Source organism: Mustela erminea, chromosome 9 (assembly GCF_009829155.1).
Source record: "Mustela erminea isolate mMusErm1 chromosome 9, mMusErm1.Pri, whole genome shotgun sequence".
Taxonomy (NCBI): domain Eukaryota; kingdom Metazoa; phylum Chordata; class Mammalia; order Carnivora; family Mustelidae; genus Mustela; species Mustela erminea.
Window position 1 is genome coordinate 25,817,017 of NC_045622.1, and position 144,179 is coordinate 25,961,195.

Consider the following 144,179-nt stretch of genomic DNA (forward strand, 5'->3'; position numbering starts at 1 on the left):
TGTGCTGAGACAGAGGCACAGGGAAAAATGCTGTCTACATACAAAATTCTCCCCAAATATATGATGTTATCCCAAGAGATATGAATGGAGTGATATAACATCAAAAGCAAACCAAAAGGAAAAAACAAAACAAAACAAAACATAAAATCCTCTTGGCTATGTAGACATAGCTGATGCTTGCTCTACATTAAAAAAAATGCTTCTGTGGTCAGTAACATCTGAACGCTGTTGGATGAGGTAACTCCAGGGTTGCCATGGAGATGTGTTTTCCAGTAGTGCCTGCATCATTGCTTCTTCTCTGCAGCTGAACCTCTGGATATTGAGGGAAGAGAGTCATGTACAAGGTAAGTCAGTCCCTAAAAGAGAACAAAGCTGTGGTAAAAGGGAGACTCTTCAAGCTCTTTCTGTCTTTGGCTCCAAAGTCCCATTTGTGCAGAAGCAGACCAATTTGGGGTCAGAGGTTGTTTCTGAGCATGCAGTGAAGGTAAGACAGAGCACGAGTAGTTGAATATGCATGAAAACTAGGCATGTCAGACCACTCCTACTGTTACTCTAGTCCAAAGGGGCATCTGCTTTGAACACACTTCCTTTGAAGTGGAAACTGGCCCCTGTTGCCAACATTCTGGGTTCCCAAAAGAGGAGACATTTCTGTTGCCACAAATAGACTAGAAATGCTTTTGAAAGTAATATTTGGCTGGATTTGTGGACGATGAATCCTACTGGAATAAGATTCATAGGCAGCCATAACCCTGGTACATAACCAATAAATATCTCACAAATTCTAAGAGGGCTCAGCGTGTGTGTTTTCCACAAGGTGTGATGGCTGGGGTGACTCAGGACAGGTGTCTACACATTTTTCGATGAAACTCTGGCTCTCATTCCCAATGGTGTCTTCTCTGAGGATGGACCCATCTCCAGGAAGACTGGATCAGTCTCTGACAAGTGATGTCTCATGGTTGATGAATCTGTTTCCAATAAGCCAAGTTTTACAGTCTGTCAGTGGGCTGACTACAAAGTTATAAAAGTTGATTTCATAAAAGAGAAACATAAGTGGTTGACAGACCACATTGTATCTATGTCTTTTTGTGCTCTGACAGCTGGACTGGCCCTCATTTACAGAAAAAGGAGGTGACATAAAAGCAGAATAATCGGATTTTAATTATAATGGGGATTTCTCCACCCCATGGGGCTTTTGAGGGTGAGGACTATTGTGTGACTTTTGGTTTCCAGGGAAATATATTTTCCTGTGCCACTGATGAGATGTACTTGGTGAATGTTCCCAACAGGAAAAATGCAGAACGGAATGGTGCCTGGCTTCTTTAACAACTGGAGTGAGAACTGATAAAATATTTGAAAGAAGAAATAAAGAAAGAAAGAAAGAAATAGACTTCAAACTAATACTCTCTAAGCCTTCAAGACTTCACCTAATCACAGGATTTGCCTGAAAATGTGATGGCTTCAGTTTTCATTTTATGGTATGACTAGTTGTTAGGAGAGATAGAAAAAGAATAGCTCATTTTAAAAACAACTCGATTCCTGCATACCCATCCCATTTGGGGTTCAATTTCACTTTGCAACCTGACCAAGACATATTTCCATCCTTGGTTTCCTTGCTTCTTTTCAAAATTTTATTCTATTCACTGTTCTAGCCAGGGATAGAAGGGAGAGAACCACCCATCACTTGATGCAGAGACAGACTATCCATCATCTAATGCAGGGACAGGACCATTGAAAACCTGAAGAGAAACAATTACCTGTAAACAAACACCTATGCATGGGTGAGAAAGAGTTTCTCTCTTTGTATATTCTTCATCTCCTCTCTCAACCAGCTGGCTCCCTCATTCTCAGCTCCCACGTGAACATGTTGAACATGACTTTTGATGACTGGCTTTGACTTAATTGCAGTGCACTCCTCATTTCACCCCTGCTAAGATATGCCACCCTCTGTGTAACACAGTGCCAGCTCACCTTTTCTGGATGGATCACCATAGAACTTTGGCAGCCTCTAGACTGGCTACCATAGGTGCTTTGCCTGCCACTCAGGCCAGGGAGTGGGAGCACTGCAAGGACATAAAAAATGTGTTTCCATGGCAGCCAAATGTGTAGATGTAGCAGGTTCTTGGAGGAGAAGTGGTCTGTAAGCAAAGATCAGTCTCTTCCTCAGTCACTGGAAAACTCCATCCCTTCTAGGACTCAATTCCAGCTTACCCTTCCACCTTCCTTTAGCACAAATGAAGCCCTTACTGGTCCATGAGGACCTCTCAGCTCTTTTGCTTCTATGGTTTTATACACACATACGAGAAGTCTTCCACATTCCTCAGCCCCTTCCAAGGCCCATCCTTCCTGTAATGATTTTTCTGGTCCTGACTAAGTGGGGGTAAAAGAAAGAAGACCATCTATCCCTCCAATCCCTCCAAGCATGTCATCTTGTACTGTAATGTTGCAGCTCTTCCTATCAAAAAGTGGAATCTATTTCTCCAAACTTTGAACCTTGAACTAGGACATGTGGCTAGTTTTGTTTTTTTTTTAAAGATTTTATTTATTTTTTTGACAGACAGAGATCACAGGTAGGCAGAGAGGCGGGCAGAGAGAGAGGAAGCAGGCTCCCCACTGAGCAGAGAGCCCAATGCGGGGCTCGATCCCAGAACCCTGGGATCATGACCTGAGCCTAAGGCAGAGGCTTTAACACACCGAGCGACCCAGATGCCCCCATGTGGCTAATTTTATTAGCAAATGTGTCATAGTGTGGGACTTGAAAAGTCTTTGTGCATCAGGGCTTTCCTTCTTGATATTAGGAAGGGTTTTCCACCAGAAGAGAGGCTACACTATGCATCTGCAGAGCAAGAGGTCATAAGTAGGGAGGTCCTAGCCTCCACAAGTAAATGAGGACAGCCTAGGTCATCCAGCACCATGGAGCCGACCCAACAGAAGGACTGCCTGGCCTACCACAGAATAGTGAGAAATAATAAATAAATAGGTGACTTCTGAGCCACTAAATTTTGGAGGGATTCATTAAAACAAAACAAACTGCTGGACACTTGGGACACCTGTGTGGCTCAGATGGTTAAGCATCTGCCTTCAGCTCAGGTCATGATCCCAGGGTCCTGGGATTGAATCCCACATCGGGCTCTTTGCCTACTTCTTCCCTGGCCCCTCCCCTACCTGTGTTTGCTCTCTTTCTCTCCCTCTTTATGACAAATAAATAAATAAAATCTTCTTTAAAAATGAAACAAAACTGTTGTACCATCCTGTCACATTCTCCTAAGTTGGAATCTCTCTCGTTTTTTGAATCTCCATGGTATTTTATAGGATCTTTCACCGGACAGCTTGTCACTTTCTACATTTACTCATGATCATTTATGGAAATACTTAACATCTATTGGAGAATAAATTACTTGGGAGCTGAATTCTTGCTTGGTTCGTTTTTATATTTTTCTAGTCCTTACTCCCACAGTATCTAACTAAACTGATATGGAGCAAACACCCACCAGTGTTTCTCTGTAGACTGAATCAGTGAAGGAGGAGCAATGTGGAACACTGAGTAAGAAACCAGATTTGGGATTCCTGGGTGAAAATCACAGTTCCACTACTTATTAAATATGATTCCCTGGGCAAGTTGTTAAGGTATTTTATTTTGCCTCAGTTTCCTCATCTACAAAAAGAGGATAATAACAGTACATATATCATGGAGTTGTTATAAGGATTAAACGAACTGACATAAATGGTTTGTTAAATAAATAACTGAGAGGCATTCAGGGCTGCCAAGTCCACTTACTGTCATCTCCATTCTCCACTCCCACCAAATGTCATCTTCTTAAAAATAATTAATTAAATTTTGATGACATAATTGACCTATAACATTGTGTATATTTAAGGTGTGCAACATATTGATTTGATACACTGATTTATTGCAATATTATTATCACCATAACATGCCAAATGTCATCTTGAGCCTCAGCTACTAAGTAACAGAATCTAACCAACAATTAATTAATCTGATAATCCAGCATAAGCAAAAATGGCTGGACTCTCCAAGGGTTTTCTGCCCACTTTGGAGTAGAAGGAAATTTTAAAGGAGATAGTTGTTGAAAGCATGGCCTTTGGAGCCATTTGGACCAAGGTATGTCCTTATCTATCACTTACCCTGAGAAGATACCATACCACTCTGAGTCTCCATTTCTTCATCTACAAAATAGGGGTAAATGATATTTCCTCCACAGGGCAAGTGTGGGCATAAATGTGCATGGCTCAGTTAAAAACATCTTCTTCCCCTTCCCCTTATTATACTGCTACTTCTTTCTCCACTACCATGGTCCTGGCTATGTGATATTGCCTATCTCATGGATATCTCCCAAAGGCCCCATTTTAAATTAAATTAAATTAGGGACTGCCTGGAAATACCATCTTCATCACCTGTAACTAGTTTTGCAAGGTTTTGAGTTTTACCTCCGTATATGGTGGCCAATTGCAGAGCTATAAAATAGGGTTGTGGCTTATCACCAGACTTCTTCCATCTTGGACTTACCACAAACTGTGAGCCTGGACTAACTATAATGATTATAAAATAATGTAAAAGGGAATATAAAAGAGAGTGGTACCAAAGAACATAGCTGCATCAGGTTTTTTTTTTTACTATCTTTTTTTAAAAATTTATTTTCAGCGTAACAGAATTCATTGTTTATGCACCATACCCAGTTCTCCATGCAACACGTGCCCTCCTTAATACCCACCACCTGGCTCCCCCAACCTCCCACCCCGCCCCTTCAAAACGATCAGATTGTTTTTCAGAGTCCATAGTCTCTCATGGTTCATCTCCCCTTCCAATTTCCCTCAACTCTCTTCTCCTATCCATCTCCCCATGTCCTCCATGCTATTTGTTATGCTCCACAAATAAATGAAACCGTATGATAATTGACTCTCTCTGCTTGACTTATTTCACTCAGCATAATCTCTTCCAGTCCCATCCATGTTGATACAAAAGTGGGTATTCATCCTTTCTGATGGAGGCATAATACTCCATAGTGTATATGGACCACATCTTCCTTATCCATTCGTCCATTGAAGGGCATCTTGGTTCTTTCCACAGTTTGGTGACCGTGGCCATTGATGCTATAAACATTGGGGTACAGATGGCCCTTCTTTTCACTACATCTGTACCTTTGGGGTAAATACCCAGTAGTGCAATGGCAGGGTCATAGGGAAGCTCTACTTTAATTTCTCGAGGAATCTCCACACTCTTCTCCAAAGTGGCTGCACCAACTTGCATTCCCATCAACAGTGTAAGAGGGTTCCCCTTTCTCCACATCCTCTCCAACACACGTTGTTTCCTGTCTTGCTAATTTTGGCCATTCTAATTGGTGTAAGGTGGTATCTCAATGTAGTTTTAATTGGAATCTCCCTGATGGCTAGTGATGATGAACATTTTTTCATGTGTCTGATAGCCTTTGTATGTCTTCATTGGAGAAGTGTTTGTTCATGTCTTCTGCCCATTTTTTGACATGATTATCTGTTTTATGTGTGTTGAGTTTGAGAAGTTCTTTATAGATCCTGGATATCAACCTTTTGTCTGTACTGTCATTTGCAAATATCTTCTCCCATTCTGTGGGTTGCCTCTTTGTTTTCTTGACTGTTTCCTTTGCTGTGCAGAAGCTTTTGATCTTGATGAAGTCCCAAAAGTTCATTTTCACTTTTGTTTCCTTTGCCTTTGGAGACATATCTTGAAAGAACCTGCTGTGGCTGATATCGAAGAGGTTACTGCCTTTGTTCTCCTCTAGGATTCTGATGGATTCCTGTCTCACGTTGAGGTCTTTTATCCATTTTGAGCTTATCTTTGTGTATGGTATAAGAGAATGGTTGAGTTTCATTCTTCTACATATAGCTGTCCAATTTTCTCAGCACCATTTATTGAAGAGACTGTCTTTTTTCCACTGTATATTTTTTCCTGTTTTGTCAAGGATTATTTGACCAGATAGTTGAGGGTCCATATCTGGGCTCTCTACTCTGTCTCACTGGTCTATGTGTCTGTTTTTATGCCAGTAGCATGCTGTCTTGGTGATCACAGCTTTGTAGTAAAGCTTGAAATTATTTAACTTTCCAAACATCTTTCAAATCTATCCATTCCTATGTCTACCACTATAGTCCAAGCTCCTATCAATTCTCACCTGAACAACTGATATTACTTTGTGGTACACTCAGAAAGCAGAGCCTGTCTACAAAGGCTTCTTTGCTGGTTGTCTATTTAGGAGATAATCTCAGGGATCAGAAGTGAGAAATGGGCAGGATGGGAGAAGGGAATATAAAATAAAAGTATATAACAGAAGTCACTGCTGAGGGCACCAGGACCCATCCATGAGCTTCTGAGGAATGTGTTCTGTGGATTGCCCAGGAGGAGCATTTATCTGTCAGCTTTCTTTCTCCACTGGCTGAGGGTTGTTCCTGGAAGCGTGAATTCCCCTGCACTCCCAGATCATTCCTGCACATGCACTAGTAGTCTCCCCTGGCATCAGTATCATTGGAAAAGCCCTGGGGAAGGATGTACTTAAGGTTGTGGCTGCCAGTATGAGGAGAGGTGGAGCCCATGTGGGAATATCCTCCAGGGCCATGGCTGAACTCAAAGGAGATGATGAAATGTGGGGCAGGGAACCCAAGTTTTCCTGTATAACCTCCTAACTGCTCTATCTTCATGAATGTTGATTCCTTTCTCTTCCCTAAACAGGAGCTATAGTGATTGCGCTTTCAAAATGTAAAAGGATCTGTCACAAATACCCTCTCAATATTTAGGGCTTAGATCAGGTTTCAGATCTCAGTCTTAATATGGCTGTATGCAGAAGGAACGGGAGTCAGCATCTGCCCACATAGGGGGAGAGGGACTATACAGTTGGAGGACAAGGCTGGGAGAATGACTTACTTCTCACTACAGATGTTTTGGGAAATATATGCCATGTTCTTGTGTTACCAACTAAATATATTAAGTAATTAAGAGCAAGTCAAAGTAATCAGACAACTACAACAATCCTGATAGGTTGACTGACCTTTCTAGTTACTGCATGTCTGCAAGACTGCTCCATTGAGATCCCTGCCTTTCCCATGTCTTCCTCTTCTCTGGAGTCCTTTTAATGTTGAACTGTATCTTATTTTCATAGGTCATGGGTTATTCTTTTCCCAAGACAAGATGGGTTGGAAGAACTTATCTTCCTGGTCTCCCAGTGTATGTTTTGTGTTTCATTCAGGATTTGTTCTCCACCCATTTTTTAACAGGCTGAGAGTCTGAAATGTGATGTAGGTGAGACATCTGGGGGCAAACTTTATACAACTCTCTCAAATAAGCAGATATAGATGTTTCAGTCTCCTGATTTGAACAGCTCACAAAACTTAGGCAATAAATTTGACTTTAAAATTCTGGAAACTAAGACCAAAGGGAAAAAAAAAAAAGAGGAACATTCTCTGACTTGGAAAAATTACATTCAGGAATGTTTCTGAGTTTCACAGGTTTAGAAAGGGCTTCCAATTTTTAACCTTTCTCTCCCCCCAAAACTCAGACTTCTCTAATTACAGTCCCTTTCTTCTTCTTTTTAAAAACAGCATTATTGAGGTAGAATTAACATACAATAAACTGTACATATTTAATGTACACAGTTTGATACATTTGAACATATGCATATACTTGTGTGACCATCACCACAATATCAAGGATAATAGATATATCCATCATCTCTTTTACTTGTTTGACGTTTTTTGTGTATAGTAAGAACACCTGGCATGGGCAATACAATATTGTTGACCAGAGGCCTTTTGCCGTACAGCAGATCTCTAGAATTAATTCATCTTGCATAACTGAAACTTTATACCAATGGAACAACTCCCCATCCTGCCCCCACTGCCCAGGTGCTTCTCTCTCTGCTTCTATGACTATTTTAGGTACCACATATCATCCTGTGATGGGCTTATTTCACTTAAAACAATGTTCATTGTGTTCATCCATGTTTTTGCAAATGGCACCCAGTGCCCATCAACAGCTCAACGGACCCACCCCCAAAATGTGGCGCATATATATATATATATATGCGCCAGATTTTTTATATATGTATATGGCAAAATATAATTCAGCCTTAAATAAAAGGAAATCAGTCTCTTTCTCCTTCACTTATTTCTATTTATAAGCTGTCTGACAGTATCTCATGACACTGCATTCTTTTTTTTTTTTTAAAGATTTATTTATTTATTTGGCAGAGAGAGATTACAAGTAGGCAGAGAGGCAGGCAGAGAGAGAGAGGAGGAAGCAGGCTCCCTGCTGAGCAGAGAACCCGATGCGGGACTCGATCCCAGGACCCTGAGATCATGACCTGAGCCGAAGGCAGCGGCTTAACCCACTGAGCCACCCAGGCGCCCATGACACTGCATTCTTAACGCCTCCCCTCACTGTGTTTTGCCTTGGTGCTCCTTCCTTCTCCCTCACTCCCTCTTCCCTTGTACTCTCCCTCTTGTTTCTCAGCCTTGTCCTTGCTCTATTCTCTTTTCTCCCCTCACCTTAACTCTCAGTTTCCCCACCCTCTCCACATGCCTTACTCCAGCTTCCTACCTCTCAGGATGCACCATCCCACGAGCTTCTGGGAATTTGAAAGACTTGAACAGGAACAAAAGAGAAGTTAGCTGTCATTGAAAGTCCCTTCTGTTCCCTGGCCCCATTCTGCAGAGATATCACAATATCTCAGGCTCTAATTTAGCCTTCTCCCTCTCTGTAGGCATGCCTCTGCCACCCACTTGGGCTGCTTGGGAATGAGGAGGCATGGGTCCCAGTGCTTCCTGCACCCCACTGTGCTGTTAGGCACCTCCCAGCTGGGCACACTCGAGGCTTAAAACTAACTCCATGTTCCCTACTGTTCCCTACAGCATCCTCCTCCTGTCCCCCAGCTTCAGACAGCTGCTCACTGCCTAGAGCATGTGATTGATAGAGCCTCTCCCAGAGAAATTTGCCTTGGCCTGTGCAGTAAGCAGAGAAGTCACTAATGATTGCAGTTTAAATATCTTTGGCAGTAACAGAGCACAAAGGTCTTTTAAAGAAAGTCATCCCTTATCTGTCAGAAGAGCAGAGCCAGTTGTTAATACTTTATTAAAGTTTATCTCCAGAGGTGGGGGTGGAAAAGGGAGGCCTGGGGAGTTATTTTCCATGTGTAGATGGACTCAGTCCTGACGCTTGCAGAGATTATATGTCACCAGTGGCCAGAGTTCCTTTTTCTTTTTACTCCAGAGAGGAAAAATAAAAAATAAAACCGCACACTTACAGATCAATTGCATCTTGTGCTGTTCAACAACATATGGCCCTAGAATGCCTTTGAGCCAGGCCTCATTACTAGAGATCTGTGTGCAGACAGACACAGCCCAGACAGCCTCCCATGGCAGGGACTTCTGTCCATGTAGCCAGGGCAATGAGCACTGGCTTGGGATCTTTCACAAATTAGCCCAGGGCCAAAGGGTGTCAGTGGTGCCCCGAAACAATGCAAACTCTTCTGTATGTTTGGTTTCTCTTGCTGGGTTCTCTCTGGATTTTCTGTTCCAGAGGAACACCACAGGACTTTTACAAATGAAGGTTGTGGACTGTGACCTTGGGGAGAGATGGGGAGAGAAGGAGGAGGAAATGGGAGGAGGTTGATGAGGCTGTGAGGAGGAGGAGATGATGGAAGTTTAAGTGATAAAGGATCAAAGTGAGGTGGTTATGCACAGCCATGGGCAGAACTTAGGCTAGTGTCTTGGATTAGGAGGGGCTCCAGGATGAGAGCAGGGGATTCAAGACATTTCAGGCAAACATTTTCAGATTATGGGAGTATTTCTCTATCTCTACCTCTGAACCCAGCTTACTTTCCATAATTCCTTTATGCATTCACACCTCAGAAAATATGAGTCCCATGTACCAGCTCCTAGGGACACAACAGTATATAAGACATGCATATTTCTTCTCCTCACACAGTTTTCAGTTCTCTGCCCTTTTGAAGAAAGGCACTGTAAGGTAAGTCATTCTACTTCTGGAATCTAACTCCACCCCCACGGTCTAACGGAGGCTGAGCTAAGTTGCCAGTTGAAAAGGGTGCTTGTCCATATGCACAACAACCATGGGGCACGGTAGAAGGCAAGGGATGGATGCTGGCAGAGAAGGAACAGCAACAGTAACTGTGGCCCTGCCAAAAACTGCCCTTCACTGGAGAAGATCTAGGCAGCTAATGGCTTATAAAACCGGGTTGTTTTGACAAACCAATGACTCTAGTCTGGAGAAGGCATGGGCGGGTGTGGTACAGTGTAGCTATCTTCAGAGATCTGAAGGCTGTCATGGGGGAAAGGGTGGAGGTATTTATAGCGACTCTAGAGAACGCAGTTTGCAACGCTGGCTAGAAGGTATAGGAAAATTAATTTTGGCTTCATATAAGGAAAAACTATCTAAAACATAGCACTATCCAGAAATGTTTGAGCTGCCCCTTGAGGGAATGAGTTTCCGCCTCTGGAGGCAGACATCTGCACCATCCTGCTGGTTATGCCACAGAACTGACAGGCCACACCAGACAGAAGGTGTGCCTACGTGATTTCCAATGTCCTTTCAAATTTGAATGCTTTGAGATTGTGTAAAACATTGAGCAACTCTTTCGGGCTCCCTGCTCAGCGGGGAGTCTGCTTCTCCCTCTCGCTCTGCCTCTCTCCCCACGCTCCTGCTCTCTCTCTCTCTCTTTTCCAAATCAATAAAATCTTAAAACAAAACAAAACAAAAGACATCGAGCAACTATGTTTTAAAAATCACAACCGCTTACTGGGGACTCCTTTCCCATACGATGTTTTCGTAGGGTGGGGAAAACAACAGCAACAACGAATTTCCAAGGTCCTTCCCTTCTTTGCTGCTTCAGAAAGAACCATCACAGGACCACCTTTTTTCCCTTAATTTAATTTTATTTTTAAAGTGTTCCAAGATTCATTGTTTATGCACCACATCCAGGGCTCACCTAACCCTTCACCCCCCTCTCTTGCAATACCCTCCGTTTGTTTCTCGGAGACAAGACCACTTTTTACTTGAGAATTTCATCCTAGTGACTCTGGGGAAATGGGGCCCAATGCTTTATAAACATAGCGAAATTGCACAAGCTGCTAAAATCCTGGAAAGCACATATTGTTCTTGTCCTGGTTTATCATTCATTTTTAGAAGGTACTCTGAGGTCCTAACTAATTCTTCTTTCGCTTTCTGATTTTGAAGAGGCAGGAGTTAAATGATTGCAGGTGAGTTGCAGTAAGAATTATATAACCTACCTTCTGGGGAAGATGCAAGGATCAGAGGTGAAGCTGTAACTACTCAGATGATTTGGAGCTGCCCTTTGGGTGGCTAGGGGGTAAGGCCAGCTACACCTGGAATGGCAATGCTAAGAGCAGTAGGCTGAATCTTTGAGCCCCTGCATCCTGCCTGCTTTTCTGGAAATCAGCTGAGCTTATTTATGGCTACTCCAGAATGCAACCTCTAAACCCTCAGAAGGCACACTTTATGCACCACGGGCATGCTATCTCTCTGAGTCTGTCTGTGGCTTGTGAGTCTGGTCTTCCACTCTCCTGGGCATTCTTTTGGTAAGGTGCTTCCCTCTAAGCTTGTACACTGGGGATGGGCCATATCCAGCACATGGCTGATACCTCCTGGAACTTGTCTGAATCCAGGTGTCTCCCCAGATTCTAGATTTTTACTTGTGTGGGCAGCGATGGGGACTGCAAGGAAGGGCAGGGGTGGATGGGTATTAGTGCTCTTTACTATGCAGTAGCAATGGAGGTTGTTTCAGCTCTTGGTGGCCTAGGGGCTCAGCCAGTATGCCTTGCCTTGGTACCAACAGGCTTTCCTCCTGGAAGAGACTTGCACCTCCTGGAAGTTTACAGAACCAAGCCAGATTGCAGGAAAAGAGGGGGATTGTGTCCTTACTGTCACCTTTTATTTATCATGCCCCTCTTTCTCATTCACATTATGCCCTGAAAACCCTGCATTTTTTTCAAAGCATCATTTCCTCAGTCCAGAGCCAGGGTGCTGTTACAAGATTCTCATAGAGGCCCCCCTCCTCACTCTCATGCCCTGGTATCTCTGTGATGTAGGTGCCCCCCTATGGAAAAGGAGAGGCACTGCCCTTTAAAAAGACCCTCAGGGACTCTAGAGCCAGAAGTGAATAGTGAGACTGACAGAACATCTCCAACTCCCTGTCTCCAAAACGTAACTGTTTTTTAATGGTCCCTCCAGGAAGGAGATCTAGCTCTCGGTCAAACATTCTACTTTGGCCTCCAGTAGCCCTAATTAGTAGGCTCAGTGCTCCAGAAGAAATCCTGTGCTTTTTGGGCCTTCTTTGTGTGTCTGGGTCAACCTGGCATCAGGTTCCTTCTACCTGTTGGGCTCAACCTTGATTGGAGCCTTAATGCTCAAGCTCCTAATGAAATCCTCTCTTTGACTTTTGCTAACTCACTATACACCTCTTGTCACCCTGAGGGTCCCAGATGGACTGGGGTCCAAATGCCAAGCTGCATCCCCCAAACCTGCAGGCAAGTGCAGTCAGGAAGTATCTAAAATGCCAAATGACCTATTTGCATATGGGCGGCCGGGGGTGACCTTCCTGGTTGAGCTGGGCCGGGCAGGCTCAGGCAGTGCAGTGTGTTCTGTTACTTTGCTGTTTGACCTGGTTCATATTTGGCTGCGGCGGCAGCCCAGGCAGCAGGCCCGACTCAGCTGTGTCCTCTGGCCTTCACACAATATCTTTGTCATGAAGGTTGGCAAGGGACTGCTTAATTCCTTCTGTTGTTTCAAGAGTCGTGGTTGGGGAAGGAAGGAGCTCTGGCTGACTTGTCTGGAAGAATAGTTTGAGGTGTGTAGGGTGGGATTTCAGTGGCTGTGGGATTTGATGTTCAGGGATAGGAGAGGGGGCTGATGATGGTCTAGCTATAGCACTGAAATTCAAAGACTCAAAGATATACAACAAAGATTGAAGAATTCCACTCAGGCAGGAGATTTGTGCAGGCCAGTCTGGAAAGACTGGTTAAGTCTTGGCGATGCTAAACTCCCCAAGGGCAATGACCACATCATGTATTTATTTGAATTCCCTCACGTAACCCAGCATGGTGCTTTGCCCAGAGCAGACAGACTAGCTTTATGGTCAAGAAGCCCGGATCTAGGCTGCCTGGGTTTGAATCCCTGTTCTACCATTTAGCCTTATGACTTGGGCAAGTTAATTCCCCTTCCTGTACCTCAGTGCACTCATCTGCTAAATGGAGATTGTGAGAATACCTGTTTCACAAGATAGTTGCAAGGATTAAATGAGATGACCAGCAATTAGAACGGTGTCTGGCGCCATTCGCTATTACTGTTAGACATACAGGAGGGATTGGTTGAATGAGCAGCCGTAATTCAGATGGGATTATACTGTGCAATGGCTAAATTCATAGTTCCCAGCCCCTGTTCTCTAGTGCTTAAATTTAACCTGGTGTTTGTCAATTATTTTATACATTGGGGAGTTTTAAAATTATTTAAGTCATATAACCAAGGCAGCTCCAAAGAAACTAGCACATGTGCTGAAAATTCTTCCACCTTGAGGCACTTAGCTAGGACCAGCCATGTCCTTTCTCTAGCTCCATGCTGGGGAGTGGAAATGCGCAGTTCTCTGTCACTGATGGACTGCAGATGGCTGGGCAGTGCTGGGTTACATTGCTTGGCTCTTCTTGTGACCAGAGGCCAGCATTGATCAGATGGTTTTTCTGGGCTGGAACAGGCACCTGGATCCTCAGGCAGAATTCAGCTCACTTATCTCCTTGGAAATTTGTACTTAGCCCTTGGACTTGTTGGCCAAATGTTCTGGCCACCTGAGAAAGCTGGCCAAAGATGACAGGAAATCAGAGTCTATGTCACAGGTCAGCTGGCCAGGGAGCCTGAGGGTGACCATCCTGGGTGTCGTGTGGAGGGAAGGACAGCCTGGCAGAGGGGCCTATGCTAAACTTGGGCTGTCCCCAACCCTTCCTCCTCCTCAAAGAGACCACCAACAACCATAACTAAGCAGTGGGTTCCCAGCTTCCTTCTCCCCTTCCCCCTACACTGAGCTTACTAGTGCTGGTGCAGGCCCTGGCCTTGTAGCTCCTCTGCCAAGTGCCTTGGCTCTCCTCAACCCTGAGCCATGCCGGGAACATGAGCAGGCTGATCACCGGCCCAGCTGTTGGGAATAATTTTGAGGATGAAAATAATTAAGCCGGGCAAGAAGCCCACTACCAAATCCTGTACCCTGCTTTGCACCCTCAGCCCATCTTTTTTATCCTTTTCTGAGTCACCTTTTCTTTCCATCCGTAGACCAGATGAGAACACTGACCAATAATGTACTAGTTCCAAAGGCACCCACTCAGTCCTGTGGATCTGGAGATTCTAGAGTTCTGGGGAAGGGGTAACTGGGTTATGAAGCATCTCTCTCTTGAGAAGCTGGGACAGCTTCCGCCAAAAGTCCTGGCCATCTGTGTAAGGAATAACATTGCCAAACAATATGATTTTCTGGAGTTGTCCTCCCTGCTCTGGGTACAGACTCTTGGCACTGTGGCAACAGATGTGGAAACTGAGGCACAGCAAAGGTAGGCTGTGAGCAGCTTGGTCATCTACCCCAGGCAGTACCTCAAGCTCTGGAGTCCAGAGAGATCAGCACTGCATCTAAAGGAATTTGTTGGACAGCTTGAGCCCTCCCTGCAAGGCAGGACCTACTGAAGAAGAATCTGGAGCTAGAGAGGCCCTGGGGCTCTGCACTCCAGCTGGGGAGGGAATGATAGGAACATCTTTGGTCTTTTCTGCTTTCTGTGCTCCCCACAGTGCCTGAATTCCTCTAAAAAGTGTCTCTCAAGCCCAGCCTTGTATTTCCTACTGGTGTGCCCCAGGTTCTAGAGCCATGTCTGGCATACAGCGGCCTCTCAGCAAATATTTCCTGACTGAGGACGGATGTGCTCATCTATGCTGGCATCGTGGGGTTTCCTAGGGCTCCAGAGCCCCTTCTGTTTCAGTTTCAGAGAGGCCCAGGGGTGGGCGTGGGGGACCTGGGAAGTGAATACAGTGTATCTCTAATGTTCTCAGTCCCTATCCTACCACCCCTGCCCGCCTCTGCTTCACAGCGCCAGCCCACCACCTTGCCGCCTCATTACCATGGCTTCCCGCTCCTTCGCAGTCCTTTCTACATGTTAACATGTGTATCTTCTACCTCACCTTGGTTATTTGCCTTAAATATCAAAGTCTTAAGCTAAAGAAATAATCTCTAAGATGACTGATTTCAGGCATTGGAAAGGGAGAAGAAGGCTTGTCTTGAGGAGAGGGTAATAATGGGGGGCTTCCAGGGACACAGAAAGTGCTGTGAGATCTAGTTCCCCTGCTCCCCAACCAGCCCCACCCAGAACTTCCTATGCTATCTGTATGGCACTTGAGGGAAGTGACGCACAGGTTTCCATGTGAGGCTCATGCTGAGTGTGAAAGCTGATGACAGGGGTGCAGGGGGGAGCTTAACAAAAGCAGCCCAGAAGCGAATTTCTTCTCAGCATATCACCTTACTGCAGCCATTCCGCCGCGTCAGTCAGGGAGGGACGCCCCGCCCACCTTCGCAGCTGCCTGGGTGTGGCTTGGGGAGTGGGGCAGGCTGGACTGTGAGGCAGATGATTTCAATTTAAGGCAGCATTTGGGGAGAATAGTGTTCCACTTGCTCATTTTTCTTGGTTCCCCGCACCTCCTAAACTTGATTCGATCAGTGGTGGATGAGAAATGCCTGTTTCCATAGCACCGCCGCTGTGAACAAGGGAAAAATCAGCAACAGAGAGCAAGCTGTTTTCATTCAGAACAGGGCTCTCGAGTGGGTAAAGAAATGAAGGCTGAATTAACATTGAGCAGGCTCCGAACCCCCAATTCCCTGGTGGTTGACCATATGGGACCCCAGAAAAGGCATGGTACATGGGGGAGCACCAAAGATGATTACACCCAGGGAAACACACCTGCTCATTGCCTGGTTTCCATTAAACCAGCCTGATGTCTTTGGGCTCTAGGCCTGCTGGCCTGTGTTTACTTTCATGGGTGATGTTACCCGACCAGACTGATGAGTGGATGTTTCTCCTTTTCTTATGTTGTTTCCTGTTTAGTTGACTGTGCTCAATATTTCTGTGCATATTCATTTCCCATCTGATGCTGTCAAAAAAGGACTGTGGTCGCTTTTTCATATTCCAAACCCAGGGCTTAGACATTGTTCATATCAAAGGGTGCAATCCAAGGTGCAATCAAAGAGAGGGAATCTTTGGGAGAAGTGAAGGGTTTCAGCTTAACCTCTACATCTGTTTAGAAGAGGCAGAGTTTCTAAGGAGAAATTGTTGGTGAGACTTGGTGTCCCAGGCCCAGGTCAGAATGAGATGTTCAGCAAAGGTGTTTTTAGAAGGCTTGTTGCTTTGTACATTTTCAAGTCTGGGTTTGAGGATTTGGGATAAACTGACCTTCACACCTTTCTGAGGTTCTCATCCTGCTGGTTTCCTTGGAGATCCATATACCAGCCTAACTCTGGGCCTGGCCAGAACTAATGGCCCTGGGTTTGGAAATATCCCCAAATATAATCTCCTCCAAGCTTTTGCCCTTCACTGAGAACTCCACTGGGCCTTTTAAAGTATATTAAATCCATATGTTTCTGATTCATTTACACTTAACTCATCAGAATGTTCCCTTTTTTTATGAGTGATTTGTTGTCTTAAGATGCCTTTCCAGTCTTGTTTGTAAGCGTTTCTTTTCCCCTTAGAAACAAGACACCATGTGTTCTGAAAGCAAGAGTATAGGGGACCCTGGTGGTGGAAATGTAACTTTAGGTCTGAGTTTGGTTTGGTTCACAGAAGAAATACAGTGTTTCAGCAGAGCTGTTTGTCTTAAGTGTCAAAACACTTCTCTTTTTGCTCTCAGCATGAGATTCAGGGCAGATATCCATACTCCTCCTGCTAGGCTGGAAACTCAAGTGAGTGTTGTCTCTGAGTAGAAATGTAATCTTGGGCAAATCACTTAATCTCTTTTCTCCTCAAATCCTTCATCTGTAAAATGGGGATGCTATTGCTCCCTACCTCACAGGCTGTTGTAGTAAAAATGTATTTGAAACTGTCATAAAAACATGAGTCATACAGAATTAGCTGAAATTCCTTTGAACAGTGCCAAGCTCATGCATTGCTCTATCCTTTCCTTCATATGCCATCTCTGACTCACTTAATTCCAATTAATCCTTCAAGACTCAGTTCAGACATCATCTATTCTAAGATCTTCCCTACCCGCCAGCCTTGACCACCCAAGAACAGACCATCTTCTCTGTGTCCCTAAAACATCTTATACCTGCCCCTATGGTCAGGCTCATTGCTTATATAAACTGACTTCCCCCTCTATGAAACTGACATCTCATTGAGGGCAGTAAAGTGATATTCATCTTGGTATTTCCAAAGCCCAGGACAGAGTCTTCCCCACTGGAGTTGCTCAACAATAGTTCAAAATAAGGAGACAAAGACAGAAAAAGGAACATGATGCTGCCCATTCATTCTGTATTCATGATGAGTCCAGTTAACTCTATCTAGTTTTATGAAAAAAAGACAGATGGAAGTGATGCAGTGGATGTATGATCCCCATTTTGATGTGGGGTAGAAAATGGTGAGGGACAGAAGGATACCACAGAGAACTTGGGATCTGAACTATAAGAGGCAAAACAAGTTTTGCAGAGAAGATGAAGAGATCATTTTGGGACATGGGGAACATAGCACCCAGGTGCAAATATCTGCAAAATGTTGCAAGCTTGGGCTGAAGAAAGTCTGGCATTACAGTTGTTGAAACACAGAGGGAAGACAGCGTGGGTCATATCATCAGAGGAAATATGGTCTCCTTGAGGTCTTGCAGTATAAACTGTCAGCCATTATCATTTTTTCTTTTTCTGGATACTAAAAGCATAAAATTAGGTTGTTAATTTGAGACCTTCCCTCTTTTTAAATGTAAGCATTTATAGCTATAAATTTCCCTTTTAGTACTTCTTTTGCTGCATTAATCCATCAGTTTTAGTACGTTGTGTTTTCATTTTCAATGTTCTCAAGGTATTTTCCAATTTCTCTTGTGATTTTTTTTCTTTGACCCATTGGTTGTTTAGGAATGTGTTGTACAATTTCAATGTGTTTGTGGATTTTCCAGTTTTCCTTCTGCTATTGACTTCTAGTTTCATTCCATTGTGTTTGGAAAAGATACTTTGTATAATTTCTATCCTTTAGAAGTCATCAAGACTTTGGGCACATGAGTAGCTAAGTTGGTTAAGCAACCAACTCTTGATCTCAGCTAAGGTCATGATCTCAGGGTCATGAGATCAAGCCCTGTGTCATGCTCTGCACTCAGTACAGAGTCTGCTTGAGATTGTCTTCCCCACCTTTTCCTTGCCACTCCCCCCGATTACACTCAATAAATAAATAAATAAATAAATAAATAAATTCTTTAATAAATAAGTAAAATTCATCAAGACTTGTTTCATGGCATAGTATATGGTCTATTCTGAACAATGTTCCATGTGCCCTTTAGAAAAATGTGTTCTGTGCTGCTATTGGGTAGAGAATTTTGTATGTATTTATTAGGTCCAATTGGTTTGTAGGTTTGTTCATGTCCTCTGTTTATTTATGTATCTTCAATATGGTTGTCTTATCAATTATTGAAGGTAGGATATTAAAGTCTTCTATTATTATTGTAAAGGTGTTTATTTTTCACCTCAATCCTGTCAATGTTTGCTTCTTTATTTTGGAAGTCAGACTCTGGGTACATATAAGTTTATACTTGCCATGTGTTTTGGTGAACTGACCCAGTTATCAACATATAATGTCCTCCTTTATCTCTTTTGATAGTCTTTGACTTAGAGTGTATTTTGTCTAGCATTAGTATAGTTACCTCTGCTTTCTTTTGGTTGCTATTTGCATGTTAAATATTTTTTCGTCCCTAACTTTCAATCCACTTGTGTCCTTAGATCTACAGTGAGCTTCTTCTTTTTTTTTTTTTTTTTAAGATTTTATTTATTTATTTGACAGACAGAGATCACAAGTAGGCAGAGAGGCAGGCAGAGAGAGAGGGAAGCAGGCTTCCTGCTGAGCAGAGAGACCAATGCAGGGATCGATCCTAGGACCCTGGGATCATGACCTGAGCCGAAGGCAGAGGCTTTTACCCACTGAGCCACACAGGTGCCCCTACCTACGGTGAGCTTCTTGTAAGAAACATAATGTTGAACACTGAATTTTTTTTAAATTCATTTTGCTGATGTATGCCTTTTATATTTTTTAAGGTGATTGGTAGTAGGGAAGGCCTTCCTGTATTTCACATTTTTTAAAGTGATTAATAGTAGGGAATGACTTACTTATGCCATTTTGTTTTTTATGTCTTACAGTTTTTTTTGTCCCTCAATTCCTATATTACTATTTTTCTTTGCCCTTAGTTGATTTTTTTTGTAATGACATGTTTTGATTCCCTTCTTATTTCATTTTGTGTATATTTTATAGGTATTTTCCTTGTGGTTATAATAAGGATTCCATTTAACCATCCCAAAATTATAACAATCTATTTTGAATTTATACAAATTTATCTTAAATTACATACAAAAACTGTACTCCTATATAACTTCATCCCCCCAACTTAATGTTACTGAAGTCCCAAATTATATGTTTACATATGTGTACCCATTAGCATAGATTTATAATTACTTTTATGCATTTGTCTTTAAATCTTATCAAAAATAAAAAGTGGAGTTCTACAACAAAATTATAATAATGCTGGCTTTTCTATTTGTCCATGAATTTACCTTTGGCAGACATCTATATAATATAGGCCTTTGAGTTACTTTTTATAGTCGTTACATTTCAACTTGAAGGACCCTCTTTAGCATTTCTTGTAGGGCACAAACAAGTGGTAATGAATTCACTCAGTTTTTGTCCATCTGGGAATGTCCTAGTTTCTCCCTATGTTGAATTCTCACTTGACAATATTTTTTGCTTTTAGGACTTTAAATGTGTCATCCCATTACCCTCTGTTTTCCAAGGTGTCTGAAGGAAAATTGGCTGATAGTCTGACTAAGATTCCCTTGTACATAATGAGTCACTTTTCTCTTGCTCTTGTCAAGAGTCTTGATTGTCCTTTACCTCTTTGGTTAGGTTTATTCCCAGGTATCTTATGGTTCTTGGTGCTATAGTAAATTGAACTGATTCTCTAATTTCCCTTTCTGTATTTTCATTGTTAGTGTATAAGAAAGCCACTGATTTCTGTACATTGACTTTGTACCCTGCCATGTTACTGAATTGCTGTATGAGTTCTAGTAGTTTGGGGGTGGAGTCTTTTGGGTTTTCCATATAAAGGATCTGTACTCAAGGACTATAGAACACTCATGAAAGAAATTGAAGAAGACACAAAAAGATGGAAGACCATTCTATGCTCTTGGATTGGAAGAATAAAAATTGTTAAAATGTCCATACTGCCTAGAGCAATCTATACTTTTAATACCATTCCGATCAAAATTCCACTGGTATTCTTCAAAGAGCTGGAGCAAATAATCCAGAAATTTGTATGGAATCAGAAGAGCCCCTGAATTGCTAAGGAAATGTTGAAAAACAAAAATAAAACTGGTGGCATCACGTTACCTGATTTCAAGCTTTACTACAAAGCTGTGATCACCAAGACAGCATGCTACTGGCATAAAAACAGACACATAGACCAGTGGAACAGAGTAGAGAGCCCAGATATGGACCCTCAATTCTATGGTCAAGTAATCCTTGACAAAACAGAAAAAAATACACAGTGGAAAAAAGACAGTCTCTTCAATAAATGGTGCTGAGAAAATTGGACAGCTATATGTAGAAGAATGAAACTCGACCATTCTCTTACACCATACATAAACTCAAAATGGATACACCAAAGATAAACTCAAAATGGATAAAAGACCTCAACATGAGACAGGAATCCATCAGAATCCTAGAGGAGAACATAGGCAGAAACCTCTTCGATATCAGCCACAGCAACTTTTTTCAAGATATGTCTCCAAAGGCAAAGGAAACAAAAGCGAAAATGAACTTTTGGGACTTCATCAAGATCAAAAGCTTCTGCACAGCAAAGGAAACAGTCAAGAAAACAAAGAGGCAACCCACAGAATGGGAGAAGATATTTGCAAATGACAGTACAGACAAAAGGTTGATATCCAGGATCTATAAAGAACTTCTCAAACTCAACACACATAAAACAGATAATCATGTCAAAAAAATGGGCAGAAGACATGAACAAACACTTCTCCAATGAAGACATACAAAAGCTATCAGACACATGAAAAAATGTTCATCATCACTAGCCATCAGGGAGATTCCAATTAAAACCACATTGAGATACCACCTTACACCAATTAGAATGGCCAAAATTAGCAAGACAGGAAACAACGTGTGTTGGAGAGGATGTGGAGAAAGGGGAACCCTCTTACACTGTTGGTGGGAATGCAAGTTGGTGCAGCCACTTTGGAGAAGAGTGTGGAGATTCCTCGAGAAATTAAAAATAGAGCTTCCCTATGACCCTGCCATTGCACTACTGGGTATTTACCCCAAAGGTACAGATGTAGTGAAAAGAAGGGCCATCTGTACCCCAATGTTTATAGCATCAATGGCCACAGTCACCAAACTGTGGAAAGAACCAAGATGCCCTTCAATGGACGAATGGATAAGGAAGATGTGGTCCATATACACTATGGAGTATTATGCCTCCATCAGAAAGGATGAATACCCAACTTTTGTATCAACATGGATGGGACTGGGTGAAATAAGTCAAGCAGAGAGAGTCAATTATCATACGGTTTCATTTATTTGTGGAGCATAACAAATAACATGTAGGACATGGAAGATGGAGAGGAGAAGGGAGTTGAGGGAAATTGGAAGGGGAGATGAACCAGGAGAGACTATGGACTCTGAAAAACAACCTGAGGGTTTTGAAGGGGCGGGGGTGGGAGGTTGGGGGAGCCAGGTGGTGGGTATTAAGGAGGGCATGTATTGCATGGAGCACTGGGTGTGGTGCAAAAACAATGAATACTGTTACGCTGAAAAGAAATTTTAAAAAATGGAAAAAAAAGAATCTTTGTTTTCTTTCAATAGTTTGATTACAATATGTCTCATGTGGGTCTTTTGGACTTTATCCCGTTTGGAATTTGTTGAATTTCTTGAATTTGTAGACTCATGTCTTTCCTAAATTTGAGATGTTATTTCTTGAAACAAGCTCTCCAACCTTTTCCCTCTTCTACTTCTGGGACTTCCATTATGTATAAGTAGTTTGCTAGGTGGTGCTCCATAAGTGCATTAGTATCTGTTCCCTTTTCCTTATTCTTTTTTTTCTTTCTGCTCCTCAGACTCAATAATTACAGATGTCCTGTCTTCAGGGTCATTGATTTTTTCTTCTTCCTGGTCTATTCCATTGTTGAACCCCCATCCCCACCCCCCGCCAAGTTAATTTTTTAATTCAGTTATTGTATTTTTCAGATCCAGAATTTGTTTGATTCTTTTATATAATTTCTATCTCTGTGTTAATATTTCCATTTTGTTCATATACTATTTTTATTATTTCTCTTAGTTCTTTGTCCTTGTTTTACTTTAACTTTTTGAGAATTTTAAGACTATTATTTTCTCATGGATATAAAAAACAAATTGGTGGTTGTCAGAGATAAGGCCTGGGGACAGGTGAAATGGGTGAAGGGGGGGTCAAAAGTACAAACTTCTAACTATAAAATAAATAAGTCCTGGATACATAATGTGCAACATGGTGACCAGAGTTACTAATAGTATATTATGTGTTTGGAAGTTACCAAAAGAGTAGATCTTATCATTTCTCATCACAAGAAAAAAATTATATGTGGTGGTAGATGTTAACTAGACTTATTGTGGCGACCATTTTGCAATATATACAAATGTTGAATCATTATGTTTTATACTTGGAACTAATATGTTATATGTCAATTACATCTCAATATAAAAAATAAAATAAAATAAAATAAACTCTGGGGCACACATATCGGATTACCTTACTAAAATTTGAGAAATTCTGTATTTCAAAACACAAGTGGTACCAAGAATCAAATAATGGATGTGGACCTATATTAAAAGTAGTTGTCTTTAGGGGCACCTGGGTGGCTCAGTTGTTAAGCATCTGCCTTTGGCTTGGGTCATGATCCCAGGGTTCTGGGACTGAGCTTCATATTGAGCTCCCTGCTCAGCAGGAGGCCTGCTTCTCCCTCTCCACTCCCCCTGCTTGTGTTTCCTCCCTCTCTCTCTGTCAAATAATAAATAAAATCTTTAAAAAAATAGTTGTCTTTAAATCTTCTAAAAAAATAAGTGGTGTTATGTACTTTGAATCATGTGCTTTATTTCTTTATATTCTCTACATTTTCAATACTTTCTATACAGTACATATATTATTTTTATAATTATAAAAATATATTAATAAAATACATATTCATCATAGATATTGCAGGACATCAATCTATCCATATACTTTTAATGTTAATTTATTACAGACAGTTGAAAGAAATAAAATACATTTCCCTAAAAATTATACTACAGGGGAACCTGGGTGGCTCAGTCATTCAAGCATGATCTCAGGGTCCTCGGATCAAACCCTGCATTGGGCTTTCCACTCAGCAGTGAGTCTGCTTCTCCCTCTCCCTCTGTGATCATTCTCCCTTTTGCTCTCTCTCAAATAAATCTTAAAAAAAATAAAAACAATACTCTAAGTTAGGTTTTTCACCAATAGAAACTTTCCTCCCTCTTAATTATTCCAAACAAAACAAAACAACAGATAAGAATGAGTTACTGCATCTGAATTTCTTTCCCCCAGCCATTTATTTCCTTTAAGAAATAACTTGAAGCCACCTTGTTTGTTTTAGAGAGAATTCATGTGTCAAGTGACAATGCTTTTAAATCTTTTTTGCCAAGACAGAAGAGAATGAACAGGTATTTCCAGGGGCCTTAGGGCATAAACTCTGCCTGCTTGGTTCTCCAGGCCCATCTCAGGACCTGGCAGGAGTGAGTAAGTAAGTGCAAAAGTGGCTAAGTTCATAACTAATGTGTTTTATGGAGCATTGTCCAAAAGCAATCCTGCTTGCAATACTTTAAGGAGGAAATAAACTCACAGACACAGGGACCTTATTTGCATGTTTCTCTGAGAATTAATCAGTATCTCCTAGAACTTGTAAATTTCTGGACAGTCAACCTAGGGGGGAAATAACAAAGCACACAGCGGGTTTTGAAGTCTTTGTCTTATATTTAATGCTTATATTTCTTTGGGGATAGCTTCTGCCATTTTGTTTTCTTCCTTTGAAGAAGGAAGATGTACGCTTCTTTATATGCTTGTAATTTTATTTTGTTGAAAGAAAAACCACGGCTTCTGGTTTTGCAGACTGGCTCTGTGCTGAGGAAGACCTTAAGTAATTAGCCAGGCACACTGAGCCCATGGATCAGCCCAAAGAGACAGCTAAGGCCTTCTCAGGTCTTTTTAAAGCATGCATCTTGCCTAGACCTGTGTGTGGCTTTTCTGTTGCCTCACATACTCAGCTACTTAGAAATGTCTTAATTGCAGAGTAGGCAGACCTAAAAGGACTTACTTCCCTGAAAGGAGAGCATGAGACAGGGGCATTTAGGCAGTTGGTTTATTTGGGAGGTAATTCCAAGTTGCAGAAATGAAGGATGGGAGAGAGTGATAAATAGAAGGTGAAAATGTCAATATAAGAATATTGGGTCAATGCTGGTTCTCTGAACTTTGGGGGCTAAACTTTCTTAGACTTCCTGAGAAGCATACAGGATCATCCTACTCCAAGAATTGCCCACAGAAAAGCTAGGAAGCCAGAGTATTTATTGACTGTAAATGTTTCTCCTGAGGGCACTAACTTCTCCCCCAACTCCTCCTCTGAGCTGTGTATCCCAGGTCCAGTGGGCTCCTGTTTATCTCTGAGGTATTACCTGGCAGGTAAGGCAGCAATGGATTCTGCCATTGGTCTACGGTAGGTGTGAGCTGGCTGACATGGTGCTCTGTGACAACCGGAGATGGTGATGTGGTTTGGGCAGGGCCAAAGGTGTTCATAGAATGGCAGTCATGCTACAGCCCCATTAGTTGATGTGCCTGTTCTACCAAAAAACACCCTCAACAATGTAATTGTAGAATCTTATCTCTTCCCCATTTCTTTCACTTCCCTCTTTATCCTTGTCAAATTCCATAATTATTATTTTTTTAATCTAGTGATACTGAAGTGAATCCCATGCTTTTCTAAGCCACTGCTGTCATGTAAATTGTGCCTTGTTCACCTAGTGTCCTTGTGGCTGGTGATCAGAGATGGATATCTTAACCCCAAAGTAAAGTCCATAGCATATTCTTTGGGCTCTCCAAGGTGACTTTTCATGGGTTAAAGAACAGCTATGGGTCTAGCTGGTAACTCTGTACTGGCTTGAATTAGCTTCTATATGGGAAATGCAATACAGAGAAGGTGCCCAGCAACCCTGTAAGCGTGACGTGAGGCCATTCATTCTGACTCTTTCCCTTAGGATTTCTTTTGGCTGAACAGCAAGCTCTCCGGACCTTGCAACTAGAGAACATCACTAACATAAACGCTGGGCAGCTGCTGGGAGCTGGAGATAGTTCATGATGAGCAGCTGTGTGAGGTTTGACCTTTGGGGAAAAGCAACACCAAATCCCACCACCATACACTTTTGGACTTAGTGCAAATGAGGCATAATGACAGTTAAACAAATGTGTTTGGAGGGGAACAAAATTAAAAAGGCATTTCATTTGAAGTAAGGAGAAGGCGTAAAGGAGAGAAGAACTTTTATGGATGACAGTAGAGAGAAGCTTTCCTAAAACTGAAAGATATATAAACTATGATGAGTCATTAGCTTTATGAGAGTGGGAACTTTCACTTTTCCTTATGTGATTGTGTACTGTTGAAGTAACCCAATCTTCTAGAACACCAAAAAATCCTGGTGCAGTGCAAGTGTGGCTATGTGGAAAAGAGGTGTTGAGAGGAGAGTCTCTGTTCTTAATACAGCTGGAGACACTGAGTCAGAAAGTTCGAGAGGCTTGCTGGAGTTGGATAGTTAGAGGCAAACAGTCAGGCTAAGATCATCAGGGAAAGGTTGTCAGGACTTGGGGTTTTAAATCTTAGAAGACTTTTGTTTTTGTAAGATCATTTGAAATTCCCTAAAAGCTGATCATATCACCATAATAAAAGGAACAAAAAATAATCCACATGAAAACATCAATCATAAAATGTTAGAAAGGCAAACGCATTTGTGTGTCTGTGGATAATAATTTGCAAATAATTTTTGGTTGCCTTCTTTAAGCAATACCAGCTGTGGGCCTACTTTCTCCAACCAAGATGGGCTTGAAGAGAAGTAAGGAAAGTTCCCCGCAAAGACTCTAAGTGTGTCGCAAGTAAAGCTACCATATTCTATTATTTTCCACCTCAATTCACTATAGTAATTTGGAGCCTAGAGCAGTGGCATAATAAATGTTTGTTCGACTAAATGTTTCAATAGCCCTAAATCTACTTAGGTTATGCAAATTAAAATCATGTTTAATCTTTCCACTGAAGTTGAAATCACAAGTTCATTGTGTTTAGAAATAGTTTCTTAGAGGGGCACTTGGGTAGCTCAGTTGGTTGAACATCTGACTCTTGGTTTTGGCTCCGGTCATGATCTCAGGGTTGTGAGATTGAGCCCTACATCAGGTTCTATGATTAACATGGAATTGGCTTGAGATTCTCTCCCGCTCCCTCCCAACTCTCTCTCTAAAAAAAATAAAACAAATAAAACCTTGAAAAAGAAAAATAGTTTCTAAGTTGACCAAAAAGCTTTAAACAGAGAACATACATGCTATTTAGTTTAATGATAGAAAGCTCTGGTGAACTCTGGTGAACTCTAGTGTCAGATCTAAATTTGTGGCTCCACCATTTACTAATTGTTTGACTGTGGGGAAATTGTTTAGCCACTTTAAAGCTTCGTTTCCTCAACTATAAAATGGGTATAATAACTATATGTAACCTAAATCATTATGGAGATTAAATGAAATAATACTAATAGAATACTTAGCATAATATTTTGTAAAGAGAAAGCAATGCTCATTGTACAGTAATAATCAGTAATCAATATCCTCCTCTTCCTGTTCCTCATCATCATCTAGAACAGAGGCAGCTACACCATGGGCTACTGCCCATTTTTATAAATAAAGTTTTATTGGAACACAGCTACGTCTTGTTGTTTACATATTTCCTGTGGCAGTTTTCACATTATGGGGCAGAGCTGAGTCATTGTGACAGAGATTGTAGGGCTGTCAAAGTCTAAAATATTTAGTATTTGTCACTTTGCAGAAAAAGTTTGCTGACCCCTGCTCTAGAAGCAAGAAAATCCAGGGAGATGTTTATACTTTTCTTGAGCTTCAGTTACCAGGAAATCATAGCTTTGATGGAAAGAAACTAGATTAATGATCCCATAAAGCAAGAGAATATTTTGTTTCCTCATAGATTTCCAATATATATATTAAGGAACAGAGATGAACAAATGCTAAGAGAAAAAAGTGAGATCTTGAATACTTTACTTGAATACTTTACCCAAAGAGAATGAATAGAGGTAGTATCTTTTGGCTTAAAAGTAAAGGCCCAGAAGCAAGACAAGAAAGCCTAATGAGTTAGGGGATGAATGTTTCCATAGGCAAAAAATGTGTCTTAATTTATTTTATTAAAATAGAAATTCCTGTTCCTGGGTCCAGAGATGTAATATGGAGAAGGTCACAGAGCATGCATAGCATGGAAGTATCTGCTCTCAGTAATAGATGTAGTATTTATTACTAAAAATCTTCTCTTCTTTAAATCTGTAAGTGAACACAGTCAGAATACCATAGGGTTCCTGGTTTTCAAAACTGTCTTTTCAGACTCATAGCAGAGGAAAAAATCTTAAAATTCACATGGAATTTTAGAAAGTAGTACTAAAATTGGAAACTTAGCAACAGATTGGAAAGAGAATTTTAAAAGACCAAAAACATCAACTCAAAAATTAGATTAAAAACTGCTCTAGGAATATCAGCAGAGAAAAAAGAGAAAGAGAAGGACCTTGCCTAAGGGTAGGGTTCTTTCAAAATGAGAGTCCAGGCTATGAGGAACCACAAGGATAGGGATTAGGGTTAGCATCAAGAAACTGCCTAGCCTCTGCCTGCCAGCAGCATCCTTTACTGGCAGTGGGGGGCTACACAAGACTGGAGCCAGGCTCCTACTGTCCTTTGATGAAAGGGCCTAAGAAGCTATCTTAGAGGAACTTCTTGTTTCCCATCGATCATCCAGAAGGAACATTGGGTGACCCCGAAATTTTGCTCAGTAATATTCAAACTACCTCACTTATACCCACTTTTAATGCTAAGTGTGGGCATACTCAGAGAGTGGGGTCCTGGGCCACTTCAAGATCAGAAATGGTGTAGGAAGAAAAGTTGCCGGTGTCTGTATAGGGCTGAGAGGTAGGGGGGGGTACACATCAGCTCTAGATCTTCCCCAACACTAAAAATGCCATGGGCCACACCATGTGGGCACATGGAAGCTTTTAAGAAGTCAGTAAGAAATTGATATACAGAAGTTCCTGAGTATTTATCTTTTGTCTCTTAGATTGTTCTTCCATTCTACCATGCATAATAGTGATCACGTAAAGATTTGAGGACAATGCCTGCAGAACACGTGCTCAGTGCATGGTAGCTATTGTTTTCCTTACTGAGAGCAAACTAGGAACTTTGGTTTTTACTGTTTAATAAAGAAAGTCTCTTTGTTTCTTTACAAAAAAGAAGCAAAAGCACTTAGTCTGAAAAGTCAGGGTAGCATTCAGATTCTCATCCCTGGAAAATCCTTATCCACATCAACCCCTTTCCCTCATTCTGTGATGAGCAATTATGTGAGCCACTGCCCAGGGCCATTGATAAACTAAATGTGCACTACTCCTATCTGGTTTTTTTTGTTGTTGTTGTTCCTAATTCTTGAATCAATGTCCTAAACTTCCCCCATGTGAATATTTCCTCCACCAGCTCTTTCTTTTCCAGAAATACTATGCTTGCTTTTTGTGCATTTGCAGGATAAAAGAAACGTAGACATTTAAATAATAATGTATTTTTAAAGGCATAATGGGGTTAGTTTAGGTAAAACAAGCCATGTCACATCATCTGCAGAAGAAAGCTAATAAGTTTTGGAGTTCATTGGGGAACAAGAGAATATTCAATTTTATGAGAGTATTAAGTTTTTATTGAATTACGTCTTCATTCAAAGCACTTTGGTTCATCTACCGAAAAGGGAAGTTTAACTCAGTGATCTTTGGGCTGGTAAAACTTAAACCACAATGAGAATATTTTGATGAATCAGTTCTTTTAACAAAGACTCTGTTGGGCCAGATATTAGGTGGTTGCTACAAATAACCAAAGCAAGTGTGTCCAGTGCCCTTACGTGGCCCAAGTGCAGTGGAATGAATGGTGGGAGAAGACTCAGGAACACCAGGTTCTAGTTATGGTTTTACCCCTAATAGTTGAAGGTCCCAAACTTGTCTGGACTTTAGTTTTATCATCTACTAAAATAAGGGTATAAGCCTATTGGTGATTCCAAAATGCTGATCTGATATCAAGTTAGTTACTTAAAACTCTCCAGGGGAGATTGTTTTTAAAAATGCACATTTCTTAGCATAAATCTGGAAACAACTTAACTGTCCATCAGTAGGGGACTGGTTAAATAAGTTATGGTCTATCCAACCGTAAGTGCCTTTTAAAAAGCATAAAGTAAATCTGCATGTGCTAATGCAGGAGGATCCCTACTAAGTAATATCATTAAGTGAAAAAACAAAACAAAACAAAAAAGTCCAGAGCAATGTATATAGGAAAATTCCTCTTCTGTAAGTAAACATGCATAGATGGGACATAGGCTTATTTATGGTTCCTGTTACTAAAGGATATACAAGAAACTGTTCAGTGTTTATCTTTGTAAACTCTAACAGCTCAAGAGCCAAGATGCCCTTCAACAGACAAATGGATAAAGAAGATGTGGTCCATATAAACAATGGAGTATTAAGCCTCCACAGAAAGGATGAATACCAACTTTTGTACCATCATGGACGGGACTGGGAGAAATTATGCTGACTGAAATAAGTCAAGCGGGGAGAGTCAATTATTACATGGTTTCACTTACTGTGGAGCATAAACAATAACATGGAGGACATTGGATGAAAGAGAGGAGAAGTGAATTGGCCAAAAATGGAGGGGGAGACAAACCATGAGAGACTGTGGGCACTGAGAAACAAACTGAGGGTTTTGGAGTGGAGGAGGGGTGGGGGATTGGGAGGCCCTGGTGGTGGGTATTAAGGAGGGCACGTATTGCATGGAGCACTGGGTGTGGTGCATAAACAATGAATCTTGGAACACTGAAAAAAAAAATAAAATTACATATTTAAGGTATTACTAGTAACAATGATAACATTATCAGGGCTGATTCTCCTTGTCTGTTCTGATGTTTTATTTTCTTTGTGACCTTCAATATTGATCTATGACTATCACAAGGAGGTAACATAAATGAGCAGAAAGTGGATCTGCATTTAAATCATATGTTAATTGAGTGATCTTATGCAAGTAACTTCAGGTCTCTGGATCTCTGTGTGCTCACCATTTAGATGAGATAGTATGACCAGCTATAAAATTTGGCGGTTCTATTTTAACTTATACATAGTGTTTATAATTTATCAAGGGAGACACAGACACATAGAAACACACCCAAACAGGAAAATGAGTAAAGATGGCACATTAACTCTCAGCAAATACTTTAAAGCATTTTCTTTGCTAGTACCTTTCTATGGGGAACAGAAAAGAAATGACCTGTTCTTGGGATATTTTGTGATCTGGTATAAAAGATAAAACATATTTGCATGAAACAACTAGAGAATAATATGAGGTCACATATGAACAGCCATCATTCTCCCCTATTATGGTGCTCATGTTAAAATAGTAAGTTAAAATATTACTCACCTGAAACTCAAGAAAACCAGACTCAGCAATAAAAGTAAAACCCAAGTCCCTTGGCCGCATTTACACTGATCTGTTAAATAAATGTTAGACAGATGATTCCTACGTTCCTAGGCAATGATAAAATTCCATGATTCTATAATCTCTGAGAGCAGATCCCAGCTGAAGAATTTATTTCCCCCTGGTACCAGATTCCTCCCTGTTCAGGAGTCTCCATTTCCAATTTAGGACTTTGACAACCCTGTATAACTCCTGTGCACAAAATTCCCCAAAGATAGAGCCAAAGGGAAGAACCTACATTAAGTCAGCCCCATTGTTTCTCTTGACTCCACCCTCTCTGGGCAATGCAGTGGGACAGGGAACTTAGTTGGGGGCAACCAGGTGGCTGTCTGGTCTGCCTGCTCACAAAGGCCCCAGTGAGAATGCAGACCAACACATCACAGGGGCTCTGGGCAGGTCAGACTTGACGCCTAACTTGACCCCATTGGCAGCTGAAGTCTGATAAAGACGTGATTGAACTGGGAATTTCTTCCTGACAGTTTAACTGATGGCTATAATTAGGAGGCCTGCACTGAGGGTATGGAGATACATAGACTCCATTGTAGGGAGGCTAAGTGCTAGAAAGGTCAAGGCCAAACTATGGTATGAAAGAAGCTCAAAGCTTTCTAATATGAGGGGGGAGTGAGTCTGTAAGGAAATGGGTTTACTGACCATGACCAAACATACCCATTTCCTGTCAGTTCCTGGACTCAGCATTGTCATCAATGGTAGGTCTTTGTAGTGGAGCTTTGACCCTCAAGTTGTGCCTTCAGAGACTAGCTCTATAAAGGTGGTGCAAAGAAGACGTACTTTTCAGATTGAGAGGTTATATGAGGCAGATCCCAGAAAGCAACGGGCTTTTTTTTCTTCTCCTAGAACACTCTCCCACATGAATAATAATATTGATGATGATAACAATAACCAAAACACGCCTGTAGATTTTGAACGTTAAATTTAATAAATATGTGTCATGTCTGTTTATGCTTCATTGTCAAAATGATGATTAATGAAAGTGGCTTTAGGCCCAAAACACTTCTGAGATTTTTTTAGGCCTTTTTCTTAGAAGCAAGAAGTCACAGTGTGCCAGCCATACTAAGATCCAACTTACAATGATCAAAAATAAAGTGAGTAATGGCAATAATGTCCTCATAAAGGAAAACAACAGCTCACAATTTGGACAGAAACTGAGGGAGTTGGTGAAACTTCTAAACCATATAGTGGTTAGAGGCTGGACTTGAAAATATTCTTACCTGTTCTCGTTACTAATGAATTCATTTCCTGCTGAAGTTGGTAAAAAAAAAAAAAAAAAAAAAAAAAGACATCTTGAAGGAGATTGATTAATCAAAGAATTAGATAATCCCAGGATTGGCAGGGATTTGGGAGGCTACAGAGTCCAGAACTTACATTGTGTCTCCACAGTTCCTGCCACGTAGCTGACCCTCAGCTGAGGATCCTGGTGACTGGAAGCCCTACCTATTTGTAGCCTATTTCAGTTTGGGCAGCCAAACAAAACTCTTAGGGTTCCATAGAACATGGCCACATCCCTGCTCTGTAGAAACTAGGCCCAGCTGCATGATTTGCAGGGTCCATGCAAAATGAAAATGTGGGACCCCTTGTTAAGAAATATTGATAACAAGGTGAGAATTTCAAGATGGTAGCAGCAGTGCATTAAGGCAAGTCCAGAGCCTTTTTAGATGTAGGCCCCCATGGCTGCTCAGCTAACCACACTTCATGAAACTGTTTGTTTTTGAAAGGCTGCACTTGGTAGAAGGTAAATAGGAAAGAACTTAATTTTTCCTCCACTCCTTTCTTAATTCCTTCTTCCTTCCTGAAGATTCTATAGAATGTTCTGGTCATTTTCAGATATTAAAAAGCTAGTATAGTCTTTTACCAAACGCCAAACTCTCTTTTGACAAACTACCTTTGGCCTGCCAAGACTGCTTCTCTTTGCCTCCCCCACTCTGGCCTATGCATCCTTCTTGTTCTTCATGTTGCCCCTGGCTCTTTTGGGGAAAGAGGTGGTGGGCAAGAGAGGCCTCCCAACTTGACAGGTGCAGATGTGACCTGGCACAAGTATCCTTGGTGTTGAGAACCCAAGTACTTCCTCTTTTTTGCAAAGGGACTTTACCACGTTCCTCTGAGCTCCTCACACTGGGGACTTTCCACAGCACTTTTCAGATGGGATTGTTGCCTCTCTTGGTTGGCTGCTTAGGACATTCTACCTGCCCAGGACAATCTTCTTCTTCTGGGGTCATCCACCCTCACCCCTCCCCACTTCAGTGGCCCCTTGGATAGAGTTCTTCAAGCTAGTTCATGGCTAGGCTTTCCCTTAGGGGCCATATTTGGACCTTGGGAAACACATATTTTTGTCCGGCTTTTGGCACAGTGCACTTTGATAAAGCTTTCTCTTCCTTCTGCCGACAGAGCCTCACCCACCCCCACGCCCCAGCCTCTTTCTTCCAGACTTTCTTCCAAGTGTGAGTTAGATACCAGCTCCACAATCCTCCCTCAATCCAAGGGACACATGTCAAACATGCTAGGAGGTTCTTTGAAGCTCCTCTTAGTTGGCCTGAACACAGCTTTTTCCTAGAGAAACTTCATATTACTGTTCCTCTTAATGGATTCCTAATCTTTCCTGTCATTTGGAGGTGGGTGATGGGCTAATGCATGTAGAAAAAATCTTGGCCAAGAACCTGGCTTTAAATGTGGAGTGTTGACACCTATTGCATGTGGTGTGAGGTTTCGACAGAAACTGAGATGATAAGAGACGTTCCACTTTAACATCCTGTTACACAGCGAAGTGCTGTGAAACACTTGAGGATAACCTAACTATGGCTAAGGATTGAGTGTGTCCCCCCAGATTCATATGCTGAAACCCCAACCCCCAATGAGACCATATTTGGAGATGGGGCTTTTATAGAGGTAATTAAGGTCAAATGATATAATAAGGATGGGAACCTGATCCAATAGGATTAGTGTCCTTATAAGAAGAGAACAGAGAGTTCTTTCTCTCTCTTTGTGAGGACACATCTAGAAGGCAGCCATCTGCAAACCAGGAAGAGAGCCCTCACTGGGACCTAAATGGGCACCATGCTCTTGGACGTCCAGCCTCCAGAACTATGAGAAAATAAATGTCTGTTATAGAAGATACCCAGATGATGGTTTTTTTATGAGGATGGCCCAAGAAGATAATACTCTGCACTGTCTTGAGTGCTATGTTTGTAATTTGGGCATATTTTGTTCCTGAGATCTTTCTCAGGAAAGCCACATCTCACTGCTCACTTCTCTGAATGGGCTCCAGTTTGTTTGCATAGCCGAGTGACATCTTTCACAGCAACTGGGCTCTAGCAGAAGATAAAAATGTGTTTAATCACCTCACCCTTGAAACCTCTTTAAGCACTTTTTAAATATAAATATGTGATATGAGATAAGAAGAGATAATGGTGATATATCTAGGCTTGTTCTCTTAACATTATTTAGATGGTGGTTTTTGACTCATTTATTTATTGTCTTATTTTCTCTCTTGTATCCTTGCTACATTTTTTTAATGCAATTGCAGAACTTACATTTACAACTTTCTTTTCTCCTTCTTCTTCTTCTTCTTCTTCTTCTTCTTCTTCTTCTTCTTTTTTTAGATTTTACTTATTTTGATGGAGAGAGAGAGAGCAAGCACAAGCAGGGGAAGCAGCATGCAGAGGGAGAAGGAGAAGCAGACTTCCCGCTGAGCAGGGAAGCTCATGGGGCTCTATCCCAAGACCCTGAGATCGTGACCTGAGCTGAAGGCAGCCAAGTGACCCACTGAACCACCCAGGTGTCCCTATTTACAACTCTTTTAGTTAAATTTCTTTCAGATTCAGTCCTTTGTTCCAACATTCATTGATTTATTCAAAATTGTTTATTGATCTTAAAGTATCTCCTCACACAATACCTATTAATTGCAAAGGGAAAATAGTAATTTTACAATAGAAAACCTGGCAGACACCACCTTAATTAAATGATCACCATCAGCATTGCAGGGGTAAGTCACATGAACATCAAGTACCACATGCTAGGATGCATGGAGAAGGACAACGCGTCACTCTGTGGTCTTCTTGCCAAAAATACATAACCTCCCTCTAACCTTGAGAAAAAGACCCAAACTGAGAAACATTCTATAAAATAACTGATCAGGATTCTTCAAAAGTATGAAAGTCATGAAAGACAAAATGGGACTGAGGAACATCTCAGGTTGTAGGAGACGAAGGAGACATTACAGCTAAATGCAACATGGGATGAGGTGAGGAAAAGGACCCTGCGGGTTTGATGCTGACACTGATGTCAGTGTGTGTTTTCCACACCACCATGCAATTAACTCAGTTCTGACATTATCTACCTTGAGAGAGCATAAGATCCCACAGGTTAAGGGCCCAGTCTCACAAGGCACCCAGCCCTGCCACCTACCCAACTTCAGATCTTCAGATGTCAATTTAAAGTCCAAGTTGTGACCTGTGTTTCTGACAGTTGGGCAATAGTTTGGAGGTTCCCAGGACCCCTCCTATGGTTCCATTAGTTTGCTAGAGTGGCTCACAGAACTCAGAGAAACATTTGCTTACATTTAGCAGTTTATTATAAAAGACCATAACTTAGAAACAACCAAATGCATAGATGTATAGGGCAAGGTATGGGGGAGCGGTATGGGGGTTCCAGGCCCTCTCCAGGCAGCCACTCTCCCAGCACCTCCAAGTTCACCACTCTTTGGTTTTTATAGAGGCTTCACTGTATAGGCACAATTGATTAAATCATTGGCCATTGGTGACCAAACTCAATTTCTGCCCCTTTTTCCCTCGCTGGAGTTGAGGGGCAGGGACTCAAATTTCCAACCCTCTAACCACAGGGCAACCAGTCTCCATCCTTTGTGACCTCCTCCTTTGCAAAGGCCATCTTATTAACAAAACAAAAGGCATTTCTACTGTTTTCATCAGAGGAAATTCCACGGATTTTAGGAGCTCTGTACCAGGGATGGAGATGAAGACCAAATGTATGTTTCATATTATGAAGCACAACCTCCCAGTGGGAAAATTAGTAAAATTCAAATAAGATCTGTAGGTTACTTAAAAGTCCTGGGTCAATGATATCTTGTTTTCAATAATTTTACTATGATTTTATAAGATATTAACATAAGAGGAAGACGGGTGAAAGATACATGGGAACTTTGTACTGTTTTTGAAACTTTGAGTTTATCATTTCAAACTAAAAGGTTAAGCAATAAATTTACTGTCTATTCTACACCATTCTCTAAGCTGAGGAGACGTAGTGAAGAAGACAAAGACTCTGCCCTCGGAGGCTGAGAGTTTGGTCCACAATGGGATGAGTATGCATGGAGTTTTAGTAGGACATTAAGTTGAGACAGGCTTTTGTGTACAGTGCAATGAAGAGCACATTAGAAGATCAGAGAAAGTCGAAAGTAACATCTAAGCTGAGGCCTGGAGTTTGGGTAAAAGTTACCCAAATAGAAGAAGGGCCTATGGAAGGGAGATGTGGGGAATCATCAAGTCCTGTGTGCACTGCTGGGCAGGAAGGGTTGGAAGTGTGTGCGACCTGGGCAAAGCCAGGGAGGGTGTTCATGACAGTGAACAGTGACGTTGGAGCAGAAAGTGGGGCCAATTCATGAGAGGTTTCCTGATGCCCTGCTGAGGATCTGGGGACAGGAAGCCGTTGAGGAATTTCAAATGGGGCTTTGAAGTGAGAGTTAAGATTTAGGGAAAGCACTCTGGCTGTTGAGTGACTGACTAACCCAAGACCAGAAGAGGCTGGGGCGTTAGCTGGGTTCGGGGACTGTGGCCTGAACGGATGTGGAGATCAGCATACGATTCAGCATCTTTGTGAATTCCATTTCTCCCTCCAGAAGAGGAAAGGAATTGTGTGAGTGCCCACTATGAGCTGGACAATTTATTTATATCCCTCACGTACCATGCCTATCAAAAGTGTACGTGCGTGATCCAGCTGTCCTCATCTTATTCATGGGTAACTGAGGCTCTGTAAACATCGGTGGTTGGCCTCTAGTCAGGGAGGAGTAAACAAATGACAAAGCCAATATCAAGCCCAGGCCTGCACGACCCCAGCTCTTCCTCTCTTTACGGTAACACATTACACAGAACCGGATGAACCATCAATCCCTGTCAGCAGCACGTCTCCATCTCTGGCAAACCTAGAGCAAAGGAATCTCTGCCAGCACCCACTTTCGGTCAGCCACATGATACACACACACAAAGAGCAGGCAGCTGTTACTCCTCTGGGACACCTCCGTTCCCCTGCAGAAGGAGCTGGGCACACACAGGCCACATGGGGTGAGTTCTCCTTCACAACAGGGTCAGAGCACCGGACCCCCACGTCCCACAGCCACTCTGCACTCAGGCTTCCAAATGGGCCAAATGTTTATATATTGCTCCAGTTTGAGATTTATTGAATGATTTTACATTATTTCTTATTTAGATTTGTGCAATTTTTCTTTTTCACACTCGGCTTTGTTTCATGTTCAACTTGAATCTGGGTTCAAAGTATTTCACAAGATGGTCTTGGATAATATACTAAAGAGATCAAGAAAATCAAGGATACTCAAAAAAAATTCAGCCTTAAATAATACAATTTTATGTCATGGTTCAGTCTACAAAAAATTCTCATGTTGCCTCTCTTCTCTGCATGGGGTCATCATTATATCTCCTCGGCTTTTTAAGGTGAGGTTCTGGATGTCTAGCCTCAAGACCTGGTCTTTGAGTCCTGATGCCTTATTTCCCCCTCACTCTCCTTGAAACCTCTCCTCTCATGCTACATCATTTTCTAGTTCTTTCCATTTCTTTTGGTCCGTGGCTGTCTCTCACCACATAGGTGCCCACCATGGCTCCCTTCCACTGACCCTCGGAAAGAAACACACTTCTCATGGAACAATTTCAGTCCAAACTTTGGGAATCCACTCAGGTCCCCGAGCCTGTGGTGGATATAGTGCAGGTAGTTTGGGTTCTATACAGCACAATGATAGTTCTTGTCAATTTAGTTCTCATGAGAAAATGGGCTTCTGCCCCTCCCCAGCCCCAGTTGCAAAGAACAATAACAGAACAAAAATCCTCTGTGGGAGTTCTTTCAGGAAAAAGCCACTTAACAAGAGAACACCTTAAGGAGCATTTTAGTCTTCAAAATGGAGGTGTTTAATATCTAGAAGCACCGTCATTTCTTATGTTGCCAGATTCTTTGGGTTATTTCTGCAAGACCTCAATGCTGAGGTGGTTGTTATGAGTTGTTAGGGCAATCCTATGGGTACATGGCAAAAGAAGATTTTATACAACAGTCTGAGCAGGTCCTAGGCAAGAAGAGAAATCTGCTTTAACTGAAAGGAAAAGATTTCTAACGGCCAAAAGTTTAGGTGTCGTGCTAGCAGGGGTGAAAGATTTTGTGCGGGAGGCCCCTGCCTCCCGAGCATTTCTGTTTTGTTCTTATGTGATACAGACTTCAGAATTTTCTATCCCTTCCACGTAGCTTGTGCCAAATACTATAAAGAGTACACGGGGGGTTGGAGACTTGCCCCGGCATCGCTCTCAGAACAAACAGTTGAGCAACTGTCTTCAGCAGTGGTGACCATTTCCTGTAGGAAAATAGAAGAGGAGTGGGATCAAGTGGGCAGCCTGCAGATCCTTCAGCACGGGCTTGAGTGCTGGGTTTGTCAGGGAGCCCTCAGCACAAAGCTGGTGCCCAGGGCTGACATCCTCACGGATAAGTCCGCAATGGGAAAGAATCAAACAAGGATTCTACCTCTCCAACAAGCAAAAACATGAACATGGAGAATATCACCAGTTTGTACAAGCATTTTCCCCAAGATCCCAGTGCCTTCTTGTCCCCAAAAAGCTGGGGTGCCTTACAAAGCTGCTGTTTTCCAGGAAACAGATGGTATTCTCATTTCTCCATCCTTATTTATTCAATAAAGATCTGGGAGAGAGAGTAAAAGTAGATAAATTTTATAGGCTTTAGCATCAAACACACCTGGTTCCCTTCCTGGCTCTCTCACTTGCTGGCCACGTAACCTTGTGGATATCCTTTAATAATGTCGAGCCTCTTCTTTTCTCATAAAGCAGAGATAGCACAGATTAACTCAAAAGATTGCAGTGTAGACACTGGGGTCATGTGGGTCCTGTGCTCCTCACCGTCACTCAGGGGCCCAGGCTGAATAAGCAGTCACCACCTCGATGGGGCCAGTTGGCTAGCAGAAAGAAAAAGAGAGCTCGGAGGGGTTTCATTAGCCTTTCATTGGCAGGCTAGGTGGGTAACAGGGCCATTGGCTTCTGATTGGCTGGAACCGGTCACACGGTGCCACCCACCACAAAGGGCCTGGGAAGTGCAATTCCCGCAAGTGCCAGGAAGGCAGAGAGCCGGAAATACTTGGCAATTAGTGCAATGTGTGAAGTACCTAGCACTATGACCGGCATGTTCCAAACACTCCAACCATGCTAGCTGTATTTGAGTTTGGATCTGTTACATATAAAATCTTGTTTATGTATTACTTTAGTATATTCGCAAGTGTTAATGGCTGATAATTAATTAATGTTAGTTAATGATAATTAATTATGATAATTAATTAATGTTAATTAATGTAGGATGTTCTTCCTTTCAGAAGTACCTACAGTTTAATAGAAGACATGATATTACAATTCAAGAAATGAATCTTGCTGGGAGCTCATGGTGGAAGGATTCAGATTTCCTGGAAGAGGATGGATCTGGACCAGAGTGAGATGTTTGGGGAGCATCTTAGTCACAAGCAGCTGGGGTTGATTTTCATGGTGCTGCACAGAGCACCTGAGTTCTCTGCTTTGGGCCAGGGAATTATTTACCATTCACACATTTGTTCATTTATTCATTTACTTTCTCATCAAATGTTTATTGAATGCTTATATGTGCTGGGCACCCAGAATATGTCATTGAAGAAAGCATAGACGCTGCCTTCATGAGCTTGTACTCAGTAGGAGACACTGCAGGACAACAGCCACAATGAGCACGTATATAGCAAGTAGATGGGGAGATCTGTTCTCCACAAATGAAGCCAAGTAAGGAGTGTCTGGCATCCAGAGCTGCAGAGGGCAGAATATGTTGCCCTTTTATCTGGGGTCGTCAGAAAAGGACCCGAGGGAGCAGGCTCCATGAAGATGCAGGAGAAGAGCATTCCACGTAAGGATCAGCCTCCATGGCTCTGAGGGGAGAACCTTCTGGGCCCACCTGAGGAGAGAGCGGATGGTGTAACAGACAAGACCAGGGGACTGGGGCACGGGGCTTTAGTCTTGCTTCTGGGGCTGATCTGCAACAGTTCCCTGATTGTGACGATGGGCTGGGAACTAAACTGCCTTGATTTGGATCACTGCTTTGCCCCTTACTAATGAGATGAGCTGGGCAAGGACCTTAACCTTCCTAAGCATCTGTTTCACCATCTGCTGGTAGGGAACAAACCTCAGGCTCCCTGCCCTTTCTGGGACAATGAAGTGGACTGATTCACATGGAGTATTGAAATCAAGGCCTGATGTCCTGTGAGCCCTCTTTGATGGTAGCTGTTTTTACTAGAGCAAGTTGCTTCCCTTCCTGGGGTTCGGTAGCATCATCTGGAGAGATGGTCTCTCTAGGCTCTCAACTCACAGATTCTTTGGAAATCTGATGCTAATTTACATGTTCTTCTTTGGACTATTTGCATGCCATGTGTTCCATTCTCACAGATTTTTTTTTTTTTCCACAATCTGCCCCCATCACTATCCTTTTATTGGACTTAGTTTCTTTCCAGTGATGTTGAGTATGGGGTCCTCCATTTTTTTTTTGCCAGAAGCCCCTTCTCTCTGCCTCCCTGGTGGGCTGTATTCCTTCCGAGAACTTTACATACTTCAGTACACTTAGCTGATTAAAAACATTCTTTCCATAAACATCAATACACTGGCAAGGATTTTGGAGGAAAAACTTTAAAAAAAAAATGAAATTTCAGGCTGTTTTCTGTTTGGAAACTAAGCATCTGGGAAAGATGCCATTTTAACTAAGGGTATGTCAAGTCACAGGTCCACTCCACAACATCGTCCCAGATGCCGACACAACATTGAACGTGTGCTCTAGCCATAATGTCCATACAGTAGTGCCTTTGAAAATCTCTCCTCTCTCTCTAGAACTCATGGTGCACTGTGTGCCCTGTCAGTGCTGGTGACCAGCTGGTGCTCATTCTAGAACAGGGGGTTTTAGGATGAAAACTGAAGCCAGAAACACCCACTCTGAGACATAAACCTCTGTTTGTAGCCTTCAAGGTCACAGAGTGAGTGAATGCACTAGGTACCAGTGATGCTGGACTTGCCTTCCCCGGAGGTGGTCAATTCCAAAAGCAGTCAGAGTGAAAAGGCGAAGACATGCAGTTAGATCAGAAAGCCCAGACAGAGTGCCAGCATCACCATCTATGAGCTGCGTGAGCTGGGTCTTTTATTTCTCATCTATAAAACATGAGTACATAGCTTTGGGGTTTTTTGTTTGCCCAATGCAGGGCTCCATCCCATAACCCTGAGATCACGACCTGAGCCGAAGTCAGATGCTTAACCAACCGAGCCACCCGGGTGCTCCCATACCTTTGTTTTGCTAAATAAATGACAATATATATTTTATAAGTTGGTGACTTATAATCTTGCATTAATAATGTGCATATTATCTTGCTAAATAAATATATGGCTGCTCTTCAGCTTAACAAGTTCATATCCTAATGAGTTTGTTGTACTCCTTGATCAGGAAGGAAAGAGAGAGAACCATGGTGCCTAGCTGTGACTTCAAGTCAAGTTACAACCCAGTAGAAGGTGGACACTAGGGACACTGGATGGCTCAGTCAGTTAAGCTGAGCATCTGCCTTCGGCTCAGGTCATGATCCTGGAGTCTGGATCCAGGACTGAGCCCCATGTCAGGGCTCCTGGCTCAGCAGGAAGTCTGGTTCTTCCTCTGCCCCTCACCCTGCTTGTGTGCACTCTCTCTATTTCTCTCTCTCCCTTTCTCTCTCAAATAAATAAATGCAATCTTAAAAAAATAATAAAATAAAAAGGAAAAAGAAGGTGGATGTTGTTCCAATGTCTCTCCCAACCCTCCCTCGCCTGTGGGGGTTACTCCTTTATCTCCAAATGAGTGCAGATTTATGCACCTATGAATAAACAGATGTATTAGTGACACCACTGGTCTCTGTAATTCTCCCTTTCTCAGAGCAGGTGGCCCACAAAGCCTGTCCAGGGACCTCTGGACAGGGCCTGCAAACCCCAACTGCCTGGCCCCTGTGTCCTCATCCAGCTCCACTTTCTAACATACTCATTTAGACGAGAGCCACACTCACCACCGGGCTCTTTCCTGCCTCTGCCTTTGCCCTGGGTGCCCCTCTGCCCTTCTAAACCTTCTTTACCACCATGGCTCCCATTCAGCTCTGAGACTCTCTAGGATCACCAGGAACCCTTCACCCACCCACCAGGCTGGTGAAGTCCTCTTCCTGTGTGCTTCTGTGGGTGCCTCCCTCCGTACACTTCCTTTCTCTACCCTTGACTTTCTGATGATATGCGCCCCCCCCACCCACCCCCTGCACACAGTGGATTTGTTAAGAACATGGGTTTTGTCTTTCTTATTCCCAAATCCTAAGCCCACCTGACACTCCTAAATCTTAAGTTATGTTGGTTGAATGCATGGAAGGTCGAGGAAGCTGTAGGGGCAAAAGAATAAGTGGTTTCCTTCAAGCCCTCCCAGCAAAACAGCGGGGCAGTCAGAACTAGAACCCAAGAATTCTGATAATCTCCTCCAGAGCTTTCTTACTGAATCAGGCTGGCTGGGAATTGGCTTTAATCTCAGGGTCAGGTAGCGATGTTTGGCTGGGACAGCATAACATCCCATCTAAGGGTCACCTGCGGCTGCCTGTGTGTCCCCCAAACTGGTATGCTCACAGCCTGCCTAAACTGGAGCCTCTCCCTTCTTGAAGGTTAAGGCAACAGCGCCACCTCCTGGCCTCAATGCCTCTTGTCCTAACCTGACTTGGGAGGTCTTGGGCGCACTCTTGTGGCCTGTCGAGGTTGCAGCGCAAAAGCGACTTGGTGATCCTCAGGTCATAGCCAAAAATGATGACCCCAGGGGACATTTCCACCATTGATGCTTGAGTCAGTCTGTGAACCCGTGCACTGCAACCAAGCCTAAAGAGCAAGGCTTTATAACAACTCAGGATGCAGACAACCAGAGGCCTGTAAGTTGCCATACACAGGGGACATGGAATGCTCCCTGGGGGCATAATGTCCAGAGAGCTCCTCTGAGTGGCACATACAGCAGTGAAATGGTGGTAGGTGGCATGGGAAGAATTATGGAAATGGTGGGAAGGAATGGGTAGCCAGAAGAAGTGGAAGGAAAGGAAAGGAGATACTACCCTGACCCGCCACATCCTCCTCTAGGCCTGAAGTCACTAACAAGGCCTTTTAAGAAAATCAAGCTGGGGTATAAAAAGCTTTTCCCCAGAACAAGCTCCGCGGCATTTCCAGTTACCTCTGTTTGAACTGTTCAGATGCATACTCAGCCCCTGAGTCTTCTCTCTGCTCTGTCGTGTTATTGACAATCATTGACGGCCCTGGCTGAGGCTCAGCCTTCGGCTCCTATGTCAGTCATATAAGAATCTCAGTGTCTTCGGAACGTGAGTCCAACTTGAAATACACTTCCTTGAAAGGCTTATTTTGTTTTGGGACAAGTCTCATACCAATCTGTCCTGCCAAGAAATTATTGCTGTTGAACTGTTGGTTTTCATTGCTGTCAAACACAATCTTACAAGAAGAGCAAGGGGGCAACCACCCTCAAGGGCCACCTGGGAGAGAAGACTTTGGATAGGATTTTCTTGGAACCCTCAGGGGAATTAGGGAAAAAAAAAAAAAAAAAAAAAAGGAAATTGAGAATGGCCGTTTGTCTGATTAATACCGGGGCCTACATTCAGCTGAATTGCTCATTAGTGGCGCTGAACGGTTCCAGGCCATTTTCAGTGACCTGCAGTCAGCATTACACAGGTGTCTACAGAGAAGGCCAGATGAAGACCTGGAACCCCAACTGTAGCTTAGCTATGAACTTATACCTAGATTTCCTCTTTATTCCAGGAAATGGTCCTGCAGGGTCCTGCCTGACACACAAAGATTGGGAAGAATAAAGAAACAATGGTTCAGTATTTGTGCCAGTCTGGGCTACTGAAGGGACACTGGACCTAATCCGTGCAGATCATTCCTTTTCAATAATGCCTCTGAAAACACTCAGAAGCATGAAGAGGTGAAATTTTATGTGACTAGCCTTGTTCTCTTGTCTGGTTTTTGACTCTAATAAAATTATTCAAATGCAAAACCAGTAGAAAATTGATAACTCCAAGTTTGTTCAGATGAATTAATTGTCACATCAGGCCAAGTCCTAGGAAGAAGTCAGAGATATTAACTTTTCAAGTGCTTTTCCCATTCATTTTTCCCTCTTTGGAACTCCGTTTCCTACTCTGTACAATTGAGAACTGACCTCCTTTCAAGGACCTTCTATAGTTCTAATGCTCTTTGGTTCTTTATTTTTTTAAGATTTTATTTATTTGACACAGAGAGACCCAGTGAGAGAGGGAACACAGGCAGGGGAGTGGGAGAAGCAGGCTTCCCACTGAGCAGGGAGCCCCATGCAGGGCTCAAGCCCAGGACCCTAGGAACATGACCTGAGCTGAAGGCAGATGCTTAACAACTGAGCCACCCAGGTACCCCTGCTCTTTGGTTCTTTGAAAGGAAGCCTTGCGTTATCGCATGGCAGACTATATGTTACATCATTAGCCAGAAAGGTCCTTACTTTATACAGAAATGTTTGTTTGCTCATTCATTTCCCCACTGATTTCATTAACAAGTATTGAGGACCTCCCATCAAAGTGCTGAAGGAGCCTGAAGCAGGTGTGTGGCACCAATCACATGAAAGGAGCAGACACTCCTGGTTCTGAAGGAGCCACAGGCACTCAGATGCCTGGCGGAGCAGAAGGAACCAATCCAGTGTGGACCCCGATTAAAGGGCAGGCTAAGGAGGGGAAGACTCTTCAGTCCAGGAAGGAATGAGCGCTGGGAGGAGGCAGGAGCAGGCAGGGCCTGTTTGGAAAATGGCTAGGTTGTAACAGAAGCGTCTCAGAGCAGAGCCAGGGAAAGATAACCAGGTGAATAGGCTACCAAGGAGGAAAGGACCCCCTCCCTGCCCCCAGGGCTGGGTAGGAACTCCAAGATAGTTCATGATCAAAGTGGTTAGGACTCTGATGGCCTCTATTACTCTAGGAGAGGGCTGCCGGTTTCCCCTGGGGGCCTCATCCTCTCCAAGAGCTGAAAGGGATGGTTACCTCATAGGCCTCCAGGCCCCACCTGCCCTGTGGGAAGCAATCCTGCCCTCAGGGGCCCAGGGAAGGACGGATGGAAGCCTAGCCCTGCCTTTAGCACCCCATCTTTCTCCACGTGGAAGGCTGTTCTCTGAGTTCCAACCAAGCCCCTCAGATGCATCGGGGATCACCCTCCTACAAATCAACATGACCTGTTGCAAAGAGGAGCCTGTCTGTATCCTGGCTTCTGTTTTCCTGTGCCAACTCCTGGGTAGGAAGCTTTGCGAGACCGCAGTTTACTAGGGCACAGATTGGCATCTGGAGCCTGAGACCCTCTGTCTGCAGGGAACCGCAGGTGAGAAGTACTCACCGGGCCAGATTCTGACTGTGCCCACCAGCAGCACCCTGGTGCCTGCCTGCTGCCACTGTCTATGAGATAATGTCTCTCCATTCTGGGACTGTGACATAGCTACCTCAGACCTCCGTGGCCAGTGCTCACATTCCAGGCCTGAGACCAGTGTGACAGCAGAGAAACCTGAGCCTCGAGGGGACATTCTCAGGCTCAAAAATCACAAACCCGACAGGGAAAGGCATTTGATCAGAAAACGACACCATTCAGGTTATTTTAATGCCCTGGATTTGTGTTGCCCTTTAAGTGGAGCCCCTTCTGTCACAGGACTTTGGTGCCAAGTGACCCTGGCAGATGACTTTCACTTGTTTTTAATTGTAGAGCAAGGTCACGTCTGGTCTGGCTATGCTGTGAGGGGTACGGATTGTGGACAGGAGGGCGGGTCTGGTTCAGGTCTGAGTCTTCCACGCACACAGTGTGCGCTCAGACAGTCGCACGGGCCAGGTTCTGAAGCTTTGAGGCAGCCAGCCCGGATGAGAGCGAGGGGACCTCTCTTCCCTCCCCAGCCCCTGCTCTTCCCCCCACAGACAACTCCTGAAACCTCTACTTTGTTCTGTCACTGTAATGATAAATGCCATCTAGGCAAGTTCTTCGAGCATCTTGAACAATTGTCAATTAATGGGAGAATGCACTATTGGCCCATCAAGCAATTAATCAATTCATGTATCAAGAACTATTTATATACCTGCTATTGACTGAGCATTTTGCCATGTGCAGTGGAGAATACACACCTACACACAACGTAGTCAGTACTCTCAAGGTACATAATAAAAGCACAAAAAGCAAGACTTGTGCTCCGAGAGCCATAAATAGTCAAAATATTGAATCATCTGGCACTAATGATAATTGCAGTTGGAAGGAAAAGAACAGAGGCTATCCCAGTGGACAGACAACATTAAGGAAAGGCCTGGAGACGGCAGTAAGCACGTGCCCATTGCAATGAGCCATCTGAAAACCTTTGCTCTCTTAAGACTGAAGGTAGAAGATCCTTTCCACGGAAGAGTGGGAGAGTCTACCTTCAGCCTGTCGGTAGTATTTCATGAGACTGCTTGGTTTATAAACTTTTAAACACTTAAGAGCAGTATGGTGTAATGGTGGAAGGACTAAATGGAGTCCAGAACACATCAGTTCTAGACTTCTCTAAGAGAGGCTTTGGATGGGCTTTGTGCTTAAACTCTGTAGGCTGTAGGTGCTCATCTGTACAGTAAGGATAATATTAATGTAAGGAAGCAGAAACATCATGGAGCTAGAAGTTGGAAGACCCAGGTATTAGTCTAGGCTTTGCCAATGATAATGACAATTATGATACGATGTGTTAGATTTTTTTTAAGATTTTATCTATTTATTTGACACAGAGAGATCACAAGTAGGCAGAGAGGCAGGCAGAGAGAGAGGAGGAGGCAGGCTCCCTGCTGAGCCGAGAGCCCGATGCAGGGCTCTATCCCAGAACCCTGGGATCATGACCTGAGCCGAAGGCAGAGGCTTTAACCCACTGAGCCACCCAGGCACCCCTGTTAGATGTTTTTTTAAGGATCCTAAACATATTAACTGATTTAGACCATTCCCCTACCCAGTCTCTGTGAGGAAATTGCCATTATTATTCCAATTTAATGGATGAGGAAACTAAGGCACAGAGATTTTTTTTTAAAGATTTTATTTATTTATTTGACAGAGAGAGATCACAAGTAGGCAGAGAGGCAGGCAAAGAGAGAGAGAGAGAGGAGGAAGCAGGCTGCCTGCTGAGCAGAGAGCCCGATGCGGGACTGGATCCCAGGACCCTGAGATCATGACCTGAGCCGAAGGCAGCGGCTTAACCCACTGAGCCACCCAGGCGCCCAAGGCACAGAGATTTTAAACAATTTATCCAAGGACACAGACCTAATCATCAGTGGGAGAGCTAGGGGGCTATTGTCAGAGCCGATTTCTTAATCCTGGTTCTTTTGCCTCTTGAGAAAATGGGCAACTGGTCTTGGGCAAGAGAAGAACTCTCTGTATTTCAGCTTCCTCTTTCAGTAAAATGAGGATGCAAATAACTTTTCAAATTAACTTAAAAAGTGTCAGAATCTAAAAAGGATATTGGATATGATATACTTTGTAATTTTGAAAGTCCTATATATGTGCCAGGTATTACATCCCTCAGAGAAATAATAAAAAGCTAAAATGAGATGGTTCATGGAAAATAATTTGGAAAATGAAAAATAAAGTCTGTACTTTGATTATCAATACTGCCATTGTCCTAAGGGTGATTGGAGATGAACAGGTCTTTGGACTCCATGAAAATTTGGGGATGTAGTTTGTTTCTTAAATCTATATGGCATACTTATATCAATCTGATTTGGCAGGCTTAAAGAGGGAAAATGTAGGATAGGAACTTCATGCACTAGGAGCTCAGAGAGAGGCAAGACATTCCTCTCAGAAAGAATTTCTCAAAGCTTCTTTCTTTCCTTCCTTCCTTCCCTTCCTTTTCCCTCCTCCCTTTCTTCCTTCCTTCCTGCCTGCCTGCTTCCCCTTTCCTTCCTGAAATCAAGACCCAAATGAAGTGGAAGAAAATCTCCAGAGATCAAAGTCAAGATGAATTATAATAATACATTCATTTCCATGACACACATTGAGAGAGCATTATCACTGTTCCAGAAACTAGCCAAGAACTGGACGACACAGCTCTGATGTTACAGAGTTGGACAGGGTCTTACCTATTATCCAGCCCAACCTCTCTGCATGGCGGAAAGGAACCTCAGTCTAGGCAAGTAGAGATTTGCCCAGGATCACTATGACCCATGACTAGAAGCTAGTCCTTCCAGTGCCCAGGCAAACATGCTCCTCCCGTTGGTTGCTTCCCTTCTGCCTCGGTTTGGAGTGAATAGGAATTTGTTCAAAATCTGTATCATGTGATAATTCCAAAGAATGAAGTGGCCACTTTTTTAAAGCTCATATTTGAAATGTTTCCTTCTCTGCCTTTACATTCCTAAAGAGTTAAATAGGCATCATTTATATGGGTCTCATGGATTGGATACTATTAAATCACCTGTGTTCCTGTGGGAAGGAATGCTTCCCTTTAAGATTGAAATCTGCTCCCATTTATGGTGCTGTGTGTTCCTGTGAGTTGAAATGATCAGTTACAATAACACACCTCAGGGGGCTGACTCTCTGCTCCCCTCCTGCCTTCTCTGATTCCACATTGGGGGCAGAGACTTCCTCTCCTGACAGGAAGATAACTCAAATCCTTTTGTGTTATTGCTCCTTCCTACTTCAGCTCAGTATTTTGAACACAGAATGTAATAAGAAAGGGAGAAAACCGTGTCACAGAAGTAGGTTGGGGACTGAAGACTATGTCTCTTGGGGGGGGGGGTAGGAAGCAAACCCTTTTTTAAGACCAGGATTCATCTGATTCCTCCTGTGGTAATATAGAGGCCCCTTTCACCCAAGCAACAGAGAGTCCCAGCTGGCTATGTGCTTATGAGAGGGGTCATAGTTAGAAGCTGCCAGTCCGGGGTCTGCTTTTGGGGGACATTTCCACCTTAGATCAGACAGTCTCAAAGGGCATTAGAGTCAGGTGGTGGTGGTTACCACAGCAACAGGATCATAGGAGGTCCCCAAGTTTCAGATGAAGTCTGCTGCTGCTTTGAAATTTGCACCATATGCCCTCCTCCAGTATCAGACTGAGAAGTTGGTATACTCTCACAGCAAAGGGGAGGGCAGGGACAGACACAAGGTCAAGGTCCACCTTTGCTTACATGGAACTTGGTGTTCTTGTCATCTGGCTAGTCAAGGGGGTTTTGAGAGTTGTGTGCAGGAAGATGGAAAGAAAATTGCCAAATGTCAATGAGGATTCCAAGACTACCAGAAGAAAGAAAACTGTTACTCATTGACACAAAAAGGTTGCCAAGTCCATTTACGGACAGACAAGTCTGTCACAGGCCTATGTGGAGAGGACAGAGGAACTAGACAAGCTGTCTGAGAAATTGTGAGATGACAGCATAGGGAGAAAAGAGTGAGATGTCATGGTGTAATGCTTAATGCTGGAGGGACTGCAGTAAACAAGATAATCTGGCTTCAAGGGGTTTATAGCCCAGTGAGGAAGACAGGCAGACATCATGGAAGGTGCAGGGTAGGATGGACACTTGACTACCTTAGGTGCTTCTCAATGAAGGCAGCTGGTATGTTTCAAGCAAGTTGTGTTAAGTCCAGACCATTTAAGATAAACCCATGGAGCACTGGGTGTTATATGTAAACAATGAATCTTGGAACACTACTACATAAAAGCTGATGAAGGGAAGAGATTTATATGGCTAAACTTTATAGTTGTGTATCTTAGCTCTGGCTTCTGTAGCAAAATACCAGAGTGGTGGTTTAAACAGTAACTATATCTCACAGTTCTGGAGGATGGAAGTCCAAATTCAAGGTGCTGGCAGGTGGTTTTCTTTCTACAGCCTCTGCTTTTGGCTTGTAGGTGGCCATCTTCTCACTACTGCTCACATGGTCTGTTCTTCACATGCATGAGGAAAGAGGAAGCTCTGTTGTCTTTTCTTCTTCATAGAAGGGCACTAATGCCACCATCAGAGCACTGCCCTCCTGACCTCATCTAAATCTCATTACCTCCCAAAGACCCCATCTCCTACATACCATCACACTGGGGGCTAGGGCTCCAACATATGAATTTTGGAGACACAAACATTTGGTCTGTAACATTGTGTGAACAGTTTGGGACATGGAAAGAATTTATCAAAATGTTTAATCTTAGGATTGGTCGTTATTCTGATTTCATAGGAGGAGACAGGGCAATTTTCCTTATAGAATACCAAATGTGAGTCAAGTACAAGAAATATCATGTTTAAAATTTACATGTAAACTTAAGTTGCTGTCCATATTAATTTATCAAAAAGGCAATTAGACTAGTGGGGCAGCCAAGTCAACCCATGAAGATTGGTAAGCCGATATAGGAGAAAAATTTAGGGATGAAGAAAAGCAGTTTTGGTGCTACACACACTAAAAAGAGACCCAGAAATATGCAGTTTTTTGAAAAGTTTTTTTTTTTTTCTTATTTACTTAGTGTTTAAGGAAAGGGTTTCACAGGGGGTGTTTGGGTGGTTCAGTCAGTCAAGTGTCTGCTGTAGGCTCAGGTCATGTTCCCTGGGGTCCAGGGATAGAGCCCTGAGTCAGGTTCCCTGCTCAGTGGGGAGTCTGCTTCTCCCTCTACTTCTGCCCCACCCCTCCACTCATGCTCTCTTTCTCTTAAAAAAAATTTTTTTTAAAAGGAGGAGTTTCAGAAATAATATAGAGAAGGAATTGAGGAATCAGGGGGAAAAAAAAAGAAGGAATTGGCTTAGGCAAATTATTAGTCCAACAGTGCCCACTACGAATGAGACTGGAAGAGGAAAATTTCTATCATGTGGGAAAAAAATCCATAGAAACCCTAATCTTGAAAGAACTGGGGTCATTCCACCCCAACAGTGGGCATTCTTTCATTTCCAAACCTTGCTGAATCACAAACTCTTACCTCAATCCTCTTCAGACTGCTATAAGATACATAGCTCTGCTCTTCCTGCCTTAAGGCTGCAGATGTTGCTTCTGTATCCACACAGGCACACTTTTCTCCCCCCTTATCTGTCCAGGCAAGCTTCTGCCTGGTAAATGCCATTTGCCACCCACAAGCCCACATCTGCAACGTAACACACCTGTACATGGGGGTGACTTCTGCTTCAGCTTTCTCTACCCCACCCAAACAGATCACCAAAAAACTTTTTTTGGATCTTCATCCATATGCAGGATGTACAAAGCTGTCTGGAACAGATCTGGCATTAATTATCCAGTGCACAACACTGGAATAAGTGGTTAATCCCAAGGAGGTTTACACTGGAGACTGACCAACCTGCCTGGGGGTGGATTCAGAACCAATCTTGGCTCCAGAGACTATTCCACATCATGTGTTGTACAAATGTTCACTGGCATCAGAATGGACTTCATTCCACAGCAGATGGGATTCTTCTTATGCAGACCTACTCTAAGATAATATATGACCCAAGCACTATATTGTCTAGAGTTTCCTTCTTTTCATAAAATGCATCATTGGTTTAATTCTCAGACTGAACTTCCTCCTCCTGTGCTCCTTTACCTGCTCTTGCCCACTTTCAAATCATGGTCTGGAGACTCATTCTGGGGCTCCAAAACAGCAGGTGATTTTATTCCCCCAGGGCCAACATGTTGACCTGCAATGAATTCAAATGTCTTTGATTCATTAGCTTTCATTCTTATGGCAGCTGCCTAGTTTTGATCTGTTGTGTTTGGGCAAAGAGTTGCAGTAGGAAATGTGGGAAAGAGAGCAAACACCTGTAAGAGTGATGGGGGAATTTCTGTTATCCTTTCTTTTCTTCAAGATTATTACTTTGTCTTCGAAGAGTTTTCCTTGTGGGATTTTAGACATGGCTTAGATAAGCTGTTAGAGAATATCTGAAATAAAGAATCTTAAATCTGGGACCAAAGGATTTCCAAGATGATTGTAAAGAAGTCGGATAGCAAGCAAGTCTTTCTCTTCATGGTAATCGCTTTCTTATAAATTTGTGTCTGTGATAGGCAAGAGCTGAGATTATTTCCTGAAGACTTCTGTTTTTTCTGATCCAGTAAGTGAAGGTGAGGAGTAGAGAGTAGACAGGGTATGTTGTGTATTTTTGTGACTGGAGGATTTAGAAAAAAAACTTCAAATCAGGACTAATTTTCTTTAAAAAGCTTACAGTTTTAGCACCTTATGGCCCACATACTTAGATTGCAAACAGTATTGTTATAAAATGTGTGGATTTTGGCACAGGAAATACAAAAACCAACTTCTTTCATTTGATATTTGCTGTTGAACAAAGACATAAGGTCAGAAAAATGAAAATGTGCTTCCCTCTTGTCCCTCTCTCACATCTTCTGCCCCTAGTAAATTCAGTGAACTTGTTAACATATTTTACCTTCTAAAAGTTAATAAGCATAATCTCCTTTAACTAAATGAGCTTCAGCATTTATTTTGTACCTGCTATGCATTAGGTGTGTCTATGGGAAGGTTGAGTCATAGGGATATAATGGGAATAAAACAGATTGTATATTCTTTGCTCTTGATGAATTAGAATCTCTTATTGAGGACCCCATAAAATGCACATGTATTTTGATCACACTGACAGGCAGTGTAAAGTCACACAGAGGAAGGAGAGAGAATTTTGGCTGGCACCATTAGATAAAGCTCCATGGAGACCGTGAAACTTGAATTGGTCCTGACAGAGGGTGCCCATGTGTGCACAGCTGGAAGAGCATGGGTCAAAGGACAGAAGTAGGAAAAAGCAGGATGCGGGCCCATACATTTATAGGAAACCATCTTATTGAACCCTGCCCAACCATCTCCATAATCCATACTGCCCACCAAGCCTATGTGATTCTCCCAGAGTTAGATGAAATGTGCCCTAAGTATTCTTGAATCATTTGCGTTTACAAGCAAACTTCCAACACAAGGACATAAAGGTGGGAAGGAACTGGCTTGCCATTGCTTTGAATTTGGATTCCATGTTAGCACAGGTAAAGAACATAAACTCCAAAAGGGTTTAAAAATTTTTTTTTTCTTAAGAAGGTCAATCCTTTCTAGAGGATTGATATGAAATGGCAAGATACAAATGCAGACACTTTGCTCAATCTTTGTTAATCTTTTCATTGCTACTGGGGCAGGATGATTCTTTAAGGAGTGCAGGCAAAAGGGCCAATGACCTGAGCTCGAAGGTCACTAAATCCAATTCAACCCAGAACAGTGAAGTCATAGCTTCTACAGACAGACCAGAAACTTTTCTGCAATCACAGACTTTTGATTTATCTAGATTGGCTTTTTTCCTCATTGATTAGCCCGTGTCTGAAAGTAATTATAGCCAGCTCTCCATTGCTTATGACAGGCTGAACAGTGACAGGGAAAAAGGGTGAAGGGAAAAAAAATAAACATGCCACAATATGGATTTAGATAAAAGACATGGAGCTACCTTCTTAATCATTATAACACTCTAATATTATCTTGCATTTCCTAAACAAGCTCTGGGGACAAAAAAGTCTATTTTGAGTTGAACAGAGCAGATAATGTCATTTCAAGATAGGTTTTCTAAGTTTGGATCTTGGTATCATTAATTTTTCCCTTTCATTTTTTTTTTTTTCTCCCAAACTTGCACATCTCAGAAACTGTGCTAGTGACTTCTACAGAAGCACTTGCAGGTGAATTTTGAAGAGTCAAGATATGGAGAGAAACCAGCTTTTGTCATGTTAAAGAGACATCAGAGACAGGAGTTCTTGGGGATTCTGTCACATGCTTGTATGCACTTCCAAGAAAGCAGAGTTCAAGTGCACTTACAGACCAGAGACAGGTGAGAGGTGTAGGGAGGCGGCAAGAAGGCTCAGCAAACCTGAGAATAGCACAGCGTATCTACCAAGAAGGCTGTGGGTGCCCACATTTTCTTCACTGTTTGGGAGCTGCCTTGGCTTCATACCCTGTTGCTGCTGGGTCACAGCAGGAAATGGGCTCTGATGATTTTCACTCTCTTGACACATTCTTCTGATGATTTTCACTCTCTTGACACATTTGTCTTTATTTTTTTTTCAAATGAGCCAGTGATGTCTTTGTGTAATAAATACTGGGTGAGTCTTAGGATATGCAAGTAATATTTGTTATAGTCTCCCCTCACTAGCTCTTTTCTGAGAAACAATTCTGGGCACAGCTGCCTCTCTCATGCCTTATACCACAAAGGAATAATGGGGGCTTGTGAGCAGAAAGTCACCCTGCAGTGGTTTCATTCTCTTGTCCACAAAGGCAGTGGAAGCATCTACTGCCCTGGGATTTCTGACAGTCTCAGTGGAAAGGAAATGGAGATGCCAAGTTATGGAAGCGCTTGCCCAGTTGGGTCTTGGACTACAAAAACATCATGATTTCCTTTCCCCCCCAATTACTGCTCCTCGTTTGGTTGGTTCCCTTTCCCATCTGTATCCAGTAGGGCTGGCTAACCTTCCTTTCCTCCTCCTGAGAGAACACATATTGCTCCAGGGCAAAGGAAGACCAAGGCAAACAGCAGGTTCTGAGAGGCCTGGGGAACAGAGGATTGCCAGAGGACACCTTAGCTGCATGGTTCCCGAAGCAAGGCATCTCCAAATGAGTAGGAGATGATGCCATTGACATTTTTATAGCACAGCCCTTGTTATTTTATAAACCTTGTTCTTACAATTCACTTCTCAAAATGGTTGTAGTTGTCCCTTTTTCTAAGAGAAAAATTAAAGTCCCAATGAAGTTAAGCAGTTCCTCACAGCTGATTAAGTGGCAGAGCTAGGTTTTCAATCAGGCTGTTATTGCTTCCAGGTCATTATACTCTATAGACCCTAAAGCCATCTCATATCTAAGAAATAATGGGAACAGGGGAGGGATCAGAAAATGACTGAGATAGATGTCAAATCCAAGGGCTGTTTACATGTGCAGTGGAACTCTCATGTTTCCCATGAGAAGGAACTGTTAACTTTGGTGAAAAATCCTCCTCGAGAAGATTCCTCAACAATTCCCCACTGTATAGAGGTAGAGCAGTGCCAGCTTCCTTAGCACACTGCCCCAGATAGGCCCCTTTCCGGGCCCTCGCCTCCCCTTGCCTCTCACCATTCCCTCCCTGCAGCCTGTGCCTTGTAGCTCTCCATAGCTTTTTTTCATTTTACATTTCTTTGTTGTAGTAAAATAAACAAAATCTACAATTTACCATCTTAACCATTTTTAGCATATGGCTCTGTAGTGTCATGCCTACTTACATGGTTGATAAAACCTATCTCTGTAATTTTTCATTCGGCAAAATTCAAACTCCGTACCCATTACATGCTCCCCATTCCCCTGATTCCCAAGAACCACATTTCTACTATTTCTGTGAGACTGACCGTGCTAGGTACTTCAGATATGTGGAATCACACAGTTTTTGTCTTTTTGTTTAGACTTTGTCTTTGCACACATTATTCATTGTTCCTCTGGACACCCCCCCCCTGTTTTTACTGGTTAATTCTCAGGAATCTTTCAGGAGTCAATTCAGATATTATCACCTCAGGCTCTCCATGGCTCTCTACTCTCAGTGAAGTGCCCTTCTTATATATTTAGGAGTGTATCAATCAATTGAGAGTTTTCCATGTTTTAACCCATTGATATGCAACATGGGGTTGAAGATCTGCATTCTCATTGGCATACATCTGGGAGCTTGTTAGAAATTCAGCATAATCTTTACCAAGGTCCCCGTAAATCACACATACATGAAAGTTTGAAAAGCACTGTTCTAACTCGTTGGACAAGAGGCCTGCAGACAACTCATGGGCCAAACCCGGTCAGCTGCCTGTTCCTGTAAATAGTTTTATTGGAACACAACCACTGATACTGCTTCCTGTATTGTCTATGATTGCTTTCATGCTACAGTGGAAGAGCTGAGCAGTTGCAAAAGGGACCACCATATGGCCACAAAGCTTGGAATATTTACTCTCTGCCTCTTTACCAAAAAGGTCTGTGAACTTCTGCACTAGATCGTGAGCTCCTTAAAAATGAGATTCAGGTCTTATTTTGCTTTGTAAGAAGAAACACAGACTAGTGTAATGGTTATTACACATGTAGGCTTGAGGGTAGACTGGCAGGATTCGTTATCTAGGCTCTGCCATTTCTTTCTTTCTTTTTTAAAGATTTTATTTATTTGACAGACAGAGATCACAAGTAGGCAGAGAGGCAGGCAGGGTGGGTGGAAGCGGGCTCCCCGCTGAGCAGAGAGCCGGATGTGGGGCTTGATCACAGGGCCCTGGGATCATGACCTGAGCTGAAGGCAGAGGCTTTAACCCACTGAGCCACCCAGGTGCCCCAGGCTCTGCCATTTCTTTTCAAGTGACTATGGGCAACTCACAATCCCTCTGTGCCTTATGCTCCTCATCTATGAACTGGGAAAAGATAATAGAACCTACCTTACAGGGTTGTGTATGGGTTAAGTGAGTCACTCCAGGTGAAGTGGAAGAGCTTCATGTGGTGGCTTCAGCAAATGTTCTCCCTTATAGCTGGTTCCAGATATTTTTAGAGTACCATGGGGGAATTGTTGAAGTTGTACAGATGATTATGATAATAGACATTATCTACTAACACCCTTTCTCTGCTACTTCCTTGCTAACATCTATTAGGTATCTAACTTTCCTGGAGGGTGGCCTCCTCTCTGGTTGGGGGTGGGGGGGATATTGTTGCAAGTCAACCAGGTAATGCCATTTTCAGTAGCCGTGGATTGGCTTAGGGGTGACAGTTCTGGCCAACGTGAAAAGCACTGTTGAAGGACTTCTGGAAAAAGGTTTCCTCATTCTTTAAAATAAAAAACAAGGAAGAGACTGTAAGGGCCTGGTTGGCTAGAGGGAGTTATTTTATGTTTATGCAGCAAACTTAGATTGACCCAATGCAGTAAACTTAGATTGACCCTGCCCCTCCCAGAGGAACTTACTTGCAAAGCCTAGATACAAGGGCGGGTCAGGCCAGGTGAAGACATCCAATCAGTGGGGAGCACATATATCTACTAGGGTAAATTGAAATTCAATTGGCCACCAGTGTGTTACCTAGCAGTTTTTTTTTTTCTGTGTGTGGCAGACTTAGCATGACTGTGCAGCTTTCTCTGTGTATTGCAGTCTCATTGGCCACCTATAGCCTGGCTAAACTACCTCTATAAAAGTTAGTTTGTGAGGCTGGGAGGGGTCACCTCTTTGCAAGAGATGGCCCTGACCGGTCAGTTTGATTCTTGATGCTTGGCGTGAAATAAAGCTTTGCTTGACCTTCGCTTTGTATCAGTCTCGCTCCTTTGATTATGGACCCTAACAGAGATGACTCTGTTCTTTCATATTGTTATATATGGATGTGATGCTCTGAACTGCAGCAACCATGAAGGTAGGCATTCTGAGAACAGGACAAGCATGTCTACAATGGCAGGGGAACAGATGGGAGGAATCTGGGCCCTTTATGAGGTCAGAGTTGCTGAATCCATCAGCCCCTGGGGCTTACCTACTCAGGTACTTGTTTTATGGAAGAAAATAAAATTTCCTACAAGTTTTCCTTCAGTCCAAAGCACCCTGACTCATATAGCCATATACACATATTTTTACTCCACCCAGGACCTAACAACTGTTGTTGGGTTCCATGAGCAAAGAAAAGAGTAACAACTGGAAATGAATGTGCTGCGTAGAGCCAAAGAAAAATCACGATGTCCTGGGTCAATGCAGACCCAATTCGTCATTGCCTTTTATCACTCTCTCAGCTGGGAGCATCTTTTCTTGATACCTGTGGCTCTCTCCCAAGTGCTGATCTCCCTTGTTGACTGTGCCTGCTACCGAAACTTGACAAATGGGTTTTGATTATTTCCTTGGTGACATCCATGATTTTCCTTCTAGGTAGGAGGGCCTGAGGACAGCTTATGTGTATGTTTTGGGGCACAGACAACAGAAGTGGCATCTCTTATGTAACATGAAATAAAAGGAAGTTCTCTTTGTGGTAGAAGTGTTAAAAAATTACTTAGAATTTACAGCCACAGGGATTTTGTGGTGTGTCAGCTTACATACTGGGGCTGTGTGTGACATCTGAACCAGAACTAACAACAGAGATTCAAAGCAATGTAGGTGGCTGAGTACGTATGAGGAGAGAAGGTGAGTGGGAATGAGCCAGCTACCGCATTTCTCCCAAAGGGCAACCTGGCCTGAGCTGAAAAAGGTGAAGGATCGGCTTCCGTAAGTGAGGCTGAACTCCCTGCAATCCCACACTCCTGCAAATACTTACTAAAGCTAGAAATGCTGAGCTCCTTCTGCCTGTGAATGTCCGGGGTGGGAGAGCTCTGGAGCCATAAAGTCATTGCAACAATCAAATTTTAAGGCTAGAAGGTGCCATGAGACATGATCTCATTCATCTCCTCGTCCTTAGGCAGTAATATTCGACCTAAAGCCTTCCAACCATAGCAGGACTCATTTTATGGCTAAAAGCCGCCAGAGGGGGGGAAAAAGAGTGTAAGATTGGCACAACTTTCTCCCATAAACCACTTTAATTGTGTGCACATCATCTACTTCAGAGTCTAAGATAACCTGATGCCCATTCTAGACCCATCCCATTCTCATCAATCTAATCCCAAGATCCCCCTCCAAATGGGAGGATCCATAATTCAGTGACAGCAGGACACGAACAGGCAGGCGCAAAGCTAATGGGATGAGGGGGCAGAGGTCTCCCATGACCTCCTTAAAACTTTTCTGTCAGCTACTGACATGCATTTAACGACACGTTGTCTGCCTCCTTTCCAACAATTTCTCCTAATTGTTCCATTCTTCTAAGACACTACAGCATGATATAGCACCTTTGCCTTCATCTTCAAGTGTTCTCAAAGACTAATTAGATCCTTAAAGAACAAGAAGTAAAAAGCTTTTTGTGGGTAATCAATTCCCTGCAGGTTTGCTAATATTATCGGTTCAGTTTAAAAGTCCCTCACTGGAGACTTGTGAAGACCGAAGCCCATAGCCCCCTGGGTTTCCTACTCTTTGGGCATTCCCAGTGTCTCCTTTCCCTTTGGAAGCACTGGGCTGAATAAGCAATCTGCCATGCAATTCTGCTGAAGGAAGACAGAGAGAAGGTCACAGAGACCAAAACTCAACTGCTCTTTGAGAGGGCTTAGGAGTAAAGCTAATAAATAACATCTTTGCTGCAACTCTCTTTTAGAAAAGGGTGTGGAGAGTGGGGTGGATCTACCAAGAAGCTTTGGCAGTCTGCTTCTGAGCAGAAAAAAGTGTAGCCACCCAGGGAAGCAGCCTTCAGTGACATCCTCCATAGGGCTGATGTATTGGAGAATAGTCAATCACCAAAAAGTCCCTTGAGAAATGTTTTCCCTCCGTCTTCTGGAACTGTTGGGAAACTAGACAGAACTTGGGGGGTCTGGTTTTAGGAGTGGTCCTAAAAGAAACTGCAGTTTCCTGGTAGGAATAGAGAGCTCTAGAAAATTGTCTGTTCCTCCATGAAATTTGGCTATCAATTTTCACTTGGTCCATCTATAGCTTGTGTGTTGGTGGATTAGGAACACGTATACACAGGGCCAGGCTCCTGGCAAACAATCTTAGGGAGGAGGGCAAAGGAGAGGCAAAAGGGGCTCATTCTTCTACCTCACAGATTCCTTTTTCAGGATCTACCCACCAGCAACAATCTGAACACCACAAAAAAGTACGGAAATGGATATGCATATGATTGGTACATATTTCCCCCATCATCTGCTATGTCACCTGCCCTGTGGACTAGAGCTGGGGAAGAACTGTGTCCCTGGGACCCTAGGTCTTCTGAGCTACAGTCCAGTTGCAGAGGGCACAGGTTCCTGACTGGTCGTGGGGTGGCACAACAACCCTCCTTTCCCAGCCTTCAAAGAATGGGTGAATAACCTATGGCTAAGGGGAGACACCCATTCTCTTGGGGTTGCCTGGGGTATCTGAGGCAGAGGTGGTTATGGCTGACTCCTCAATAGAGGCACTGAGATCCAAGAATTCCAGGATGATGTCCCAAAGGCAGTAAATCAAGTGCCTGAAACAAATGGACAAAACAACTTAGAGGGTCTGGCTCAGTCAACAGACACCAGATCCTGTTTATGACATTTACTTTCCCTTCCCCCACTTGCCCATTACTGATATCCTTAGTGAACTCTAAATTTCAATAGCCCGATGAAGCCTCTGCCATGAAATAAAAGTTTTGTGAATAAAGATTATGACCCCAGTGAAGCTGGAAACAGAACTTGAGACTAAATTTCAGGAAATTCCACATTTATTTATATAGCTACCTTAGCACATCAGCACTGCCCTGAAGACTGTGAGGGAGGGAAAAATCCCTGTGATATCAACTTATTAAGAAATTTCAGAGCTTCTGACTATGGCTGTTTCTCATAGTTAATCATTATAAATCTCCAGTGACCTTACAGGCAGTGAAGCGAAAGCCAGCACCCTTGTGTAGTGACAGTTAATAGGTATAGTCTGCTTTGGGACAGAGTTTGAGAAATGACTGGAAGTCCTGAATACTTCTCAGAAGCACTGGTATCCCAAGTAACAGCAAGGAAATTGCCTACCTCTTCTGGGTTATTCTAGGGGTGTTCACTCAGTATTTCTGGGTCCTTTTATCAGAGCTCAACCTCATTATCTTGTCTCCTTGCTATTAAGCAAAGACAATTCTTGATTCTAACACAGAATCAGCTTTGCGGTGAGGCCTTGAACACAGAGCTGAAAATAATCATCCAGCCTGTCATACACAGGCTATGGGATGTTCTTACAGTGTTCACAGGCAGGTGTTGAAAGAATTGCTAAGCACACTGAATAAGCCTGGAGGGTGACAGGGCATTTTCAGTAGCTCACATGGGGGCCTGCATCGAGTTCTTCCACATAGAAACAGTGGCTGGCCCAACAATGGCCCACAGCAGCATGACAACCTGCTCAGAAGCAGGCAGTGTGGGTTTTCCTTAGTGTGTATGGACCTGGACATCACAATTAGCAGTCAGGGCCTAGGGCAGAGAAAGACTGCAGTTCTATCCACCTCCATGTGGGCTGCTCACTTAGAATCCATGGACACCTGAGACCACAGATGGCTTCAGCGGTAGAAATGCTGCATACATGCCTTCCACCCTACCTGTTGATAAGGGGTTGCTGCAGTGACTCCAAGACTAGACTCCAGCTCAGCCGGCATCTGTTCGCCCCAAGGATTTCTACCACAATATCTGAAGAGGAAAAAACAGATGTGGTTTCAGCAGTAACACTGAAACCTGAGATTCGAAGGAGATTATCTCATGATATCTACTATCTTTATCCAAACTGGGAACTTCTGGCAAACTTCTGAACCACACAACCAAACTAAAACAGGGAAAAGCTAAGAAAAGCATTTAAGTGTTTAAAAAAGGATGGACCTGAAGAAATAATTCTGTAACCTGTCACTGTAGGTACGTCTGATGTAACAGTTTAGGGTGGAGAACAGAGATTGGTAAGAGTATCTAATAACATGGATGGAACTGGAGGGTATTATGCTAAGTGAAGTAAGTCAATGAGAAAAAAACAATTATCATATGATCTCACTCATATGTAGAATTTAAGAACAGAGCAGCACAGGGGAAGGGAGGGAAAAAACAAAACAAGACAAAATCAGACAGGGAGACAAACCATAAGACTCTTAATCATAGGAAACAAACTGAGGGTTGCTGGAGGGGTAGGAGTTGGGGGATGGGGTAACTGGCTGATACACATTAAGGAAGACACGGGATATAATGAGCACTGGGTGTTATATGCAACTGATGAATCCCTGAACTCTACCTTTGAAACTAATAATACACCACATGTTAATTAATTGAACTTAAATAAAAAATAAATACAACAGAAAAACAAGAGTATATAACATTGTCCTAAGAGCTAGCCATTCACTACTATACCCTCACTACCACAGCACAGCCATAGGTAACAAACTGCCTTCCCAACCGTCTAAGACCCTATAGAAAGTAAAGAAAAAAAATCCTCTTCAGAGTTGGTTTTTATCTATTGCAAAGGACCATATGCCTTATTCAACGACCCCAATTTATCAAGGCCGAGCTTCTGTGTGACATACCATTTTCTTCCCTGGTCCAAATACCATGAGTTGGCAGAGAACCTGAAATCTTCATCTGCTGGGAATAGTTCTGAGACCTGCCTCTGTGGTGTAGGCAGATCTGTTATTACCTCAGAGCTGCAGGATTCTCACCTACTATTTATGGTGTGGTCACAGTGATCCTTTCCATTCCCTCAGCATCACTTGAATGAGGGGTAGAAGAATCACAGCTCTGAGCATTTACCTATCAGTCTGAGAAATGGTGGGCCAACAGATTTTTGAGTCTAGGTTTCTGAGGGGTGTGGGGTAATGGTGGCAAGGCAGGATGGGAAAGGAATAATTATCAGTATAACCAATCTCATTGTTCAATTACCTGGCAGGATTCCCATCAGGCTCTGCAAGGCCTGTTCTTCAGCAGCCACTTTCTGCTCCTGGGTCCTCACAGGCCGTGGACACTTCGGTAAAACCCCACCAGGCCAGATGGACTCCTGAAGAAGCTGGAGGTACTGCACCCAGCGCTGTGAACATGTTAGATTAGCCACTTGCACCTCTAGCCACCTGTGGTGGAAGAGAGGAGAAAGGCCCGATATATCTGAAGGAAACACCACGGCAAGGCAAGTGAGCAATCAGAATAGGGCAAAGCGAAGGGAGTACCAATTATCACAAGTGACATCAAGCCAATTCAACAACTTTGGGCCACAGAGTTTGAAGAGGAGTAATAACAATAATCTTGTTATTTACTGAGTGTCTACTAGGAGCTCCATGTTGTATTAGGGGTTTCACAGAACAGAGCACTAGAAGGGCCCCTGTCCCTGGGCAGGACTGGAGCTTGCCAACTGTCCTCTTGGGAAGCACTGTCCTCTCAGCGATGTGCACACACAGCCTTCACAGTTAAGGGTTTGGTGATTTTACACAAATTTCTCTGCTTTGCCACCCCGTCCACTTCTAGCTGCTCTTCTTGTCCCTATGAGCGGTTCTGAGAGTACCCTTCATCTGTCCTTTGCTCATGGAAGTCCTCTCACTGAGAAGGCCCTCTTCTTTCCAGAAGTCAGCTATTCTCGAAAGATCTGTTGAATCCCACCTCCTCCACAAAATTCTTCTTGATCATTCCAGCCAGAAGTGCTCCTCTTTGTCCCCTCAGACCCCCTGTGGCACTTAGTTCTACAGCATAGGTTTTGAACTCATATTTTACATTGGAGCAGAAATTATTTCCTCATGTGTTTACAGCTCTACTTTTCCGACTAAATTATAAGCATCACAAGAGTTCTAGGTCTTACTTTTAAAAAGTTCCCCACAGTGCCTTGGTGCTCAAGAAATGTTTGTTGACTGATTGCAATTATTCTTGTTATGATGAAACCTTCCTCCTTTGTCTCACATTAAAAAAATGAGGGAATAACTTGGAGGGGGGGCAAACATCAAATCTGCAGCTCCTGCAGGGTATTCTCTCTCTCATTCTTTATTTGTTCCTGCATGTTTTCAGAGTAATACGGTTACTAGTTGAGGTTCGAGGCTGCCAAGGCCTCCTTAGTACATAGCAGGGCTGAGACTGGCCGGGCTCTGCCTGGAACGGACGGACCAGCAGCGACGCTTCCTCTGCTGGTACTGCACCACGTGGCAGCTCATGCCACTGCTCCTATACCCGAGTTACTTGTCGTCCATCCAAGAGCAGAGGGGGCTGCCAAGGCAAACTTTATTTAACCTCAACTCTGCCAGACAGTCTGCATTCCTCTCAAGCTAGGCATTCCAGCCTTGGGGGCTGCGATCCCCCAGGCTGAAGGCTCACAAACGATTCTAAGAATAGGAAGTCTGAAAGGTAATGGCAGGGCAGGAATGGCAGACACTGATGGAGATCAAGAGCGGCACAAAGCTGCTCTTGCCCAAAATAGCCATCACGATCGTATTTGTTATTATTAGGGCTGCATCTCCTTTTTATAGGGCTTTTCATTCAGCGAGCCTAAGACGCTTGATGAAAGGGATCCAGTAGCAAGAATTTCTGTTCCTGTTTATAGAAGAGGGTCAGCAAAGGGAGATGGATACGATGCCCTGATCAGATTCTCTGCAGGGGATCAGGTGACCCAACTCTCGTTCTTCACCTCGAGCCACAAATGCTTGTATGACTTCTGCTAAGGTGAATGACATGCACCAGGGTCTCATCTGAGTGACTGGAGGGCAGGGGTGAACACCTGAAAACCAAAATCTTGAAGTCCTTCGAAAAGTCAGGAGAGTCTTAAGCCAGAGGCCTTCAGCTGTAATTAGTTCTAGCTCAGTTCTCATTCACATTTGCACAGTGTGCCCTGACTCTTGTCCTCTGGGGCCCCTGATGCCTGTGACCCCACTCTACAGAGGCACCTCAGTATCCACTCAATCCTTCTCAGAACAGAATATTCACCAGTAAATCTGGGTACCTCGGTCACCTTCTGGGCTTGTCTTACAAGAGAGGAGACTGACTCTTTTGAACTACTGTTAATTCACCTGACAGGAACAGGCCCCTGTGCTGCACCATGGCAAGGATGTCCTCTTTGTTTTCTTCCATCGTAACTCAGTGACTCAAGCACACCAGCGGGGTGCAAAACAAATTTTAGCACGTGGCAAAATATGAATGTATAAATATATATAAATCTACAGAACAAAAGCTTATTAAACTCTAAATGGGAATGTTGGGAAGAAGAACCAAAGTAGGAAAAAGTAAAAATAAACCCTTTGATGATGAGGATGAGTCAGTGAGTCAAGACAAGTTGCGGGCATTAAGCAGAACTGACAGAGAGAACTCAAGTCTCCAAGTGAATGTCAGCTGCTGGTAAAGGAACTGTCAAGCACTATAAACCCTGAGGCACAGAACTGATCAACAGAAGGCTCTAGAAGAGTCTGTCCCAGGAATGTAATGAACATAAGAAAATATAAGACTTGTGCAAACTGGCAGAAAAGAAACAAACTGCATGTCTAGAAAGAGGCATATAATGTAGAATGTGGCTTCTACCTATGAAGTACTATGGTTTCTGTTAGTCTTACTATTTTCCATACTCCGAAGGCGAAAGATGTCAACCACACACCCTGGTACCGTGAAGATTTAAACATCTACTCTTTTCAGGATTCTCCTCTTGCCCAGGTTCCTCCCACCTCTCCTCCTCCAAGAACAGGAGCCTTTCTCCTGGATATCTGGGGTTAGCCAGGTTTTATTTCCTAGCCCCAGGCAGCCTATGGAAAAGAGGCAGGGCAGCAAAGCTTTCTGCTTTGCCTCACAGAACTTCTGAGGTATATTCTCTCATCATGGGGGATGAGCATCCCAAAGTGGAAGAAAAAAAGGATATAGCTGAAACCAAGAAAATGACCAGTGCCAACTACTTCCACCACCCAAATTGCCTGTCCCCAGACAAAATAGAAACAAGTCTGTGAGCTTTAGAACAATTTCCAAGGCATGTTTTATTATTCCACAAAATACCTTTTTTAAGTTGTAAATGGCCAGATTCGGGGATCCGGTATTATTTGCCTTGCCTAACACCTAGCATAGAATCAACAACTGATGACAGTAAAGAGGGCAGGGGTTTCTTCATCCAATGAGCTCTTCTACCCCTTCCATCCCCATTTCCTTTCCTCTTATTCTATCATCCTTCTCCAGAGTGTAGTGCCACACATCCCACCACAGTGCTTTATCTAGCCTTATTAATTCCCTTCATCCTGCTCAGTTCATTCTGAAAATGGGTTAGAGCAGATAAGGTGAAGAGATTAACACTGGAAAATTAAAAAACAGACTGCCGCCTTATCTTCTTATTAATTCCCTTCACCTCTCTATTCCACATGTTGTCTTTCTATTCTTAACCTACAAGTAGGAAAGTTAAAAAGAAATCTGTGTCCCTATAGCCTCTCTTGAAGCAAAAGGAATGGAATGTGTGTGTCTGACGTCCAACGTACCACAGGAGCTTTTCCAGTATCAGTTTCTGGAATCTGTTGGTACTGCTCACAGAAATCTAAAGTTTCAAGGTGGATACACACACATATCCCTTGGTTTATTTATTGTAAATTATTTATAAGAATTCATTTACTAAATACAAATGTTATTGTTTATGTAATTCAAGACTCATGAGGTAAATACGCTAAAATAAATATGGTAGAGACTAGCCACAAATAGCATTGGTTTTAGTTTCTACTACTATTCCAGTTCTGATATTAGATTTATAGTTATCTCTCTGCCTACCATCCTACCTTTTTTGACCATTAAAAGAAGAAGAAAAAAAAGCCAAACCAGGTCTGTTCTGTCAGGATGTCCCTGGATGATTCTGAGCACAAGGCAGCCTTCCTAGTGGGCCTAGAAATAGCCAATAAAATGAGAAAAAAGCAACAACAGATTGACACGGAGATATTCAAGATCTTCTCTGATGCCAGACATGGAAGGAGGGAGGATGTGGAGATGAGGGCTTTCTACTACACTGGGAGTGCATGTCCAGTCCATGTTCACAGGAACCTGATCTGAAATAGCTACAGATAGAGGAATGAAGCAATAGCTAAAAAGGAGACAGTTTAATGCTAGGGCTTAAGATGGTACCTCAAGGTTAGCGGAAGGTCATTTCCCATCAAAACAACAGAATCAAATCTCACGATTAAGGAGAAAAAGCTTTATAGGGATGATGTTTAATCTAATTACCCACCGTCCTTCCACTTCTTTGCTAAGAGCTGCTGTGGCTGAGTGAGGAGGGGTCCGTGGGGAGGATCATGAAGTCATAACACAGAAAATATTCCTAACAGCAGTAACAATCTAACAAAAATGCCTGGTGCAGTACAAACGAAAGAAAACAACAGACTTATTCCTTGTACCCTTTTTATCCATCTGGCTACCTCTGTAGGCAACCCAAGGGTGATTACACTTCCACCTCATTTTCATGTACGAAATATGGTTCAAAGAAAAAAGAGAGGGTAAAAGAAGATCAGGTTAAAGGTCCTACCATTCTAAACAGTTTTACAGTAGAGGTGTCAACTCATTTTATTACCCTTAGAGTAGAGTTTTCCAACCCTGGCACTACTGATAGTCAGACTGCTAATTCCTTGTTGTGGGGGGCTGTCCTGTGCACTGTCAAATGTTTAGCAGAATTCCTGCCCTCCCAGGTACCTCTTGTGTAACAGTCAAAAATGTTTTCAGATGTTGCTGCGCGTCCTCTGTGAGGCAACATCATCCCCAGTTGGGAATCACTGCCTTAGACTTAGGATGTTGGAAGCCATGTGTTGGGCCATTTCCATTTACTTCAACTCTGGTCACTGTAGCACACCATTTCTCAAACTGTGGGCTCAACAGCATTAGAGGTGGCCATGCACTCAACACTGTAGTCTGTGACATTTAAAAACAGCTAAGCAGAAATAGATGAGAAAACATGAATGTGTATCTCATGTTTCGGGACCCTCTGTTTCATATATGGATGTTTATATGGATCTATCAGATATATTTGTGTATGCCTGCATATACTATGTGGTCACAGTGGGTCATGATGTAAATGTATTTCCTACTGTGGATTGAAGTTTAACAATAGCAAGAAAAACACTGATATAGTATAAGGAATTAGGAGTTCAAAAAAAGGGGGGAAAAAGCCCAAGCTACATTTTTAGCCTCCTGGAAACACTCCCCACCTCCACCCACCCCCAAGTACCCTGTAAAATGTTTACAATGGCATAGATCGTGAACACTGTGTTCTGTCCCACAGTCCTAGCACAGTACTACAAGTATTTGCTCATTAAATCAGTAACCCCAACGCAGAGGGTGGACAGAGAGATCTTGAGGGTGATGTTGTGGATCCAGGGCATTTCCCATTAAACAAGCTGTTTTTGCCAATGTCACACCTGATAAAAGTAACACTTCCAGTCCCTCTGATTCCTTTCCCAGGCCTCTGCCTTCCTGCCATGGCCTCTTCTCGTGTTTACAGACAGTTCCTCCTTGTCAGCTCTCGGCTCTAGCCTTCTCAGTCCTAGAACTGGCCATGCCCAGGTTACTCAGCTGTGTCTGAGAAAGTTCAGCATTGTTGCCCTCTGACTGTGTATCTAGGTCACCATCCTTTCCTGCCTTGTGTGGGGAGAAGAATGGGGAGGAAATGAACTTCAAGGGCAAGAAACCCCTGCTTCTTTTTCCCAATAACTACTGTGAAATCTAAAATGTCTCAGAGTCTACACAATTTCTTCTTTGATTTTTGCTTTCATGTTTTAAATCATAGATCCACATCTTTAAAACATGTGCTTCAAGGGAAAACTACATACTGCCTAAACACCCTGCTTTAAGAATCTGAGTTCCACACTTCTATATCTAGCCACAGGTTTTGTTTTTGATTAGTAACGTACAAGTTACAGCTACAAAATTAATAAGTGTTAAGAACTGAAGCATTTTGAATCGAGGAAGGAAATTAAAGAAATCATCTGTCTACGGGGCGCCTGGGTGGCTCAGTGGGTTAAGCCGCTGCCTTCGGCTCAGGTCATGATCTCAGGGTCCTGGGATCGAGTCCCGCATCGGGCTCTCTGCTCAGCAGGGAGCCTGCTTCCTTCTCTCTCTCTCTCTGCCTGCCTCTCAGTGTACTTGTAATTTCTCTCTGTCAAATAAATAAATAAAATCTTTAAAAAAAAAAAAAAGAAATCATCTGTCTAATTTTAGAGGTTATCTATTCCAATAATCTCACCTATTAACACATGAAAACAGAGAACCAAAAACAAGCACTGCTTAGCAAAAGGCTTATAGGAACATACAACTTCACAGCTGGAAGGAAACAGGTGATCCCTACCTCACCTCCTCCCAGAGTCTAAATCTCCTGAGTAGCATCATGGCAGAGCCAAGGGTTCTGGTCCATGAATGCAGAAAAAGTTGGGCTTTTATCTTAGCTCTGCCACCAATTAGGAATGTGACTGTGGGGAAGTTGCTTAAATTCCTGAAAAGGAGAATGACAATTTATTAGAGATTCTCCTTAAATACTGACAACCAAAATCAGCCTCGTTGTAACTTCTGGTCATTGTTCTTACTTCTACCCTCTGGAGTTAATGGGAAGTACTAAAGTTACTAGGTCAAATCTCTTTCAAAATGGACCAAAGACCTAAATGTGAGACCTGACTCTATAAAACCCTAGAAGAAAACACAGTCAGTTATTTCTTTGATGTTGGCCATAAAAACCTTTTTCTATATACGTCTCCTCAGGCAAGGGGAATGAAAGCAAATTAACCTATTAGTAACACACTGGAATAAAAACCTTGTGCACAGAGAAGGAAACTATCAATAAAAGGATAAGGATACCAACTGAACGAGAGAAGATATGTGCAAATGATATACCCGATAAGGGGTTAATATCCAGAATATATAAAGAACTCCCACAACGCAACACCAAAAAACCCTAAATAACCCAATTAAAAATGGGCAGAGTTCCTAAAAAAACATTTTGCATTTTTAAATTCAACTGTTATTTCTCCCCTAAGTCTCTTTTATAAGATACACATCCTTGATTCTGGCAATGTCAAAGTTGAACACACAGAATACACTCAATAAAGTACTGAAGAGAAATGAACCATTCCTCATCCTGGTTCCATCCCCTGGGTGTGTGCTACTTTTTATTCTCTCTTAAAATGGAGTACCCAGAACCAAACACAACCTCCAGATGTGCCCTGACCAGCAAAAGATGAAAGAATGCAGAGGATTAGTGCCTTCCTTGTTCCATACACTATACTTCTATTAATACAGTCGAAGACTGTGTTGGCTTTTTGGGCACACACTTCAAAGCACTGACTCATACTGAGTTTTGCAGTCAACTAGGACCCTAGTTCCACATATGTACTTTAACAAGAAAATCACATGCTCCTCTGTTAAGCCTGGTCTTGCCCTTCTGCACTTGTGCAATTTTTAAAAAAATCTAAATTCTGACTACAGTTCTTTCTATTAACTCCATCATGTTGGTTTTCACCTATTATTCTAACTTTTCAAATCCTGATTTTTGTCACCCAGAGTATTAATCACACTTCTAATGTTATTGTTACTGGCAAATTTACTGATGAAAAAATTAACCAGGATAAGAACAAGAAAAATGCTCTATCACTAGAAATCTCCCTCCAAGATGACATAAATTTGTTAGACAGATACTCTTGGGCTAAAGAAACCCAACTAACCATGGATCACTTAAAAGTCCTATATATAGTCCGTTGGGGCACCTGGGTGGCTCAGTCAGTTGAACGTTGAACTCTTGATTTTGGCGCAGGTCATGACCTCAGGGTTGTGGGAGCAAACCCCATGCTGGACTCTGTGCTCAGCGCAGAGTCGGCTTGGAATTCTCTGTCTCCTTCTGCCCCCTGTCCCACTCACACACATGCTCTCTCTCTAAATAAAACCTTTTTTTTTTTTTAAAGTACTACAGTCCAGGCCATGTATGTCCATTTTGTCCACATGGATTTTATGAGAATATGGCAAAAGTTTGTTGAACTCTACCTACAGTTTAATAACCAATGCATTCCTTTACCTTAATGGTTTAATAATCCTGCTAAAGAAAGAAAGAAACTATGCTAATCAGGTTGGGCACATTCTAACTGAATACATACTGATTTCTGGGGCTCGCCATTTCCCTCTGTGCACATGTTCACAAAACATCTATTTAATGATCTGCTTCAGAAATTTCTAGAGGTAAATGTCAGGGTCAATGACCTGTATCCATTTTTTAAAAGGCAAGATATTTGTCCATCTCCAACTTTTTCAATGATCTTAGGTCTTCAATGATAAATACAAATTTTAAGTTCTGTAGAACATAATTCATCTGGATCAGGTATAGGAACTTAAAAATAGGCTAAGTGCTCTCTTATTTGCATTCCTATTTTATAATCGTGTCTGTCCAATTCTTGTCAAACCATTTTCCTTGACAGAAAAAAACCTAGAAATTAGCTTAGCAAACAGACTAATTCACTGTTGAATAAATGAATAAATGCTTTCTCAATGTAGCCAGTGACTACTATAGCACCTGTTTCAAAAGATTTACCTGTATTTTCTTTGCTGTTTTTAAGTCTTTTTTCCTAACATTTATTCACAACTTCAACTCTGAGTTTAAGCTTACCAAACACCGTTCTCATTAGTTCTATCACTACTATTTTGCATTACTCAGTGTGTGTCCTCTCCTCTGCCTCTTTTTAAAAGTATGTGCATACGTCTAGAATCAGTTAACTATACTGGTTTCATCTGATCTTGATTCTTTCCTTTCCTCACTGGAATTCTGTGTTTAATTAGTTTATTTCATTTACTCCACACATATTGGTGGAGCTTCATGTAAGTGCCAAAAGACTAAGATTCTAAGGTTTTGTGGGAGAAGATCTTACTTAATTCATTTTGATATTTTCCTCAGCATTTACCATAATAGTGCGAGTCATACAATAAGCTATCAAGTACTGAATGAATCAATCCGCAATTCCCAGTGATAACTTTGAGTGTTAGAATTTGAAGCTAACTCATTATTACAGCCTACAAAATGGTATTATTTTTTCTCATGCTCTGTTCTGTTCTCCTGTGAATTTTATTAACCTTTCAACTACCTCCACTTTCCTGTCAGCTGTTTTTCATAATATCCAGAGTTAGCTTTATCTCAAAAAAATTTTTTTTTCTTTTTTTAGGCTTCTTGCTCTTCACTGAATTGACAGGTCTTCGGCCATGTATATTCTACTATCCTTGAGTATGCTCTATTTGAGTTGGGAATCTGCCTTGTGAGTATCATGTGCCAAAGAACAGAAACTCTGAAAAATTTCCCTTTGTACCAGCTTATACCATTTTACATTTTCCTTTTTCTTCCAAAGACAAAAGAACTTGTAGATAAAAGAAAAGATGAAAAATACAATCTGGGCTCATGGGTCCTTAAGCCTTATATCAGTAAATCTCAAAGTTACTAGGACTACAATCCCTACTTCCTCATGTGTTGTCATTTATTTTTACACAAAAGGAGATTATAATGTACTGATTTGATGAGCAGCCACAGACTTTTAATCACATGTCAGATATGCTGGGCAGAAGATGCTCTATCATCCTCTTAGCTATGCGTCTCAAGCTACATGGTAGAAAACGGGAGTCATCCTTGGTTCCTCCATTTCCCCGTTCCGAATCTACCTACCCTCCTGTAACACCACAGAATAACTGAAAAAAATCACTAAATCTAGGTGATGCTACCTCCTCCATCTCAGGCACTCCTCACCCTTTCCCATTTTTATAGCAATTCCTCATCACCTTCCATTTCTACCGGTACAACCCTTTCCCTAACTTGTCTCCCTGGTTCTAACTTTGTCTCCTTCTATTAGTCCTCCAAGGCATTATTTAAGTGATTTTCTAAGTTACAAAGGTGGTCCTGTCATCACCTGTTTGCATTTTGTAAAAGGCTTCCCCGCAAATGGGGGCAAACTTGATCTCTGAATGGCTCACAGGCTCTCTATGAGTTGGCACTTTCTTCAGGGTAATCTGGTCCCTCCTGTTGCACATCTTCTTTTTCTAATCATACTGTCTTCTTCGAGTAGCACAAATCTGCCAGGCTGTTCACTGCTCTGCGACCAACACTCTGTTCTCCAGTGTCTGCTCACAACTTCCCTTCATCCTTTCAATCCTGTCTCAAAAGTCATCTCTCCCGTGAGCCTTTTCTGGGCCTCTCATCATCCATTACTTCATGCCTTTTATTCTCTCATCACCTATAGAGTCTTTTTAAAAATACTAAACCTTATATTCTAACTCTTTATAAGATAGCCCCTCCAACTGGATATTAAATTCCTAGGGTAGGAATGTGGGGTCTTGTTCTGTATTTTGATCATTCAACATAGTGTCTGGCACAGAATGGGAAATCAATAAATATTAGTTACTAAGGGAATTAATGCTCTCTGTGGGACAAACAATGGTTTTAATGGATGACATGCAGCTCAAAATAAGCTTTACAAAAGGCGAACATCCTCATACTTCAAGCAGCAAAAGAACAGTAAGCTCTTCATTATTCGTGCTTATGGAGGAAGGCAGTAAGAGATTTAATAAATAGTAGACAATCTAGAAATCCTTTGTATTGGGCATTTCGTAGGTTTTATGTAAACAACTAGCAGATTTATTTTCCTAATAACCTTTTGTTTGGATACCATTAAAACTAAACTGTGTGCGAACATAGAAGCTGTAGGGTAAATGTTGTCAGTATTGTGGGCATTAAGTCAGCTGAGCTAGAATTAAGAATTCATCATGAACAATCCATGCAATTCACACCTGGTTATGCATTCCCCTGGCAGGCAAGGGAGGTTGAAGGAAGGGAATGGGTCAGCCATCCTCTGTTTCTGGCACATTCTTTAAATCCTAAAGAAGAGAGACACCTGCCAGCAGTCTATGTTTTTGTCACTTTTCCTGGCAAATAGGCCCAGAGGACAGAAGAAACTGAAAGTCAAGAAAAAGCAAAGGACTGTGAGTCATAGTTGTATTTTGGGAAGTGCCCCTGGTGGATGGAACAGCATCAAACTGATTCCAGCCCATTACTTGAAACTAGTAAGAAGAAAAGAAGGTAGCAGAATATTTGGGTGAAAAGTGACCAAAAGCAAGGGTCAGGTTACCTTTCTAACAAACACAGAAGGAGACAAACACATTTGAGAAGCTCTGTATTCATGGGATAAATGAGACTAGTTGCAAAGGGAGAAGCTCTAGAAATTTTTTCTGGATTTGAGTATTGTGATACCCTTAGGATTCTAATTCAAAAGCTTCTTACACAAATTGTAGCGTACCTCTGAAGACCTTCAGATCAACTTTTTTCGGCCCCTTACTATGTTGCTAATGCACCATAATCCAACTCTGAAACATCACAGCTGATTGACTTGAAAGCTAGGCAAAATCAAAGTCATGTTTCTTGGATGACTGCCTGTGCTCCTTGTTTGATCCATGCAAAAGAAGCAGTAGGACATCTGTCTCACAACCAGAAAACCCCTTAGAGTCTCTGGAACAGTCCATGTTTCTGCTCCAAAGCCAACAGATTCCTCTGTCACCACACTTTTCAAGGCAAGACTGAGTATAAAAGTAGCTCATACTCTTCTAGGGAAAGGCAGACTCAGTGGTCAGAAAGGCCAGAAAGGCCTCACACAGGCAGTGTCTGGCAATGAATGGAAATAACACTATAAAGCCACAGTTTTGAGCCTGGCTTGACCGCTTGAATGAACTGAGGTCTGGCTTCCTTCTTAATATAATGGACTAATTCCTGCCTTGCCTTCTTAACAAAGTTGTATCAAGATCAAACGAGAAAAAGCATTTTTGAAAGTGCTTGTGTGTTTGTGCCCGAACTGAAGACTCCTTTGGATCCTCTTTAAAAAACTGTACCATGTCCTAGAAATGATGAAAAAATCCCGAGTGAGCTCTGCATTTCATGCCTGAGTTGCCCCTTTTGCAAAATGGAATCCCCTCCTGGCAGGCTTAGGGGTATAAATATTAGAACAGTGAACCATTTCTGTCTTGTATGTTTAGGAATATTAGGGAGAAACCCCAGGGGATTACGGGTAATGTGAAAATTTTATTTTGGAATCTTTCCTAAAACAAGCCCTCTATATACTATAACTGTGAGACTTTTACTGTAAGGACTGGACTTCAGGATCCATAATCTCTTTCCCTTTCTTTCCTCACTCCCATGTGAACAGCAAGCTTGGGTCATTCACAGTCATCAGGCAGCTAACCTGAGCCTTTCTTTCTCAGCACCTAGGGCTGGAAGGTGGGGGAAGAGGGACAAGACTGATTAAAATGGCCGCTCATTCAGAGGAATATTGAGTCCATGGAGGGGGAAATGGCAGGGAGAGGAAGAGAAACACTTAGAACTGGGGCACTGGAAAGAAAGGCAAGACACAAAGGAGGGCAGAAGGCAGGGATTTCACTGTTGTCTTGACAACCAAACCCCTATTGTTCCTGGTGAGTTTACCTCACAGTGAGATGTCTAGACTCTGCTCTGGGCAAACCCCACCACTGCAAAAGAGGGAGGAGGGAGAAGTGTAGGATGGAAAGGTGGTAACTCTGCTGTACATGATGGGACTGGCTCCCAACTTCTACTAGATTACAGGTTAGAGTATGCTCAGCCATGATCTGGGAGAGAATTAGGGACTGGGTTTAAATAAGCAGACATGATAGTGTTCCAAATTATGCTGTGAAAATGGCTAGAGGAAGCTGGAACAGACCATCCTCAAAGAGAACAAGGTTTAGACAGAAGCAGATGTCAAAGTTAAGGAAACAGGGAAAATACTGGAAGGAGCATGGGGAAAAGGAAATATAATGGACAGAAGCATCCTGGGGAAGAAGAGGTACCTAAAAGTATTTGTTACCCATTTCTTGTCTATAGCCTGAATTTTAAAACCTTTCCAAAGAGAAGGTTATACACTCTGATAGTTAGGATATGGAACACAGCTGTGGCAACAACTCCAGAATCTCCACATAGTAGGAGGGATTTTGGGGGCACCACCTGTGGTTAGAAAACAAGGGGGGCAGGGGAGGAGGTGGACATGGGACTTATCTTGAAGCTGAATTTGTATAGCAAGCATACCATGTTTATAGAGATTATATATTTATTGGGGAAGGGCTAAATTCCCCCCAAGAAAATCTGTGGCAGCATAATTACATCAGCACTAGATTAAGGTGTATTTCCTACTAGTTCACCCCCTACTCCCTCGCTGTGCTAGTACCATACAGGCCTACTCCTCCACAGGGCACTTGCTGAATCTATATATAAGGATAGAGGTAAAGATAGAACCTCAAGAATTAACATATGGCTGTGTTGCCAGCACCAACTTAACAGGAAAGAGCCAAATGATCTCCACTCATGGCTGAAAGCAGTGGAAACACCCTTGATCATTTGAGAGGTAGATAAGATTCCCAACACCAGTGCAATCTAGCCCTGACAGTGTCCACCTCAGTGAGATGGAGATCTAGGATTCTGGTATCCAAAAAGGACGTGAGTATAGGACCAAGTAGCTTACAGAGAATACCAACAAATTTTTTCTGGATGTTCAGCTGGTTTAATCACCATAGACTCTCTGGTTTACTCTGGGTTTCTGAGTCAAAAATGTTCTTAAGTGAATCAGCTCCAGCACTGACTCCTTGAGGAGTGGAATGCACTCAAAGAGGCAACTTCTGGCAGTACATACTGCTCAAAGAAGCTAGTGTCCACTGAAGACTGATCAGAACAGAGGGGAGGAAAGTGAAAGATAAAGAAATTGGGCTCATTTAAAAGTCACTGGCCCAGAGCAGAGGGCAGATAAGTAGCTTCTGAATCATGGAATAAGACAGAGAATGGTTTCATTACTATCACCACCGAGACAAGACCTGTAATCACAAAAATACTCCCTCGAAGGCGGCAAATGGGTATAGTTTAACCTGCAGCGCCACCTGGTGCCCAAAGGGAGAATTCCTTTTCTTACTCCCACAAGGAGCAAAACCTTGCAGCACTTTCCAAGATGTATTGGACAAAATGTTCTCCCTCTGTCTTCTGTGCTCATGAACACTGTCTCTCACATACACACACTCTGCCTCTGTCTCTCTCAGAGGGGGACTGGATGAATATACTAAAAACATTTTTAAAGATTATTTTTTATTTAAAAGCAGAAATAATGCCCTCCCCCCTCTTTAAAATGCTTGGTGTCTGGAATATTTACACTAAACTTGTCTAAATGATACCTATCTTACATCTAGCTCTAAATAATTAATTTGCTCTATAAAGCCTCCCTAACGTTTATGTAAATAAGAATCCCAATTTTTTTTTTACTGCATTTGCAGCCTATGCCATGTCATTTAACCTCACATTGGTTCAATACTTCTAATTGATTCATAAGGGTTCTCTATTCTCTTAGGCTGCAAGTCCCCTGAAGTAGAAACAGTAACACATTAGATCTGAAGAGCTAGCAGGGAGCTGCTACTTAATAAGTACACACAGGCATCAAATCTTATACAGACTTTTCAAAAATTATTTGTAAAGAGGTCACCATAACAAGAACTGCATAAAGTTAGTTTCCTAGGAAGCAAATGAAGAAGGTTAGGGACACCTGGATTAGGGGCAGTTCCCTGGTTCTGAAGAAACTCTGAGGTTCTGCTCTGGATATGACCAGGGAAGACTTTAAGTATGTAAGACAGGATGGAAGAGTGTAGAGATAGAGATCATATGAAGAAAGGGATCCTGACTTGAAGGGTGCAGAAAAGAATTTCTGTCTTCCAGGGTCTTTTGCTACTAACAGATCCCAAAAGCAAGAACACTATAAAGAACTTTTCAAAAAAAAAAAAAAAAACCCACATTAAAATGTAAACATATTCTTTACATCAGGTATGTTACTGCCCTGGCAATTTAGGATCTCCAAGGAAATGGAACATGGAGCCTGTAAAGATGTGATGAGAACTTCTCCATATGGATGTGTCATAGGTCAGTAACTCACCAAAGTTACTGAGTGCTTCCATGTACCAGGCATGCCTCAGGAGGCATTCGTTATCATCGCTTATCTTCCAACTAACTTTATGAGCCAGGCATTGTTATTTCCACGTAAAGAGTAACTGAGGCAGAGGGAGGTTAAGAGACTTGTTTTAAGTCACACAGATAGTAAAATGCAAAGTATAATTTGAATTCAGATTTGTCTGACTTCAAAGTCCATATTCTTATTTCCCTGTGTGGAAGGAAAGAGGCTGAGAAGCACACTAGCAGGACATGCTTCCAGAGAGGACCAGCTTAGATGGGTCTCACAGTAGGAGGCCCATGGCATAGAGGACACTATGTTATTTTGGAAAGAAGAGTGCCACTAGGATAGGAGAGGGCCTGAAGGGCGCAAAGGAAAAAACTCCTCTTAGGCTTAACTATGGCTTTGCGAATTTGAGGTGCTCACTTAAAGAGCTGTTGGGGAGGGATAAAACAGAAACTCTGTTTACATTGGTGTTTCTTGTCTCCCCATGACTGAGGAATCCTGGGATCCTCACTAGTGATAAACAGAGGGACTGATTTGATTGGAATGGCATGTGATGTTACATGCCTTCCATGTATATGATTAGGTGCTTACGACAGAAAGATGAATAAGGCAAGGGCCCCAGCTCAGGATCCCGACAGTCTCAAACTGTCCTGGGTTCCTATTTGTTTAGTTACAGATGGGAGGGATACCAGTAACTTGACTTGAAGAAAGGTGCTAGGTTTAAATACCTCATGAGATTCCGCTTTATTTTTAACTGATGCAATGACCAGTTCTGCCTCTGAGTGTATGAGAATTTACAGGCAGAACTGCAAAAACACACAGGCACCTATCTGTTATGTCCTTAAAGATGTACTCAAGTAGAAACTGTCAGTATATGATAGAAAAGACACGGTATTTTCATCTGAAGGTAGGTGTAGAATAAGTAACACCTAAGAAAAATGACAGGGAGACCACTCATAATAAGACTCCTGAGGCCCACCCAGGCCCAGTATACAGAAGTTGAGAACCTCCCTTTTGTCAAGATCTAGTGAGAGAGGCACGAGACAAGCAGTGTTCCTTTTCCTTCAAGGAAGCACAATACAACATGAGCAAAAAATTATTTTCAGGACCTCTAAAAACTACTTGAGTCAATAATGAGAGGGCAAGAAAATAATCTGACAGGAAAATCTAGAGACTTAGTTTGAGGTAATTTTGAGATTTAGTTTGTATGTGGGGCTTTTGAAAAGTATGCTACTTTCCTACAGAAACTTCAAAGAAAGAGATCAGGTATAAGAAACCACAAGGCGCCAGAACTGAATTACAAGAAAGAGAAGTTTATGGAGCAAAGGAGAAAAGCTGTCGTCTATGTTCCTTGAGAAACGCTAAGTCTTAACTCTGAAAATCTTTTTCTGAGAACAGGATGCAGAATAGGGATACCTAAGGGAGATTATCTCTGATCCAAGAGTGTTTTAAGAATAAAAATCAGAAATATGCTGATGGAAATCAATTTATATACTACCTTCGTTTTCCTGAGATTTTGTTTTCCTAAGTCCACACAGATGAAAGCAAAAGAGACTACATGTAAATAAGGCAGAGGGACTTGCAAGTGAGGACAGTTCTAGTGGCCATGGCCTGGGAAGAAACTCTGCAGAGTGGGGAGGCAGTACAGAATAGCAGAAATTGCACGGGCTTTGAGGCCAGGAGGACTATAGTGGAATCTCAGGGCTGGTACTTACTAGCTCTATGATTCTGGGAAGCTTAATCTGAATATCCTTTTCCTCACTTGTAATATGTGTAAATACAGGTCTATCTCACAGAACTGCACTGCACATCAGTCCATGAAGCACAGAGTTGCTTAGTTGGTACAGTTAGTACTAAATAAATGTCAGCTCTTTTCCTGTGCCACTTGCTTGTACCCTTTGGTGGGAGGCCTGGAGTTTCCCTTAAGATCTAATTGAGGTCAGAAAGACCCTTTAACCATTTGCTACTTAGACATGCCCATGGAGAAAGAGGGCCTTGAATGGGCTCCACTTAAGGAACACGTGAGATTCTGGAGTGACCTATAAGAATCGGTGCAAGCAGAGTATGTGGTCAATCATTCATAATTGTCTTTCAGTAAGATGAACAAGTGTGCCTGGCAGTGCAGCCCTCTGCAAGAATCCCCCTCCTCTCTTTCCACATGCCTGCTCCTGACCTTTCCTGAGAGATGGTTTGTAGAGACAGAATTTCTAAGAAAACAAGTCCATGGCCTGGCATAAAGTCCAGAGCTTGCCATCTCATTTTCTCCTGGGTCCAATGCTTGTTGGATTCCTTAAACCAGACACATCCTTTCTTTTCTCCTTCATCTCTATAGAATTCCTGACTCCACATACTTTTCTACTCTCCTTTGCCCACAGGTTACAGAACCTTCTCCTCTTTTTCCTTCCTCTTTTTACCACTCTATTCTATTCTCACGTGCCCCCCTAACCCACACACACATACACACAAAAACACACTCACTCACTCACTCTTTAAGAAATCCTGATGTAGATGCCAGGAATGTGTCTGCTGCCTTTTTGACACAGAGTCTGATGCCATCTTTGGGGCCACGGGGAGGGCAGAGCCACAGGACGTGGCATTCGTGTACTCTACCGCTAGCCTGCTTCATATTTTTATCGTGGCATTGCTCTGGGCATCCAGGCACGGAACCAATCCAGCTTCTTCTCATTCCTTTGCTCTACATCAGGACTCCATAATAATCTCACCCCTTACCTTGGCTGGATCTTCCTGCCCCAAACCTTCTACCATCAATGGAGCACGGTACATCTCTCCTCTTTCCCTCCAACCTAGTCATGTCTGAGTATTTGTCCAATTTCCTAACCCTGATTCTGATGCATGCAGGGATACTGGTAAGTTTCTTCTGTTTTCAGACATGAACAGTCTGCACAAGCTGGACTCACTTCTTGGCTAAGTCTGCTACCCCCACTTCTCTGCCCCTCCCTTTGTCTCTAGTTCCAAACAAGGAGTGCTCCTTCTTACATAATTGGATGTTCCCAGCACAGAAGCTGACACATGAGGTCAGGCGCGCATGCGTGCAAGACTTCCCTTTGACTTAAAAATGCCTTTTTTGGGCATCTAACTTCTCTTCAGCTCCCTTCCCCCACTCTCTCCACACCATCAACAATCAAGGGAGATTTATGAAGCCTGGCTCAGCTCAGAACACTTCCAACCTTGGCTTAGAAGGCGGGGTCATGAGGTTGAATTTACTCTCCTTTTTTTTTTTTTTTTTTTTTTGCAGGCTAGAGAGAGAGCTCGAGAGTGAGGCAGCACACACTCGTGATTTGCCAAGAGTCCCTGGTGTCCAAGACAGTTACGCATATATAGGTCTTTTAAGGGAGCAAGGAGAGTAAACAAAGCTGAGGGCAGAACTTATCTTCTTGGAGATGATAATGCAGGAGGTTGGAAAATTAGAACATTTTAAAGATGAATGTAAATCTAGATAGCTGTACTGTCCCTCATATCCCAGCTCAGTGAGCTCACAATGACTAGAGAAGTAGCAGTAACTATCAGTGGCCCCAATGCCGACTCTCCTTCTCTTTAAAGGACAGTGCTCAAAGGAGAGCCCACGTAATCTGCAAAAGGATATAGCTCCAATCTTTGTGGTTTCAGAAACACAGCAAACATGCTTCTCCCTGGGCAGCAGTCAAGGGGACAGTCTCAGAGAGGCCAACACCGAAGCAGGAAGCAGGCAGGGACCATACCATACCTCTTGCCCAAGCAGCAATAGTAGGTGGAGTGGCAGGGAAGGTGCTGTAGCTCTGGGGGGATATCAAATTCCAGCTTATTTGCTTACCAAAGCAAGTAAAGCCCAAGAACACAGCACTGTATAAACCTCCTTTTAAAAATAAAAAGAAACGTAAGCTATCCAGGGGACAAGTAACATGGGCTGACCTTAGGATGCTGCAGGACCCTTTGTACTACATGTGAATGTGCATACCCATAGAAACATGATTTAGAGTTTACAAAGTGACTGATACTGTCCTCTTGAGGAATGTAGACTACTCTGAGGAAAATATTTTTGTTGGTTTTTAATCCTTTCAAATCCCAAGGCAATCCCTGAAAGAGAAAGTCATTTATAGCTGAAAATCAGATAAACATGGGTTCAAATTCTGCCTGTGGTATACTTAATAGCTCTGTGATCTGGATTAAATAGCCACAATTCTTTGTAAGTTTCAACTTCCTCATCTTTGAAATGGGGATCATAACACCTCTTTTGCAGGGCTTTTGGGGGAATTAAGTGACACAATATGCTTGTGTGTTCAGTACAGTGTCTGCACAAAGTAAACTCTCAACAAAGGTTTGTTGGATACTAAATATCCTGAAGGTGACAATGTCACCAAGGTCTGCACTTTGAGTCCTGCAATAAATCCTGTCTTTTCCGTATCTACCACACACAGGGGAACTTGCTGGTACGAGACCACACACCACAGATCCTTCAAGCTTCTGGAAAGGGAATTGGGGTTCTTTTTCCAGATATCCAGTTTCTTCTAGACTCCTATCTTAAAAAAAGCTTCAAGAGCACTGTGAACCCAGCAGAAGATATCTGAGAAGAGGGCATGTTTATATATCATTAAAAAAGGTGGAATGATTTCTAGGGAAAGATTAAAGACCTTGACCAGGGAAGGATGAGACTCTTAGTTCTAGTCTGTGGAGACTCAGGGTGAGAAGGGTGTCAGCCGGCTGTGTTCTTATTTCCATTGCAGTTAACACAAAACAAAATGGACTTAAAGATAAAATTTGATTAGAAATAAGTAAGAACTTTTTGACAGGAAGGAATATTAGACAACTGCATAGGTATAAAATATCACCTGGAAAAATCTATGGTGAACAAAGATAACAGACCAAAAGATAGCAGAGTTATCTTTGTAAGTTATAACAGAGTTTTCCAAAAGCAATAGCCACAACATTCTGTTCTTGCACAAGATTCATATTGGCTTCATTCAAATATATCCAGAATTTTCCACCTTTCAAATAGAGATGCCACCTCATTTAAAAAAAAAATGGTAAAAGGAAAGTCAAGAGAAATTTAGTTGTAAGCCCTCTCCCTAACTATTTACGGTGTGAGCTACCTATCTATGGGTTTTGCTCATTTTCATTCACCTGACAGCTATGTACCCAGCTAACCAGAAGCATGGTTCTCATGGAAGTGTCACTAGATGGGGACACAAAGGTTAAAACTTAGCCTGATTCAAAGTTCTTTTCATGAGGAAAGGCACTACTTGATTCCAGCAGTTCTCCCCACCCATGTAACCAGTAATCCTAAAAAAATACTACTAAACTCTGTGTACTTAATCTACGCTTGTCTGTGGTATAAAGAGACGTAGGTGGTCTACTTCCCAATGTAAGACACGGGAACACTCCGGTTATTGCTTTAACATATGAGCCCATTGGCACAAAGTCACCTTGAAAGGACTTACGAAGTCTCTATTGGTTAGGTACTCTGTTCTGTGTTAACTCTGAGACAGGCACTGCGGGGACAATCGTAGCTCTGAGAGGAGATTAGTATAGAGTAGGCATCCTGAAGACATAAAAGTAGAGCAAATTTGGGGCCACTAACTGGAGAAGTTAGAAAGAGAAAATACTTTTTATCCTTCCTTCCTTTTCCTTAAGTGCAACTATTAAGATGTAACATCTACTGGACACCTTTTATGAACCTAAACAGATTGATACTATTATTATTCTTATTTTCCAGATGAGGAAACCAAAGCTCAGAGAGATTAATTGTAGCTGAGAAGTAGTATAAGATGTAGATAAGAATCTGGGCTTTGGACTACCTGGTTTTGATTTCTGGCTCCACAACGCATTAGCCTAATGATCATGGATAAGGCCCTCAGTATTAAACCCCAAGAGACTGTATAAAATGTGAAAAGTCGGGACTGAGTCCGTTTCATTCGCTATTGACCAGCCTGGTGCATAAATGAGTGAGACCAAAACAATCTTCTAGCTGGACAGAGAGGTAAGAGCAGTTCAAGGTAAAGTGGATGAATGCTACAAACAGCCTGGACAACGGTCTACCAGTATGCTTATACCAGAGGGCACAATATATTTACTTCTGCACATCTCATCTGCTCCACTCTCTCTCTGTCTCTTCCCTATCCCTAGAGAATTTATAATCATTACTCACTGAGGTAAACGCAATCTGGCTTAGAATTCTCAGTCTGAAATTTCCTTGTATTTAATTTCCCATAGAACCCTAACTATGTAAGATACTACTTTTTCAATGATCTGTCTGTAATTCTCAAATATATTTCTCTCTCCTTACCTGGTAACTGGCTTAGCCCTTTAATATTCTGAGTTGTTCAAACTTTATATATTTAATATAAGAATCTTAATCTTTTTATAAAATTTCTACTGACTCATTCATACTTTTCTGTTCCTCTGAATAATTTCTTATGTTTTGAAACCAATTCATCAAGCAAATGACTTCAAGGACAGAGGGTAATCAATTATCACATACTAGCTTGTTTTAGAATCTTCCAGTTTTTGGAAAGCAACTAGGAGACCAGCAAACTTAATAGAGGAAAGAAAGAAATGAAGGGTCAGTTAGCAATATTCACAGATGACTGAATACAATACAGAGGCTTGACTTCAAGTATGAAGGTAATGAGAAAGGAAATGTTTATTGTATTCTCTAACCTTTAATGAACACCTTCTATGTCCTGGGTCCTGTGTAAGTTGCTGTGGATAGATAGCCATGTCTAGTCCTTAAAGAACTGATAGTCTAGTGCAAAGTTTCTCACCTTTGCACTACTGATATTTTGGGTAGGATGATTCATTGTTGTTTGGGGTGGGGGGCAGGGAGGGAGAATGCTGTTCTGTGTAGTGTAGAATGTTTAGCAGCATCCCAGGCCCTACCCTCTAGATGAAATAGCTTTCTGCCTCTCTTCTCAGTTGTGACAAACAAAAATATCTCCAGATGTTCCAAAGAGCCCTGGAAGAAAATTGCCCCCAACTTGAGGACCTCTAGTTTAGGTAAAGAAAATCATTTCTCTGTGTACTGTAATGAGTATAATCATCAGAACTTTGAGAGTAAAAAAGAGAGCTCCTTAGTTCTGGAGGAAGGTAGGAGAGGATTCACAGAATAAATGACATTTAATGCTTAATTTTTTGAAAATTATTTAGCAGTAGGCCAAGCAGACAAGAAAAGGGAGAGTTTTGGACATAGGGAAGGAGAAAGAATGAGAGAGATAGAATGAGGAGAAGAATGAACAGAGAAAGACCATTCTGGTAGAGATAAGAGGATGAATAAAGACTTGAAGAAAGAGAGACCACAGAGTGTACGGGCCACGATGAATGGTTTGCATGGGGGAGAATTAGAAATAAGGCTGGGACCAAGCCATGTCACAGAGGAAAGGAGAAATCATAATATGATAAATATATATTTAAACACAGTGGAGCCCTTTCTCAAACAAAAAATAACCCAGATTCCAGCCTATTACACTGACCAAAATGAAATTTCTTTGATTAGATCATGGTCTACTCAGTTTTCCCTTAGCTTCTAAAGCACCTCTGTGGAACCCCTAGAACTCTGGGAAACATAGTAGAAAAATCACTTTTGTAGGCAATAGGGCACAACTGAAGGATATTAAGTGCAGACTATATATTCATATTTGCTTTTTGGAAAAAGCACTCTAGTGGCAGAGCTGAATATGGAGGAGGGACAAGGGGAAAGTCAAAAGGCATGGCGACTAGTCAGCATTTTATATGTGGGTTTCGCCTGGAGACCAGTTGTCAGCTACAACATGTAGGAAAAAGCACATTGGCTTTGGAGTTATTCACATCTAGCTTCAAAGTCCAGGTGTCATTAACTATGACTTTATGAATGCTAGCTGACCTTGCCAACCTCTATTTACTTCTATACAATGGGGCTGCCTACCTCACTTGGCTGCTACAAGAAAATATATGTACACAGAGGTCAGGTGCTGGCATATGATGAGCACTCAGCAAATATAAAAGTGCACTGCCTTCCTTCCCTAGGTCTTTTTATTATTAAATCTCCTTAAGCTTCTCTGATCTTAAGTAACTCTGAGAGTGGGAGGGGAGATTTACTTGCTCCTTGTTAATGGATTTTCTACTTGTAGAATGGACCCATAATTCTGTTTTTAAAAAGAGTTTTTCTTTTTGGAGTGACCTATTATCATGAGCCACTTGCTAAGTGAAGACCTCCAGAATTTGACTTCTTCCTTTAGGATCTGCCAGGACGTCTCAAAAGGGAGAAATCAGAACAAGAATGGTCAAAACACAAGCATTGTGTATACCTGTCTGGTTCTGAGACTGTGTCTCTGACCATCTTGAGTTTAGCAGAGTCTGTGTTAGTTTCATGGTTAGGAAGTCAGCAGCTAAAAACTCCACCCATGTGCAGATCTTTTAGGAGATGAAAGTGGTGTTGGGATCACAGTCCACGCTTTATATACAAGAATACTATTACTCCTTACCATCCTGTGTAAATACTTCTTTAGTTGTGAATGTTTACATACCTTTTGGAGAAAACAATCTTTATTTTCAAAGAACTGATCTGTTTTCTCCTTGTCTCATTGTTTATCATCACAGTAAATATATGCTGTCAGTGAAGAGCAATGTCCATTGCAACAAGTTGGAAGGTATAGGTCTAGGGGGTATAACTGGGTGGAGAATTGATCCCCGAGTAGGAAGAGTTGAGGTGAAGTGTTTTAAGATCACAGACAGTATAACTCAGTGGATTATGCCAGAAGTCTTACAGAAGCAGAACCATTTATACTTTAGACGTTGAGGTGATTAAGACAAGCCTTTTGGTACTCTTCAGGCAGTCTTCATCCCTCTGCACCTATGACAGAGTCTCTGTCTTTCCTCATGACTGCAGGTTTTCTGGACTCTACTCTTTCCCTCTCCAGTGCAGAATTCAGCATCATATCCAACCCCTGTCCAATCTGAGACTCTAATACAATGAAGAACTATGCCATCTTACCTCTGAACTAAGGTCCCAAATACAAGATGAAGAACTTTCTGAATGTTTTCTGTACATAGCCATCTCCACTGTTCCATCAGCAGCAAGAGGAGCAGATCTAGGGCTGTGTCAGCTAGCTCTGTCTCTGCTCCTGGGGAATGAAAAGGCATCAAAAGTAACTCAGGGAGTACTTGGGTGGCTCAGTGGGTTAAAAACTCTGCCTTCAGCTCGGGTCATGATCCCAGGGTCCTGGAATCGAGCCCTGCATTGGGCTCCTGCTCGGCAGGGAGCCTGCTTCCTCCTCTTTCTCTCTGCCTGCCTCTGCCTACTTGTGATCTCTGTCTCTCAAATAAATAAATAAAATCTTAAAAAAAAAAAAAAAAAGTAACTCAGAAGAGACCCATTCTGGGGAACATATTTCAACGCACCAGGTCTTCACCGCTTTATCAATCATCTTAGATTTCTGTAATTCTTCTGTACTCAAATCAAGAGATGGTTTACTTTATATGTAAGAAGTTCAGTGACAGGCTCTGTATTTCTTTATAATTCTTTGTTTATATTCCTTAGTCACTCAGTAATATTTATCTTTCTAAAAGATTTTGCACATAATTATTTTGCCTATCTAGCTTCTGTTTCTTTTGTACTTCCCCCGCAGGAACTGAATACATTCTATTCCAAGTAACTGCTCCCAAATAATGACTAACTGGAACTGGCAAAGTCCAGTCTCTTCCATTCTTATATTCCACTGGCCTCCACAAAGCATCATGGAAATGTTGTGGGCAACAGATTTGGGGAAATTTTGGGGATTCATTCCCCTGTAAACAAGTTTTCTTTGAAAGTATCTCCATTACACAGAGCTACTGGGTTGGGATCCAGAAGGCTTTAGTTTTTGGTTTTGAGATAACATGTGGTTTGAGGAAGAACACTCCACCTTTGGTAACATATGCCATAACAATGACTGATTTCTTTCCTCTATCAAAGAACGGTAAGACCACAAGTGACTTCACACCCATGCTAAGCTGAAGTCTCCTGAACAGATGTACTTTATGGATGGAAACATCCGTTCTTTAACCCCGTTCAAGGGGCCCCATGTCATCTGTGATTTGCTTCCTAGGAGATGTCCCCAGGAATACATAATGTTCCAGAGTGAATCTCAGCAATCTGGTGCTAATGCTGTGATTAATATCATAATTAATCATCAACAATAATTTTGTTAGTCTTGGACCAAAGGGTATTGTCTCAGCCAGCTTGCCCAAGCTCTCTTCCCTAAAGGGCTCTTTAGGACATTAATAACTTCAGATTTGGATGAATCTTTGAGAACCAAATCCTACTTTTTTCTTAGTCCCATCTAATATATTTCTCTCTCTCTCTCTCTCTCTCTCTCTCTATATATATATATATATATATATATATATATATATATAAAATTTTTTTTTTCTGCACTGCATTTCAAGGGGGCATGGGAACTGGTATGTTTATGTCCAGTCATTTCCTCAAAGACAGGATATTCAGTTCCTTGGGAAACAGTACCATACAGAGCATCAGCCACCCTTCTGGATTTTATGATTTTCTCAAGTTTAGCATTTACCTAGAGCTGCCACCATGTGGTGACAGCCTGTCATAGCAGTAAAAAATAAGAGGAAACAGAGGGAAGAGTCCTCTGGAAGAAAACGCTAAGTTTCGCATCATGTGAGCATTTTGTTTCTCAGGGCTGGAAGAAAACCTCACACATAAACTATACCCTTAGAGATATGATGTTCAAAATTTACAGGCTTGACTTTCTCTTCTAAGCTCTCTGATGCTTTTGCTGTTTTAACACTTCATTTACTTAACCAGTGAGATATGTGGGAAGATATCAGATATGTGAGTTTTTTTACACAGTTAAGCTGAGGTCCATAAAGCAGAGGTCAGGTGACTGTTCAAGTACACCTGAGAAACAATGCTAAAATCAGTTTTTTTTCTCCCCTCTTCCCCCAGGATTTTGTGATCTTTTCTTTTCAGAGGGAGACTGTCTTAGTGGAACTGAAAACTTTTTTATAAGTTCTAGCTCAGCAAACATACTAATACCCAGGGCTCCCAATTCTTCCTCTGTAAAAACAAAACAAAACAAAACAAAAACAAACAAAAAAAAACTATTTTTTTGGGGAAGCAAACCTCCCTGCCCTCACCTCTTCTCCCTTCCTGCTCTATGCTGGGGAACCGGGTGGTGTCATTTGTTACAGTAGTAAATAAAACAAAAGGAAAAGATCCAGGAAAAAGGGAGAATTCCATCTTGAGCTTCAGTTGCTCTATGGTACATCAAAGTGGAGATTTCTGGTAAGCAAGTGGAAATATGACATCCAGTATTTCGGCATCGTCAGCACATGTTAGACTTAAAATCAAGAGTACAAATGAGATCACTCAGGGGGAGTATACAGAGTAAGAACAGAGAGCCAAAAAAAAAAAGTTCTGGAAGGCTACTAAGGGAACCAACATAGGGGACTGAGAAGAGATCACAAGAGAGGTAGAGAGAAAACCAGGAAAGGGGTGCCAAAGACACAAAAGAAAGTTCGTAGGTCAAGGGAGTCCAAAGATGCCAAACCATGGCAAAAATAACATAAGATAATATTATATTCATGGATCTTATTTTGCTGGACCAGAACTCCCTGTTTTTGTCCCTTGCTCCTGTTTGACTCAGCTCTGGGGACTGTGTCAAATTCTTCTTTGTATCCCAGGACTCAGCACAGTACCTCAAACACTGGTGTTTAACACATAGCTTGCTTAGCTGAACACAAAAGAAATTACATCAATGAATCCTGACTGTCACACCCTGCCTCCCTTCTCTGTGGGGATGGAGATCTTGTCACGTACCTGGATCACCACTGCGGAGATCTTGGGCGGGCACAGCTGCATCAGACAAGTAACCATCCATACAACCTTTAGGGATTTGTTCTGGATCTTTTCCTGGGGCTTCTGCTGGCTGCATTTCTAATAACTTTGTCTGTTTTTCAATAAAGGATTCCATCACAGATGTGGATAGGATTTCTGACTCCTGAAGAAAGTGCCAGTGTCATATCACATAAAGAATGAAGAAAATAGAGTAACCATGGCCTTTCAGCTTCTTCCTATTCCTTCCCTGCACTAAGTATCATGAGTATAGAACCCAACTAACTCTGTGGCCACCTTTGGAAACTTCTCACTTTCTACCTAAATCCCAAGTAAAACAATGCCTTTGTATTCTCATTCACTGCAAATATATTTGGGTCATTTGTTCTCTCCCAGGAACTGGCCTGCCTTCTCATTCTGCCATCTTTTATTATAAGCCCATGACCCTTGAGTTTAGAATAAAAATCAGAGATCTAGATGCTGGTTAAGTCCTTTAGCAAGGCACCTTTATCTCTCCTGACTTTGGAGAATGTAACTGCAGGATCAACATCCCAGCTATTAATTCCAGGAGTTATCTAGGAACTTCTTACCACATTGCCTTCCTGGAGACCGTAGAGAATCTTCTCAGGTGCCTCAGTGATATTCAGTGCTGGAGCAATCTTACTGGAGGAGAACCTCAATCTGGACCTGGTATTGACACAAAAGAGCAGAAACAACATAATTTATGGCTTTGATCTCCAAACAAAGGGCTGATAAGTATTCTTAAAACAAGAACACCCGTACTTATTCTTGGGAGCTTATTATGATCAGAGTTGCCAGGAGAGACCTGGTCCTGAAATTCCCAAAATGATATACATTCTGACAGTTCTTAATACATAGCGCAACCACTGCACTAAGCTATGTCCACGATGCATTTGTGAAAAGGCTTTTGCTAATGTAAAATAGGGGCCAGCCTATCCTGGTTGTATTCCCACAAGCTAAAAAATGGCTAGCATATACTATCTACTCATTAAAAATTTGCTGGAGATTAAATTGACAAGTGGCATAAACCAAGGTTTTTGTTGCTGTTGTTCGTGACCTTTTCATACATCCACTTCTCTCCCAGTGTTCCAAATAAAAGTAGGGAAGGAACCACAAGTGCTAACCTCATATTTCGAGGCTCTTATAAGCACAGATATCACAGTCATCCTTCAAAATATGGGCTCAGTTAAAAAAGGCTAAAAACTGTTATTGCTGGTCCATGAGACACGAACATAGAAAAAGACAGTCAGGCAGACATACAAACTCTCCACCCTTCCCTCTCCCTCCTCCAACACATGCACACCCACACAGACACCCATGCGCAGACATACACACACACATTCTCTTCTCTCTTTCACTCACTCACTTACTCTTTCTCTTCATAATGGTCCAGGTACAGATATGAACTCTGCAGTTAGGGTGATGCCCTTCCCTTCCACATGTTGGTTTTGGAAGGGTAAATGTGGGACCCTAGCGCAGGACAGAATAGCATAAAATAGGCCCTATATGTGTTCATCCTGGCCCTTTCCTGTTTATTGCTAGTATGTGCATCTTCTGAGCTAAGATTTCCAGAAATGATCACAGAGATCAGTTATAAGTCTTAGTTCTTAATAGGAAAGAAACATTTCAATTTTCCAGGAAAATAGAAAAGAAGAATATCCATATTCTACAGTTTTCCCTCTAGTCAAAACTCCATGGTCAGTTTAAGCCCTGGGTTCCCATGGCAAGACAAACATTTAGCAGGGATACCTATGCTGGATCTCAAGCTCCTTTGGGATGAGCACTGAGGAGTGTGGGGTCTGGCTTTGTATAAAAACTGGTATGTATGTCCCATCTCCTCTCTCCTAGGGCCAGAAAGTGGGGATAGACTTTGGTTGAGGACTGGCAATCATCCTGAGAATTGGAAAGGGTCCCCGCGTGACCAAAGGGCTTCTCACTTGCTGGGCTTCTTGCCTTCTGTCTGGGGCTTGGTTTCTGTCTCGGCCTCACTCAGCTCTTCTGTGGGGCTCTGGGGTTCGGAGCGAGGAAATGCTGTCTTCAGTGTATCCACGATAGCACTTACCACCATCTGCAGGGGTCAGAGGTGCAGGGTCAGACAGAAACCACCAAATGAGCAGTTGTCTTATGGTGCTTTATGCAATGAAGATGAGCAGATAGCCAGGCTAGCTAGTGGAGCCTTTTCATCAGCATAGTCAGATACCAGACAGATTTCCTGGCAACTATCCCCCCTTTTCTCGGTGGCCATAAAAATCGGCTTCCTCACAGAGTTAAGACAAACAATGCCATGGGAAAAGAAGCCAAAACAAACAATGAGATAAATAAAAAGCTGGGAGTTCTGCAGGCTGGTGAAATAGTTTTCATTTTTCAATTTCTTTTCTTGCATATAAAGGAATGATTTTTCGTTTCCAAATCAATAATACTTTCACTAAGATATGAATAAATGGAAGTGATATAGGTAGGAATATATGGAAAAGAGAAAAAGTAAAGATTATCAAATAAGAAATATATTCTAGAAGCATATATAATATTAACACACTCAGAGTAATTCACAGAGTAAAGAACTGTTTTTTTCAGTTAATCCACACAATTTCTCTTCTTTACAGAAAGAGTAATAAAAATTACTCATGTCAAAATTAAGGAATATTGATAAGAGTTGACATAAACTACTCGTAAAGACCAAATAAAACAATCCTCACTGAAGAGCAAGAGTTGTGTATATTTTTCGGAATGGAAAAACGGCTAAAAAGGAAAATTCACAAATGAAACCCTAAAATACCAAAGAAGTAAAAAGAAATCTTTACTTTTCCTTTGGTGCTCCTTGCTAATTAACACTGTAGGATGACAGCAGCATCATGCCTTTCTTAATTCTTGCCTGTGTTTATCCTCTACAAAGAACATAGCTCGTACAGCTAAGACAAGGCTTAAGTGATGGGGTAAGATGATGATAAAGCACAGGGGTAACAAACCAGGGAAAGAACAAGAGGACAGCATGAATAGATAATGCAGCTTAGAAAATTTAACTTGTTCTCAAGGCTTACAAAATTGTAGTTGCGGACAGGGTTCTTATCTGCTCTGTTCACTCTTGTATCACCAGCAGTTAGTCCTGTTCATGGTCAAGCTCATACTTGACCAGGGAAGCAGTAAGTGGCTGGTAAGTCAGTGAGTGAACACATATGTGTAGATGGACACATCCACATGGAATTCTGGGGAATTCTACTTCATCCCTCCCTTTTCAGTTTGCAGCTTTTTCTTCATAGCAATGGATGTCTCCTAATTCCTACCACGATATTCCACTTTTTCATTTTATCCCCTGAAATCTAGAGAGAGACCCACCTTCTCCAGTGAGTCAGTGGTTTCTAACCTTTTTAAACACATGCAATCTTTGGATAAACATAAACCTCAGACTTGTGCCCTGGAGACTCTAAAATCATCTGGTAATCCCTGCTTACAGGATATAATGTGTTGTACAAATGCCCTTCTTCTACCATCTCCAAAGGTTCTGAGCTAACCTCTTGAAAAGTATAATTCTTTCCATGCTCTGTTCTCCAACAGAGAGTCACCACAGCAGTCTAACTCCAGCTTTGTGTCCTGTCTTGGGGCTCTTTTTCCTGAGTGACCAACACCAGGAAGGATCCATACCTCCAGGAGACTTTTCTGCCACCACCGATCTATGGAGGTACAGATCTATCCCTACTTTCCTCCACTGAATAACAATGTCATAATATTGTCTAGGAGATGTGTGAACACATATAGTGTCATAGTTGCCCACTGTAATTCAGCAAAGTGATGGTCCAACCAGTATTTGCAACAGGTCTTGAACATTCTCATCCACGTTCCATGGGCTCCTCTCTGCTGTCTCTCCCCACCCCCAAACTCCTTTATTTTTTAATCCTTGCATACACTCTGGTGAGAAACTAAAGCTGAGCACAGTGGCCCTGCTGGTACCTTGTCTATTCTGGACACCATGAATGGTTTCTTGACAAAGGCAATACGAGCATCTGTGTTCAGAGCAAGGAACTCCTGCATCTCCTCACTGTTAGCGATCTCTGGAATGGCACAGAGTTGCTGCAAAAGATACAGGAAGGATTTCAAAGAGAAATTCTGGTCCCCAGGTCTTTCCAGGTTGGCTCGGGTATCTGATAATTAGAATGAGAACACAGCCAAAACAGAAGGATGCTGACCTTTAGAAAGGATTCCAGGAGGCTCTTTCGGGCTTCTACTCTGTCACTATCCATGTTGCCAAATGGAAGATCCGGAAAGAGCTTTTTAGGACCCTTCACGTCTTAAAAAAACAAAACACAAACTCATTCACTTAACGTTTACTGAGAGATATTCCATATAAGATACATCATATATGCAAAGAAAAGAGAATGGTTGAATATATTCCTAAAATCTTATTTTATTATTTTTTTTATTTAGGGAGTTCCAAATATATCCCAAGGATATAGTACATACACTCTACTCTTGTTATCAGTATTCAGGATAAGGTAGAGGAAGCCTTATGCCTCAGGAGTTACAAATGAGGGCTCTAAAGTCCAGCTGCCCAAGTTTAAATTTTAGCTCCAATCCCTACTATGAGAATGACCTTCAGCAAGTTGCCTAATCCTTCTTTGACGTTTCTCTCCATAAAGTGGGGATAATGACAGTTATCTAATCCATAAGCTGTTCAGAGAATTAAGTGAGCTAATATGTGTAAAGTACTTAGAAGAGAACCTGGCACAAGTTTTCAAGCTCAGTTCAGTGGTAACTATTATTATTAAGAAAGAAAATGCAGGAACGCCTGGGGGGCTCAAAGGGTTAAAGCCTCTGCCTTTGGATCCAGTCATGATCCTGGGGTCCTGGGATGAGCCCGCATCAGGCTCTCTGCTCAGCAGGGAGCCTGCTTCCCTTCCCCTCTCTGCGTGCCTCTGCCTACTTGTGATCTCTGTCTATCAAATAAATAAAATCTTAAAAAAAGCAAAATGAAATAAAGAAAATGCATTACTGAAATCCCCAACTTATGCCTAAACTTATTAAAAGGTTTATTTGGGTAATCATCAGTTTTGTAGGTTTTTTTTTTTTTTTTAATCAAAGTAGCTGGCTTACTAGCTTATTTTTAGAGTTAAGTTTTATTACATTTTCTTACTGTTCCTGTGCCTTATGGGTGTCAAATAGCAAACACACAAAAAGCCTGGTTCTTAAAGGAAGGATGGCGAGTATTTCTGGATACTATTTTAATATTTAAGAGCAATCCATGTCTGCATGCATGTGGAAAAGTTGATTTAACTCCTTACGCTACCTCACAGACACAGGTGGAAATGTGAAAGTTTCTTAAGCTTAAACTAGATGGGCCACAGAACAAAGCATTAAATGGCAAAGAAGTACCTCAGAAAGAATGGGGTCAGTGCTATCCAGCACTACAACCCAAAACATATGAAAGCAAACTGGCAGAACACGGGCCCCTTGTTGCTGTGTTCTCCTCCTCTATCCCTCCCCACAAACTACTAGGCCTCCAGCCTCTCAGATCAGGGGGCTAGATGCGTAAAGCAAGCAGGCAGTCTGGGCTGGGGAAACTCCTGACTTTTGATGAACTTTCGGAGATCTGACTTCTCCTCCAGACGAGTCTGTAGATTCAAGAACTCGCGGTAGCGGCGATTCACAGTGTGGTAGGCCACCTGCTGCAGGCCACTGCTGTTCTCACCATCCAGGGCCGTCTCATACTGTTGAATGAACACATTTGTTTAGGGCATCAGCTCAATGGCCACAAAGTAAGAGCACAGCAGAGATAAAGGGAGGGAAAAGTTTCTATTCTCTTTATTTCTTCCTTTTCTTTTTTAAAATTTATTTGACAGAGAGCGACACATACACAAGTAGGCAGTGTCAGGCAGAGGGAGAGGGAGAAGCAGAATCCCACTGGGAAGGGAGTCTGATGTGGGGCTCAATCCCAGAACCCTGGAATCATGACCTGAGCCAAAGGCAGAAGCTTAACTGTTCCTGAGCCACCCAACTGCCCCACTTCTGAACCTACCAGATCCAACTGCTGCTCTGAGTTGCAATAAATAACTTGAATTCCCAGGATAGCTGAATTAAGGAATGAGATGTGCTCCCCAACATATGTGGCCCAGAAAGAGAAATGAGTTTTGCTATTCTCCATTCCCTCCTTCTCCCTCAAAACCCCTTCCTACAAACACTTTCTTTACTTATAAAACAGCTATAGGGCTCCTGGGTGGCACAGGCAGTTAAGGGTCCAACTCTTGGTTTCAGCTCAGGTTTTGACCTCGCGGCCATGGGATCAAGTCCAGTGTCAGGCTCCACACTTGGAGTGAATTCTGCTTGTGATGGTCTCTCCCTCTCCCTCTGCTCCACCCACTTATCATTCTCTCTCTGAAAAAGATTTTCAAAAAATGGCTATATTAATATTTTTCAAATCTCAAAGAGTATAAAACAGAAGGTACAAGAGCACCTCTTTCACTCCTAAATTATAGGTTGGACATTATAAAAGGATAACCATTTGCCATTATACTTGACCAGTGATGATTTATGTTATTTAGGGGGAAGAACAAATAATCCAAAACAGCTGATGAATAAAATCATTTGTTTGCCTGGAATGCATTAGAAGAACATGTGTTTTTATTTTGCTTTGGGAAGATTAATTATGATTCTTGGAGCTAAATTTTTTTTTTTTTTCCCTAAGCACATATCATCTGTATGATTGTAAGTCACATGAATACTGGATGTTGTAAGGGGTCAAAGTTCCCTGTCTTCATATGTGTGGAGGGCCAGTATGTGGGAAAAGAAAACTTGTACTGAATGTTCCCCCAGAGCAAACACCCTGAGCAGCATGAAAGCTGCAACTCAGTGCAGGGTAGACTTTTGGACAGAGTAGTTAAGATATAATGAAATAATGTGCAAGAACTATGTATGTACTTGTTCTCATTAGGGGTAGGTTACCATTTTTGTTTGGAGGAGGCATTATATTGTGGGGCAAGTGATGGAACACATAATCTCTTTGTTGGTGGGTTTAAGCCTGTATTAAAATTTTGTAGAGCCAGAGTGAAGTATTCATCACGAACTGACATAAGCAAAGTAAGAGTTCCTCAGACCAGCACTGTGAAGGAAAAGGCCTGGGTAAGAGACCCAGACAGAATTCAAGGTGGGGCTCTCAATCCTGGAGCACCTGGGAGTTTCTGTGGAAAGGTCTGCTCCCTGAGTGACACTAACAGCACACATATATTTCCAAACCTGGCTACTCCTCAAAAATCAGTTGGGCTTCTTCTTAAAAAGATTCTGATAGGCTCTGATAGAGCTGAATGAAAATTTATAAAAATACCCTCTTCTGGTGAATGGGAGGCAGTCTACTCTAACGCCAGTTTCAGGGAGCCACTGCTGTAACTGAATTCACCATCTAATACATGAACCCCTTCATATCATCTCTGCCAAGTAGTTCCTACTTCTGTGCCTAAATACCTCTAGGAATGAGGAAGCTATTAAACCTTTTGAGATGAGATATATATATATATTTCCTAAACGAAGTACAAAAGATACTAGTAATTAAAAAAGGAAAGAAACAAATTAACAAGGAGGTTTGGAAAGAGAATTTCTGGACAAGCCTCTATATTGGAACCACTGAAAAATATATGACCCTCAGTATCCTAAGAACTCTGAGATTCTAGGATTGTTTGCATAGATACTGAAGAAAAGCCAGCTCTGCTTTACAAATGATCTTCAGACCATTCACATATAGACTGCTGAATTGAACATAGTAAATGAAGAGTAGCCTCTCTCCTTTAGAACACTAGCTTCACTGGCTCTGCTCTCCAAACCCATTCCCAGTACAGAGTGGGTGACCGTAATTCTAATCCTGTTACCTTCACTGTGTAGAGTGTGTATGGGTGGAATCCAGTGCCACTGTGCTCTCGAGCAGTAATGGTACCAGTGATACGAAGGTTCTGGATGACAACTGGGCCATCTGGACTGCTCAGGGGCTCAAAGCTGAAGGTGGCTGAGGTGAGAGGACCAGTTGGAGAAGAGGAAAGCAGAACCTGTGGCAGACTAGGATCTACAGAGCTCACGTCATTGGTGAGATCCTTCTCTAAGCCTGAGGGTCGTGGGAGGCAGGTCCTTTCTGGATCTGTCAGCAAAGCTGTAAGAGAGGTGACATCTCCTTGTTCCACTTCCTTGTCTGCTGTATCAATGTGGATCTCTGGGCAGGAAGTCAGCATGGAGACTAGCAGCCCTGTCTCTGTTTCTGTTCTTGGACCCTCCTCGGGCTCTGCTCCCTCAATTCCTTCGGATCCCTCAATATCCTTAGACTCCAGAGACTGGGGACCCTCCAGGGCACACAGGGCATCCTGGATCCTGTCAGAGAGGAAGTTGCCTGGGGTCATGAGCATGATAGTTTCCTTGCTCAGCTCAGACAATGGAGACTCCAGCTCTGTGTCTTCACATAAAAACAAAGGGCCTCGAATATCTGGCTGCAGGAAATGAGATGAGTTGTTTCCTATTTTTCTCTCTTCTGGCAGGCCACCCAGTTCTCCCTCTATTGCTTCACGGCCTTCTTCAACTTCTGGGGAGTGCTGGGAAGGCCCGTCTGGCTCACTACAGTTTAGTAGCACTGGTGCTGCTGCTGGAGAAGGGGCTCTCACTTCCGGGAGGCTCTGTACCTCAACAATCAGTGGCAGAGATGTGGGCACTGAGGGCTTTTCCAGGGCACTGGCTGAGGAAGTCGATTTAACCACTGCTGTCGGATTATTTCTGGCCTTGGAAAAGATGCCCACAAGTACAAGGTGAATCCAGTCAGGATCTGACAGCCTGCTGATCAGTGGTAAGATTACATTGCAAGTAATGAGTTCCACCACGACATGGCGACCAGTCCGGGTCTCCAAGTGGGGCTTTGGCACTAGTCCTTGAAGCAATAAATTTACAATGCCACGTGTATAGGTGACCTCAGTGGTGACGCTCTGTACAGCAGGATGTGGGGCAGCAGCTCGGCAGTAAGCCTCCCAGAGCTGGGAGGGATCAATGGTACCACTCTGCTTCCCAGCCAGGGCTTCCTTCGCCTGAATATAGCTCTGCAGGTGACAACCGCAGAGAGTCAGAACCCTCTGTGCAAGAGCATGACTGTCCACCATGCCCATCCTCCTCCGGAGCTCCTGGACCAACCCTCTCATGGCAGCCTCCATTTCTTCCTCAAAGGCTGGCTCCTGGCTCACAGTGCGATACCACGATGACACAAAGTCCCGCATAATCATCTGGATGGTGCGGTCGATCTCCTGTTCCAGTTGCCTCTCTGCCTCAGGGTTTGGAGGGCAGGTGGCCACTGGGATGAAGCGTTCCAGGTGCAACCGACCTGAAGCCCCCACAATGGCGTTGGAGCCCAGCCATCCTCCCAGCACCGCCAGTAATGCGGACAAAAGGCACAGGAGCCACACATTGACCAGAAAGTGGATGACCAGGAGCCAGCCGAGCACAATCCCCACAGCCATCAGCTTCCGGCTACTCAGCAGGTTATTGAGGTTCCAGCTCGACCCAGCTGGAGCCTCTTGTAACGAGGACACTGTCTCCGCCTTCATGGCTGAAAGGGGCAGATGGCTACCCAGTCGATCGATCGCCCTCTCTCTACTTCACCTGAGTTCGGGAATGGGGCGTTAACTGTACGGAGATAAGGCTATCTGGGTTGCTATTCAGGGACCGGGGCAGTACTCTGGGTCCTCGGAGTCCTACACACACCGCAAAGCCACAGAGGCAGCTGCGCTTCTCCCCCTCGCTCCAGCCCCTTCCAGCCGAGACGCAGCTCTCGGAGACTCCGAGGCCTTCATAATGCAGAGGTCGGAGAGGCTCCGCACTGCCTGGGGAGGGCGGGGCAGGGCCTCGGCGCCCCTCACCCAACACTTACAGACGCCGAACACCGGGTCATACGCCGCTGGGGGGGCGCGCCCAGACCGAACCCCGATTTGTGGGGGACACAACAGTGTCTTCGCCGCCGCCCTCGGAGGAACTCTCCCCCGGGCTCGGTTCCCCGGGCGACTGCAATCAGCCGCCCGGTTTCTGTCACGGCTGCCGGCCGGCGGCTGCCGGCGACAACTTCCGGGTCGACGTCGGCAGGGCGGGGTATGCTGGGAGAACGGCCGCGCGTCCTGAGGAGCGGCGCTGCGCGCGGCTCCCCCTGGTGGTAAGGATCGGCCGTGACAACACCAGCGGAAAGTGGTCTCCCAAACTCTTGCCTGGCTGAAGGGTGAGCTAAGTTCCCAAAGCCGGGTGGAGCACAGAGCGGCCTTGCAGGCAGTAACCCTCGAAGACTGAGACTTCTAGCTTTATTAAATGGAGTCGGCCAGCATTTTTTACTGCTTAGGCAAACTCTCAGTAATCCAGTTTGTTTTAATCCCATGCGGGCATTTTTTTATTGACTTGATACATTTTAACATTTACCCCGCTCCCTGCAGGGCCCCCCTGCAGCCCCCAGTACACAGCTCGTGTACCTTGTTCTCAGGAATTGCAGAACACAAGGCGTACAAACTTAATACAGAGATAGATTTTTTTCCTTATATTTCACATACTCTGTAACAAAATCATATTTGGGACTTGGAGGTTATTTACTGGTGGCATTACCCAAGCAATCAGATACCTTGAACATCTGCTATATTCAATGACTGTGAATAGGTAATGTGGACGAATAGAGCAGTCCTTGTTCTCAAGGACCTGGCTGATAGAGGCGCCTAGGTGGCTCAGTGGGTTGAGCAGCTGCCTTCGGCTCAGGTCATGATCCCAGGGTCTTGGGATCCAGTCCTCGCATTCGGCTACCTGCTCTCGGACAGCCTGCTTCTCCTTTTTCCTCTGCCTGCTGCTCTGCCTACTTGTGCTCTCTATTTCTTTGCCAAATAAATAAATAAAATCCTAAAACAAAACAAACCACAACAACAACAACACAGGACCTGGTAGCTCATTGGGGAGACAATTTCCTGGATCATGAATGGGTAACTAATAATGCAAGTCGGTATGGTATATAGTAAAATGCAAAATCTTACAGGTATTCAGGGGAAGGACAGATCACTGGGGCTTCCAGTGGTTTAGAGGGAACCTCACAGAGCAGAGAGCCTTTATGTTGGATTTTCAAGGGTGAAAGTTGGTTTCTAACCCCTTTCATGCCATCTTCCCCATTTCTCAAATAAATAGGAAAAGAAGGCAGAAGTAGAGATGTATTTTCAGACAGTCCTCAAATATATTTGCTTTGAAATCTACCCAGACAGAAATACCTACAGGAAGATTGAATACCTGACAGTAGAACTGATCGTGTCTTAGAATGTGCCGGTGTTCTGTGAAGCCAGCTTTCTTCCCCATCTTGGTCCCCAGGAGCTCTGCTAGCAAGGTGGCTTTCTTTTTTATTTTGGCACAGGATGCATATAATTTGTATAAAACTATTTATGATTACTCGTCTTCAGCTTTCTCTATGATGTTAGCATTTATCATTATAGCATTAGTTCCCAGAAGTTTAAAGTAACCTTCAGGCAAACTCCAACCAAAAACTGTGCCAACAAGAGGCAAACATATCGTAGCTTCTCTCATGCCTACTGTTGGAGCAATGATTTCTTTTGAATACAAAAGGAACCATCATTTAGACGTGAAGCATAGTTAATGCCTACCAATTCTAATACGAAGAGTTTGATTTAGGATCAGAATGTCCACGAAGCTGACTGGACACATCCCTGAGATGAAAGAATGTGGTCCGGTGTTTCCATGGCACAGACCACTTCACTGGTGTCTCCTTCCCACAAAAAAGGAATATAAGAAGTGGGAGCTGGTCCTTTGTTCTCCCAGACCATTTCATTGTCCTCAGTCAGAGGGACAGTTACATTGCAATGATGCTCTGGAGAAATATCCCTGCCATTTAACCAAGAACTAAAAGAAATGGATGAGAGGGAGTCTAGTGTGATTCTGAAGATTTTCCCGTGATAGTTCAAAGAGAAAGTTTACTCTGCAATATAATCTGGAGTGTTCAGGGCAGCAAGAAACTGACCTTGTGAGTGGGCGCTGTGCCACCTGACCAGATGGTCTGGAGTACGTAGGTAGCCAAGAGTGCCTTCCTGATTCTGAAGTGGATTTGATGAAATAGGACTCTGAGATGAACATGCCAGTGCACTTGTCATTTTGACTGGAATGAGTTTCTGCCTAGAGATCTGGGACCAGCCTGAGTCTCCAAACAGATTAATCACAGGGAGGAGGGGAGAGGCAGAACTGATGTTTGGTTATGGTCATGGTATGTATATGTGGTGGGAGGAAGCTTGTTGTCTGGCTGTATCACTCACCATCTCACTAAGTCCTTCCTACTTTCCTTCTTACCATTTCTTAAAACATTATAGGCAGAGTGATAGACGTGTTAGAGATAATGAGACAAATAAGACACAGTAATTCACCTCAAGGGACTCGCAGTCTAGTTGAAAGAGAAAGACACATAAATCAGTGTAACAAAACATTATCATGGGTGGTATGACAGTTGCAGTAGAAGAATGTATAATAAAATGGGAACATGAAGGAGGGGTGGTCAACCGGGGAGTTGGGTGGTGTCAATAAAGTCTTCATAGAAAGTTGGAAAACACTGGAAAAAGATAAAGAAGTAAGTGAGTTATTTTAGGTGAATGGAGGATAGAGAGAGCAAGGGGAAGAGAGCAGGAAGGTCTGTTAGGAGAGGCCGAAGAGAGAAGTAAGCAGGACAGTGAGAGCAAGGGGAGGCACTCCAGCAAGGGGGCATGCTGGAGGCAGCTCATGCCACACCTCGATTTTCTTTCAAAGGCAGAAGTCAAGTAGCTTCCTAAAGAGAGCAGTAGTGATGGGGCAGGTGACCTGGTTTGTAATTATTGCTCTGAGAAACAGAAGGAGTGGTAGACGTGTTCATATAAAGAATATAAAGAATAAAGTTCATATCAAGAATAAAGAGGGACTGAGGACCTAGCTCGGGTTAGGACCTTGATGTCTTGAGAGGAGAGATATTAATATTTTAAATCATGGTGTCTGTGTGTCTAAGAAAGAAAAGGTAGCCAGAGAGAGAATATCAATTGTGAGAATAAGGTTAGTTGTACTGAAAGAAATGGAGTGAACCAGATGATTAAAAACTTGTGGTTAAGAGATTGGTCTGTTAGAACCTGTCCTAGTTTCCTATTGCTGCTCTGTCAGATTACCATAAACAGTGAATACAACAACATATGTTTTTTTTTTTCTCTCACAGTTCTGAAAGTGATAAATCTAAACCCAGTTGGCAGGGGTGTGTTCTTTGTGGAGGTTCTAAGGGAGACCTTGCTTTCTTGCCCTTTCCTGCTTTGAGAGGCTGCCTGTCTTCTGTTGGTCATGGCCTCACATTACTTAGGTTTCTGCTCCTGTGGTCACTTCTCTCACTCTGACCCTTCTGCATATTTCCTATAAAGACCCTTGTCATTATATTGAGCCCCCCCTTCCTGGTAACCCAAGGTTATCTTCTGAGCTCAACATTCTTACCTTAATCACGTCTGCAAAGTCTCTTTTGTCATAAAAGGTAACACAGTGGCATGTTCTGGGGATTAGAATGTGGACATCTTTGGGGGTCGTTATTCAACTTACTACAGAGTCAAGATATCCAGATATGAAAATCTTATTATGTCAGTGAAGTCTGGGTGTGGCCAAGTAATGAGTTACTGAAGTAGAATGTAGATAACATGCTAGGGCTGAGGAAGAAATTTTGAAATAGTCTTTGAGAAGGATGATCTACATGTTGTTGGAAGTCACGGATGTTAGGGGAGTGAGGACTGGGATCTTGGTACAAATGTTCTCAGTAAATGAGGGGGGTGATCGGAAGTGGGTGGATGATGTAATGAGGAGAGTAGATTGTGGTAATACCAAAATAGGAGCAGAGAATTTTTCCTAAGTTGGAAAATAGCCTATGGGGAAACTGCCTTAGATTCAGTGTTGTAGAATAAATAGCCACCAGAGGGCAGCAGGGAGTATGGCATTTTTAAAAAATCTATTTATTTTTAAGGTTTTTATTTATTTATTTATTTGACAGAGAGAGAGATCACAAGTAGGCAGAGAGGCAGGCAGAGAGAGAGAGAGAAGGAAGCAGGCTCACCGCTAAGCAGAGAGTCTGATGCGGGACTCAATTCCAGGACCCTGAGATCATGACCTGAGCGGAAGGCAGAGGCTTTAACCCACTAAGCCACCCAGGTGCCTGGGAGTATGGCATCTTAAGGGGAAATTGCGTCTCCTGTATTCTTTCATTCATCCATTCATATATCTTCTCCAACAGGCATTTAAACTAGGTATTGGGAATTCAGAGACGGACTTCGTATGGCTGCTATTCTTAAAGGGTTCACAGTCTTGTACAAGAGGCAGGCACCAACACAATATTAAAAATGCTATAAAAGAAATATGTCAAAATATGGGAACACAGAGAATCTGGGAAAGTTTCACAGAAGAGGTGACAATTGAGTTAGCCTTGAAGGATGGGTTAAATTTCTTATGACGACAAGAGGAACGGGCCATTCTAGGAATAAAGAAAACATGAGGAACGCCAAGAAATCTCCCGTATTAGTTTGCTAGAAACTCTTATAATAACATATCACAGACTGGGTGGTGTCTAATTTTCTAATATTTTATTTCTAATAAAATAGAAACTCATTTTCTCACAGTTCTAGAGGTCGAAAGTCCAAGAATAAGATGTTGGCAGGGTTGGTTTCTCCTGAAGCTTCTCTGATTGGCTTGCAGATGACTGACATCTTGTTGTGTCTTCACATGGTCTTTCCTTTTTGTCTGTGCCTCCCTGGTGTGTCTCTCTTTTAAAGACACCACTCATATAGGATTAAGGCCCACCAATATAACCTCACTTAACTTCAATCACAGCTTTAAATTTCTCTTAGGATCCTACAGAGAAACAGAACCAGTATGTATGCACACACACACACATAGGTATATGTAAATTCATTGTGAGGAACTGGATCGTGCCAGTGAGGCTGAGAAGTCCTACGATCTGCCAACATTAGCTTTCATGGCATAAAAATTAAAAATAACATTGAACAAGTCAAAGAGATATAGACTTAAGTTTCACACCTGACAACACATGGTACTAAGTGCTCTACTAGGCCCTCCCACAATAGAACAACTGGATCCTGAATGAAAACACTTTTTGGTGAATTTATAGGCTCATAAGAAGAGAGGTAAAGGGGCACCTGGGTGGTGAAAGGTCCCCCAATAATGGGTCCATGATTAAAGGAGCGAGACTGATACAAAGTGAAGGTCAAGCAAAGCTTTATTTCTCACCAAGCATCGAGAATCAAACCGACCATTCAGGGCCAGCCACCTCTTAAAGAGAGGGCGACCCCTCCCTGCCTTACAGACTAACTTACAGAGCAAAGGCCATGTGGTTGGGCCTGGCCACACACAGGTGGCCAATGAGATTGTAACACACAGAGAAAGCTGCACAGTCATGCTAGGTCACACACACGGGTGGCCAATTGAATTACAATTTACCCTATAGTAGGTATTTGAACCAGCCTATCACCTTGGTCAGAACTGGCACCCAAAAGGCACCCAAAAGGTGAGGCCCACACTCCTTGGTAGCTTGGGAGACAGTATGTGCACTCGACTGATTGGATGTCTCTACCTGGTCCGACTCATCCCCGCATTCCGGCGGTTATCTCCACCTGACCTGACCCACCCTTGTATTTGGGCTTTATTACCTAGGACTGGTTTCCGGGACTGGCTTTTAAGTAAGTTCCCCTGGGGGGTGGGCAAGGTCAGTTTAAGTTTTACTGCATAAACAAAATCACTGTTTAACTGGATGGAATTGCCCTGGCTAAATAGGCCCTTAGAGGTGGCTCAGTGAGTTAAAGCCTCTACCTTCAGCTCAGGTCATGATCCCAGAGTCCTGGGATCCAGCCCCGCATCAGGCTCCCTGCTCAGCAGGGAGCCTGCTTTCCTTCTGTTGGGCTGGCAGAAAGGGCTACTTAAGATGGCGAAAGTTCCCGCCACAAGACCTGAGCTCGGACAGGAGAACAAAGGCCCAAGCAGGAATCTGAGACCCCTGCCCTGGGCTCCAGTGGACCAATGGGACCCCGATGAGCAGGCGAAATATCCAAATAAGGGAAACTTGCCAAAAGACCCCTGAGCTCTCCCCTCAAGACCTCTTAAAAGCCCCCTCCTACTTGCCTTCGCGCGACTTCCGCCACTCTGCTTTCCAGAGTCGCAGAACCTCGCCCGAGGGTGCCCACCTCCTCCCAGCACAACTTTCCTGGCTCCCCTTCTCCTGAGCCCTGAAACTTCGCCGGAGAGCATTTTTAATAAATCTTGCCTTGCACCCACTTTGCCTGGTGTTGTGTTTATCTCGCCGGAAAAAAACTTTACACCTTCCTCTCTCTCTCTCTCTCTCTGCCTGCCTCCCTGCCTACTTGTAATCTCTCTCTGTCAAATAAATAAGTAAAATCTTTATTAAAAAAAAAAATAGAGAGAGAGAGAGGAGAGGTAGGTGAGTTCACAGTACACTATCTTGTTCCTCTCCCCAAACTGGAGAGAACAGAAAACAAATTCTGAGATGACGGCAGAATGGGAGTAGGGGACAGGGTGGTCCTAAGGACAGATGTCTTTAGCAGAACAGTAATCCAGGTTATGGGCCTTGTTCCCGCAGAAGGAGGTGGAACAGAGCCCCGACTCCTGTCTTAGCCATCATAGTCCTTGAGGAAAGTTTGAAGACATTCCAGACCAGTGACTTTCCCTAGCTCCTGGAAGACATATATGCAAATCCTTCCTGGGAGAAAATATTCTCATTTTAAGCCCCCCAAATTACCTCACATTTAATATAAACTGAATATGAATTCCAAAGTCATCAACTATAAGGGAAGGCAAACCACCTTGGGTGAGAATCAGAAGAAATAACAAACAGATCAGATTTAGACCACCAGGACTGTAGAAATGGAAATTAACTGATGCTTATCTGTGTATGAACTCAAAGAAATGAAACATAAATACTAACAGTGACAGATGATCAAATATGGCCATACAGATTTTAATAATAGCCAAAGAGAATTTCTATAAATGAAAAAAAAAAACTGCTGGTGGAGTTCAGAACATGCTACCCTAAAATATTCCACTTTGGCATATGGATTATTTTGAGCTAAACGAAAAAAAAAAAGCCTAAAATAAAGTTTAATTTTCCCCTTTTATAAAGGAAATTTACACTTTAAAAATGAAATTTCCATTAGTAAATGTACCTGTACCAGAAAGAGAGCTACTCCCAGAGTAGTTATGCAGTTAACTGTGTAATATGGCAAACTTGACTTATCATCCATTTCCTCCCCTCTCCTTCCCATAATTTGCCTCCCCACCTGCAGAAGCCTGAAACACCTCTCTCTCTCTTCCTTAGCTCAGGATGGTGTGTAAGTCCCAATCATCTGGCTGCCTCCTTGAATCTCATGTTTTTATGAAACTCCCATGCACACACACATAATTAAAATGTTTTTCCCTGTTAATCCCTTTTATGTCAATGTAATTCCTTTTTTAAGGTTTATTTATTTCAAAGAGATAGAGAGCATAAAAGAGCATGTGAGCAGGGGTAAAGGCAGAGGAAGAGGGAGAGAGAGAATCCTTGAACAGACTCCCCATTGAGTGTGGAGCATGAAGTGGGGCCCCATTCCAGGACCCCGAGATCATGACCTGAGTCAAAATCAAGAGTCTGCCACTTAGCCAACTGAGCCAGGTGCCCCAATTACAACGTAATTCTTAAATCAGTCACAGAATCCAGGAAGGTAGAGGAAAATGTTTTCCTCCATCACACTACTGACATAAAAATCTTAATAGATGTCTTTGATAGTTGATTATACATAGTTGAAGAGAAAATTAATGATCTGGAATATATGTTTAAATAAATTACTTAGACTGCCTCACAGAGAGCAAGGAGATAAGATATATGATAATACATAGATAGACTGGAGAAGAGGAATCATTTAAAGAGCTACTGGCTGAGAATTTTCTGGAACTGGAATGAAGACATATATACACAGATTCAGGCAGTATTATTAATGAAAAGTAGATCAACAAAGCCAAAAGTTAATGGTAAGAAATTCGAAAGTTGATTGCAATAGAAAGAAGAAAAAATACAGTGAAGTAAAGTGGGACTAAAAGAGAGAAACACAATAACAATATTAAGTCAGAAAAAAGAGACATAATTACAGGTATAGGAGATATTAAAGATAAAAAAATTATGACAGCAAACTCTGAGACAAAATGGAAAAAATTTTAGAAAAATGTAAATTAAAATATAATTTCAAGAAGAAAAAGGATGTATGGATAAATCTAATCTATTAAGAAATTAAATAATATTTTTAAAGTTTGTCACAAATAAAACACTGGAGAGTTTTACCAGCTAATTCTCCCAAATAAAGTCCAAATGTAATATGGTCATTCCAAATTTATATAATATTGTATAAAGTTCTTAAGAAGATAAAAATAAAAGGAAAAAACAAATCTCATAACAATATAATAATATAATATAATATTATAAGAGACATTTAGCCTACAGTATCATTTTGAATGGGAAACAGAAAACCATGTTCCCCATGCAATTATTTTCTTATAAGTTGATTAAGGTATAGTTGATCTTAAATGAATTTCACATACTTAAAGTGTGCAAGTTGATTAAGTTTTGACATATATACGCCCATGAAACCACTACCACAGTAATAACATATGTGTCATCTTCAAAACGTTCCTCCTGCCCACTCAGCATTGCTCTGCCCTTTCCCCTCAGGCAACCACTGATTTGTTCTCTTTCCACTTTAGATTAGTTTGCATTTTCTAGAATTGCATACAAATGAAATCATTTACCGTAAATATTTTTGTGTCTGGCTTCTGTTACTCAGCATAACTGTTTTGAGTTTCACTCACATTGTAGCACAGATCCGTTGTTCATTGATCCATTCTTCTTATAGCTAAGTAATGTTCCATTGAATGGATATGTCATAATATTTTTATTCATTTAGCACTTAATGGGCATTGGATTTTTTTATTATTTATTTATTTATTTATTTTTTAAAAGATTTTATTCATTTATTTGACAGACAGAGATCACAAGTAGGCAGAAAGGCAGGCAAAGAGAAAGGGAGAAGCAGGTTCCCTGCCTAGCAGAGAGCCCAATGTGGGGCTTGATCCCAGGACCCTGAGATCATGACCTGAGCCGAAGGCAGAGGCTTAACCCACTGAGCCACCCAAAGGCAGAGGCTTAACCCACTGAGCCACCCAGGTGCTCGACATTGGATTTTTTAATGTTTATAACAATATCAGGTAAAGCTGGTGTGAATTTTTGTGTGCAATTCTTTGTATGGAGATATCCTTTTATTTCTATTAAGAAAATACCTGTGTCTGCCAAAGGCTCTAAGTAGCGTTCCTGTCTGCCACTGATCTTTCAGGCACCATTGATCTGATGGATTATACAGCTCAACCAGCAGAGCAGTTTGCATGCCAGCCTGGATGTGTTACGGAGACTTTTCTTGTTCTGGGTCCTACTCAAAACAGCTTTTTGGATCACTTGGTATATGGGCCGGAGTAATATGCCCAAATGAGGAATATGTTGCCTCTAAAATCTAGAAGGTCACTAGGTATTGTACCTAGAAGATATAGGAATATCTTGACATAGATGTCAATACTGGACTTCTAGAAATTTCACTGAGGTGGAAGGCATCTGAATTTTTTAATATTTATTTCTCAACCTCTGACATGCAAATTTCTTACCAGTAAATCTAGAATAGTGGCCAGTTTTAGCTTACTAACACATCAATGTCATCAGTGTAATGGGGCAGAGTGATACTTTGTGGAAGGGAAAGGCGATCAAGTTTCTGTGGACTGAATGATCACGCAAGGCTGGAGCATTGATATACTCCTAAATTAGGACAGTGAAGGTTTATTTCCAGCTGAACATAAATTGCTTCTGGTGGGCTTTATTAACAGGTATCAAGAAAAGGTGCATTTTTCCAGATCAATAGCTACATACTAGGTATCAGGGATGTGTTAATTTGTTCAAGCAATGAAATAACATCTGGAACAGCAGGTGTAATTGGAATCATTACCTGATTAAATTTATGATAATCCACTGTCAATCTCCAAGATCCATCTGTTCTCTGCACAGACCAACTAGGGATTTGAATGGAAATATGTGGAACAACCACTGCCCCTATATCCTTCAACTCTTTGATGATGGCCTCAGTCTCCAAAATCCGTGTAGGAATGTGGTATTGTTTTTGGTTTACTCTCTCTCCAGGTAGAATCAGTTTTAGTGGCTTTCACTTGGTCTTTCCCACCATAGTTAGCCCTTCTTCTACAGGTTAGGGAAACTGGGGGGATTCTGCCAGTTGCTCAGTATGTCTACTCCAATTATGCATTCTGGAACTGTGAAAATAACCATGGGTTGTGTTTGGTGATCCACTGTACCCACTGTTGGATAGACTTGAATTAGAACCTTATTGATAATCTGACCTGCATAGCTCCTACTATGACTTGTGGGCCACAGTGATATTTTTGGTCTCCTAAAATCAGTGACAGTTCAGAGTCAATGTTTCAATAATCCCCCAAAGTCTAATTATTTTCCTTTTCTCCAATGTACAGTCACTCTGGTAAAAACTTGATTAAGTCTGAAAATTGATTGAAGGGGCAATATTTTCTGTTTTGGTGATTCAAGTTAGACTTCTGTTCACTTGGCCTAAAATTCTTCTGCTTGACTTAGTAGATTGCCCATCTATATCTCTTCTAGGGACAATGATCAAAGAACCAATGGTGTAGTCTCTGTGTCAGGTAATTCTGATTACTGCCTTGAACATGCTGTCTACCCACCTTGTCTGTGATGATTAAGTGCCACTGCTGAACACCCTGCTACCTTGGGATCCAATTATTTCCCTTCATTTAATATCCTCATTTAAAGGCAATACATCCTACTGTAATCCCTGGCCTACAGAAAAGAATTACTCAAGATAAGAATGCTGGGGCTCACCTCATTATTTATTTCTCATAGTTGTGGTTAAAGGGATGTCACTTGGATCCTCCCATAGAGCCCAAGTAGATCTTACCTAGTAAAATCACTATAACATTATAATCTCCCTAAGCTTTTGGATACTTTCTTTTTTTTTTTTTATTTCCAACATAACAGTATTCATTATTTTTGCACCACACCCCGTGCTCCATGCAATCCGTGCCCTCTATAATACCCACCACCTGGTACCCCAACCTCCCACCCCCCGTCCCTTCAAAACCCTCAGATTGTTTTTCAGAGTCCATAGTCTCTCATGGTTCACCTCCCCTTCCAATTTCCCCCAACTCCCTTCTCCACTCTAAGTCCCCATGTCCTCCATGCTATTTGTTATGCTCCACAAATAAGTGAAACCATATGATAATTGACTCTCTCTGCTTGACTTATTTCACTCAGCATAATCTCTTCCAGTCCCGTCCATGTTGCTACAAAAGTTGGGTATTCATCCTTTCTGATGGAGGCATAATACTCTATCCCCAGGGGTACAGGTCTGTGAATCACCAGGTTTACACACTTCACAGCACTCACCAAAGCACATACCCTCCCCAATGTCCATAATCCCACCCCCTTCTCCCAAACCCCCTCCCCCCAGCAACCCTCAGTTTGTTTTGTGAGATTAAAAGTCACTTATGGTTTGTCTCCCTCCCAATCCCATATTGTTTCATTTATTCTTCTCCTACCCACTTAAGCCCCCATGTTGCATCACCACTTCCTCATATCAGGGAGATCATATGATAGTTGTCTTTCTCTGCTTGACTTATTTCGCTAAGCATGATACGCTCTAGTTCCATCCATGTTGTCGCAAATGGCAAGATTTCATTTCTTTTGATGGCTGCATAGTATTCCATTGTGTATATATACCACATCTTCTTGATCCATTCATCTGTTGATGGACATCTAGGTTCTTTCCATAGTTTGGCTATTGTGGACATTGCTGCTATAAACATTCGGGTGCATGTGCCCCTTTGGATCACTACGTTTGTATCCTTAGGGTAAATACCCAGTAGTGCAATTGCTGGGTCATAGGGCAGTTCTATTTTCAACATTTTGAGGAACCTCCATGCTGTTTTCCAGAGTGGCTGCACCAGCTTGCATTCCCACCAACAGTGTAGGAGGGTTCCCCTTTCTCCGCATCCTCGCCAGCATCTGTCATTTCCTGACTTGTTTATTTTAGCCATTCTGACTGGTGTGAGGTGATATCTCATTGTGGTTTTGATTTGTATTTCCCTGATGCCGAGTGATATGGAGCACTTTTTCATGTGTCTGTTGGCCATCTGGATGTCTTCTTTGCAGAAATGTCTGTTCATGTCCTCTGCCCATTTCTTGATTGGATTATTTGTTCTTTGGGTGTTGAGTTTGCTAAGTTCTTTATAGATTCTGGACACTAGTCCTTTATATGATATGTCATTTGCAAATATCTTCTCCCATTCTGTCAGTTGTCTTTTGATTTTGTTAACTGTTTCCTTTGCTGTGCAAAAGCTTTTGATCTTGATGAAATCCCAATAGTTCATTTTTGCCCTTGCTTCCCTTGCCTTTTGCGTTGTTCCTAGGAAGATGTTGCTGCGGTTGAGGTCAAAGAGGTTGCTGCCTGTGTTCTCCTCAAGGATTTTGATGGATTCCTTTCGCACATTGAGGTCCTTCATCCATTTTGAGTCTATTTTTGTGTGTGGTGTAAGGAAATGGTCCAATTTCATTTTTCTGCATGTGGCTGTCCAATTTTCCCAGCACCATTTATTGAAGAGGCTGTCTTTTTTCCATTGGACATTCTTTCCTGCTTTGTCGAAGATTAGTTGACCATAGAGTTGAGGGTCTATTTCTGGGCTCTCTATTCTGTTCCATTGATCTATGTGTCTGTTTTTGTGCCAGTACTATGCTGTCTTGATGACGACAGCTTTGTAATAGAGCTTGAAGTCCGGAATTGTGATGCCACTAACGTTGGCTTTCTTTTTCAATATCCCTTTGGCTATTCGAGGTCTTTTCTGGTTCCATATAAATTTTAGCATTATTTGTTCCATTTCTTTGAAAAAGATGGATGGTACTTTGATAGGAATTGCATTAAATGTGTAGATTGCTTTAGGTAGCATAGACATTTTCACAATATTTATTCTTCCAATCCAGGAGCATGGAACATTTTTCCATTTCTTTGTGTCTTCCTCAATTTCTTTCATGAGTACTTTATAGTTTTCTGAGTATAGATTCTGTGTCTCTTTGGTTAGGTTTATTCCTAGGTATCTTATGGTTTTGGGTGCAATTGTAAATGGGATTGACTCCTTAATTTCTCTTTCTTCTGTCTTGCTGTTGGTGTAGAGAAATGCAACTGATTTCTGTGCATTGATTTTATATCCTGACACTTTACTGAATTCCTGTATAAGTTCTAGCAGTTTTGGAGTGGAGTCTTTTGGGTTTTCCACATATAGTATCATATCATCTGCGAAGAGTGATAATTTGACTTCTTCTTTGCCGACTTGGATGCCTTGAATTTCCTTTTGTTGTCTGATTGCTGAGGCTAGGACCTCTAGTACTATGTTGAATAGCAGTGGTGATAATGGACATCCCTGCCGTGTTCCTGACCTTAGCAGAAAAGCTTTCAGTTTTTCTCCATTGAGAATGATATTTGCGGTGGGTTTTTCATAGATGGCTTTGATGATATTGAGGTATGTGCCCTCTATCCCTACACTTTGAAGAGTTTTGATCAGGAAGGGATGCTGTACTTTGTCAAATGCTTTTTCAGCATCTATTGAGAGTATCATATGGTTCTTGTTCTTTCTTTTATTGATGTGTTGTATCACATTGACTGATTTGCAGATGTTGAACCAACCTTGCAGCCCTGGAATAAATCCCACTTGGTCGTGGTGAATAATCTTTTTAATGTACTGTTGAATCCTATTGGCTAGTATTTTGTTGAGTATTTTTGCATCTGTGTTCATCAAGGATATCGGTCTATAGCTCTCTTTTTTGGTGGGATCCTTGTCTGGTTTTAGGATCAAGGTGATGCTGGCCTCATAAGATGAGTTTGGAAGTTTTCCTTCCATTTCTATTTTTTGGAACAGTTTCAGGAGAATAGGAATTAGTTCTTCTTTAAATGTTTGGTAGAATTCCCCCGGGAAGCCGTCTGGCCCTGGGCTTTTGTTTGGAGATTTTTAATGACTGTTTCAATCTCCTTACTGGTTATGGGTCTGTTCAGGCTTTCTATTTCTTCCTGGTTCAGTTGTGGTAGTTTATATGTTTCTAGGAATGCATCCATTTCTTCCAGATTGTCAAATTTATTGGCGTAGAGTTGCTCATAGTATGTTCTTATAATAGTTTGTATTTCTTTGGTGTTAGTTGTGATCTCTCCTCTTTAATTCATGATTTTATTTATTTGGGTCCTTTCTCTTTTCTTTTTGATAAGTTGGGCCAGGGGTTTATCAATTTTATTAATTCTTTCAAAGAACCAGCTCCTAGTTTCGTTGATTTGTTCTATTGTTTTTTTGGTTTCTATTTCATTGATTTCTGCTCTGATCTTTATGATTTCTCTTCTCCTGCTGGGCTTAGGGTTTCTTTCTTGTTCTTTCTCCAGCTCCTTTAGGTGTAGGGTTAGGTTGTGTACCTGAGACCTTTCTTGTTTCTTGAGAAAGGCTTGTACCGCTATATATTTTCCTCTCAGGACTGCCTTTGTTGTGTCCCACAGATTTTGAACCGTTGTATTTTCATTATCATTTGTTTCCATGATTTTTTTCAATTCTTCTTTAATTTCCCGGTTGACCCATTCATTCTTTAGAAGGATGCTGTTTAGTCTCCATGTATTTGGGTTCTTTCCAAACTTCCTTTTGTGGTTGAGTTCTATCTTTAGAGCATTGTGGTCTGAAAATATGCAGGGAATGATCCCAATCTTTTGATACCGGTTGAGTCCTGATTTAGGACCGAGGATGTGATCTATTCTGGAGAATGTTCCATGTGCACTAGAGAAGAATGTGTATTCTGTTGCTTTGGGATGAAATATTCTGAATATATCTGTGATGTCCATCTGGTCCAGTGTGTCGTTTAAGGCCTTTATTTCCTTGCTGATCTTTTGCTTGGATGATCTGTCCATTTCAGCGAGGGGAGTGTTAAAGTCCCCTACTATTATTGTATTATTGTTGATGTGTTTCTTTGATTTTGTTATTAATTGGTTTATATAGTTGGCTGCTCCCACGTTGGGGGCATAGATATTTAAAATTGTTAAATCTTCTTGTTGGACAGACCCTTTGAGTATGATATAGTGTCCTTCCTCATCTCTTATTATAGTCTTTGGCTTAAAATCTAATTGATCTGATATAAGGATTGCCACTCCTGCTTTCTTCTGATGTCCATTAGCATGGTAAATTCTTTTCCACCCCCTCACTTTAAATCTGGAGGTGTCTTCGGGCTTAAAATGAGTTTCTTGGAGGCAACATATAGATGGGTTTTGTTTTTTTATCCATTCTGATACCCTGTGTCTTTTGACAGGAGCATTTAGCCCATTAACATTCAGGGTAACTATTGAGAGATATGAATTTAGTGCCATTGTATTGCCTGTAAGGTGACTGTTACTGTATATGGTCTCTGTTCCTTTCTGATCTACCACTTGTAGGCTCTCTCTTTGCTTAGAGGACCCCTTTCAATATTTCCTGTAGAGCTGGTTTGGTATTTGCAAATTCTTTCAGTTTTTGTTTGTCCTGGAAGCTTTTAATCTCTCCTATTTTCAATGATAGCCTAGCTGGATATAGTATTCTTGGCTGCATGTTTTCCTCGTTTAGTGCTCTGAAAATATCATGCCAGCTCTTTCTGGCCTGCCAGGTCTCTGTGGATAAGTCAGCTGCCAATCTAATATTTTTACCATTGTATGTTACAGACTTCTTTTCCCGGGCTGCTTTCAGGATTTTCTCTTTGTCACTGAGACTTGTAAATTTTACTATTAGGTGACGGGTTGTGGGCCTATTCCTATTGATTTTGAGGGGCATTCTCTGAACCTCCTGAATTTTGATGCTCGTTCCCTTTGCCATATTGGGGAAATTCTCCCCAATAATTCTCTCCAGTATACCTTCTGCTCCCCTCTCTCTTTCTTCTTCTTCTGGAATCCCAATTATTCTAATGTTGTTTCGTCTTATGCTGTCACTTATCTCTCGAATTCTCCCCTCGTGGTCCAGTAGCTGTTTGTCCCTCTTTTGCTCAGCTTCTTTATTCTCTGTCATTTGGTCTTCTATATCACTAATTCTTTCTTCTGCCTCATTTATCCTAGCAGTGAGAGCCTCCATTTTTGATTGCACCTCATTAATAGCTTTTTTGATTTCAACTTGGTTAGATTTTAGTTCTTTTATTTCTCCAGAAAGGGCTTTTATATCTCTCGAGAGGGTTTCTCTAATATCTTCCATGCCTTTTTCGAGCCCGGCTAGAACCTTGAGAATTGTCATTCTGAACTCTAGATCTGACATATTACCAATGTCTGTATTGATTAGGTCCCTAGCCTTCGGTACTGCCTCTTGTTCTTTTTTTTGTGTTGAATTTTTCCGTCTTGTCATTTTGTCCAGATAAGAGTATATGAAGGGGCAAGTAAAATACTAAAAGGGTGGCAACAACCCCAGGAAAAAATGCTTTAACCAAATTAGAAGAGATCCAAAATCGTGAGGGCGGAGAAAGGGGATAAAAAGAGGTTCAAAAAGGAAGAAAGAAAAAAAAAAAGAAAAAAAGAAAAGAAAAAAAAAAGAAAAAAGAAAAGAAAAGAATTAAAAAAAAAAGGAAAACACCTAACAAAAATGTAAAAAAGAAAAAATATATATATTAGATAAACTAGTAAAAAATCGTTAAAAAAGAAAAAGGTAACAGTTAAAAAAAAAAAATTTTACCCGAAGGCGGGGAAAAAAAAAAAAAATGAAAAAGAAAAAGAAAAAAATTAAATTAACTGCAAGACTAAAAAAAAAATCACAGGGAAAAAGCCATGAGTTCCGTGCTTGGCTTTCTCCTCCTCTGGAATTCTGCTGCTCTCCTTGGTATTGAAACCGCACTCCTTGGTAGGTGAACTTGGTCTCGGCTGGATTTCTTGTTGATCTTCTGGGGGAGGGGCCTGTTGTAGTGATTCTCAAGTGTCTTTGCCCCAGGCGGAATGACACCGCCCTTACCCGGGGCCGGGGTGAGTAATCCGCTCGGGTTTGCTTTCAGGAGCTTTTGTTCCCTGATCGCTTTCCGTAGAGTTCTGGAGGACGGGAATACAAATGGCGGCCTCCTGGTCTCCGGCCCGGAGGAGCCGAGAGCCCAGGGCCGCACTCCTCAGTGCGCCCTCAGAGAACAGCGCCCAGTTACTCCCATCTGCCTGACCTCCGGCCGCGCTCCGAGCTCTCCGAGCCTGCAACCAGTTCAAGGTAACACTGAGCTGTGAGCTTACTGTCGGCTCTGTCTCTGTAGCCGGCTTTCCCGTTCCAATACCCGCAAGGTCTGCGACACTCAGACACCCCTGATCCTTCTGTGACCCTGCGGGACCTGAGGCCACGCTGAACCCGCGTGGGCTTCGCCCCGGTTTCGCCTCTGGAGCGATGTCCCTCAGTGGAACAGAATTTTAAAAGTCCTGATTTTGTGCACCGTTGCTCCGCCGCTTGCCGGGAGCCGGCCCCTCCCCCCGGGGTCTATCTTCCTGTCGCTTTGGATTCACTTCTCCGCCGGTCCTACCTTTCAGAAAGTGGTTGTTTTTCTGTTTCCAGAATTGCTGTTCTTCTTCTCTTCGATCTGCCGATGGATTTTCAGGTGTTTGCAATCTTTAGATAAGCTATCTAGCTGATCTCCGGCTAGCTGAAGCAGTCTCAGCCTGCTACTTCTCCGCCATCTTTTGTACTCAGCTTTTGGATACTTTCTTAAAACCAGACTCAGAGTCTCATCCTCCAAGTAGCTGAATTACAAAGCAAAATGAATTCTCAATCTTATAGGGTATATTCTGTTAAACTAAGGACATTGTCTAGGAAGGAATAGGATCCTGAAAACTAGGATGGGGACATGTGGACAGATCCTGATGAAGCTGGTGATAGTGAACCCTTAAGTTCTGCTGAGTCTTCTCTGCAAGCAGACTTCTTTGCTGCCCTTGCCCCTGTTTGAAGAGATTAATCTGCTTTGTCTAAGGGAACTGTAATACACTTTCCTGAGGTAGTTGCCTTGCAAGATACTACTAACTCTTCTCAGGGTCTACCCCCATGTGACCCCTCATTGCTTCTAGATCTACAGCAAGATTCAAGTCTCAGCAGGCCCTTAAGGGTGAGATAAAAGGAAGTGTATGCATTCTAAAATAACAGAATGCATTTCCAATTTATACAGAGAGAAATCTGAGGAATATGTGTGGGAATAGATATGAAGGGTGTGGAAGAATGATGGAAGGCACATAAAATTGGATTAGAGAAAATTTATTGATATGGTCCTCTTGCAGAGATTCTCATTTTAATAGTACAGCTCCAAGACTTGAAAGGGGCCCTAATAGTTTGTTTGGTTTGTTAGCTGAAACATGGACCAAAAACTGGCCAACACTAAATGAAATTGACATGCCAGAACTGCCTTGGTATACCATAGGGCAAAGTCCATATTTTCTTCTTTGTTGCCTCATTTGCAATATTTTTTGTGTTTCATTTAAGGTTTTGTTTAAATTTATGTATGTATATAATGAGCTGAAACTAAGAGGTGGCTGTTTAACCAACTGAGCCCCCAGGAACCTCTCATTTAAGGTTTATATACACATCTTTAAAGCAGTATAGTCTATCCTCAGGTAATATACCACTTTATAATCTGTAAAATTGTTGAATCACTATATTGTATACCTGAATCAAATATAAGTCTGTTAACTTTACTGGATTTAAAATTAAAAAATATTAAAAAATATTATATCACTTGGGGTGCCTGGGTGGCTCAGTCGATTAAACATCTACCTTCGGCTCAGGTCATAATCTCAGGGTCCTGGGATTGAGCCCCGCATTGGGGTCCCTGCACTATAAGGAGACTGCTTCTCCCTCTGCCCCTCTCCCCAACTCAAGCTTTCTCTCTTTCTCTCAAATAAATAAATAAAATCTTAAAAAATATTATATCACTTTATACATAATTTAAGAATATTATAATAGAGTTTTTCAATTTCTGAACATTGCAGTATTTTCATACTTTTGATTTCAGCATATTTTGTAAATCCCAACATATATTTAAGTGTTTTCGCTTTTGCTTTAAAGAATGAACTGTTTTTTGAAGACATATAAGTAATAACAATGAATTTTATATTTACTTGTATAGTTTTCGAATCTGGTGCTCTTCTTTCTTTGTGTACATGCATTTCCTTTTGATATGACTTTCTTTCTGCCCAAAGGACTTACCTTAACTTTTTTTCCGTGTGCGTTTGGTGACATTCTGTTAGTAATAAAAACTTTCAAACCTGTTTATGCCTGAAAATGTCTTTATTTCACCTTCGCAAAGATGTATTTTCTAGGTATGGAATTCAAGGATGTTTGACGGTTTTTTTCTTTTCCTCAGTACTTCAAAAATATTACTTCACTTTCTTTTGACTTTCATTGTTTCCGATAAGGGGTTTGCTATCATCTTTATCTTGTTGCTCTGTATGAAATATGCCTTTTATCTCTTGCTGCTTTAAAATTTTCTCTTAAATTCTGGCTTTAAGTAATTTGATTATGATGTGCCTTCAGAAAATCTTTTTCCTTTCCATGTTTTATGCTGGATAATTTCTTCACATTCACTAATATTTTCTTTTGCAATGTCTAATAAACTGTTAATTCCACCAATTATATTTTCTATCTCAGACATTGTAGTTATCATCACTTGAAGGTTGGGAATTTAAAAAAATTTTCCCTATCTCTGACATGTTAACTCTTTCTCTAGATTGTGGAATATATAGAATGTAGTTATGATAATGTCCTTGTCTACTAATCCTAACATCCATATCATTTATGGGTTGTTTTTTTGGTGGGGGAGGCACAAAATCCGTTTTATTTTATTTTTAAAATTTGACTTAAATTTTATTTAAATTCAATTAATTAACATATATGTGTTACTAGTTTCAGAGGTAGAGTTTAGTGATTCATCAGTTGCATATAACACCCAGTGCCCATTACATCAAGTGCCCTCCTTAATGTCCATCACTCAGTACCCCCTCTCCAGCAACCCCCAGTTTGTTTATAGTTAAGAGTCCCTTCTCTGATTTCATCTTATTTTATTTTTCCCTCTCTTCCCCTATGATCCTGTTTTGTGGTTTTTAAATTCTAATCATATGATAATTGTCTTTGATTGACTTATTTGGCTTAGCATAATACTCTCTAATTCCATCAACATTGTTGTAAATGGCGAAATTTCCTTCTTTTTTGATGGCCGAGTCATATTCCGTTGTGTGTGTGTGTGTGTGTGTGTGTGTGTGTGTATGAATTACAATTTCTTTATTCATTATCTATTGATAGTCATCTGGGCTCTTTCCATAGTTTAGCTATTGTGGACATTTCTGCTATAAACACTGGGGTGCAGGTGCCCCTTTGGATTACTATCTTTGAATCTTCTGGGTAAATACCTAGTAGTGTAATTGCAGGGTCATAGGGTAGCTGTATTTTTAACTTTTTGAGGAAACTCCATACTGTTTTCCAGAATGTCTGTACCAGCTCGCATTCCCACCAATAGTGTAAGAGGTTTCCCTTTCTTTGTATCTTTGCCATCATCTATTATTTCCTGACTTGTTAATTTTAGCCATTCTGACTAGGGTGAAGTGGTATCTCATTGTGGTTTTGATGTGATTTGTACGGGTTGTTTTTTTTCAGTTTTTTATAAATTTATAATTTATAAAATAAGTTTTATAATTTATCCAATTAATATTTTTATTTTATTTTTTATTATTTAGCATATTTTCCTACTTTGTATGTCTGATAATTTTTTATTTTTAATTTTTTTATTGAACTATAATTGACATAATAAAATATTATATTAGCTTCATGTGTATAACATGCAATGGTCACCATGATAAGTATAGTCACCACCTGTCATCATACAGAGTTATTACAATATTATTGACTATAAATGTTATGCTGCACCTTTCACTCTTGTGACTTACTTATTTTATAACTAGAAGTTTGTACCTCTTTATCCCTTTCACCTATTTTGCTCATCTTCCCACTCCCTTCCTTCTGGCAACCAACAGTTTGTTCTCTGTATTTGTGAGTCTATTTATGTTTTTTGTTTGTTTGTTTATTTGTTTTGATTTTTAGATTCCACATGTAGGTGAAATTATGTGGTGTCTCTCTTTCTCCATCTGACTTATTTCAGTTAATACTCTCTAGGTCCATGCATGTTTTTGCAAATGTCAAGATCTCATTCTTTTTTATGGCTGAATAATATTCATATATATATTAATATATATGTATATGTGTGTGTGTGTGTGTGTGTGTGTGTGTATATGCACATCCCACATCTATCAATCTATCAATGGACACTTAGGCTGCTTCTATATCTTGGCTATTTTAAATAATGCTACAATAAACATAGGGGAGTATATGCCTTTTCAAATTAGTGTAAATTTGTATTGGTTATCATAAGTGAAAAAATTTACCTTGCTGTATGCTAACTATTTTTAATTCCTATAAATATCCTTGAGCTGTTCTAGAACACAGTTAAGTCATTTGGAAACAATTGATTCTTTTGAGGGTTAATCTTTTAGCATTGCTAGGTGGGATCAGAGCAGTGTTTTGTTTAGGACTAATTTTGTCCTACTGCTTAGGTAATGCCCTTCTGGGTACTCTGCCTCATGTACACTAGGTTTTCTAGTCTGGTACTATTCCCATCCTCTGTCAGTGCTGGATACTGTTTCCTCTAATAATTTCTGGTATGTTTCCCCCTGGCTTTTAGTAGTGTCCTCCTTTACATGTGCTCATCAGTACCCAGTTGAAGATTTCAGTAGGATCCTTTGCAGATAATGGAGTTCTCTCTTTGTTCAACTTTCTTGTCTCCAGTACTCTGTTCCATAAGCTCTAGCCATCCTAGCCTTCAGACTTTCAGTTCCATCTTTTCAACTCAGGAAGGCTGCCTATTTTTATCTGCAGTGTGGCCTAGAATCCCTCTTCAGACCATTAGCAGGGCAATTGTAGAATTAGCCTTCTTTGTTCTTGTTGCTGAGGGATCCCTTTGTTTTGTTGTCTAATATTCAACATATTAGCATTGTTTTGTGTATTTTTTCTGGTTTAGAGTTGTTTTGGAGGGACGGAGGGAGTTGTTACAATATTATTGAGCATATATGTTATGTTGCACTGCTTGGTCTTTTTCAGTAGTGGGACTCCTACTTGCTCTCTACTCCTCTTTCATAAGTCATTCTTTTTTTCTTTTCAGAACTCAGATTCAGAGGGTGTTTAATCCTTCTTTACAGTTAATGTCAGGAAATAATATTGGTATATATATAGGATCTTCTCTTATTTTAATTTCCACATTTCTCTTTCAATCCTTACTATTAGTTCTTTACCTCACCATAGGCAGCCATTTTAACAGGGTTAGTTTGTATATTTTTGTCAGACTTTGTGCAATATATGTATTGTTAGATTTTAAAGTGCATTTTACACTTATATAAATGGTGTTAAGGTATAAATCACTTTTTAAACTTAGTGTTATGCCTTTAAGATGCCTCAATATTCTCACGTATGCATCTAATCTACTGCTGCTCTCTGCTGAATAGTGAAACTTGTATGTATCTACCACATTTATGTATTTATTCTCCCAGAGATTAACACTTAGACTTACTTCTACATCCTTTCACTGAATAATGCTGTGATGAATATCCTTATACATTTTCTCTCATAGACTTGAGTGAGATAACTACCACAGTTTTCACCTTATGGCATCTAAGTTTTCATGTGTTCTCTCTCCCCACACACGGAGTAAAACTGTTCTCTAATAACCCAAAGTCCCATTCAGCTAATGTATCTTGTTCGAAATTCTGGATGATGCTTATTTTTCTCCATGAGGCCTTAGCTTCTTATAGTTTACTGAAGAACATAATAAAGGGAGAAGTAACTTCATGCCAGTACGTCACACACATAAAATAATGTGATGGTTGATTGTCTCAAGGAAGGCATTATCCTTTTCCTCTCTCAGTAGTAGTTTTACAGGGTGGACATAACTGGTCAGCTAGAGACCACATTTTCTAAATTCCCCTGGGGCTTGGTGCTGACAAGTGACAAAATTTGGGTCAATAAAATATATGTAAAAGTAATGTGTGTACCTTCTGTGATACGCCCTTAAAGACAGCATGCTTACTCTGGACCTGTAGCTAGTAAGGAATTCATAACAACTTGGACACTGAAAAAGAGGTTGCAATCATGTATTAAGGACAACAGTTCTAGCTGGTCAGCTTAAGACCTGAGGTTGCTTCTTAGAGTCCACTTTATTTGGATTATTAGCTTGGAACAAAATAAATTTCTATTTTGAAATCTTTTTCTATAACAGCTCAGCCTATAGCTTTACTAATGCAAGTAAGAAAAATACAATTAGAATGAAAACTCTCACTTGGAAAGCAAATAATGAAAAATACTAAAGGTCATCAAATCTTGGTGGGCATGAATTATGAGACTCCTGTCCTGGGAGCAGAGCAGGTTCCTGGTTTAGCACAGTTGGCTGCCCTTGCTTTTGCCTTCTGGAAGTAAGTTCAGTGTTCATTTTTCCTCGTTTTGCCCTTTGGGTGTCCCCCCCTCCCTTTCCATAGGTCTTTATACACATATTTAGAGTCAGCATCAGAAATTGTGCCTTTTTTGGAACTGCAAAATCTTTGCAGTCCAATTCCTATTAGTCCAAGTTTGGGGCCCAATTGTGGCTTTAAGGATTGAACAGTTTTATACTTCTACAGGCAAGACTTTTGTTTTTGTGTTAATATAATGTCCCACATACTAAATAGCTTTCAACTTTTGAGTTTCTAATCAATTCCATTAAAAGTTCACACACCCAATGATCTCTCCAGATTGTAGTTTTTATATCTTCCAAAACTCTTTTAGGTTTTATCTTTTGTGCTTAACTCATAATTCAGTCAATTTAATGATAGCTGTATTGAGGCCATTTGCAAAGACTGGTGTAGGGAGGCACCATTCTTTCTCTTTTTAATTTAATTTAATTTTTTAATTAACATATAATGTATTATTTGTTTCAGGAATACAGGTCTGTGATTCATCAGTCTTGCACAATTCACAGCACTCACCATAGCACATACCCTCCCCAATGTCCATCACTCAGCCACTCTATCCTTCCCACCGTGCCCCCCCACCCAGCAACCCTCAGTTTGTTTCCTGAGATTAAGAGTCTCTTACAGTTCATCTCCCTCTCTGGTTTCATTTTGTTTCATTTTCCCCTCCATTCCCCTATGATCCTCTGTCTTGTTTCTCAAATTCCTCATATCAGAGAGGTTATATGAAATTGTCTTTCTCTGATTGATTTATTTCACTTAGAATAATACCCTGTAGTTCCATCCATGTCATTGCAAATGGCAAGATTTCATTTTTTAAGGCTGTGTAATTTTCCATCCCCCCCCCCATATATATCTCAACTTCTTCACCCATTCCTCTGTTGATGGACATCTAGGTTCTTTCCATAGTTTGGCTATTGTGGACATTGCCCCTATAAACATTGGGGTGTGCGTGCCCCTTCAGATCATTACATTTGTATCTTTGAGGTAAATACCCAGTAGTGTGATTGCTGTGTTGTAGGGAGCTCTATTTTCAACTTTTTGAGGAAGCTCCATACTATTTTCCAGAGTGGCTGCACCAGCTTGTATTCCCACCAAGAGTGCAGGAGGGTTCTCCTTTCTCTGTATCCTCACCAACACTTGTTGTATCCTGACTTGTTCATTTTAAGGGAGGCACCATTCTTAATCTGATTTTTGCCACTAGATTATCTCCCATTCTCCAGTCCTTGGGAACAATTAATGGGAGATTCTTGAGAAAGTCTCTGAGTATCAATCTCCTGCCTGCTGTTTGGGAATATGGAATCAGTTGAGTTTTCTATAACAGCCAAATACCAAATCCTAGTCTTAGTCAATACTCTGTCCTTATGGTTATGATATGGAAGTTTCACATATCATTTCTGCTCACAGCTTATTTACTGCCCTGAACTGGGTCTTTACTCATACCTAGCTGCAAGGTAGCAATTATTCCAGCTGAGATTCACAGTGTTATATTACTAAAAAGAAGAGAATATATATATATATATATATATAGTAAGCAGTCCTTGGCACATACGCAGATTAGAATAAGAAACAAATCTATTATTGTTTTCAGAGACAGTGACTTGTCTAGAATGCAAACTGTTGCAGCCACTGTGGAAACCATATAAAGGTTCCTCCAAAAATTAAAAATAGAACTACCCTATGACCCAGGAATCATACTACTGGGTATTTACCCCCCAAAATATAATAACACTAATTCAAAGGGATACATGCCCTCCTATGTTTATGGTAGCATTATATATGTGGAAGCAGCCCAAGTATCCATTGATAGATGAATAGATAAAGATGTGGTTTATATACAATGGAATATTATTCAGGCATGAAAATAATAAAATCTTACCACTTGCAATGACATGGATGAAGCTGGAGAGTACAATGCTATGTGAAATAAATTAGTCAGAGAAAGACAAATACCATATGACCTCATTCATATGTGGACTTTAAGAAATAAAACAAACAAGCAAAGGGAAAACAAAAAGAGAGAGAGAAACCAAGAAACAGACTCTCAACTACAGAGAACACACTGATGGTCACCAGAGGGGAGGTGGGGGGTGCAAATAGGGGAACTAGATGATGGGGATTAAAGAATACAATTATCATGATTTTAAAAAATGAAAAAAGAAATATAAAAAATAAATTTCAGATAATTAATAGATCTATAATTAAAAATGAGACGGTTTAGCTAAGTGACTAAATGGTTAAAGAATAGTGCATAGAAATTATTTTCATTTCTGCACTTTATCAGCAAAACATTGGAAAATAATATTAAAAAAACTTACAATAACAAAATTTTAAAAAGATATTTAGATATAAATCTAACCAAACATATGTAAAAACACCATGGAGAGTATTAGAAAACTTGATTGAAAGATATTAGTGTTCAATGTTCATGAAAAGAAATCCTCAATATCATAAAAGATGCCAGTTCTTCTTAAATTGATTTATAATATAGTCTAAATACAAATCCTAACAATATTTTGAGTGGAATAGGACAGACTGATTTTATAACTTATATGGAAATTGTAAGGGTTAAGAATAAACAAAATATTAAAGGACAAAAAGAGGTTGGAAGGATTTGCCCTAGTAGATATCGAGTTTTACTATAAAACTGTGATTAACACTCTGGGGTATTGTTGCCAGAATAGAGAAATTATCCAATGATATAAGACAGAGTCCTGAAACAGACTGATGAATATACAGCACACGAGAGCCTTGCAGATCAACTGGAAGAAAGGAGAGACTATTCTATAATGGTTCTGGGACAATTGATTCTGCACACTAAAAAAAAAAAGAAAAAGAGAGAAAAGAAAAGAAAGAAAAAGAAAAAAAGACATTCATCTCTACTGTACCAAGAGCATGAAAATTAATTCCAGATAGATTAAGGACTTAAATATGAAACTCAGTCTTTAAAAATGTGAGAAGAAAATGTGTGAGAATATATTTTAGACCTTGGGATAGAGAAATATCTCTCAAAAAAGGCAAAAATTACTAACCAAGATAGAAATAAATTTTATTATGGTAGAACTTAGAATTGGTTCATCATAAGTCACATTGGAGAAAGTGGAAAGAGAACCTATATACTAGAAAAAATTATTTGCAAAATATGTGATTGAAAACACATCTGTATCTATAAATAAAAACCCCAGACCAACAAGAAAACAAAAACCAATAATGCAATAAATAAACTGGCAAAATACACAGAAGAGAAAACACAAATTGTGAGAAAGCATTTAAAATTATTTTTAAACTCATTAATAAATCAGAGAAATATAAATCAAGACTACAGTAAGTACATTCACTAAATAGGCAAAAATCAAGAAACCTGACAATGCTCAATGTGAGAGAAAATGTGAGTTAATAGAAACTCTTACATACTTCAGTAGGTACATGAATCTAAAAGTACTTTGGAAAGCAATTTGGCATTGTGAATTTGAATATTTATGTATTTTATTTTCCATCAATCCTAGGTATGTACCCTACAAAACCTCTTCACCTGTATAGTAGGAGACATAGAAGATTATTCATAGCAATATTTTCCATAATATAAAAAATACCTGGAAATATCCAAAATACTCATTCACAGAACTATACCTATATATAACAACTTGGATAAATCTGGTGATAAAATTAGTCTTTAGAGCAGTGCTTATCAAATTTTAATATGTGGGCATCTTGTTAAAATGAAGATTCTCATGTAGTGGATCTGTGTTAGTGCCCTAGATTCTACATTTCTTTTCTTTTCTTATTTTTTTTAAAGATTTTATTTGACAGACAGAGATCCAAGTAGGCAGAGAGGCAGGCAGAGGGAGAGAGGGGGAAGCAGGCTCCCTGCTGAGCAGAGAGCCCAAGGCTGGGCTCAATCTCAGGACCCTGAGATCATGACTGAGCCACCCAGTTCCTTAAATTTACTTAAGGAAATTTAAAAAGCACCAATCAATACTTACTACCGATCACTAGATATTCTGAATTAATTGGACTAGGTGGAAAATCAGGTATTGGTGTTTCCTGAAAGAGCACCATATAAGGCTAATGTATAACTAGGTTTGAGAACCACTGTAATAGAACACCTCTAATGTCCCTCTTAATTCTAATTGTCTGTGATTGGAACATACAAAAAAAAATTTCTTAATAACCAGACATTTTGGGAGGGGTTTCCTGCTTCAGCTTAAATATTATGTTCCTTGGTAATTAAAATAGGGATCTTTAAACTGTGATCTTCCTGGCCAATAGGAGCTGTGTCATCTGGCTTACTGTTGTTTCCCTATTGTCTGGTACAGTGCCCAGCAGAGTTGTCACTTACTGCATGTAGGAAGGTGTCAATGAATAATGATTCACTGAGCATTAATCAAAAGTTTCCTCCAAACCAACTGTCATCTCTCTTAAGGGCTCCTGCAGCAATTCAAAAATTTATTGCATTAAGGCTCTACTACTTGGTACAAATGATTGCAGGTCTGTCTCTCCCACTGCACTGTGAGTTCCTCAAAGACCAGGGTCAGGGTTTTGTATTATTTTTAGACCCTCAGAGATTAGCTCAGTGCTTCAATAACTATTTAGTGAAGTAGTAGAAAAACGATTTTTGAAAAAAAAATCTACAATGTATTATGACCTTTTGCTACTACAGTCCTGGTCATAATTTGATTATTCAGGAGTCAGGACTTCAGAAACATTAGTCTGGAGAGATTTGCTATTCAAGTTCTGCAGAAAATAGACCTAATATTTTAGAGTTGTTTTATAACCACAGAAAAATTGAGTGGAAAGTATAGAGTGTTCCCATATGCTCTCTGGCTGCACACATGCACAACCTTCCTCTATTGGTATTCTGCATCAGAACGGTACATTTGTTGTAACTGGTGAAACTACACTGACACATTATTATCACCCAAAGGTCATAGTTTGATCTAGGGCTTACTCTTTCTGTTGTGCTTTTGATGGGTTTGACAAATGTATAATGACATATACCCACTATGATAATATCTTACAGAATAGTTTCCCTGCCCTAAAAATTCTTTGTGCTGTACCCATTTATGCCTCCTGGAGACCACAGATCTTTGCATTGTCTTCATAGTTTTATATTTTCCAAAATGTCATATATGGGTTTTTATCAACTTACAATGGGGTTATGCCCAATAAACTCATTATAAATCAAAAATATTTTAAGATGAAATTGTATTTAATACACCTAACCTGTTGAATATCATAACTTGGTCTACCCTACCTTAAACATGCTCAGAACATTTACATTAGTCTATAGTTGGGCAAAAATCATCTCACACAAAGCTTATTTTATGACAAAGTGTTAAATGTCTCATATAATTCACTGAGTACTATACTGAAAGTGAAAAACAGAATGGTTTATGGGTATGGAATGGTTGTACATGAATGGGTTGTTTCATCTCATGATTGTGTGGTTGGCTGGGAGCTGCAGCTCACTGTTGCTGCCCAGCATCCTGAGATAGGCATATATCACATATTACTAACCCAGGAAAAGATCCAAATTAAAAGTTTGGAGTATGGCTTCTACTGAAATCATATAATTTTTTTTAAACTTTTTTTTTTCATTTATTTTCAGCATAACAGTATCATTATTTTTGCACCACCATGAAGTAAAACATTCATAAGTCAACCAACGTAAGCCAGAGATTGCCTATATTCAGACAGATCTTTTTTTCACATAGTAATAACAGCTAATGTTCATCTATGTCTTTTTATGGCTCGATAGCTCATTTCTTTTTAATATTGAATAATATTCTATTTTCTGAATGTACCACAACTTACCCATCACCTAGTCAAAGGCATCTTCGCTGTTTCCAAGCTTTGGCAATTATTAACAAAGGTCCTATAAACATCTGTGTGCAAGTTTTTGTGTGAACATAAGCTTTCTACTCTTTTGGGTAAACACAAAGGAATGTGATTGCTGGATCATGTTGTAAGAGTATGTTTATTAAGCCAACCTGCCTTCCAAAGTGGCTATACCATTTTGCAGTCTTACCAGCAATGAATGAGAGTTCTTATTGCTCCACATCCTCCTCAGCATTTGGTATTTTTAGGGTGCTGGAGTTTGGTCATTCTTTTTTTTTTTAATTATTTTTATTAACATAGAATGTATTATTTGCCCCAGGGGTACAGGTCTGTGAATCATTAGGCCTGCACATTTCACAACACTCACCAAATAGTGAGTCTGGTCATTCTAATAGTTACGTATCTCATCGTTGTTCTGATTTGCTTTTCCCTAATGATATATGATGTGGGTTATCTTTTCATATCCATTATTTGTCATCTATAGCTCTTCATTGGTAAGGCATCTGTTCAGTTCTTTTGCTCATGTTTTTAATCGGTTGTTCATTTCCTTATTGTTGAGTTTTATGGGTTTTGTATATTTTAAATAGTAGTCTTTTTCAGATACATCTTTTAAAATATTTTCTTCCAGTCTTCAGCTTGTCTTCTCAATCTCATGACAGATTTCTAAAAATGGATCTTTGACATCAACCTGAAATTTTATTATTTGCCCTTTATTCCAAAAATGGAGGGGGGTAAAAAGGGTCTAGTTAATTGAGGATTTAGGTTAATATTGTCCTGATTGATTGAGGCTTTATCTTTAGTTTTGTCAGGGAGTGACATGCCCATGATTTCTCCATCCTTTAAGTGTGGATAAAACAAAAAGACTATGATACCCTCACACCACTCCACCTTTGTGCTTGATCTCATTTAATCTCCCCTTACCTGGTCCAACTATCAATGGCCCAAATTCTGGGAGAATAGGAGTGACAATGAGGTCCCTCCCTCTTCTCTCCCACAATACTCTAGACTTCCATGGTGATCAATTACCTCTGAAAAGGAATTAAACAGACAGAAATAGAGAGTTAGACTTCACTCAGCTAAGAGACAAGTTGCCCTGTATTTTCCTCCCTAGCAGTCTATTAACTAATCACCCAGTGGATCAATGATTTCTTTGCAGCTTAAAGTTAGAGAGAGAGAGAGATTTGTGAATGTGCCCAGTGTTTACACCTGGGACTCCTCGGGAGGTGAAAGAGGATCCAGAGAAGTAAATTTGTGAAGGACAGGAGCCTTTGATGAATGACAGGCAAGAAGCTGTGGATATTGGCTCTGTTCTGGTCTGTAAACAGAGCAGATAGCAGTGGGAAATTTCCTTAACAAGCAGTCAACCGGTCTTGTAAGAGAGGACCATGGAGACCTAGGTTATGTCTCTGGATTTCTCTGGGAAGCAGAAGAGATGACAAAGTCTCTGAGAGTACAGGGAAAGGGCCTTGGGAGGACAGATTCTGAGTGTCAGGGAAGTGTCATGAAGTGTCATGCTGGTGTACTCCTATCCATTCCTCCCCTGCTCCACTGGTCCCACAGTAAACCTTGCCTAACTAACTCTACTCTGATGTTCAAGGCCCTTATAACTTGTTCCAGTTCATCTTTCTGCCTGACTGTATTTCCTTATATTTTTCCTGTGTGAATTCTATCCTGCAGAGGCTTTCTTCCCCACTGTCTTCCTAACATGCACGATGCTTCTCTTTCTGGCTTCTTCTGTCCCTGTTGGGCTTTAACTCTCCTCCCTGGTTGCCACTTTCTTCCCTGTCATTTTACCCAAAGGGAAATAAAGAAAACAAGCATACTAGAAAAAGAAGGACTGGTCTTTTCCTCTTTTGTAGAATTTGTAAAACAGCTTTAAACCTGTATAGGTACACTGATGCTGCAAGAGGAACTGGGAATTTGTTGTCCTCTAACTTTAGGCAGAACCCCACTGAGATCATTGCCAGGAACACCAAATTCTCAAAAAAATGCCCTGTGGAAATTTCAATAACATGCAGTTTTAAGAGATAACACACAGTGTTCTGATTAAGAGCACAGGTTCTGGGTATGGTACCTAGATCTGATTTCAGTGCCACAGTTTGAAAACTCTCTGCCTTTGACAAGGCCACTGAATCTCAGTTTCCTCACATGAAGACAGTGTTAGCATTCACTTCCTAGGATTGTAATAAGGGCTAAGCCGTATATGTAAAATACTTCAGAATCTAGTACAGAGCAAGTACTATACAATATATAAATGTTTGTTATTACTTTTAATGAGAAGCTTAAATATATATTTTTTAACTAGACCACATTCTTTAGGTTCTTGTCAATCTATACATTTTCATATTCATCCTGATTAGGGAGGTGTGTGGCTGAGGGGAGCAAAGTTTAAGTGAAAGTCCTTCCAAACATCAAGTTTGGTGCTCAGCCCCAGGACAGAGAGTGAACACGGGAGGCTTGTGCTGCTATCAACAGGTTTCCCACGAGTCTTCTCTTCACATTACTGTCCAGACAATGGTGTCATCAAGCCGCAGCTCAGGTTTGTCTTCTGTAGCTGTCTGCAGTAGGGACTTGTCAGGGGTGAAATGAAAAATTTTATCATTATTTCTAATTTTTCTCCATGTCTCAGTCATTGAAGGTTTCACATTCAGGGCCATTTGGGTGTCATCAACGCATCAGGTTTAAAGAGGAAAGATGATGAATCGTGAATGTTTATGAGAAAATGGCAGCAATTATGATGATGGTAATGAAGAGGGAAGTGAAGAGATTGGCCCACTGGGAGGTTTCTCCTAAGCCTAAGGACGATGGAGGAGAGTGCTCCAGTGGACTCGGGTATTACCGTCACACCACGATGGATGGAGCGTCTTACTCAACAGCCCTTCTAGATTCATTATTTTTTAGAAATATGCCTTGTGGAACCAGGTTTGCAAGTTTTACATAGAGTGAACAGCTATTTCTTATGTTAAGTTATTTCAGCTGTAGAATAGAGAATTGTTGAAATAAATGGCTGGAGAATTCAAATTGCATTCATTCTTGACATTGGAACTGACAAATAGCTTCATTCCCCCACTGAAATGGAAAGTTTATTACTCTGAGACACAGGCGGGTAGGAGAGAGGGGGCACCCACATTTTATTTTACTGTATCTCTTCTAAGAAGCTGTGATAGAGTAAAATAAAATGCTTTTCTGAAATCCTACTGGGATCCATCTCTTGCTGCATTCTCCACATTTGACTGGAAATAAAACCAATTAAAACAGATTAATTTATAACCAGGATAAAACCCAATCTGACAGCTGGTTATTACCTGCATGATCATAGAATTGTCAGGTGGAAGGAAGCTGGTAGGAGGGGGAGGTGGCATGAGAACCGAGCATCTTGACGGGTTGAGCTGTAGCACCTGCCAATCTGAACCTGCACACAGGGTGCTGGGCATTTCCAAAGAGAAATAATCGATGCTAGGGATGGACGTATGAGGTCTGAAGGACAGTTTGCCAAAGCTCTGAAAACTGTTCACATGAAAATGAAAGACTTCTTGACATTTCTTCACTACTGGATGCCTTTCACCTCCTTACCATCAGGAATCCCTGCAAGGAGAGATGCAGTGTATGTGGTGTTCAATGAAACCATGAACACAGTGAGGCATATGGACACTGCTGGCTAGCTGGGGTTGCTGGGCTAGGCTCACCTGGGCACTCCTGTTGTGAGTCAGCCTGATCTTTCTTATGGTGTCATCAGAGGAAATGGGACAAAGCTGCTCATTCTTTTGCTACCATCCCTTCCTGTCTTAAAGTCCTTGATCACTGCATCTTCTTACCTTTTCTTCTTGAACTTGTCAGAGGCCTGCATATCTATCAGATTTCATGAATTATAACTTACCCAGTTCTACACTGGAGAACAACCACTCTATTAAACCCTATTGACTTAACCCTGATCATTAATTTATAAAACCCTGATGAAAGGCCTCCTGAGCCTTGACATTGTTCATATGGAAATCACAAATGTCTTCTTCATGTCTCTTCAGCATCACATGCCTTTATTCTCCCACTCCCCAGCTGGAATCCCTGGCAGAGAGTGGTAATCCATGCCGCTATATGTGTAACACTCATAGGCATTTCTGGCTACTTCAAAGTTTGAGCTATGACAGCAGGAGAGCAGGGAAAGACCCTGGGAACCAAGTCTATGTTGGAGATGGAATTTGGCCCTGACCATTCAAGCACAACATAGCCCAGGACTTCTGGGACCCCTTCTTCCACAAGGCTTGAGAGGAGTCTTCTGCAGTCATAGGGCTCCAAAGAGCATAGGAGCAGATGCTCATATACTTGTGGGTGTGTCCAGTTTACTTAAGAAAAGCTCTTTCTTAGATGACCTCACCTCAGTCCCCCAACAGAATTTGCATTGGTTTTATATATACATTTATGAATATATATATAAATTCAGCTTACCAACATATAGTAGTACATCGTTAGTATTTGATGTAGTGTTCAATGATCCATTCGTTTCATGTAAAACCCAGGGATCATCACCTCATGTGCCCTCCTTAATGCCCATCACCATGTTACCCCATCCCCCCACTCACCTCCCTTATTGCAACCCTCCGTTTGTTTCCCAAAGTCGAGAGTCTCTCATGGTTTGTCTCCATCTCTCATTTCTTCCCCTTCAATTTTCCCTCCTTTCCCTATGACCCTCTCCACTATTTCTTATGCTCCAAATGTGAGTGAAACCATATGATAATTATCTTTCTATGCTTGACTTAATTTCACTTAGCCTAATACCTTCCAGCTCCATCCATGTCAAGGTAAATGGTAAGTATTCATCCTCTTTGATGGCTGATTAATATTCCATTGTATGTATGAACCACATCTTCTTTACCCATTCATCTGTTGAAGGACATCTCATTTCCTTCCACAGTTTGGCTATTGTGGATACTGCTGCAATGAAGATTGGGAGTGCAGGTGCCCCTTATTTTTGTTACATCTCTATCTTTGGGGTAAATACGCAGTAGTGCAATTGCTGCGTCATTGTGTAGTTCTATTTTTAGCTTCTTGAGGAACATCTATACTGTTTTCCAGAGTGGCTTTACCAGCTTGCATTCCCATAAACAGTGTAAGAGGGTTCTCCACATCCTTGCCAACATTTGTTGTTTCCTATCTTGTGAATTTTAGCCATTTTAACTGGTGTAAGATGGTATCTCATTGTTGCACTAGTTTCTTACAGAAGCTCTAGAATCTTAATGGTAGTGTGTAATGTCTGATAGCATTGTAGATAAAATTAAAGCAATAACTGTACCTGTACCCAAGTTGAGCCCTCTCCTGCTATACTCATCCTGATCCTTCTCAGTGCAATTCCTTTACCTATGTTTGCCTTACTAGTATGCCTTTTTCATACTATCCTTTATTAGAAGGAAATCAAGAATTGAATCCTATGGTTAGAGGAAGAACAGGTAGGAAAGACAGAACTCTCTAAGTTTGAGACTAAATAGATTTTTTGCAATCATTCATCTGAGCTAGGTAGTCCTGGGGTGTGAGCCAGAGCATCAAGGCATAATTTTAGGGGGATGCAAAAGCAGCTGTCTTGAGTACTACCCTCAGTGTATACATCAGAACAGATCCTAAAGGCTAGGAATTGAGTGTCCAAGGTAGAGCAGTTACGTCTCTGCCCAGGGGTGGTCTGAGTGTTATTTTTCTTTAAGAACTTCTGTGCTCTATAGGATAGATGTTAAAATGTTGATAGTATGTTGATTTCATGAATTGAATTTCATTATAGAGCTACTGTCGCTAATAGCAGTCATCAGTTTTGAGCTCTTATTATGTGCCTGCCATTATACCAAGCACTTTAATATTTCATTTTACTTAATCTTCATCTGGTTTAAGTTTTCTATATCCTAATATTCAGTGAACAGACCAGAATAATCCCACTCTTTCACAATTTTGTTTATATGTGCTCTAGACCCAGTGATGACATGATATCAAGGGCTGTTGGCTGTTATTTGCAAGCTAAACATTGATAAAGATTGGAAAGAGAGAAAAGAGAGTTAAATCTACTAGTTTTCTAAAAATATGGGTGACAAAGTCTAGCTTCTCTGCTAACATAAGAGAGAGTTATGAGTTAGTTCTCCTTCTCTGTTAGATCCTGCTTACCTAGACTTGCACAGCAGTCTTTACTGATTATTGGTATTCTCTTTACTAGTGAGCTGTGACATGGTGGGACAGCTTCCATGAAAAATTAGGTGTGCACATTCTAGGCCATGGTAGAGGGATCACAGGGGACAAGATAAGATAAATCATGGATTCTTCAGCCTGGACCACAAGGTTTAGTGAGTGTGTCACATTAATTCAGTGATTCTAGTCTGTCTCTAAGACATACCCTGTCTACCCTTAGCTTTTATGTCTTTGTGTATTGTTCCTCTATCCCTGGATGGTGTTGGTTTCTCATATCTAATTTCTGATGTTTACTCCTAAACTTACAAATTCTTCTAAATCTACGAAGACTTTCAACCCCAAATTGGACTTCCTTCCTCTCTCTTATCTTCTTTTCTTCCTTCCTTCTCCCTTTTTGATTCTTGTCTATACCATTAAAACTTTGGTCATCACATTGTTCAGTATAGAGTTTAAATGTGAAATAATGTGGGCTTTGTAGCAAGATTGTTTGCATTTCAATCTCAGCTCTTCTGTTGCCCATCTACATGACCACGGGGAAGCTCCTAAACTTCTCTGTGCCTCAGTTTCCTCATCCATAAGTAGGATTGACATTAAAAGTACTTATCTAATGGGGTTAATTTAAAAATGACTAAGTTATTATAAAGGAAACATGAAGAATATTTCTTGGCATATAGTAAGCTCTCAATAAACACCAACCTTTATTATTATGCTATCACTATCTTTTTTTTTATGTTTATGCTATGGTGAAAAGAGGCTCATTCAGGTGACTCTAAGAAAAAGAGAATTAATTGTGTGGATACAAGGACATTGGCAGTGGGAATGCATCAGGATAGGGAGGCGCTTTGGGGACTGGTTACTCTATCCATCTTAATCTCACAGACTCCATGGTATCTTTGTCTTATTTCTTTGATTCACACTACTGATCAACCAAAACGCTCCATACCCTTCAGTGCAAACTTTAGAGAAAGATAGGCTGATCAGTTTTCCTAATTCCTTTCACTATTTCTGAGTAGAGCTCTTCAATGCAGGCCACCTCAGGATCACCTGAGTTCAGGGGAAACGTACTATACACCTTTCAGAGACCTAGGGGAGAATGTGCAGTCTGTTGAATGGCTGCCATGAATGCATTCTGTCAAACCCTGAGGCACTAATTGAAGAAGTTTCCACAAAAAAATCCCATTAAAATGTCTCCAGTTTTCAGAGGTAAGAAGTAGTTTTTATTTCCCATGTGGAAATTACCTCTCAACTTACTCTGACTAAAAGCAGTCATGTTCTTCAGTTATAACAATTTGCACCTTGGTGTTACACATACCTGGTAGCTTTGTTAAACCATAAAGCAACCCAACAACCTATAGCAGGAGACTAGTGGGACTTTGGAAAGAATATCTGCTTTAAAAACATCCTGGAGGAGGAGAGACTTAAATCCAAATATTTTTATTAATTAACTTATTTTTAAAGATTTATTTATTATTTTTGTGTGTGTGTGTGTGTGTGTATACGCGCGTGCGTGTGTGAGAGAGAAGGGGTAGGTAGTGAGAGAGGGAGAGAATCTCAAGCAGATTCCCAGTTAAGCCTGGAGTCTGACCTGAGACTTGATCCCAGGACCCTGAGATCATAACCTGAGCTGAAATCAAGAGTCAGACACTTAACCAACTGAGCCATCCAAGCTCCCCAAAATACTCTTATTTTATCATTCTCTGCATAAGATCAACATGTTAAATAAGTCAATTACGGCAACAAATTCCAGTGGGTTCAAATTCAAAATTTAGCCTGGACACTCTGATTCTTGTGTATTTGATGACAGTAATTATTCAAACTTGGCTCTAGGACTCTAGGACTCTAAAAGGAAAATTCAATTCAACTTTCAACATCTATACTGTCAAGAAATTTTCTTGAATCCCAGGATTCTAAGTATAGAATCTTGGAACCTGAGTCTTTATGGTACCAGAACAAGGCAAGGCTGCTTATTCCACAGTGTTCAGGACACCCAAGATCGGAAGAGCTCACAGCTTTATGTCCTACTTACCTGTTAACAGTGGTTTAATTCTGAGGTTTCATAAGTAAAGGTTCTGAAGTTCTCTCACCTTCCTGAGGTTTATGTTAGTTTCATAATACATTCATGCTCAGTTTAAATGTTTTAAAAGTCATAGAAGCTTGAACTTATAACTAGCTTTTTAAAAGAAGCTGAAACATAAACACTGCCAGGTATCTGTAATGGTAATGTTTAAAACACAAACTTAAGCAACATATAGAAATTTCCCATATCTGATAGGAACCATGTGGGGTGTGGATTATAGGGAAGAACAAAAGGCTGACTTCCCCTCTGTCCAAAGAAATACCCACAAGAGGGGATTGCTATGGTGTTATATTATGACATATTTATCTTTTATCCATTTGAACTTTTGGCTATGTTGGTGGACTGAAAGGTGATCCATTGCTTTGACTGGTCAAGCCATTAGAAGTGTTACTAGGATGAAGAGAAGAAGAAAAGAGGAATTAGGATAAGGTTGTGAGTCTGTGTTTGCTTGGGGAAGACACAAGCACCCAGGGAAAACAGTGAAATCAAATTGCCACAGGTGACAGGATTAACTGAGAGAGCACTTTATATACTTCAGACCATTTCATGATGCAGTAGATTTATATTAGATCTTAAAGCCCATGGGATCCCTGGGTGAAAAAATTATGGAAAAGAATAAAAGATTCACACAGATGAAAACAGAATTTTAGCGGGCCCAAGATGTTTTCTGTAATGAGTAGCACATTCAATTCTATAAAAGGTTATGGTTATTTGTTGGTATGTAATTGATATTATTTATATCTGTATATATTCAGAATTTTATAATAGAAAGACTAATGGCAGACTTTGAGATTATAAGAAAGAATTACAGCCCATGATTAAGAGTCTATGTTCCCCTCCTGGCTTAGCTGAAACTGGAGAATTAACAAGTGGTTAACTAGAGCAATGAATCCCCGCTATCCGCTTGTTACCTATACCTTTGTGTTCTTGAGGCAAGGTGAGATTTCCCATGGGAGTGAATATGTCTTTATTCACTTTATTAGGATGTTGGAAGAAGAGAGAAGTGTTTGAAGACAAGGCTCACTGTGGCCTATCTTCTTGCTCTCTCCCTTTTACACGCAAAGGGTCATCTTCATTGTTTGTCAGGATTGCATCCCCACCTACCATAACCAAGGTCTCAGAGCACGTAGGCAAGCATCCTTAACAAAAGCCTGTCTTGTCAGGACAATTGAAGGCTTGGTAGAAGAAAGATGGCAGAGACGAAACTGATAAAAATGCTGAAACTGAAAAATTGTTCATCTCTCCATAGAGGGGCTTTCAGAGAAGTACACAAATTTAGCTGAGCTGAACAAATTATTCAGCTCAAATCAGCAGGGAAAACCAGGGATAGATTAAGCAATGATTGATAAATTAAGTGGATAATTATTTCTATTTTTTAAAAAATTTGGCTTTAATTGCATTTTCCTTTAAATATGTATGGTAGAAGTCTTAGAATATTCTGAGTTCAGAAGAGTCATTTGATGTTTGGCAAACTGGTCAAGAATCGACCAGATATAGCTTGGAGTGAGAAACTCTAGGGATTTCCAGGAGGGTGCTCATCCTTAAGGAAAGGGAGTCTGGCCTATAAACTTGACCTATTGTGAAAGGGAGTCTCAGGGTCTGAAAGGAGAATAGTTCTGAGAACAATGTAGTGACTGCCACTTGGGTTTTTAGAAAGCACAAGGCACACTCTCCATGTCCCCAGTTCCTGCACTGGGTCCTTGAAAGAGGAGTGAGTGTGCAGAAGTAAAAACAGAAAGCTATTTCACTTAAAATTCTTCATGACTTGGAAGCACTAGAGGAATGGCTTCAGTATCACTATGACAAAATCTATTCTAAAATGGGAGTAGAGGGGCTCTTGTGTGACTCAATTGTTTAAGTGGCTGCCTTTGACTCAGTCATGATCCCATGGCCCTGGGATGGAGTCCCACATCAGGCTCCCTGCTCAGCGGGAATCCTGCTTCTCCCTCTCCCAGTCTCCCTGCTTGTTTTCTCTCTCTCACGGAGTCTCTCTCTCTGTGAAATAAATAAATAAAATATTTTTAAAAAACCATTCTTTTTCTAAGTGATCCCATGGTACTTCATACTTCTCCTTCAGCCATACTTATTCACAATTATATTTCTTTTCTTTGTCTTTCTTCACTGCAAGTTTATAAGCTCTATGAGGATAAAGACATAACTGTCTTATTGCCTGCTGGATCAAAGTAAGTGTTTAATAAATGTTTGTTTGACCATAAATAGGAGAAGATGAAAGCAGATATGTGTGGCAGAGACAATGGTATCTGGTAGGTGATGGGTACTCAGAATAAACATTAATGTTGCTGGTATGAACCACACAGTAACTGACTGAAATTGCTGATAAGACTTATTTATAAGAATATGTAAGATATGTCCTAAACAGTTCCAGAAATGCTTTGGGGTTGGGAAGAGAGGAGATGCTATAGAGTAATGTAGTCCTTCATGGCTAGATTGGTGGAGTGGGGGGAGGGTCAGTAATATCTAGGTGATTATTATTGTGATTTAATCTATCTTTATAGGTAGGTGTGCTTGGATATATACTATATATATTATACTATATCATAATATGTATCATTATATCATAATATATCACTATATGTCATAATGTGATATAGGGTTAATGTGTATTTTTATTTGTTGCCCCACTCAGGCTGTAAGCTCTATGAAGTCAGGTGCTTGATTTGTCATGTTCTTTGCCCCATTCCTGATTCAAGAGAGATATTTGTCATATAGTAAATACTCAATAAATATTGGTTAAACACTTTACACTACTCTATTTTAATTGTTGTTAAGTAGTATGCTAAACTACTATTCTTTCTTTTTTGTTTATTTTTTAAAATAAAATTAAGTGGAAATCAAACTATATCCTTTCTCCATTTTATCATTTCTATAGGGAATATAGCTACTGAGATTAAAATGGCTTAACTAAGGCTCCAATGTCCACCTGGTGGCTGCTTAACTTAATCATACTCAAATCACCTCAGAGGAAATTAACAGCTTTCCAAGAGCTGAGCTTGACAACTCAAACATGTAGGAGCCCTAGGGTGCTTACGTGCCCACACTGCACCTCACTCTGGAGACAAGAGCAGCACCATATTAAGCAGTGGGGAGACATCATTAAGGTTATGATTAAACTGCCTTTCAGGGAAAAAATTATCCTGCTGAGAGAAGGCCAAAGTCCTGCCAAAAACATCACTGCTTTGTTACTTACTACACATTTCTAGTGATTTTTCTTCTCAAGTCAAAAATAGCAATAGGAAGTATTCTGCCTCAACATGAAGGTTGGCATGATAAAGGGTAGGAAATGCAGAGTTGGGTGTTATAGAAGCAATGAATGAATGCTCAGGAAGTAGAGTTATGGGGGACATTCAAGGTCAAGTACAGAGGAGTCGGGAGCGTTGGGAGCTGACCCTGGGAGGATCAGGAACATGACCAAGAAAGAAACCTGAAAAAGAAAGAAAGAAAAAGAAAGCAAGCAAGGAAGCTGAAGATTGGTAGTTTGGGAAAGCATGTGTAGCACTGGTGATGATAGCAAAACGAATAGTTTCCAGGGTTATCCTAGAGCAAGAGAATGGCATCTTTCCCCAGAGCTGCTTTTAATGAAAAGAGCTAAGCACGTGCCAGCTCTTGCTGCCTGGGCGTGTGTAGCACCTGGCCCCTCACTCCATAGCTATCTTGGCTCATGATAACAGAGTGAGTTCCAGATGGGGAAGGCTTGACTCTCTCTAGATACTGGATTTGATGAGTCTATTACGGCAAAGCAAAAAAATAAAACACTGGTGTCATTTTTAAATCCATTGCTATTGTCAGATTTCAATGCATGAAACAGAAACCACTCTGAGTATCTTAAGCGGAAGGGGACTACTTAATATGGAAAATTAGGTGCTTCAAAATAATTGGAATTGCTGCATCAATAGAGTCAAAGGTTGAAATCATTGAGCTCAAGGACACAATACTAGAGCTGCAATCCAGAGATCAGAAAGCTACTGTCTTTGTCACAAATACCTCTTGACACTCACAGCTGCCACATTTGGATGCCATGACTGCATCTTGATTCTCATATGTTCAAGGCTTCAACTGTCAGCACAAACAGCAACAGAAAGATGACCTCTGCTCACTTCCATCTTCTAAGTATCATTCAAGTAATCCAATTGGTAGAACCTAAATTGTACACAGACTCTGAGGAAATGTGGAAAGTAGGATATTGTTTTTGTTCATAGTATTCATGTTTCTCTGGCCAAGGGTCAGGACCAGGGTGAAGTAAGAGAGGCAACTACAACATGAAATTTACAGAGGTACTCACTTTCAGGGTCAGGAAGGCATGGGTGTCCACCTCACAGGAGTATTGTGTTAGTTAAATGAGATAAATTTTTATGGAGCTTAGTGTAGTTTTTAATACATAGTGAGTGCTCACTAATTATTAGATCAGTAATTATTAGTTGAAAGGAAAGACCTTTCAAAATCTTGTTACCCCTGCCTAATTCTTCCACACATTACAATGACTTCTTAAACGTCTACCTTAGACTTTTTCACTTAATGATTGTATGAAATTCAGATATTTATGGGAATGATAACACTAAGCTATGACCATTGATATCTTACATAAATACAGATTATTTTTAAGCAGAGAAGTAGTGGGAAAATATTAGGACACCAGCTGTTGAAGAAGACAGAAAAGAGAAAAGAGGAGGGAGAAGAGATTTAAAATTAAAAGTTGAGTCAATAGCTACCAGGGTCTAGTCAAAGATATGTGACTCTAGAAAAATCACTTCATCTTTTTGGATTTCACTTTGGCACCCATTAAATGATGATATATATTATAGTCATGTGATTTTCAAACTCTTGTAAGAGTTTGGGAGTTTGGGAATATTTTTATCCTCTCCCCAAACCCTCCCCACAAAAGAAAAATAAAACCCTAAAATGAAAGTCTATCTCACACCACACACAAAAATTGATTTTAGGTAAAATTTAGATATAAATGCAAAAGGTAATGTAATAGGCTTTGAGAGGATAGCATAGGATAATTATCTTTATCCCTGGGATAGGCAAAGGTTTTTTTTAAAGGGCACAAAAATAATTTGTTTTAGAGGAAATATTTGGTAAGTTGGACTACAGTAAAATTAGGGACTACTGGTCATCAAAAGACACCAATAAGAGAGTAAAAAGGTAAGCCATAGAATAGAAGGTATATGAAATATACAGTAGCCAAAAAAGAACTCATATCTGGACTCTATATCTCTGTCTCTATAAAACTCCTAGAAACCAATAAAAAGGAGCCAGATGTCCAATAGAAAAGCAGGCAATAGTCTTCACCAGGTACTTAACAAGTGGTCACTAAAACATATGAAAAGAAGCTTCAACTAATTAGTCATCAGAGAAATGAAAATTAAAATCATAATGTGTATATGATTTTATATATACATGTATATATCATATTTTCTTTATCCATTCATCCATTAGTAGGCACTTAGATTGTTTTCACGTCATAGCTGTTGTGAATGTGATAAACATGGGGGTACAGATATCTCTTTGAGATAGTGGTTTTATTTTCTTTATATATACACACACAGAAGTATTATTGCTGGATCATATGGTAATTCTGTTTTTAAAATTTTGGGGAGCTCACATACATTTTCCATAGTGGCCAGACCAATTTACATTCCCACTAGCAATGCGCAAGTGTTTCCTTTTCTCCACCAGCATGTATTATTTTGTTTTCCTTCTCTCTACCAGCATGTATTATTTTGTTTTTTGACAATAGCCATTCTACTAGCTGAGATGATATCTTACTGTGGTTTTGCATTTCCCTGATGATTAGCGATGCTGAGAATCTTTCCATGTACGTGTTGGCCATTTGTACGTCTTTGGGGAAAAAAATGTCTATTCAGGTCCTGTGCCCATTTCAAAATCAGATTTTTTTGTTATTGAGGCATATGAGTTTCTTACATATTTTGTTATCAACCCTTATAGATATATAGTTTGTAAATATTTTTCTCCCATTCTATAAGTTGCCTCTTCATTGTATTGATTGTTTCTTTTGCTCTGCAGAAGCTTTCTAGTTTGATGTAGTCCAACTTCTTTATTTTTGCTTTTGTTGCTTGCTTGTGCTTTTGGTATCACATCCAAAAAATGTTGTGAAGACCAATGCCAAGGAGCTTTTCCCTGTGTTTTCTTCTAAGAGTTATATGGTTCCGGGTCTTGCATTTAAGTCTTTAATCCATTTCAAGTTAATTTTTGTGAGTGGTGTAAAATAGAGGTCCAATTTTATTCTTTTGCATACAAATATCCAGTTTTTTTGGCACCATTTCTGAAAGTGACTATCCCTTCCCCATTGAGTATTCTTGGCTCTCTTGTCTAATATTAGTTGACTGTGTAGGTGTGGGTTGATTTCTGGGCTCTTGATTCTGTTCCACTGGTCTGTGTGTATATTTTTATGCCAGTACCATACTGTTTTATTATAGCTGTGTAATAAAGTTTGAAATAAGAAAGCATGATGCCTCCGGCTTTGTTCTTTTCTCAAGATTGTTTTGGCTATTTAGAGTCTTTTGTGGTTTCACATGGATTTTAGGATTTTTTCTCTATTTATGTGAAAAATGCCATTGGAATTTTGATAGGGATTATACTGTATCTATAGCTGGCTTTGGGTAGCCCATACAACCACTTTGAAAAATTGTCATTATCCACTCAAGTTAAATATCTGTATACTTTATAAACACAAATTTCTTATGCATTATAATACATCTAAAGAAT

At 41.4% G+C, this 144,179-nt stretch overlaps 1 protein-coding gene across 1 annotated transcript; it reads right to left on the reverse strand.

Annotated features, from left to right (window-relative positions):
* Positions 1–58,744: 58,744 nt before the first annotated feature.
* SNX19 (sorting nexin 19) lies at positions 58,745–99,747 on the reverse strand. The gene is made up of 11 exons (XM_032357651.1): positions 97,532–99,747; positions 95,245–95,383; positions 93,866–93,966; positions 93,630–93,749; positions 91,622–91,752; positions 90,254–90,350; positions 89,649–89,829; positions 86,820–86,949; positions 62,829–63,013; positions 61,514–61,601; positions 58,745–60,424 (listed from the first exon to the last, which is right to left on the reverse strand). Exons 1-11 carry the CDS (start codon positions 99,233–99,235, stop codon positions 60,292–60,294), a joined length of 3,009 nt encoding a protein of 1,002 aa, XP_032213542.1. The 5' UTR covers positions 99,236–99,747; the 3' UTR covers positions 58,745–60,291.
* Positions 99,748–144,179: the final 44,432 nt, after the last annotated feature.

Excerpts from the sequence above, each read along its gene's own strand:
- SNX19 (XM_032357651.1), bottom strand. The coding sequence starts at position 99,235 with ATGAAGGCGGAGACAGTGTCCTCGTTACAAGAGGCTCCAGCTGGGTCG. Across the intron at positions 93,967-95,244 it reads TCTCCGAAAGTTCATCAAAA|ACGTGAAGGGTCCTAAAAAG; the intron begins GTCAGGAGTTTC and ends TGTTTTTTTAAG. Across the intron at positions 93,750-93,865 it reads TCCTGGAATCCTTTCTAAAG|CAACTCTGTGCCATTCCAGA; the intron begins GTCAGCATCCTT and ends TATCTTTTGCAG.